This window comes from Manacus candei, unplaced genomic scaffold (genome assembly GCF_025592945.1).
Source record: "Manacus candei isolate 608988 ecotype Guabito, Panama unplaced genomic scaffold, ASM2559294v1 h1tg000057l, whole genome shotgun sequence".
In the NCBI taxonomy this organism is placed as follows: Eukaryota; Metazoa; Chordata; class Aves; order Passeriformes; family Pipridae; genus Manacus; species Manacus candei.
The window spans coordinates 12,505,428-12,614,525 of NW_026138105.1; the positions used below are offsets into that span (position 1 = coordinate 12,505,428).

Consider the following 109,098-nt stretch of genomic DNA (forward strand, 5'->3'; position numbering starts at 1 on the left):
CTGGTTCGTAAGCAGCCACCTGATTGTGACTGAAACTACTGTGCCAACGGGGGTGGAGTAGGACAGGGGTTCTTGGAATGGGCTTCCTGCCTTGGTCCCATCATTGCCTTGGGAGAGGGTAGGTAGTCACTCCATGAAAATTTGGCCTCCGTTTCCCCTAAATTCAATTCCAGAGAAAGATGACACTGAGGCAGGAGAAAGGGGTTTTTTCTCTGGGGCAGAAATGCAAACCACATGCGGACGAACTCGTTGCAGTGGCAGGAGGAGGGACCGGGGCTGCAAGAGCCGGCGCTCAGCAGCGAGGCCGAGCTAAAGTCAATTAGTGCTTCAGGACTCTGAACACACCCGAGCGCTGTGCTTTGAGCAGGCGTGATCCTTGTCAGAGGGAGGCTGCCAGTAGGGTTTGAAAATAATTAGGAAGCCCAGAACCCCAGTGTTTCCCAGAACAGCCTGTTAGTTCTGTGGTGGAAACCTTGCTCGCAGGGAGCACATCACACAAACACAGTTGTGACTCATCAACTGGATGGAGCTAAATTCCATTTTTCGGAGGTCAACATGCTTGAGTCCCAAAGAGCTTTACCCTTGGCAGGGCTCCTGCACTCCCTTTGCCTGCCTTAATTCTGGGGATGCCCAGCACACCTGAGAATAGCAGGGACCGGTTTCATGGGATGTGTTTCATTCAGAGACTCCAACACCTTCCAAGGGGGCATCAGCAATGGGGAAACTGAGGCACAGCCCCATCCCTGCAGCCTGGGTGGACACTGCCACCCCCCCTGCTCTCGAGGGACCTCGGCTATGAATCCAAACGGTCCAGGACAGCCTTGGAGGAACAAAACAAGACAATCAATCACCCTTGCTTCATCCTGCTCCAGCCTGCATTGTGCGGAGCCTGAGGGACTCCACATCAAAGCGGGCAGCAGCTGGCTGCCGGGGTGTCCCAGCCCCAGACGGGCAGCGCCCTGCCCACGGGCTGCCTGTCTGCACTGCCCACACGGGCTCAGCCTCTGCTCGCTGCCCGAGGCCCGGCGGCAAAGCCGGGATGCAGCTCTGCTCCCTGCTCCGGGTACGGAGGGAGATGCCCGAGGTCACGGCGGCTGCAGAGAGCACTGAAGGCGGGGGCGCATGGATGCCGGGACCCCACTGCAGCATCCCAGGGCCGGCAGCACCTCCCCTCCAAAGGGGCGAGGAGGAGGTGGCATCACACACGACCGAATAGCCAGTCCCATTCCAACTCATTCTGGAGCTGTGGGAAGCCTGCGGAGCACAGCCTGCTCCCGCCGTGCAGCTCCCGCTATCCTCACAAGACCCTTTCCTTTGCAGTTCCTTCCATGCCACACAGCGGTCGTTTCTCCCGGGTTGCAGCCCCAGCGCTGCTGCAGGCAGTACGTGAATTTTTTGATGTCTTTTGCAGCTCCTCAGCATTTCTCCCCGTCCCAGGCACGCACTCCTGGGATGAGGCAGGATGGTGGTGAATATTCCCTGGGCAAGGGAGAGCACCCAGACCCCCCTGGAGCAGTGCCATATGTGGGTGCAGCAGTGCAACAGCAATTTGGGTGCAAACCCCCAAATATCCCCTATTTTCTCCCTGGCAAAAGGTCAGCGTGGCTCTGCCCCGTGACCATAGCATGGGGCTGAGTAGGAAGGACACAGCTCTGGCAGCCTGCGGGACACACGTGCCCATGGTGGGTAGCAATTGACATTTTTTCCAGTTCATTAATTAAAACACAGAACAAAAGTCGCTAAAGTGTGAGGCTGGGTGTTTACAGGGAAAATTCCTCTCCAGGTGCCAGGTTTATTAATAGGAGGAGGAAAAAACGAAGGAGGAGAGGCAGGGCCACAGCTGGACGAGGAACATCTGGGGAAGGAGAGGCTTTTTTGGGGGTGGATGGATTTGGGTACACGTGGGATGGGAGTGTGAGGATGAGGGTGCAGTAAGCACCCATGTCCCACCACCACCAAGACCCTGCAGTGCTGGGTGGTCCTTGGAAAGCCATGCCTTGGGCATCACTATGAGGCAAGGGGTCTGCAGCTCACCCAGTGGGACCCTGGCAGGGCTGATCCACAACCTTTGAAGTTTTCCCCATTAACTGATAGGAAACGGCCCAAACCTGGGCAGGATCCAGGCTGATGAAGCAGGACTCGCTGTCAGCATTGCTGCTGGAGCTGGAGCTGCTGGGACACGAGGAATACGCGCTCAACCAGGGTTCATGATGTGATGTTTGGGGCACCAAACCCCCCCAGCTCCTTCAAGGGCTCAGGGATGCCCAGCAGTGCTGAGGGTGGCAGAGCTGTGCCCCCTGGCCTCCATGCCACCCGCCTCCACAGAGCCCTGCACACAGGTTGGCATTTGCACTTCCATATGTGACGCATTAGGATTTGTTTAGAAGCCCTTTATTGTCATATTTTGTTCTTTATTTCCTACAAATTCAATTTGCTGAGGGATATGTGCAGATTGTGAAATTATTTTGAGAATGGTTCCTCTGGGTTTTTTAATTTCCTTTGTATTAAATTTTTACAGTGTTTAAAAGGCTATGAAAAATTTTATATTAAAAAAAAGAAAAAAAAAAGGAGGGCAAAATTCCAGGAGGGAAAGGAGAAGAGCCCAAGAAGGGCTGGCTCTGGGACAAGCCATACTGCCTCTGTCATGGCAGGAGCCAGGGATGGTATGGCACAGATGCCCCCTCCCGCTCCCACTTCATCCTGACTGGAAAACCAGGGCTGGGAATGATGTGGCTGCTGCCTCAAAGCTGGTGCCAGAGTGGGACCTGCCGTTTGCCAAGGCCTGGGTGACTGTGGTTATTCACACCACTCAGCCTTTCCCTTTCCTTTGCTCCCCATATGGGAGCAGGGCTGGGATCCCTTACACAAGGCTCCACTGACCCCCCGCCTGCCTTTCCAACCCCTCACAATTGTTCAGTGCAGACATGAAAGCCCATGGCCCGGTTCTGAATCCTCCCTCCCCTGCAAACAATTCCTGACATGAAAATCTTCCCAATTATTCCTGAGCTGTGACTGTGGAAAGCCAAGCTGCCCCCCACAAAGGGCTCCACAGCTTGGAGGCATTAGGGACCCCTTTCGCTGCTGGGGCTGCCACCCTCCCTCCCCTACACTGGGTGTTTCCAGCTCCTCCAAATCACAGACACATTTTTCATCTCTATTTCTACCACTGTCATTGTCATTGTTCTGGGGGGGTGCAAATTGGGAACTGTCCGTGCACTGACACTGCTGCTCCCTCTGCCTGCAGCCACCCCTGTCCCCAGAACCTGCAGGAGGTCCCGTTCTGGGGGATGGACTGGGATAGTACCAGCATCCTGCTGCCAATTCCCCGGGGGCTTTTGCCTGGTTCATGTCACTGCCTGCACGGGACCCCTGGCACGCTGCATCCTGCCTGTCTCTGACGTGGTTTCCCCTCGGTATCCTGCCCAAGGCATGCCTGGAGGAGGATGCTGGGGCTGTGCTGGTGTCTGGCAAAGGTCTGGGTGAGACCTCCCCAGAGTTTTGTGAGTGCTCCGGGGGCTCAGCAGCACTGGGGAGGGAACTGGAGGCCTTGGGAATCATAGAATCATCCGGTTCTGGCTGCCCCACCATGGGCAGGGACACCTTCCACTAGACCAGGTTGTTCATAGCCCCATTCAACCTGGTCTTGAACACTCACAGGGATTGGGAAACTCAAATCCAGGGCTGCAGCATCCTCTGTCTCAAGGGACCAGGGACAAGGACTTCCCTTTGCAGTGCCAGGGTGCCCACCCGTCACTGCAGCTGTGCAGGGGTCGGCAGGGAGGTTGGTGTTTCTCATCACAGCACAGTGGAGGGGAGGGAGCTGATGTGGAAAATTATGCAGCAAGATTCCTCCATTAATGACAAGGAAAAGGAAGAATCCAGTGAATGCATAGCTTCGATTGAGAGCAAGATGCCAGGGCTGCAGAGTTGTCTGGTGCAGTAGGATGTGCCAGAGAGTCAGCAGCACTGGTCGTCTGGGAAGAATGACAGGCTGTTTGAATAAGCTGGGAACAGCACAGCCTTCCAGGGCCTCAGGGAGGCAGGGATGCAGGGATGTATGAAATGCAGGGACATAGGAATGTGGGGATTCAGGGATGCAGAGATGCAGGCATGCAGAGGTGGAGGGATTCAGAGATTCAGGGACATGTGGATGCAGGGATGCAAGTCCTGACCTCATGGCCCTTCTTCCCACCACATCCCTCTGCCCATGCAGACCCTCTCCCCAGCCCCAGGGTGCCGAGGCCTCCTCAGCTCAGCTCTGCTCTGCTCTTCTGACCCCGCCAGGGAACTTGGCAAAACAACAGGAGAGGATTGCCGAGCAGAGCCCAGCTCTTGATCTGTTCTAGGAAAAGAGAGGCCACACCAAGGACTTTCCGAAATTCCTTCCTGAGGCCTTGGCTGGGAGCTGCTGCCGCTTTGCTGAGGCATTCAGACCCTGGCAGCAATGGGGCTCAAGCCCCGGCCTGGCCATGCTGTCTTGCCCCTTCCGAGCACGCAGGTTTAGGGAGCTGCAGCCTTGGCAAGGGCTCTGTGCCCCAACCCACACCCCTCTGCAGGTGTCTGGGTGTGGAGCCTCCCTGTTAGCCACCTCCTGGCCCCCCTTTGCCACCAGAGTCACGAGGTGGTGGCTTCTCCCGGCCACCAGCATCGCTCTCCCCGCCTCGCACTCGCAAATTCCTTTCACATGAACAGGAAATACGAGTTCTTCTCTTCTCTTTGTTTTTTCAGGAAAAAAAATATGTAAAAAAAAATAATCTAATCAAACTTTGTTTGTTTGTGGTCTTGGTGATCTCCAGTTGTTTGGTTGAGGGTGGAACTCAACGTGATGCCATTGGGATGGCCACAAACTGGGATACCCCAAACCAGCTGCAAACCCAAGCGCTCCCAGCCCTGCCACTGTCAGTAGAGGTGGGGCTTGTCCCCATGTGGGGACAGATGGATGTCCCCATGGCTCCACTGGAACTGGGAGCACTGGAATCAGAGCGGGTTTGGCTGATGGAGCCATTGCTGGCCCCACTGCTGCCAGGCTGGCCTGGGGAGGCTGAGAGCACAGGGATTGTTGTGTGGTCTTCCAGGGGGGCTCAAATTAGCAAACCAGCATTGTTAAACAGCTGAAAACATCAGTAGCCTTTAATTATCCCCTTTTCCTCTGGGAGGAGGCATTTTGCACCCAGGGAGGCCGTGCCACACATCACTCTTTCATCACAATGTGATGGGATTTTCCCCCACTGCTAATGATTGGAAGCAGCCGAGATCCCGTGGCACACCCTGTTCCTGGCCTGTGGTGGACAAGCACCGCTGTGCCAGGACCCCAGAGACCCTCACCCATGGGAAGCACTGCTGTGACCCTCGTGGGACCCCGTTCTTGGATATGGCCTAGCACAAGAACATCCCTCCTCCTGCAAAGAGTTGATGCCAGTTTAGTCACCAGCCCAAGGAGACTCTGAGCAGCATCAGTTCCCTTGGGACCAGGATCACCCTCTGCATGCCAGAGCACTGCCAGGCCAGGGCTGGGGGCTCAGCAGGAGGGACCCTCTGCCTGCAGGAAGGTGATGGGACTTTACTATTGCAGTGGGTGGTGGGGTTGGTGCTGTTGGGAGCCTCCCAGACAGCCAAGGAAGAGCGGGAATGGATGGAGAGAGATGAGGGCACCAGACCATTATGCCCCTCTCTGCTGTGGTCCCCCCTGAGCCCAGACAGAGCCTGCCCCTGGTGAGGAGCTGTGAGATGCCATGGGGAGGAGAGGTGGCAGCTGAGAGCGCCCCGGGCGCTTGTGGGGCGCGGAGGAGTCTGGGGATATTTGGAAATGTACTTTTCTTTTTTTTTTTTTGCTTTCACAGTGCAGCGTGCATTTTTTACTTCATTTAATCTTTTTTTGCTCAAATCCCCAAGTGAAGAATTCTTTCCATGAGCCAGAGCCTGCTGCCACGGCTCTGCGCCCAGCTGTGGCACTGGGGACTGTCCAGGGACCGTGCCCCTGTGTCCCTCCTCCAGCTGCAGCAGCACGGATGCTCAGGAGCAGACGTGAGGCTCAGGGCACCCCACTGGCACCCTCCCTGGCGCTGTGTCAGCTCCACTGTCCCACCCCAGCCCCCTTTTCTTCCCACTCTTGCCATTCGGTGCTTTTTGGGGTGATGAACCTCCTCTGTGTGCTTTGAGTGGGAACTGCCCGCAACCCATTTGAAACAGCTCAGGCTTTGTCTTTATTCCAGCTCCTGAAAATTGAATTTGTTAGTGGCATAAACAGGATATAAAAGGCTGAAAAAACATGAAAAAGGAGAGGGGAATGTTTTTCTCCATGACTTTGCCTGTGACCTGTGAGGACAACATCCCTGGTACCCCTGCATGTTAGTCAAACCCCTGATGGCAAACAGCCCCCAGGAACCAGCTCTGTCCAGCATCCCAGGGCACTACTGATCCTGGAGTTTTTTAATACAAAGGTCACAATTTCTTCTCTTTTCTCCTTTTTTTTTTTTTCCTGGTGTTCTCCAAACTGCCGGTGGTTTATGGTGCTCTTTGACGTCAGCCACAAATGGGGCTGCCAGGTGGTAATAATTTTCCTGAATGTCGGCTAAATACAATTATCACTCTATTTTCACTTCAGAAATATTGAAGTTTGTGTTCCTCCTGTTATTAATTCTGAAAAAAAAGCCTTTACAATAAACCGTGGCACACGGCCGCCAGCCCTGGGGCACTGGCCGCCGCAGCAGGACTGGTGACCATGGTCCACGCTGGCTCCACGTGTGCCACATCCCCAGGCTGTGCCGGAGGGGAGGGATGGGAGGCAGTGCCCAACAAACACAAGGACAAAGCCAGGAGTTGGGATGTCAGCAGGGTGAGGATGGAGCCCAATACTGGGATGGTGAGGAGGGACCTGTGTCCCTGTGGGACACCCAAAGCCCTGATTCCCGTGGACTACAAACTTAAAGTGGGTGTTTCCCATTCCTGTGCCAGCACAACAGGGTCCATAGAAGGACACACTCCTAGACACGCTGTTTCCTCCTGGCTTGGTGTCCAAAGCATGAGCACATCCCTGTAGCTTTGGCCAGGACAGGCGGGAGCCGAGGAGCCTCCAGCTTTTGTCACGGAATTATCATATCCTGCTGCCAGGGTCCACAAGGATTGGAGTGATGTGAAGGTCCAAGTTCAGCTGCAGCCAGAGGATCCAGGGCAGTACCCAGAGCTGACACACTGGGGTCGGATTTTCAGCAAAATGGCTTAAAAGTAAACTCTGAGACAGAGACACCATCGCAGCCTTCGGCAGCTGAGTTCCAGATGGGCGACTCCAGCACCAACATCAGCCTCTCAGCCCTGGCATGTGCTGGGGTGCAGGTGCAGCCACACACCCCAAGTTTTCCTTCCCTGAAGGCACTCAGATGGGCACCCCACTCGCTCCTGGCTGCACCTCAGCCTCCCACCACATCCCCTTTCCAGCAGCACGTGCACCGGGAGCTGCAGCTGCAGTGGGGCATGGGCAGGGCTGGCCATGGGCACTGGAGCCACGACTGCAGCAGCTGCCTCCGCAGCCCTCCCCGGGCTCTGTGGCTGCCGGGGGGAATTTCCCCATCCCCAACCAGGAGCCTGCCCAAAGCCTTTGTCTTCTGCTGAATTCCAACTGGTGAGAGTCATCCACCAGAGTCAGAGGATTTACCCTCCTGGGGAATGATGTGCAAGAGGGAACCATGTAGTCACATTAAAATTATTGGAAAAAGGATGGGACTTCTGAGTGCTGTCTCACGTGGAGCCAGGAACATCCATCTGACTGATGCTTCCATCTGTCTTTCTCAATAGTTTCCTTAAATAGCCCAAATATTCAAAAAAAAAAAAAAACCTATTGGAATTTGGCATAAATGGGTCTTAGGAGAACAGAAGAGGGCCAGCTACTAAAATACCGCTGTCTTGCTCCCTTCCAGTAACAAACACATGATTTTCATTGCAGGGAAGTCGATAGTCACATCTGCCACAGAGGATGCTCCGTGGTCACTGATGCTTTGGCTTTGCTGGGAGAGCAGTGCTGACTGTGCCCAGGCTGAGGGGTACAGTGGGCACAGCAGAAGCACCCAACTCCTCTGGGGAATTCCAGCTCCCTGACAGCAAAATAACCTGCAGTCACAAACCGCAGGCTCCCTGCCCTGCACCACACATCCCACCTTCTGCCTTTCCTTGGAGAAACCTTCCCTGAGTCCCCACTGTGCACAGATGGGGGAATGGCTGCAATGGCAGGAAGAGATTCTGGAGCAGTTTTCACACTGTGCCTCAGTTTCTCGAAGACCTCCCCTGCCTTTTGCTCTGTCTCACCACCTGCCAGCTCTTCCTGGGAACCTTGCCAATGGGTGAGAGTTGGTTTATGGCCTGGTTTAACATGGGGGACTCCTCACCATCATGTTTGCTCTTGTTTCATCCATCTAGCTCTACTCAAGGAGCAGTGACAGAGTTGTAGTGGCGGAGTTTCAGTGGCTTGCGTGGGATGGAAATTTATGTTGGCTGCGAGGATGGCTCTCAGAGAGAGCCTTTCTCCACAGGGATTCTGGAGCTGGGGGGCTTTCCCTGCCCCAATCCCACCCGCTGCTGGACACGAGTTGAATAAAGACTTCAACAACCCCCAACCTTCATGTCCATCTCCTTTCACCTTCTCCACTGAACACCAAGGTCTCAGCACAATGGTTAATGCAGTGAGCCAGTGCACCCTCCCTCCTCCCAAGGTTCTCCCCGTTCCAACACCCTCGTCTCCTGGCTACCTGAGAGCGCTGCCCAAACGCCACCTCTCCTTGAGGAATCCCAGCTCAGCCATAACCCTGTGACTGCAGAGGAGCCCAGCGTGGGGATGATGTCCTTCCTTCCCAGCGCCCGTCGGTGCTGGCCGGCACCAAGCCAACCCCGCACCAGCCGCCGGGTGTTCTTCCCGCTCTGACAGCTGTACGGAAATTGGAAGGCGATGCTGACATGTGTCAACAATAACCAGCGAACAAGCGCCAGCGGCGGCGGCTGTCCCCACCACCTCGAGGAGGCAGGCTGGCCACTCTTGGCTGAAATCACGGCACGTTGCGGCTGGAAGCAGGAGTATTGTTTCAATTATTTCTATTATATAAAGTCAGGCCATTTAATATATTCTGCCTCAAAGGGGCTCAACTAAAGAGATAAAATAAACACTGGAAATCTGCTCTGCTGACATGGAGCAGGAATTCGGTTTCGACACCAAACCTTCCCTCCCATCTCGCTGCTCGCCTTCCCTTTCCTCCCAGCTCCCTCTCCTCCTCTTGCTGCCCCTCGGCCTTCGGCACCACTTGACGCCAATTCCCTGTCTGGGTTTTGCTCCTGTTTTGGCAGCTGGAGCACTCAAAAGCTGCACAGTCGCACCGGCGGCCAGGACCAGAGCGAGCCAGAGGAGCCGTGCTGGTGGGAGGAGAGCCTGAGCTCCAGAGATTGCTCTGGGATGAAGGATTTGATTTGTGGTAAAACTTAAACCTCTTGGGGTGCCACATCCCCTGAGAGCAGCCGGCATGGCGGGCAGCACAAACCCAGGAATGACTGGAGCATGGCATGAGGAGGAGGAGGAAGAGGAGGAGAAGGAGAGCAAGTGTGCCATGAGCATGCTGCAGAATGCCCTTGGCTGACATCAGCAGTGAAGTCAGCCACCTTCACACCTTCCTTCTTGTCTGTGAGAGCTGATGGCATTCCAGCACCAAGGGATCTCACCAGCTCTGTGCCAACACGGGAGGGTGAGATGGGCTGCTGGGGAGGCTGGAGCTGCTTCCAGCAGCTCTGGCCAGGCAGGAGCTGCTTCCCACTAGAACTTCCCATGGCATCAGCCCAGTAGAGTTCTCCTCCCTTGCAGGGCTGTGCTGGTCCAGGTGTTCCAAACATATCCACATGTGGGAAGAAGCACCAGCCACATCAGGCCCTGGCACCAGTAGTAAATCTGCCACTTAGCCTTTCCCAGCAGGTTTCTCTGCTCCAAGCTCTGCCTCCCTAGAGTGGGGTCACTGGCAGTGGCACTGCCAGGGAGCCGGGTGGTGGAGGGAGCCGTGTCACAGGATGCAGTGAGGGCTGCGGAGCGGTGTGAGGTGGAGTCGGCATTTCATAAGAGCAGGGAAAGGGCCTCTGCAGAGCTGGCGCAAGAGTGGCTGTGACTTTCCATTCCTGTGGGAAGCGGGCTGCCACCATCCAAGCATCTGGGCTTGTTATGATGGGAGAGGAATGCCAAGTATTTTTCTTCCTTATCCACTACCATCCGCTCAAACCCTCCCCTGATCAAACCCACATTCATCGACTGGGATGCACCAGGGCCCCTGCACCAGAGAACATCCCTCCCTGGCCTCGCAGCTGCTGGGAGCTCATGCCACCTGCAGAGAAAACCCTGCCCTCATCCACAGGCTCCCTCCATCCCCCTACCCCTTCCTGTCTCTTTCTGCTGTCAGTCAGCTCCAGACATTTCATTTTCACTTTACTGCCTTGACCAGGAGCATCCCTGTGCCTGCATCCCTGTGCCTGCATCTGTGTCCACACCCATGTACCTGCATCCCTCTGTCTTCATCCCTGGTACCTGCATCCCTGTGCCTGCATTGCTGTGTCTGCATCCCTGTGCCAACATCCCTGTGCCTGTATCCCTTTGCCAACATCTGTGTGCCTGCATCCCTGTGCCACTACCCCTGTGCCAGCATCCCTGCTGTCCTGTGGACTCGGTGGGACCACGCTGTCCCCTCCAGAACCCTGAGCATCCCAAAAGCAGCCGCTGGGATGGTGCCACGGGCGCGTGCCCTGGGGCGCCGGCCGTGCCGGGAAGCAGGCGGTGCAGCCTTGGAAGGTCATCAAGATTTTTCCGAAGATGAAAGTGTGCTCGAGTGTCAAACAAACTTTCTGAATTATCTTTCTGGACACTTTCTCCCTTCTGCTTTGGAAAGCGGATGAGGAACATTTCATTCCCTCTGCACTGGCGTGGAGCAGGGCTGCGTGAGGAGCCGGGAGCTGCCAGCAGCACCCGCGGCTCAGCCTCGCTTCTCCCCAGCGTCACCCCTGAGTCACCGCGGGTGCCCTGGCACCATCACCTGGGATACCCCTCCACAATCCCCAAAATGCCTCCTGGCACAACAGAGGGGTGCCAGGTACCCAATTAACTAAGGGACACCACCTCATCCCTTCCCACCACCATCTGGATTTGTCATAAATAGCCAAATTAAGGGAAATGAGAGGATTTCTCTGTTCCCTCAGGGACACCTGGCACCCACCAGCGGGGATGTGGGGATGGCTATTCTGCTCTGCTGCCCTTGGAAAATCCCCCATGATCCCACACAGCCAGAGATGGGCTGAGCAATGGCCACGTGTTGCCCTAAGGATCCAGCACTAAAGAGAGCTGTCTAATTAGTGCATTCTCCTGTGAGGGGTCACCCTGGCAGGGCTCCTGCTGACATCCATTTGCCTGTGCCAGAGAACGTGACTAGGGATGAGGCACTTCCCTGGCCCTTGACCAGCATTTGACTTCCAGGTCTGGACAAGGAAATTCCCTTTTGACTCCGAGAAAAATGGCACCCACGTCACCTCCGGGTTAGAGCCATCCACACCATTGCAGCTGCCTGCAGCTGGGATTTGGAGACACACATATATCTCCAATGCCCTGTTTTACTACACTGGGATGGCAGTGCCATGCCCATGCCCACAGAGCCCTCCCCAGCCCATGCAGACCATGGATGGTGACGCCATCCTGCACGTTTGGTTGTTTACGGAAACTTTGGCTGAGCCAGAGGCTGCAAACCTGCGTTTTATGTGTAATTTTTCAATTTATTTAATAATTAGAAAAAAAACCCTAAAGTGATTCCAACCATTATTACTCCTGGTTTTCTCCATTATTACTCCTAGTTTCCTATAACAAGGCCAAAGGGGTCTGAAATGGCTCCTTTGTTGTCTGATCATTAACCTTCAGGAATGAAACACAGCGGTGCCCGATGGGAACAGGGCAGAGAGATTCTCAGAGAGGGGGAGCAAGAAGGAGAAATTCAGGGAGTAGGAGAGTAACCCCAATGCGCTGTCTCTGGGCACCCCAGGACACTGTGGGTGGCCCTCCCCAGTGCACTGAGTTTGCTCATGCTCAGGGGTGCCCAACACATTTGTCCCTCCCAGGTAAGGCAGACCTGGAGCATCCCAGGTGGGAAGGAGCCCTGCAGCCAGCTGGCACACAGGATGGGCAGGTGGGTGAGCATCTGCCCCAGAGGCCTCCCTGTGCCCTCTCCAAGGGGAGGAGAGGGGCACCGTGTGCTGGTTTGCATTTGGAGATGCCAAGGGTGGGTGCACCATCATCAGCGCTGTCATCGGGGCTGTCACTGGTGGCCAGTGGCGCTGAAGCCCTGGTCAGGAGGTCACCAGGCTGCCCCAGGGCACAGCTTCTGGCACAGGGCTGGCACATGAGGGCACGATGACACCCTTTGTGATGGCACCCATCACAAAGGGTGAGTACATGGGGCTCCCAGGACGGGGACCTGCTTCTGTGGGTCACCTTGGGTACCTGGCAAGTGGGGTGTCACAGATGAGCCCCTTTCCCCTCCTGTCCTGCATCCCCCTTGGGGGTGGTGCCTCCAGGGTGGGTTTTGGGGAGCACAGTGTGGGACAAGGGGTGTGGACAGCTTCGTGGGAGCCAGGAACAGCTCAGTGCAGCTCGTCTTGGCTTGGCACAGCTTGGCACAGCTCGGCTCAGCTCAGCTCAGCTCCCGCAGCTCGGAGGGAGGTGAGTTATGAGGAGCTCGGAAAATCAGAGTCAGCTGCAATCCTGGGGACAGCCGGGGCAGACCCACAGCCGCCGCCGGAGCTGCCGGAGACCCACCACGGCTCCCACTGATCGGCCTGCCGGGGGGCTCAGCCCTGCCCGGGGGGCTCAGCCCTGCCCGGGGGCTGCCACCGGCATCCCCAGCCCTGCCGGGGCCGGGAGAGGGGGGCTGAGCCTGGGGGGGCTGAGCCGGGGGGGGGGCTGGCTCAGGCAGCGTCACCCGCCTGGCTCCACCCCCCCAAAAATCGCAGGGGGCTTCGCTGTGACCCCGGCGCTGGGATGGCAGCGGGACAGTCGGACCGCGGCGGGACGGCGGGACAGTTCCCAGCCGAGGTGGTGGCTGGAGCGCTCCGGGGGGATCCAGCCAGGGCGTTTGCCAGTCGCTTTGTTGCTGCTGAGGGATTTTTTTTTTTAGGATTATTATTATTTTGAAGGGGAGGGTGAGGAGGGGGGGTTGACACTGGCTATAAAGGCAGAGCTCTCCGGAGCAGACTGCACTTTCCCCGCCACCATGAGAGCTCCCCGGGCCTGACAGCCCCAGCCTGCCCCAGTGTCACCGGCTCATGCTGCCCTGAATCGTGGCTGCGCGCCCGGAGCCCGGGGTGGGATGGTGTGAGCCCGGAGCCGCTCCTCGCCCTCCCACCGCCCCTCACCGGCTCTGGCAGGAGCCGAGCCCGCCAGCCGCTTGGATGATTTGATTCCTTCCCTGCCCGAAATCACTCCTGCCCAGATGCAGTGGATAATATTCATGTTGCTGTTATTCATCAGCTCCATGGAAATGCTCACGCAGAACCGATGGAAGAAGCAAGGTATGGTGTGTGTGGTGGGCTTGTCCTGCTCTGGTACTGCAGGGTGGCTTGGGGACACCAGGCTGCCTGTCCTGCCTGCCCGGAGCGAGCAGGAGCTGTGAACTAGGGATGGAGGATGCCAGGAACCAACATCCCCCAACCCATCCCTCAGGCCCCTTGGGGACCATCTGCGTTCCCCTCTGGGTGTGTGGCACAGGGCTGCTTGGCAGTGCAGGGAAATGCAGAGCCATCAGGGCTGGCAGGGGACAGGGGATGCTGCCTGGCACTGGGACCAGCTCTGCAAACCCCAGCAGAGCCCGATGCAGTGGGGATAGCACAAAATGGGCTGATTTTCCAGTATTTCCCTTCTCTGCATTACACACCAAGTGTGTGGGGAGTAAAACCTCCTGGAAGGATGCTCAGAGCCACGTCAGGCACTGACTGTCCCCTGCCCATCCTTCCCCTGGGCAGAGGCACCAGCCAAGCTGCTGCTCAGTGCCCGGGCAAAGGCAGGGTGTGCTGGGGCTGTGCCGAGGCACGTGCACCCTCCATTGGGCACTGGCTCATGTCCCTTCACGGGGCAGTGCCAGGCAGTGCCAGCCGGCTGTGGAGAGCAGGGCCAGGGCTGGTGCTCATCTCTGTGCCATGAATGTCTCAGTTTTGGGGCCAGTGTGTGCCAGGGTAGGGACAGGACCTGGCAGGACGAGGGCTTGGGGCTGGAGCCTGGGCAGCTTTCCTTGAACTTGTTCCATATTAAAGGCATGTGGTAGCAGTAGGTGTGTGTTAAGATGTGGGTGACCAGGCTGGCGGCCGAAACACCCCTGGATGGGAAACAGCCTGGCACCAAGAGGGGCTCTGAGTGCCATGGGGTCACTGCTTCAGCTGCTGGTGCTGCATGCTAAGTGGCCCAATTTTCTGAGATGCTCAAGGGCCTCAGGTCCTGGCAGCACTGGGTGGTCTGACCATGGCTTCACACCCTAAACGCGTTATATCCCCCGGGATAAACAGCAGAGAAGGGCCAGCACAGTCTCTTGGGGCTGGGAGCCATGAGGGATGCTGCAGCACCCCAGAGCCACCCCACTGCTACTGGGAGCTCTGGCCTGGGTAGCCCAGTGTCCCAGAGACTCCATCCAGTGCCTACAGACATCAGGGTGGCAGGGCTGGGCTCAGGGTGGGCAGATAAGGAGATGTCGCACAGATGTCCAGCAGAGCTCAGATACCCACTGTGCCCCCTGCCCAGTGCCCATCCCAGCTCAGCCCTGCAATCTTCCATCGCCGCTAGGCAGGAGGAGAATAAACCCCCCACTTGTCTCTATCCCCAGTCCCGTGGTTTTGGCGTGAGCCACGTTCTGTTGAGTGGCACAGCTCCACGGTGGCTCACGATGTTGCTCCTGATGGCAAAGGTGTGTGCCATGCTGGCAGCCCTGCAGGGTGGAGGAGCTTCTCCCAGCTCCACACCACGGAGCTATTTCCAAAGCCAGTGAGAGGAAGGAGGCCCTGGAGCCCTCCCAGGGCTCCCCATCTTCCCTACGCAGACTGGGGTGGAAGGAGAGTAGCAAAAGAAAAACATCAAAAAGAATTAGGGAAGGGAAAGAGGCTCGTAAATCCCAGGGTCTCCAGGGAAGCCGCTCCAGCTGCAGCCAGGAACACAAATGTTGTCAGCGTTTGGTAAATATGTAACGGAGACCATAACAACTTAATGGATCCAAGGTGCTTCGTTAGGGCTCCCAACAGAGGCAGCTCTAATGAAGGCTCCTGGCAGTGCTGCCGCCACAGCCCCTGTGCCCCGGCAAGGGGATAGGGATGAGCCAGCTTGGCAACAACTATATGGCACTGTGGCACCAGGGACTGGCTTGTGCCAGGGTCCAGCACACGGGACTGCAGGTCGATGTATGCCAGCATCCTCTGCCAGCATCTCCCCAGCTTCTCCAACTGCTGCTTCCACTATCCCCTCTGTCCCAGCCCTGTGGTGATGGGGCCCTTCTGCTGCAGCTCCTGGGGTCAGAGGGGACCTGTGCCAGGCATCACTCCCGGGGCTGAGCCTGTGTCTGTGCCAGGCAGCACCCAGCAGGTGGATGTGGCTTGGGGCAACCTGATCTAGTGGAAGGTGTCCCTGCCCATGGTAGGGGGTCGGAACGAGATGAGCTTTAAAGTCCCTTCCAACCCAAAACATTCTGTGATTCTGTGATTCTATAGAGCACAGGGTTCTAGCATGCAGCACCAGGGCTGCTGGCACTGTCACCACTGCTCAGTGTGGACCAGGGGAGCCTGTGGTGTCGGAGGCAAGCAAACGCTTCCCAACATCCTGGGCACAGTGAAGGCATTGGACATCTGTGAGCAGGAGCTTGGTGGCCCCTTATGGTGATGCCCAGATGGCCCCCAGAGCTCCCAAAGTGCCCCTAAGCTCAGAGTTTAGGTCCCCAGTTCCCAAAGTGCCCCGGTGCCAGGAGCATCCCTCTGGGCTGCTTTTCTGTAGGTGCAGGGAAACGGCTTGGGGAGCAGGAGGGTTAGTGGTGTCTCCATGGACTAGTGGGTGTTGGCACCCTGTCCTTGTCCCAGGGAGGAGAGACCACCTCAGGGTCAGCCGCCCTCCCCCTCCTGCAGGTCAGGATCACGGGGAAGGCAGCCAGGGAGGCGGCAGAGGCTCTTGAGCAACCAGACAGATCCTTATCTCGGCTCCTCTTGAGTGCTTCCAAAATGCCCTTTGTCCCCTGACACTTAACAAGCATCAACTGATTAATCCAGGTCAGAGCATATTTCTACCCACTGACCCACTGGTTGTTTCACTTCCCACGGGATGGGCACAGCTGGCTGGGGATGGGCCTCAGGCTGGCACCCATGGGCAGTGCTGGGCACGGGGCAAACCCTCAGTCTGGACCTTGGGGTGATGGAGGCTGTCAGTGATGCCCAATGGAGCGATGGCATCTGTGTGTCCCCATGCTGCCAGTGCAGGCAGAGGTGGGGATTTAGGTAGCAGAGGGAGGCAAGGAGGTGTCTGCAGGGGGACAGGACAGTGCTGTTACCCTGCATGTCGCAGAGGGGCTTCCACGGGGCTGGGACTCTCCCTGGCACCTTGACACTTGTACTGCAGCCAGGCCACAGCCCCTCTCCTCCATTTGTCCCTCCAGCGAGTGCCGGCCTGCTGGAAAACTGCACAGGCTGCATCCTGTGCTCTGAGGACAACGGCTGCATCACCTGCCACCACCGGCTCTTCCTGCTCATCTGGAGGGACGGCATCCGCCAGTACGGGATGTGTGTCCACACTTGCCCGCCCGGCTACTTCGGTGTGCGGGGTCTGGAGGTCAACAGATGCACAAGTACGTCCCGCGCCAACCAGCGCCCCCCTGCTCCTACTGGTGCCCCCCTGCTCCTACTGGTGCCCCCCTGCTCCTGCCGGTGCCCCCCTGCTCCCCTCACCGCCCTGCAGGTCCCGGTGCTGTGGGAAAGGCGACGGCTTCATTTCCTGCAGCATCCCTGGCGGCACGGAGGCACAGATCCAGGGGGCAGCCAGGGGGCTGGGGGGCTTCCTCCCCTTTCCCCTTGCCCAGAGCTGCAGCCTGCACCCCACAGGTTTTGGGTCCCCAGTGGGGTGCTGGGGCTACCACGTGTGCTGGGCTCTCCCACTGACGGGCCGTCCCTCCTGGCAGAGTGCAGGTCGCCCAGCTGCGAGAGCTGCTTCAGCAGAGACTTCTGCATGAAGTGCAAGGACAAGTTTTACTTGTACAAGGGCCAGTGTTTTCGGCAGTGCCCCCCCAGCACTGCGGCACAGCCTGGCACCCGAGAGTGCCAAGGTAAGCAGCACCCTCACCCCTTGCCCACCATCCCTGGGGTGCCTGGTGCCGCGGGGTCACCGTCCTCGTTCTGCCCCCAAATCCCCGCAGAGACGTGCGAGCCGGGGCCGTGGAGCGAGTGGAGCGCCTGCACCCACGAGAGCCGGACCTGCGGCTGCAAGTGGGGGGTGGAGACGCGGGTGCGGGAGGTGCCGGAGGCTGCCCGGGAGGAGGGGGCTGCCTGCCCCCCGCTGCAGGAGAGCAGGAGGTGCCGCATGAAGAAGCACTGCCCGGGAGGTGAGCACCGTGTCGGGACTGGGGGCAGCTTCGTGAACCTCCAAAGGGATCCCTGAGAGGAACTGCGGGAGCGGGACGGTGGCAGCAGGGGTCTGGCAGTGGCTGGAGAGCCATGCTGTCATGTCCCAGGCATTTTGAGGCTGGTTCTGGGGAAAGCCGCCCATCTCAGGCACATGTGCTGAGCAGCCCTAGAGCTGGCTGCTCCCACCTGGCAGCCCCTGAGACTGCCTGGGACCGGCCGGTGTCTCCTTCCACACTGGGCTGGGCTGGGCTGGGCACTGGCAGGAACCGCCACGGTGGAATGAGGCTGCTGAGCTCCAGCTCCCATCCTGCCACAATGTGAAGGGAACAGCATGGACTGGGCTTTCTGCACTGCAGCTGAGAGTTAGGAGGGTTGAGCGCCACAGGGGAGGTTCCTGCAAAAACCTCCAAGCCCCACAAGTACACGGAGCACTCGTGGAGCAGGGGGGTGTGACCCAGGGGATTTCTGATGGCTCAAGTTTTGGGAGACACCCCAGGGCAGAGTCCCTCTTTGTGGCTTATCCATCCAGATGTTCCCTTGTGCTCCTGTGCCTCCCCCCACCTCGTCTCCAGGCTGGGGACTCCCCAGCTCAGGGATCCCCCCACCTCTTGCAGCACCCAGACCTGCTGCAGGGCCTGGCCAGGCTGTGCGTGCACGGGTGCAGGGCTGGCGATGGGAACCGGGACATGGCTGATGTCATTTTTGGATGCAGACGGCTGGACTGAAGCTATCCTAATAAATCTCCACTTAATAACTGGCAGAAAGGGGGATGCATGAGATACCGATCTGTAGGGCCTGGCAGCAGATCTGAGCCACTGAGGGTTGCGGTTCGGAGCTGCGGGATCGCTCTGTGCCGTGGGAAGCCCCAGCCGGCACCGCCAGCGTGGCGGGGACGAGGGAGGACAGGACTGCGAGGGTGGAGAGAAAAAAGGATGGAGAAGGGGGGCAATAGCAGGGGATGTGCGTGCTGGGCTGGGGCCGTGGAGCCAGGAGAGCAGCTTCATCCCAGTGCCATCAATCATAAGTAATATTTTCCTGCTGACAGCACAGAGGAGCTGATTCCCTTCCCCATCCAGGCCCCGACTCACGTCTTTGGGGTGCCAGGTGGCATAGATTTTGAGGATGTTCCCCTCCCTGCTGGGCTGTGCCAGCTCTGGACCCGCAGAGCTGGTGACAGTTTGATGTGAGAAGTTTGGCATGGGAGGACAGGCAGCTCCGGAGCACCATGTCCTGTGGCACTGTGCCTGTGCCTGTGCCCAGCCCTGCCTGGCACACAGCGGGTCCCACTGGTGGGGACTGTGGCACCAGCGTTTTGGGAGCACCCCATCGTGTGAGGTGATTTGGAAGGCAGTGGCACCCCAGAAAAGTGCTTGGCCTCCTGCCTCTGCTCAGGCCTCTGCTCCTGCAAGCTGGGAGCCCTGAGGCTATGGTGATGGTCTCAGGGAATGGCAGGACTCTATTCTCGAGGCCACTATCTTGGATCAGCTTCAGAGACAGGTCTGGCCCCTGTCAGAGGGGAATCCAATCCATGTCAGAGGGGAATCTGTGTCAGAGGGAATCCCATCAGTTCCCCCCAAGCAGCCCCACAGGAGAGGGCAGCCCCTCCATGTGTCCAGCTCCGGGGCAGGCTGTTGGGTGTCCCTGCCGTGGCAGAGCATGTTCCTGCCCTCGCTCCCAGGCTCCTGCCCGCCCGGCCAAGTGCTGCATTATGGGATCCAGATGCTGGAGGAGGACGGGGAGTTCACTTGATGCAGCCGAGACACCCCCAGCCCTGGCGAGCCAGGGCAGGCGGCTGGACCTGACCGTGTGACGAGAGATTTGTGCCACCACTTCTGAGCCATCCGGGTGGCTGGAAGGGAGAAGCCGCCGCTCTTGGCCGAGACACAAACCCCTCACACCACTGTAAATCTGCCTTGGGTGTCTGTCCCGCTCTCTCCAGACGCTTGGCGTGCGTGCCGTGCCCTCTCCTTTGTGGGTGGCAACTGTCTGGGAGATCAGAGCTGAAAAACAGCTGGGCAGGACAAGAGCTGAAGCCCTGGAAAGGGCTCTGGGACAACAGTACTGTCACACACAGCACTGGGGATGATCGTGGTCCCTGTGCCCCTTGTGCGAGGGCTGCATGGGGAGAGCACCACTGGACCCTCCCTATGTCACTCAGATTGGAGTGGACGCAGAGGGGGAAGGAGAGACAAAGCTCCCCAGCTTTTGGGGCAACCATTCTGCTCCTCAGCATGAACCCCCCTTTCCCTTTGAAGCCCAGGGTTTATCGTGAATCCCTGTTTCTTTGGTGTCTCAATACCAACACCTTGGCCATCTGGAGGGTGTATGGGGCAGCCCCTTGGGGTGAGCAGACATTTGGGTCCCAACAGCCTGACCCTGGAAGGCTGACAGTGAGTTGGCCTTAATGGGATGCATCCAGTTTCCACCAGCATGTCGGTTGTTCCACCAGGATAGGGGGCATGCACACATGGAGAGCATTCCCAGGGAGAGCTTTAGCACCTATGCATGGGTGAACCCCAAGGCCACTCCGCTTCCCACCATGCCCAAGTCGTCACACAGGGTCCATGCCTGGGTCCCATGGGGCAGCACCTTCCCACCTTCCTCTCCAGAGAGAAGGGAGGCACGTTCCCACACCACAGCAGAGCTGGGCATGTCTGTGCCATGGCTTTGGGGTGTTGGTGCAGCCACTGTCCCTCTCCAACATCCCCAGTCCTTACTCAGAGAGAAGTTGGGGTGTCTCTGGGCAGCACCTGCTTTGGTTGAGCTGCCCCAGCCCACTTCTGGGGGTTTTGGGGTATCAGGATTTAGAGTCCAGCCATGGGAGCTGTGGGGACAACACACCAGTGTCATTCTGCCCATGCCACCAGTGCATCCAGACCCCCCCATAGACCCTTGCTGCTATTTCATGACCCTGAGAGGGCTCTGGGGTCCCAAAAATCAGAAACTGGGTCCAGCACGAACCTCTGAGGGAGGATATGGGATCAGCATCCCATGGATGGGGCTCAGGCTGTATCACATTGTCCAACCAATGAATGAGCCCTCCTTCTCTCCTCCTTTTTCTGTTCCAGACAAAACCGAACCCAGAAATAAAAGCAAAAAGCGACAGAAGAAGCCGAAGACAGAACGGCATGTGGGTACCTAGCAGGCACCAGCACAGGAGCTGGAGCACCATGGTGGGAGCTCCCAACCAGCTCCTGCCACGGTGCCCTGGCCACATCACCCCCATTTTTCCATCCACCAAAAAAAAAAAAAAAAAAAAAAAAAATTGCACAATTTTCTCTGCCCCCCCTTCCCCCTTCCCCCTTTTTCTTTTGAGAAAATTTATGGCCTGTAAAACACTTCCTTTTCAGAGAATCTAATTTGTAGTGTCCAAAGCAAAGCCCTGGGGCTTGGGGAGGGGGTGGCTCCTTTATTCCTCTTTTTTTCCTTCTCCCCTAGCCTGCTCCTTCCTTTCCTCCAGATGGGTGGGATGGGGTTGGACCAAGGGTTGGACCCTGCTAATGAAGATGATGCCTGCCTGGACACTGTCCCCCAGGGCTGGGAAATGCCCTGTCCCCACAGGGTCCCTATTTTACAGGAGTGCTGGGGGCACAGCACACCACTGAGCTGCTCCAGGTGCTGGATAGGGTCCCCCATCCTCAGCTACTGGCACAGGGAGCCACGGGACTCCCAGGGTTGAGACTCCAAGGTCGGGACCCCACTGGCGACCATGTCACTGCTCACAGGAGCCCAACCTGGTACTCAGCATCCCCACTAGCACAACCACGGGCCAAATCCTGCTGTCCTGGGGCTCGGAGGGCAGCTGGACCCCCAGACTGGGAACCCTTCTGGGGACCATGCCAGCCCAGCGCTCATCATCTCCACGGGCCAAATCCTGCCATCCTCTGGCTGACGGAGAGGCTGGAGCAGCTTCCCTCCCCAGCTGGATGTGGGCACAGGAATGTGGGGTGACTGTGGCCATCTTTGGTCCAGGACAGGGACACACACACTGTAAGTGCCAGCGCAGTCAGGGAATGCCGCTGCCTCCTGTGCAGCGCTGCAGCCCCTCCCAGCCATCCCCGGGGGCACGACAGGGGGGTGCTGAGCCCCGCCGTGCCGTTCTGACCCTCCAAGCCGGCAGCCAGACTGTGCGCGTCCGGAGGACTGTATCGGTTTATTTACCACGTGTGAGCTCAAATCGCTGCCCCAGCGGCAGGTAACTCTGCGTTTGGGGGTTTGCCGGGGTCCGAGCCCCCCGTCCCTGCCCTGAGCGTGGGCGGGGGGTGGCCGCGGTGTGTCAGGGCTGCGGGGGCTGCACAGACCCTTCAGGACGGGAGCGCTGGGTGTCAGCAGCGAGCCAGTCCCGGAGCCGGCGCGAAGCTGCCGGAGCAGCTCCTCGGATCTCTTCGCGGCAAATAAATGGATTAACCCCCCGGCATCCTTCCTGCCTCCGTTTTCCTTATTCCCACGAGTTGCTGCCGGAGGGGGACCGGGATGCTGGCTGTGGCCACGGTGGTACCCCCCCATGCCAGGCATGGCTCCCCATGGAGGGGCACCCTGTCCTGGCCCCCAGCACTCTGCTCCAGCCCCTCAGCACAGCGGGAGTCTGGGGAAAGATTTTATTTTAGTTTTTTATTTAAAGCACCGTCAGCAACCCTTCGTGTCCGAGCCAGCACTGGAGCAAGCAGCAAGTGGGACACTGGGACTATCATTCCACAGGGATTGGGAAGCACCAAGGGGCTTTTCTGGCTGATGGACAGAATTCTCCTCTCCTGTGATGCTCGGATATCCCCTTGGCAGCCTGTCCCCAACACTGGGATTGCCCCCTCCTGGGGAACACATTCTAGATCTATCCCACCACGTGGGCTGGCAGACGTGGTGACCCCCAATTCTGGTGGGAGCCCATCAGCACCCGGTGGACCCCCAGACTGCGGGGTGGGCACCCCAAACCCCACGCACTGTCTGACTGTGTCCTGCCAAGCTCTGCCTGGGATACAGCCCCCCATCCTGGTCCCCACGGGCTGATCCCGTGGCTGGAGCAGCCAAATCCAGGCCTGGCTCCTGCTGGCATTATAAATAGCCGGGAATGGGGGGGGAGCTGTGCTCCCCGGGATAGGGGGGGCGGGGGGTGGCAGGTCCCAGCGGGTGCTGATTGGGGTTTCACCGGGTGCAGGGCCGGAGGGTGGGAGGGCTCGGTGCTGCCACGGCGCTGCCCACCCCGGGAGGTGCAATGAGCTGTGCAGAGAACAGCTGGGGGAGGAACGGGGGCTGCGTGTGCGAGTGTGTGTGTGTGTGTGTGTGTGTGTGTGTGTATGTGTGTGTGTTTGTGCGCGAGAGACATTTATAGATCACGTGTGAAACTTGATCTCCCCAGAGTGGACTCAGAGGAGAGAAAAAAGATAGAAGTATTGTTTTTAAACAGATTTTTCCCTTTGTTTTTCTTTTTTTTTCCCTCCCCTCTCCCCCTGCGAGGGCTGGTGATAAAAGGCCGCGGCGGCCAGCGCCGGCTCAGAGGGAGGAAATGCCGAAATCTCCTCGGCTCGACGCGGCGGCGGCGAGCGCCCACTGACCCACCCCGGCACAGAGCAAACTGCCGGCGCCTTCCCTGCCGTGGCACCCCGGCACCGTGGGGACCTCTGTGCCATGTGGGCGCTCCGCCTTGGCCTCGTGGCCCTGGCCTGTGCCACGACAGCTCTGTGTGCCACCAGAGCCCAGCGCCGGGCGCTGGACGGGGGCGGGCGCCGGCGCTACCACCGAGTGCAGCACGGGCACTGCAGCTACACCTTCGTGCTGCCCGAGGCTGACCCACTGCCCTGCCCGGCCTCCCCCGGTCCTGCCCCTGGCCCGGCCAACGGGTTGCTGCAGCGGGACTCGCCGGCAGGCACCGCACATGCCGGGCATGGGGCTGCCCAGCGCCTGCAGCACCTCGAGAGGATCCTGGAGAACAGCACCCAGTGGCTGCTGAAGGTAGGAGGTGGGGTGTGGGGTGTGGGGGCACGGGCAGCAGGGTGGTGTGGGCAGGGGTCTGTGTCCAGCACTCACACGTGCAGCGTCCCCGTGCCACTTTCTGCTCCAGCTCCCTGCCTGCCGGCGGCACAGCTGGAGACATTTGGGACTATGTGCACCTGAGCAGCCAGGTCAGCTTTTCCCTGCAGATGTGCAGCTGCTGTCAGGCACTGTCTGCGTGGAGGGGATGGGAGCTGCAGATCACTCACCCAGATCTCATCCCACTGAGGCTGTATTCCCTGTCCATCCCTGCCACAGGGCTCCTTGGGGTCCTAGCTAGGTTAGCCATGCCAGACACCTCTTGGAGCTCAGCATTCCTCATTCTGGGTCAGGATATTAGGAAGGGGTTTGGCTGGTGGCAGAGTGAGGGACCTAAGGACAGAGGCCACCAAAATCTCTCCAGATTCATCGTTTTCCCTCCTATGGGTTTTGCCAAAGCTCCCGGCACTCGGTGAGACTTTGTGCAGTACCTGTGGCTCCTGGGCAGCCCTGTGACCCATGGGAGAGTGCAGGGTGGGGGCAGTGAGATGCCACACCAGAGGGGCTGTGTACCCACAGGGTTTCCCTCCCCTACCCCCATCCCCAATGCCTGAGACAGGAAGCAGCATTTCCTTTCTGAAGCCCCCATCAGCCGAGCACAGCTGCCTGCGTCAGACCCAGGAATAGCTCATCCCAGGGGACACCTCTTGGGGGGCCCCTAAGCCCTGCGCCCCACGCCTGAGTGCCTGGGTGCCTGAGCTGATAAGAGGGGAAGTGGCTTGTCCCCAGCTGTCACCGACTCAACAGAGCCACATCCAATGTCCTGTGGTGTCCCACTGGGGCGCAAGAGGTGTCCCACTGATGTGCCTCTGCAGCCTCATTTCCTGGGTGATGCCCCAGCTGAGGTGAGTGCTGAGCCCCCGCAGCACTTGGGGATGGGGATGGGGCCAACACACTGAGTGGGGGTCTCGGGGGTGACCTGTGCCAGCCACACTGTTCCGATAGCCACCCTGGGTGTGGGGGACAGGGTGGGCAGCAGAGACGTGCAGGGTTGTTCCTTGTCCCATCCTAGAGGACAAATTCCTCAAAAGCTGGGAAAATGCTGAACCATGGCTCTGCTGGAAACCAGCCCAGGGGGTTGCAGACGGATCAGCAGGGCCAGCGACAACCCAGTGGCACTGAATCTCCACCACTGTGGGACCTGTTGGGTCTGCTGGGCACACGCAGCCCTAGGATCCCTGTGCCCTGGGGTATCTGCCTTGCTGTCCCTGTGCCATGGTGTCTTTGTGGCCTGTGTGTCCAGCCCTGTTCTGAGCTTCTCCCGCGATGAGGGCAGCCTTTGGACATGGCCGAACAAGACAGAGAGCCAGGAGTCCCACCACAGCTGCTGCCCCAGTGTGGGGCTGCACATCTGGGCAGCTGTGGCAGCAGTGCCCCCTCACCCCAGCCCCAGTGGGGTGCTGGGTCCCATCCTGTTCTATCCATCCATGCCATCATGAACATCCCACCCCATTCCATCCCATCACAAGCATCCATCCCATCCCACCCTATCCCACCCCATCCCACCCCATCTTGCAGCACAGTTCTCTCCTTTTAGAGGCAGCTTACAGCTATGTTTTTTTCTGTTGTTCCCTGGCTTCCCGAATTTCAGTGGAGCTGCCCAACAAGGCTTGTTTTGGTCGAACTCCAGCCCCGAACAAACAAACCAGGGCTCAAAGGAGGCATCGGGTTCAGGGACAGATCGTAAACAACATCGCATCCCCGTCTGCTCTGCCCTGGTATGGGGAGCCCTGCAGGGTGATGAGGAATTTGGAGGTCCCCTGAGACCCAGCAGGGCTTCCCAGCAGCCCCAGCACCATCCTCCTCCAGGAAGCTCATCCATGGCACTGGGGGGCTGGTCCAACCTCCCCCTGTGCAGGCCCCCGTGGCTGTAGCACACACGGACGTGACAAGGACCCAGCACACAGGGACACGTTGGCTGCTCCTGTTTCAGGAGGAATTAATTTTAGTTCAAACACAAACATTTGATGGTGCCACTGGGCCTGGGTGGGCTCAGAGGGGGTTGGGGTCCCCTGTGGGGCAGTGGCAGTTTGGCAGCTCTGGGGCAACAGGGGCTGGTGCTGCTCACGCTGGGATGGGTGCAGGGGTGTGAGCAGCAGGTGGGGTCTATCTCTCCACTTCTGGCTCAGGGATCCCCCAGCCAGTGCTTTCGGGATGCTTAGAAATGCCAGGGCAGGGACAGGTGAGGGACAGGGACAGGAACTGGTGAGGGATGTGGCTGCAAGAAGACAGCACAGGATCATGCAGCCATGGCCAACAGGATCTTGGCATAGGAGCAGAGGGTGACTGGGGTTCCTTCTGCTCCAGGGCAGCTCTTTGGGGTGATCCACAGCATGACAGTTCATCCCCCTACTGTTTTGCTTTTATGGTGGAGGAATGAGTCTGGTGGGACCTTCTGAGCCCAGGGGAGCCCCATGAGGTGAGGGGAGGACAATCCCAGATTCCCTGTCCAGAGCACACAGCCTGTCCCACTCGTGTCCCCTGTGACACCCATGGCAGGGGACACTGTGTCCCACTCCAGCTCCAAGGGAGCTGGATGCAGGGATGGGGGCCAGGATCCAGGGCTCCCTCTCTGGGGCTCTCAGCCCTCGCTGTGCCAGCCTGACCTTTTCCATGGGTATGTTCTGCCCTCATCTTGCAGATATGTTTATTTAAAAAAAAAAAAAGTCAAAAAGCAAGACTGAGAGGGAGAAAAGGCCTCCCTGAGCCCTGTGAAGCAACAAGATTAACGACGTGGTTAAAGGGAAACTCTCCAGCAATCCCTCAGCTCGGGGAAATGTTTTCCAGACGCGGCTCTCCGACCTTTCCCTGCTTCCTCCCCGAGAGCACATTTCTGCGAAGCAAAATCCCCAGGGAAGCGGGTGCAGGCAATGCTGGCTGGGACACCCAGCCCTGAGACCCTCCTGCCCCGAGACCCTCCCGCCCCTCCACGACTGCTCGTGGTGGGGTGATGGTTTTGTCACTGCCTGGTGCTGGGGAGAAGGGAATGGGGCCCTGCCGCTGGCAGCGGGATTTTGTCATGCCAAACAAGTGCAGAGCCCTGTGCCACCAAGCCGAGCATCCCGGCACCGCTGTATTCCCGCCATGGTGCAGAGCATCCCGGCACCACTGCCTGCTTGCCACGCCGCCCAGGAAGCAGCATCCCAACCTTGCCGATTCTGGTCCACAACCCCACGAGATGAAGCGGGACACGGGGCTCTCCCTGCATCACTGGGGAGCTCGGGCAGGGAAGCAGGATCTGGGCAGTGCAGAGACAGTGGGATCTGTGAGGTGCAGGAAGCTGGGCAGCCCCGTCCCCCCTGCTCTCGGGGGCTGCTTTCCCAGCGTGGGCGGCAGCGCGGCCCCTTCCGCTCCCTGCGGCCCCCGCCGAGGGACTGTGCCCCCATCGAGGCCATCGCCCTGGGGAGGGGCTGAATGGGAACCTCATGGCAGAGTGTCCAGAAATAGCAAAGCCTTTGGGAAAGGCGGCTCCCCCGCGGGCTGGGAAAGCGGAAGCGTCATCTCAGCTGTGTCCGAGCTGTGTCGGCAGCCAGCTCCTTCCCAGCCCTGAGTGCTTCCCCGTGGTGGGGCAGCACCAAATGCTGGACAGCCACTTTCCCCAGCCCATGGTGGCCTCCCACCCTCCACTTCCCCAGCCCTGGGAAACCAGTGGCTGGGGGCTGGCAGTTGATGCCAATGCCAGTGCCGATGCCAAAACCAGCCACTTCCTGCCCGGCTGCTTGGCACGGGCCACCCCACCTGGGCATCAGCCCCAGCTTGCCAGCACACCTGGGCACACACAGGCCTGTGCCAGGTCCCAGCTGGCACCGCAGCCCAGGAATCTTGGCAGCCAGGGCCTGAGGGGGCTCCCCCGCAGCAGCTCAGCTCGCTCTACCCTCTGATAAGTTTCAAAGGGCCCCCGGGGTGGGTCCTGCCGGGCTGAAGCACACAGGGCTGTGCCTCGGGGCTGTGCCCAGCAGTGCCAGGCTCGGCCAGGGCGCCAAGACAGGACCTGGTGAGGTGTCCAAATGACCCAGTGCATCGCCACTCCCCTCCACAGCTGGAGAGCTACATCCAGGGCAGCATGAAGCCGGAGGCGGCGGAGCTGCGGCAGACGCAGAACCAGACGGCCACTGTGCTGGAGATCGGCAGCTCCCTCCTCAACCGCAGCGCCGAGCAGAGCCGCAAGCTCACCGACGTGGAGGCCCAGGTGTGTCCCCACGCCCCCACCACCCTGAGACCATGGTGGGTGGCACTGTTTGTCTGCTGATAAAAGTGGGGCGATTCCCTGAGGTGACACAGGGTTGAGTGTACCAGTGCCAGAGGTGCCAGGGCTGTGTGCCAGGGACTCGCCAGCCTGGTGACATCGGGGGTGTGGTGGGGCCCTGGCTGCTGATGCCAACACTTCCCTCTGCTCCTGAGGCAGGTGCTGAATCAGACTTGGCGCATCGAGATGCAACTCCAGGAGAATTCCCTGTCCACCACCAAGCTGGAGAAGCAGCTGCTGCTGCAGACCAACGAGATCCACAAGCTGCAGAACAGGAACAAGTAGGGGTTGGGTTGGCTCAGGGATCCCCACAGCCTTTGAACCCCACAGGGAGGCTGGTGTCTCCCACCTCACACTGCACTTTCAGGGGACTTGAACCCCTCCAGGTACTGGCTGGGGTCCCTGAGGGGTTGCACAGCCCCAGAATGGCCCCTTGGGCCTTGGGTTCCCCTGACCAGGCCCATCCCAGAGGTGGGGGTGAGATTCGTTGTGTGCAGCAGGGGATAGGGACAGCAATGGGTCCCCACAGGCATGCCAGGACACTGCAGCTGGGGCTGGGTCCACTCTGCCATCCCCATCACCGCTGCATCCCCCTCCCAGCATCCTGGAAGTGCGGGTGCTGGAGATGGAGACGAAGCAGCAGGCAGAGCTGGCAGGGGCCCACTTGGAGAAGGAGAAGTTGCAGCGGCTGCTGAGCCGGCAGAGTGGCACCATCGAGGAGCTGGAAAAGACGCTGCTGGCTGCCAGTGCCAACACCAGCCTGCTCCAGCGCCAGCAGCTCCAGCTCCTCCAGTCCGTGCAGAGCCTGGTGCGCCTCGTCTCCCAGGGCAGAGGTGAGCAGGGTGTGGGGCAGGGTGTGGGCAGGGTGCAGGCAGTGGGAGAACATCTTCCCCTCTCAGGAGGGTGCCAGGATACCCCTGTGCTCAGCTCAGCTTGAGTGATTTCACCCCAAGAGTCACAGGATTACAGAATGGTTTGGGTTGGAAAGGACCTTAAAGCTCATTTTGTTCCAACCCACCCTGCCATGGGCAGGAACACCTTCCACTAGAAAATGGGCTATGGGCTGCTCATTGCATCCAAGAAGCAGCTTGGAGCCCCCAGGGGCAGTGTCCATGGAAAACCCCCAGGGTTAGGCTGACAGTGGCCCTGGTGGCACAGGTGCCTTGCCCAGCCCTTGGGAGATGGCGCAGAAGGAAGAAAAATAGTCTGTGGGCACAAAAGCATCCAAAGGAAGAGGGAAGAGGAGCAAAACCAGGCAGGGCTGTGGGGCTGGCAGGGTTTCTGTCATCTCACTGTTCCTTCTGCCACAGCCATTTCACCTGGGCAGGAGCAGCAATTCCAGGACTGTGCCGAGGTGCGCCGGGCAGGCATCCGCACCAGCGGCGTGTACACCTTGCACATCGCCAACCTCAGTGAGCCCAAAAAGGTGAGCACAGCCTGGAGAGGGCACCTCTGCAGCACCTCGGGGTGCTGCACACCCCAGTGCCACCCAGTGCACATCAGCCCAGCCCAGAGTGGGTATCCCTGTTGTATGGCACATCCCAGGGCAGTTCCCCCCACCCCATCTGGCGCCAGGGGCTGTTCAGGGCTGAAGGCAGCACCCACCCAGTAAAGGCAGGGTTGGCACAGCCTTCCAGAAGGAGGGAAAAAATTGATTTAAAGGCAACCTGATCTGTGAACACCATGCCCCAGCCCCTGCCCACAGCCATGGAGGGAGGAGAGACCCCCCAGCCAGGCACTGGGCACAGCACATGCCTGACAGCCCCTCAGCAAGCCCTGGTGCCCATGGAGTGCCCACACCAAACTGCCCAGCCCACTGGGGGATGCACCTGACTGCCCACTCCAAGCCAACCCCAGCCGTCCCCTCTCTCCCCTCTACAGGCATACTGTGACATGGAGACAGACCAAGGGGGCTGGACTGTCATCCAGCTTCGTGCCAACGGCAGCCTCAGCTTCCAGAGGAGCTGGAGGGAGTACAAGCAGGTCTGTGCCCACCTGGGGAGGGGGGCACGCTGGGGGCACCCCGGGCACCCTGCACTCACCCACCCTGCTGTTCCCCAGGGCTTCGGGGATGCAGCAGGGGAGTACTGGCTGGGTAACGAGGCCGTGCACCTGCTGACGAGCCGGGTGCCCTACACCCTGCGAGTGGAGCTGCAGGACTGGGAGGGCGGACAGGTGTATGCCCAGTACGGGAAATTCCAGCTGGGAAGTGAGCGGCAGCTTTACAGGTAGGAGAGGGCACTGTGGAGGTGGCCACCCCGTGCACTTTCTTCTCTTCCTGGACTCCTGAGAAGTAGATTTTTAATGTATAGAATTGCATCAAGGCAGCGGGATTTGCTATCCCAGAGGGAGTTCCTATCCCGGGCAACAGCTTGCACTGAAGGTCACTGCTTGGGCAAGTGGGGTCACACAGCCATGGTCCCCACACACTCCTGGGGGTGCCAGGCATCCCCAGGCTGCCTGTGTCTAGGGCTAATGATGTCCAGTTTGCCATGACTGTGTGCTCCTGGCCACGGAGGATGGCTGGCAGCTGGGGGCTTCCCTGCTGGGCTGGAAGTGGGACCAGGCCCTGGAGATCTCCTGCACCATCCATCCCATGCATGCACCAAGCTGACCCCCAGCAAAGAGGACTGGAGGAGATTGGAGGGGTGTCCTCTCTGCCCCAGCATAGCACAGCCTTCACCCTCGGGGACCCCAACAAGCTGGATCTGCAGGATCTCTGCCTGCATCCTTCCGTGCTGTGCTCAGCTCGTGGCATCCACGGCCTCCCCGAGCAGGGCGGGGGGGCTCTGTGACCCCCCAGCAGCCGGCAGTGACGGTGACTGTGCTCCTGCTGGGCGCAGGCTGTCACTGCAGGACTACAGTGGCACGGCCGGGCAGCAGAGTGGCCTGGCCCTGCAGGGCACCCAGTTCAGCACCCGCGATGCCGACAACGACAACTGCCTCTGCAAGTGTGCCCAGATGCTCTCGGGAGGTGAGTGGAGCGGGGGGACCCCCACGCAGCACCTCGGGGTGTCCGATCACGATGCCACCCTCCCTCCCTGCTCCCTCCCTGCAGGATGGTGGTTCGATGCCTGTGGCCTCTCCAACCTGAACGGCATCTACTACCCAGCCCGGAACAACATCCGCAAGCTCAACGGCATCCGCTGGCACCACTTCCAGGGGCCCAGCTACTCCCTGAAGGGCACTCGCATGATGATCCGACCCACCAGCTTCTAATGTGCCGGCAGTTGGGGCGGCACTGAGACCGGTGCCAGCACAGAGGGAAAAGCCCAAGACAAGGGATGGCTGAGGGATACCGAGACCCCCCTGGCCACTGCAGGCAACCTTTCCCACCAGTAATTTTTTTCCACTCTTGTTTATCCAATTTTCCAGATGCCTGCAGTGTCACCATGGCCATGCTGGAGGGACTGGGGGCAGGGGTGAGGGGAGCTGGTGCTGCAGGAGCTGGCCTGGGGGCCCTGCCATGAGACAAAGCCAGCCTGGCTGAAGTGGGCTCCAGCACATGGAAACCCCCTGATCCCGCCTCAGCTTCTCTCCACAGATTTCTGCTGGGACTCAGGGGTTTGCCCTGGGGACAGGGGTTCAAGAGCCCCCCACCCCCAGTGATGAGAGCCTCTGGGACCACTGTGCACTCAGAAGGGCTCCAAGGCATGGTGGGGGCTTTGCCTTTTCACTGATTTTGGGCATTGTAAAGCCCTCACCATCCTGCTTTCCTGTAGGATTAGAGGAGCTGGGTAGGACAGAGATCTTCACAAGTACCAGGGCTGGTGGCATCCCACCATCCCCTTCTGCCCAGGCACAGCCATGCAGGGGGACACAGGCTGTCCCCTTCCAAATGTAGCTCAAGCCACTGTCTTCCTGCATGGCAGGACAGGCACTGCTCCTCACAGGATGGGGCCGGCCACCAGAGAGGACAAGAAGAGCAGGGGGTGCCTGTGGGGACCCTCAGGGGGCCCAGTCCTGGGGTGGCTGACAGCCCAGTGCTGGAAGGCACTCACTGGGAGCAGACACTGCACTGGCAGGGGGCTGGCAGAGCCCCAGGATAGCCAGGATGGGTCTGGAGGTCACAGGTGGGGAGGGGGCTGCGGTTTAAGATGGGGCTGGGGGTGGGAAGTGGTGGGTGCTGGCACTGGCACTGGCACCGGCTGTGCACGCAGCAGCGGGGGGGCTCCTGCTGCCTCCCCTCATCTCTGTCCCGAGGCACCCGCTAATTAACACTGATTAAAGCACGTGACGTCGTTGGCGCTTCCAGAAGATGCTCATCAGTGGGGAATAATTAAAAAATGGAAAACACAGGGGGCGGTGCTGCCGGTTTTCCTTCTGTCCTGGCTGGCTGCCTGCACCTCCTGCCTGCGCATGGGGCACCCATGGGAGATCTTGGCTAGCAGGAGGTGACAGTGATGGGCATTTCCCCTCCTCCCTGGAAATAACCGACAGGCTCAGCTGCACTCCCCATGAAACCGGAGCCACCGGGAGGCAGCTGCCAGGGAAAGCGATAGGGAGCACAGGGCTGTCCTGCTGTCCCCAGCAGGGACACACGACAGGGGGGCATTCCAGGGGGGCACATGCTCCTGGACGTGTCTGTGCCGGGGTTTCATGCTGGCAGTCCCGTGGGTGCCAGGTCAGATGGAGACTCCTGCCTCGGGAACACGGCTGCTGTCCGTGCATCTGCATGCACACGGAAATCATGCACACAACCACACGTGCACGTGGACATGCACATACCCTTGGACATGCGTGCACAGGATCATGCCTGCACACATGAGCACACAGGGCTTTGGGCAGCCACGTCAGGTCCCGGCCACGCAGGACATGGGGCAGTGGAGCCACACTGAGGACAGGCAGTGCCTGGGGGACATGTGGCTTCTTGGCCCATTCCCCCCCTTCTCCTTAGCCATAGCAGCAAATTTAGACCAAGCCCTGGGACACACCAGGCTGAGGAATCCAGCAGCACAGCCGGTCCCAGCCACCAGTGGGGATCCGGTTCCCTCAGAGATTTCCCCAAGGGCAAAGGCTGTCCCCGAGTGGGTGCCTGGGGTCCCTGTCCCCCTCTGATTTCCGGGGTGTTTTCCCCGGGGAGACACCTGGTGCCCCATGTGCCATCATTTAGGATCTCCTGGGTATGTGCGTCTTCCCCAGAGCACTTCATCAGGCTGACTCACAGCCAGATGCCATCCGGTCACCGTGTCCTGTCACCATGTCCTGCCACAACATCCTGCCCTCCACATCCCCAACACTCAGACCTGCCAATACCTCAGCAGGAGCTGGATGGATCCTGCCCCCCAGGCAGCAGATCTGGGTGGGCATGTACAGTGCAGGAGTTGGGCTGGGGTGGGAAATGCTTCTTCATGGGGGCTCTTTTGGGCCCTCCAAGTGCTGGGTGGAGGCCCCAGTCAAGGGGGCCCCGGTGCTGCCCCAGCCATGTGAAGCTACCCTGGGAGAACACACAGGTGTTTTTCATCTTCAAAGCACTCCCTGCACCAACTTTCATCCCAGCCCGACTGGGAGGTCTCCACTATCACCACCCCCATCTCCCAGTCTCGGGGGAGCCAGGACCCAGCCAAGCTTTGCTGGAGAGAGGCAAGGAGGCAGGGGAGGGCTGCATGGCACAGAGGGGAATCCCACTGACTGGGGCTCTGCCGGGACCTGCCAGACCCAACCACCGCCCTGCCGTACCCGCCGGGCCCCGCGCTGGCACGCCACGGCACGGCATCCATCGCTCCTGCCAGCACCCACCCGCTCAGCACCCCCAGTCCTGCAGATCCGCAGGCACTCCAAGGGTCCCTGCCCCATCCCAACCTCCACCGCCTCGAGAGACAACGCACAGCCTCCAAAACACAGACATTTAATAAACCTGGCTGCATTACCATTATTATTATTTACAGATCAAACATTGGGAAAAACAGTAGAAAAGAGGAACTCTTGTCTTCATAAATACCAGGCCCAGCATGGTGGGGGCCGCACACCCACTGGCAGCCGAGGGGGGACACAGGCACCCGCAGCCACTCACACACACGCACAGCCCTGGGCAGCTCCAAGCAGGGGATCAGGTTTGCCCCCTGAAGCACCCAGCTTCTCCCAGACCTTCAGCAGAAAGACAAGGCCACCAGGATACAACCCCCACCCCAGGCAGTGGGATCCCCTCGGTGGAGGCTGCAGAGAGGCAGCTCCTTCCCCAGGGCTGTGTCCCTTCTCTGTGCAGGGGGGAACCAGCCCCTTGCACCCCACCCATGGGTGTTGGTGAGGAGCACAGCAGGCAAGAACCACCAGCAGTGCAGGCAGGGCAGCCACACATGAGGTTCCATGGGTTTTGGGGACCAGCCACACACCCAGGGACACACAGTATCCTCTGCCTTCCCGCAGGCTGGCAGGGGCCTGATTCTTCAGTGCTGGCAGAGGGCTCTGACGATGGATGGCCAGCCACTACATTGGGCCAGTGGTGCTGTGGCACAGGGGGGGCTGAGTTCAAGGGTCCTGTCACAGGCAAGAGGTCCCTGCTCCTTCCAGGGCACAGCCTGTGCTCTGTCCCCATCCAACATAGCCCGCTTGCAAGCAACCCATCTCCAGTGCCCACCACGGCACTGCTACACGTCGGAGACCTGCTGGGGCTCCCTGGCCTGGCGCAGCCCGTAGAGCCACTTGATGACACGGGCGTTGCGCTCGATGACAGAGATGCCGTAGGGCACACGCTCGGCTGGTCGCCCCTCCGGTGTGGCAGCGCTTGGCGGGGAGCGCCCGCCCTCCGAGCTGGCCGTGCTCACGCTGTGGAACTTGAGGGACACGATGTCAGAGCTGGCGCGGGCGAAGCGCTCGGCCCCCATGTCCTGCATCTCCTCGGGGTCGAGGCCGCAGTAGTTGAAGAAGCGCTCCAGGTCGGCAGTGGCCCGCGAGAGCCGGTCGCTCAGGTCCGACTTGGAGCGGTGCAGCAGCGGCTGCCGGCGGGCGCTCTCGGGGCGGGCGGGTGAGCTCCGGGACGGGGTCACAGGCAGCCCACCTGAGACGGGGGATGCGGGCACCGGTGTCACTGGGCTCCTCGGAGCTCCACAGGGACGCACGTCCACCCTCCGCACGGCCACGCTGCCGGGGGGCCTGGCGGTGGTGGGGCTCTCCGGCAGCTTGCCAGCCCCCTCCGCCGCCGGCACCTCTGCCCGCCACCTGCACTCCCTGCCCAGCGGGCTCTCAGCCTTAGGGAAGGGGCTGTCACAGAGGTTGATGAGGTTGTTGAGGATCTCCAGGTCAAGGGAGGTCTTCGGGCTGGCAGCCTCGGCGCGGCGGGGCCCCGCGGGTGCCCTGCGGCTGGGGGTGAGCGCAGCCCGGCGCACCCCCGGCGTGAAGAGGGGCTGCTTGAGCAGCAGTGGCTTCACCGGCTCCTGCTTGGTGCTGGCGACCCGCTGACTCTTCACATACTTGGCCTTGTCGGCCTCCAGCCTCTCCACTGCGCTGGGCTTCCCGGCCCCCGGCTCGGCGTGCCGGCGGAAATACGCGGGGCCCTTGCGGAGGATGCGGACGGGCATGACCGAGGTGAAAGGCGCTGTCACCGTCACCCCCTTCATGGTGTCGCCGGCTTGCAGCGCCTCGACGGGCATCCTCCGTGCCGGCACCGGGACAGGGGGTGGGCGGCCGCCACGGGCAGCGAGGGGCTCACGTGCCGTCGGCTGCGAAGAGGGACCGGAGTGAGCGCGGCGGCGATGCTGCCCCTGCCCGCGATGCTGCCCCTGCCCGCGATGCTGCCCCTGCCCGCGCCCCGGCCCCGCGGCAGACAAAGGCTGCCCGGGCTGTGCGGTGCTGCACTGGCTGCGCCGCCGGCCCCGGGCTGCCTATTTGAAGGCGGACACCACGCCTCCACCGCCGCCGAGCCTCCCCGACACGTCCCCCGGCCAATCCGCGCCGCACGCCTGCTTCAAACCGCACCGGGGCCAATGGGGCCGGCCCCGGCGAGGGGCACCCTGGGGAGCGAGTGGGGCGGAGAGAGCCCAGCACCCCTCAGCGATGCTCTGCCCGCATCGCATATGCCCGGGGATGCACCGTCTGCATCAAGAGGCGCACTGAATGTGCCCAGGGGGTGCATCACCCACATCAAGGGGTGCATTTCCTGCACCCAGGAATCAGTCACCCACTCCCAGAGGAGCACTGATTTCTCCCAGGGGTGCATCGCCTGCTCCTAGGGGAGCATGATTGCTTCCAGGGGTGCAATCACCCACATCTTTACATCGCCCATGCCGAGGGGTGCATTGCCGACTCCCAGGAGTGCCTCCCCCATGCCCGGGGTTCCATCACACACCACCCTGCCAGGTGCTCCACTTTCTCTGCTGTTCCCTCAGCTCTAGGCCCTCTTGCAAGCTCCGTGGCTGCCCTTGCAAGCTCACAGACTCACTGCTCCCATCCTGGAGCTCCTTGGAAAGTACGGGTGGGGGTTTCCACCAGTGCTTCCCCGGCCACAGTGTGCTGGGAGCAGCATGGGGCCCCGCGCACCCCGTGTCCTTGGGCCCCTGCCAACCCCAACAAGTGCAGCCGCTGCCACAAGGCAGAGGCACCGTGCCCGCCCACAGCAGGAAGGAGGGGCACACCGAAACCAGCCCTGCACCCCTCTGCAGCCCCCGGCCCAGGGGTGGGCACACCTGGAAGGGTCTCAATACCCAGAGAAGCTCAGGCAGTGGCAGGGCATGAAGGGGGACACATGGCTCAGACCTCCTCCCCCAAGCCCCTTCCCGAGCTGCTCTGAGATCTCCCCTGGGGGTCCTGATTTGGGGCACTGCTGAGCCCTGAGGAGGTGAGAGAGCAAGCCCCAGCACTCACCGGGAGCAGTGGTGGGTATGATGGGCACCAGTGTGCTGTGGCCCCACTCGCTCTCACGGCAGCCCCGAGCAGGCAACCGTCACGTCATCCGCTCACCTCCCTGCACAAACTTCCTGGGTGCAGCCCAGATCCTGTCCCAGCTCTGGCCGCAGGCGGCAGGAGTCAGCCCCGGCACTCAAAGCCCCACCGAACCATGGCTGAGCCACAGCTGAGCCATGTCTGCACCCCCTGCCAGCCCAGGGGTTACAGTGTGTCAGCCCCAGCCCCCCCAGAATCTGCACCCCAGCAGGGTCCCTGCACAGCACACGGTGCATCCGCCTGACACGCCGTGACAGGCGAGAGGCCTGGGGGAGGATGGCTGTCTGTCCTCGTACTCGTGCCCTGCCTGGGGGGACACGCTGCCTCCTGACCTGGAAAGTGTCTGCAGGGGGGCGGTCAGGCATGGTGACAGCTGGGGATGGTCCCAGCACCAGTACAAAGCTTCCTGTGTCCTCCCTGGAGCAGCTTTCTGCAGCCCTCTGCAGCACCCCTTGGGTCCAGCACTGCCCAGACCCTATGCCAATGGCCAGCCCTGCTGCCCTCGTGCCTGTGCCCAGCACAGGGAAGGTTCCTTGGCTGTAAATGTGCCCCCCAAGCAAGGTGAAGGAGGAAAATGTCCCCATGTTGAGCGCTGGAACCCAGCTCAGTGCCAGACACTCAGCCCTGGGGCCAAGCTGAGGGTGGCTGTTGGGGACCAGGGATGAGGACACAGGGTCCCCCAGCGCAGTCACCTGTGGCCGGTGTGGGGTCCCCTCCCCAGCACGGACAGCCAGGTTAGGCACAACCTGCTGCTCCACATTCCTGCGGTGCTGAGCCGCTGTGCTGGCACAGCTGGGCTGCACCGAGCCAAGGTGAGCTGAGCGGAGCCGCCCTCCAACAGACCCAAAAACACAGCAACATTATCCCATGCCCCAAGCCCAGCCAGAGCACTGGGCAATAACCAGCATGGCCCAGCTCCTTGCCTTCCTGGGCCAGGCAGCCCAACCAGGCTCACTTGGCACACCGGCTCACCTCCTGCCTGGAGGAGCTGCTCCAGAGGTGTGCGGTTGTGACCTCCCCCCCTCCACCAGCTCACCCAGCCCCACTCTGCTGGCACAGGACTGGCACGGGACCGGCACGGGACCGGCACCACCTCCGCCACCCACCTGGATCGGCCCTGCGGCGTGGGAGCCTCCTCGGCACGGATCAACTGCTGCACTGCTTCCCCCTGCGCTCTTTCCGAGGGTGTCCCGATGGTGTCCCAATGTCCCCGCACCTCCTGCTCCCCAGCCACGTCCTCCCCGTGTCCCTGTGGGACGGTGGCTGGCGGGCACTGGAGCAGCTCCGTGTGCGGCGGCTGCTGCTGAGTCAGTGCCGGGCGAGGACGCCCTCCAAGGCAGCTCAGCGCTCACATGGGATCGAAACCACGGGGCATTCCTCCATGCCAGGCTGCGTCACGCAGCGTGACAGTGCCTGGTGACGTTCCAAGTGCCGGTTCAGCCCGCGGTGCCGGCTGGGCAGCCTGGATGCACATGTGGCCTGAGGTGCTCCCACGAACAAAGCCAAAACCCTTCTGAAGGTCGCTGCCCACTGCAGGCAGAGGATCCTGATGCTGTGTCAGGGCTTGAGGGAGACAGGGAAATTCCCAGCCCTCCCGTGGTCACCTGAGTCCCCATGTGTCACCGGCATGGCCAGCTGGCAGGGCCTGCTCTGATGTGGAAAACTCACTTTATTTCCCCATGCACCTGACAGCAAAAATTCCAAAGTGTAGGAAAATAATCTGTGAGCAAGAAGAGAGGTGACACACTCAAGCAGAGTCACCAAGCCCACAGCCACCTGAACCCACTGGCCTGACCCCAACCCCAGGGTGGCTCCTGTCCCATGGTACTGGCATCTCCAGTCAGCTCTGCATAGAGGGAATGAGCATTTGGCCCACGCCATGGAGCTTAGTTACAGCCCTGCATTGTTCAAACTGCTCTTGGAGCAACACAAGGAGCTGGTGGAAGGAGAAGAGCCAAGGGAAGCACGCAGTAAACAGCTGTCTGGGAGCCAGAGGGCTGCCCTGAGCTCAGATCCACACAACGGGCTCGGCTGGAAAATCCCTGCCCGGTCGGTAGGCGAGGGCAGAGCCCTCAGGCTGCATCCCCCCACGGCTGTGAGGCTGCACGGGTGCAGGCAGGAGGCTGTTGGAGCTGCCCGGGCACGTCTGGCCCGTTGGAGCAGGGCGTTGGAGCCAGGCAGCGCCCCGTGCCTCGCCCTCCCCAGGAGCATCCCGGGACATGCTCCGGGAGGGCAACCTTCTGCAGGAATGCTTCCCCAGCACCTGGTACAGCACCTCCACTGCTGCTCCAGGGACAGGGGCACAGTGTTTGGAAACAGAGGGACTGGCACTGCCTTTGCTCTCACCTCCCACAGACATTCCTCCGTGCCACTCTCAGGACCTCCTGGACGGTAAGTGCAGCTGCAAATGAGCAAAAACACACTCAGAGGCCAATTCCCCCCTGGAAGTGCTGGGTGAAGGCGGCTGCAGGTGCCTGGTAGCACCCACTGGGGCTCAGTGCAGTGTGGGCAGCCCCATGCAGAGGCACCCCCAGAGCTGGGAGCCCCCAACCCCTTAATTTTGGTAGGTGCTAATTTCTGCTGTTTTATTTCAGCCCCTTGCCACGTCCTAACCCAGGGCAAACCACCCTCTGCTCCTGCCTGAGCTTCCTCAGCGAGAGCTCTGCAGAGTCGCTCTAGAAGTACATGGGGACATGATGGGGAGGCTCCTGCTGTGCCCAGCATCGCCCTGCTCCCGGTGGGCAGAGGGAAGGATGCTGCCTGCACCCGAATGTCCCCACTCTGCTCAGGGAGCCAGGAGCCGGGGAGGTGACAGATGGGGACATGCCGGGCACGAGGCCTTTGTCTGGCCGGTGGCGGCGGCACGGACCCGCAGATGGCGGCTGCCGTGGGGCCGTGGCCACAGCCCGTGGCCAGGCGAGCGCTGGGCCCTGGGGATCCGGCCCTTTTGTTGGGGTCTCACCTCCGGCAGCGGCCCCTTCCCGGCCGCCCCCCACCAGCCTTTCAACTTTCAACTTGACCTGTTCCTTTCACATGGAAATGAGATGCAAATGGAGCTGGGGCTGCCGGGGGTCCAGCGGCTGTAACCCGCCAGCAGGTCCCCAAGTCTGGGGGGTCACACCCACTCAAATGTGGTGGCCAGTGGTCTCTGGGGCGAAGGGGTCCCCTTTGTCCCCCAGGAATGGAGCAGCAGCCCCCACCCTGCCCAGGCAGACAGTCTCCACCGCTCCCAGCTGGAAGCGGATGAGTCTAGCCGGGGCTGAGTTTCAGGACTGACCCTTGCTCTCCCGGGCTGCCGATCCTCCCATGCCCTCCCACCATCCAGACACCCCCATGGCACGGGCAGCGTGCCCAGCCTGGGGAGCCCCGCTGCACCCGCTGCCCTGCACTGGCTGCAGTTGGGATGGGGTCCCCAGTCCCGGCTGGTGAGGAGGGGGCTTCCAGAGGGTTGGTCATCACAGCCCGGCAAAGTCCCGCAGGCAGGGACCACTCGGCTACCAAATGTTGCCATCTGCCTCCGGGGCCTTCGCTCGCATCTGTTGGGGGTGTGGAGGGGTGAGGGGCCGGGGGGCCGGGGGCTCAGCTGCGGGGCGGGCAGGGGGCGGAGGAGGCACGGGCAGGGGGCGGAGGAGGCACAGGCAGGGCAGGCAGCACGTGTCGGGTGGATTTGGGTGAGGAGTGTGAAGGGGCAGCATGGGGGTCCCGCACTCAGCACCCCCTCCAGCTCCACTGCCCCTGCCCTGCAGCCGTTTGCCCTTGGGAAGGGTCTCACCACCGTCTGCACTGCTCCTTTGTGCTGCCAAATTAAACACAGGGTAATTGTTGTCTCCTCTCCATTCCCTCCCTGTCCACATCCCCACGGACACACAGCGACCTCAGCTGCCCCGGGGCCAGTTCGAGCTCCCCACGCCCAGTTTTCCCCAGCGCTTTGGACCTGTTCCCTGCCTTCCAGGTCCCCTGGGCTTTTGTACTGCTTTTTAGTGGGGCAGAGGTAATTTTGTCCGTGGGAGCCAGTGTGAGACTGTTTGTGAATTGTGTTGAAAGCTGATAACCCGGGGGTGTTGGATTATGGCTGAACAGTACTCATACAGTACAAGAGACTTTTCTGCTTCTCACACTGCCCCACCAGTGAATGAGAGGGCTGGGGGTGCACAGAAATCGGGAGGGGACATGGATGGGACAGCTGCCCCCCTGACCAAGGGATACCCTGGACTGTAGGACATCCTTGCTTTCCCTAGTAGACTGACTTTATCTCCACCTATTACTTTTGTCCCTTTTACCCTTTCCCATTCTGTCCCTCATCCCACCGGGGGATGTGAGTGAGCAACTGCGGGGGGCGGGGGGGCTGAACTGCCTGCTGGGGTTAAACCACAGCAGCACCTCAAACTTTGACCATCCCCCACCACGGGCACCCACCGTCCCCACAGTGCCAGGGGACACTCTTGTCCCCACTGCACTGAACAGCCCTGGATGCTATCGGTACTCCCACAGGAGCAGTAGCCCCCCGAAGGGACAGGGACAGGCAGGCAGGCAGGGCAGGCAGGGAAGCAGGTCAGGGAGGGCAGACAGGGAGGGCAGCAGGGAAGCAGGCAGGCAGGCGGGAGAAGGCAGCTCCAGGTTTCGCAGGGCTGCAGCCCGCTCTCCCAGCGACACCCGGTGGGTGCTGGGGGAAGAGCTGCCATGAGGCATCCTGGGGCGGTGGGTGCTGGGATGGGACGGGGGGTGGGGGTGGTGCTGGGGGTGACCTAGAGTCTGTCTCCTCACCCGGCTGGTACAAGTGGTTCATACGCTGGCTCACAGTTGGGTTCCCGCAGTGTTCCAAGGTGGGACAGTTGCCACACTCGGGGGTCCCCGAGGGCCCCATGCCAACCCAAGACCCCGCAGAGACCCCCGATGGGGACAGGAACCGTCACTGGGAGACACTTGCACCTGCAAGAAGAGTCTGTGATAGGTGGGAAGCAGTTCAGGCGGGGACAAGGGCAAAGTCCAGGACACCGCCAAGAATAATCACCCCCCTGAGCTGGAGACTCTGCCAGCTGGGACCAGGACGAGGAGCAGAGCAGGGCCAGGCTATCACCCGTCCGCATCCGGAGGTGGTGACGCGCCGCCTCACGTCACTGCTCCGGCAGCCAGGACTGGCTCCTGCCCGCGTGGTGCTGCCGGTTTCCCAAAGCGCAGTGAGTTACCCTTGGGAGTTTACCGAGGGACCGGTCAGACCGGACCCCACTTCCTTCCTGGCTCCCGCTCCCACCCCGATGCCTCCCCGCGGGGCCGGGGCCATGGGTGGGTTGTCGCTCCCACCAGGCTCAGCCCCGTGAGACGTGTGTTTTCCTCTGGCGGGCTCAGCGCCACGGGAGAGGGCTGGAGACGGCTCTGCGGGACTGCGGGGGCATGGAACGTGGGGGCACGGGACGTGAGAGTCCTTCCCAGGAGCGGGATGGGAGCGGGCAGGGGATGTGTCCGGATCCCAGCTGACTCAGCTGGGAGGTACGAGCAGAGGCTGGGCTGCAGGTTGGGCTGCTGGGGCCTTTATCCCGCGGCCACCCGAGCCTGCCGGGATCTCAGGGACCAGGCTGGGAGGGCGCTGCGTCGTCCTGCCCTGCCCATGCAGTGGGAGGTACAAGACCTCCATTCCCAGCAGAGCAGCTGCCCAGGCCACTCAGCGTCCAGGTGAGAGCCCTCTTTACCCTGCACCAGGCTGTGCTGAGCCCCGATGGGCTGTGCTGAACCCTTCAAGGCTATGTCGTGCTGCAACGTGAGCTTGGGCAAGTTCAATGCCCTCCTGGGTACCGCACCTGCTGCTGCCAAGCCCTAGCCCTCCGGGATGAGACCAGGTGGAGCCCAGCAGATTCCACACCCAGGGCAGGAGGGCACAGTGTCATCACTTGAAGGGAGCAGAGGGGTCCACAGGGCTTGCAGAGGGCAAAGGCGGATTGGGCTGGGCTGTGGATTCCGTACCCCCATGGCATGTGGGAGGGAAGCTGTTCTGCCTGCCTGCCCACGTAGGCAGCGGTCACAGGAGGACAGGGTTGGGGCTTGGTGGGGTCAGATCTCACCCCAACACTCATCGAAGTCTCTCCTCGCAGCACAGCAGCGTTGCCCCTGGGCCCAGGGACCCAGCCCTGAGCCATGGCACTGCTCACCCACCTCCTCGCCTGTGCCTTTGGCACAGGCTCCTGGGTGGCCATCAATGGGCTGTGGGTGGAGGTGCCTCTGCTGGTGACGGTGCTGCCGGAGCAGTGGGACCTACCCTCCTACATCACCATCATCATCCAGATGGCCAACGTGGGACCACTCTTCGTCACCCTCATGAACCGCTTTCGACCTGGCTTGCTGAAGGAGGTGGCTGTTATCTACATGGTCGTGTCTGTGGGTGTCATAGCCTGCTTGCTCCTCTCTTTCCTCTGGAACCACACTTCCGTCATCGCTGGGAAGTCCCACAGCATCGCCTTCCTGATCCTCACCTTCTTCCTGTCCTTGGTGGACTGCACCTCCTCCGTCACCTTCCTGCCCTTCATGATGCAGCTGCAGCCCCAGTACACAACCACCTTCTTCATAGGCGAAGGGCTCAGTGGGCTGATCCCTGCTCTCATCGCCCTGGGACAGGGCTCTGGCATCTCCAGCTGCGCCAACGTCAGCTACGAGGTCAACATCACCACTGGCAATGAGACTGTGGAGAGCACCATCTCCCGGCTGGAGACTCAGTACCTCCTACCCAAGTTCTCCACCCTTGTCTTCTTCCTGCTCATGACTGCAATGATGCTGATCTGCTTGCTGGCCTTCTTCTTCCTCAGCCGGCAGCCCAAGGTGTGGGAGCTCTCCCAGCAGCAGCTCTTTCCCACCAACATTGTGCTGAACTCATTTGACCAGATCCTTGACGAGGCAGCTGACTCGCAACTGAGCAGAGGCTGCTCATGCTCAAAGGATCCCAAGGGACAAGGGGACATCCTGCCAGAGAAGGTCTCCTATTCCCTGACTAAGCTCGCCTTCATCTACCTCCTCGTCACCTGGGTGAGCGCCCTGACAAATGGGGTCCTGCCGTCAGTGCAGTCCTACTCCTGCCTGCCCTATGGCCACACCACCTACCACCTGACAGCCACACTCAGCTCCATGGCCAACCCCCTCGCCTGCGTCGTGGCCGCGTTCCTGCCCAGCAGGTAGGTAGTGGGGTGCAGGGAGATGCAGCAGGGTGCACCCCGGGGGATTCTGCCTTAAGAACGGCCCCTGCTTTGCAGGGGCTTGCAAAGAAGGCACTGAGTGGGAGAGGGTCTGTGGGGCACCCATGCCCTGGCAGCACAGACACCCCAGGAATGGAGGATGAAGCCAGCAAGGAGCTGTCTTTGCCACTATCCAGGGATGGGCTGGTGGTGTTCCCCAGTGTCACTCACATGTCCCTTGCAGGTCCCTGCTCCTGATGGGCTTCCTCACCATGGCAGGGACAGGCTTTGGTGCCTACAACATGGCCATGGCGGTGATGAGTCCCTGTCCACTCCTCCAGCAGTCCCAGTGGGGCGATGCCATCATTGTAAGTCACGGGGTCCCTCCCACCTGGGGAGATCTCTGAGGCCACCCCTGGATCTCTCCCCCAGCCCCACAGTTGAGAACCTCCCCCAGCCCTGCTGATCTCTCTCCCCCCTGTGCTGCCAGGTCCTCTCCTGGGTGCTGTTCACTGGGACGCTCACCTACATGAAGGTGATGGCCGGGGTGATCCTGCGGAGCCACAGCCGCAGTGCGCTGGTGTGGTACGGGATGCTGGAGCAGCTGGGCTCCCTCCTCGGGGCACTGCTCATGTTCCCCCTCGTCAACATCTACAGCCTCTTCAAATCCGCTGACTACTGCAGCCTGCAGTGCCCAGTGGGACGGGCACCCCAGGGCTGATCCTCCTGCCAGCACAAACTCCCAAAACCAGCGAGGCTGGGTGGCTGGGAAGCAGCGCTGGGACTGGGATGGCTGCAGGCATGTCTCCCCACCAGATTCTGCCAGGTCCCCAGGCAGCAGCAGCTCCGGGGCTTTGTCCCCAGCCTGGGTACAGAGTGTCCCCATCACATGAAAACAATAGAAAGTGTTTGCTCAGCCCTCTGCCTCCCTGCTGCCCCCCATGCTGAGGGAGCTGCCTGTGCCAGTGCCCCCCGCCTGGGTACCTCTCAGCTGGGGCCATGTCCCATCCCTTCCCCTGGGGGGTCTGTCACTGTTTGGCATCGTGCCCTAAAGCCCCCCTGGACTCCACGGGTGGGCACAGCCCCAGCTGCACCCAGCAGCTCCGGCAGCGTTCCCGGCCCTGTGCTGTGGCAGCTGCCCCCAGACAGGGGGTTTGCAGCCAGCTGGGGGGAGCGGGGACAAAGGCAGTCATGGGGAGGGGGATGGCGGGGGGACATGGCGCATTCATGAAGGTCCCAATAGCAGCTGGGGAAACTGAGGCACGGTGGGACTGGGGGCACGTGCTTGACATTTGCCATCCTCTGCTGTGGCCCTGTCTGTGCTTTTTGCACCCTCCCTGCAGCCCTGTGCCTCGCTGCACCCCATCTCGCCCCGCTGCAACCCAAGAAGGGCAGTGCTGGGGGTGCAGAGCTGGAGAGGGGCCACGGCAGAGCCCCGCACTGGAGCAGCGTGGGCACAATGCCCATCGGCGGGGGTGTCACACCACCAATGCCAGGGCTGGGCCACCTGGTACCCAGCTGTGCCCTGACTGTGCTGGCCAGGTCAGGAGCCAGGTGAGCACCAGGGTATGGCAGGCACGGGGGGTCAGGGGGCAGCGGCAGCTCCGGGATGGGACAGCGCCCGTGCCTCGCACGCGCCTGCGCCCCTTCCCTGGGGCACGAGGCAGCCGGGCCTTTGTCCCCAGCCCTTTGTCTGGCATCTGCTCCCCGTGCTGGCGGCAGCACCAGACCACGGATTGGAGCCACTTCGGGGCTCCGGCTGCGGCCCGGCCGCCTCCGGGAAGGATGCACTTGGAATACCTAATGGCCAGCAGCCTCCCAAGCTGGCACTGGTGGGGGTCCTGCAGCTGAGGCAGCAGAGAGGGCAGGAGTGAGGGCAGCGGGCCCTGACCCCCAGCACCACTGGGCATTCCCCAGCAGCTCCCAGCTTACCCCACAGCCCCACACATCCAGGATCCACGGGGGGCAGGGGGCTGAGGACCGGTGGGAGACGTGGGGGCACAACAGGGCAGGTTATCTCATCCTGGGAATGGGATGTGTCCCTTGTGGGGAGACTGGGAGCCAAAGCAGAGTCCTCACCCCCCTCCTCCTGCTCCCCAAAAGGATGCTCCTCCCCTGGGGAGCCCCCAAAACCCTTCGCCCACCGTACCCCCACAGACCCCTCCCTCTTGCTGGGGAAACAATTGCCTCCGATGGGAATTATTTCCATACAGCTGCTCGGGAAGGCACAAACCCGTCGGAGGAAGGCTGAGCCTTTCTTCTGGCGCTGCCCCCCCTCCCCACGGCGGCGGGGGCAGGTTTGGGGGGGCCCAGGCACTGCCGTCAGCGCTATCAGCTCGGCAGGGCTGGCTGCGGTTATTACCATACATTATCGCAGTCCCCTGCCTCCAAAAGGAGCCGGGGCTGCTCCCCCCTCCCAGCACTCCCTCCTCCTGCCTTTTACACTTAATTACCTCCCTTATTACACCGCAGCCTGGAGAGAGACAAAATCCCAGGGCAGCGGGCGGGCGGGCAGGCAGCAGGCAGCGGGCAAGCAGTGGGCAGGCAGCAGGCAGTGGGCAGGCAGCAGGCAGTGGGCAGCAGGCAGGCAGCGGGCAGCATTCAGGCAGGCCCAACTAGGGCGTAAGTAATTGTCCGTTCTGCAAACGTGCCTTCCAGGAGAGAACCAACACACGCACGGATAAATAAATCAGGGAACAGAGGCCGAGAGCCCGGTGTGTGTGTGTGTGTCTGTGTGTGGGACGCCGGGAGCAGCCCAGCAGGCCATGTCCCCCCGGGCCGCAGCCCTCTGGGAGCGGTGACCTTGAACTTGGCAGAGCCCTGACGTCAGGGCAGCGCTGCAGGGACAGATGGGGCTCATGGTGCTGCCAGCGAGCCCCGACCAAGCGCTGCGGGAGCGAGTGGAGAGACCCCAGCCCGTGTGGGGACCAGCCCTGGGACCCACAGCCCCGGGACCCACAGCCCTGGGAGTAGGGTGGAAAGACCCCAGACCATATGGGGAGCAAGCCTAGGATCTTGTGGAGTGTGCAATACTCTGGATATGGGATACTGTGGGATGGGATACTGTGAGCTATGGGATGCACTGAGCTGTGGGATGCTGTGAGATGCTGTGGGATGCTATGGGATATCAGATGCTGTGGGATTCTGTGGGGTATCAAATGCTGTGAGATGCTGAGCGCTGTGGGATGCTCCAGGCTGTGGGATGCTGTGGGATGCCCTGGGCTGTGGGGTACCACACAAAGCAGTGAGCAGGGGCACTGCCCGATGCAACGCAGGGCTGGCTCCAGCCATGTCTCTGGGCACGACTGAAGGAGCAGACACGGCTGTGAGTAGTCAGGCCCACAGTGCCAGCTGCAGAGGTGCTGCTTTTGGCCTCTAGACCTGATGCCACATCCCTGACCAAAGGGGCTGCTGCCTCCCGAGGCTGAGGGTGCCCAGGGCTGCCCCGCTCCAGCCATGCCAGCGCTCTGCCTGCACTGACAGCTGGGGGACCATCCTTATTAAGTGCTACAACACATTGCACAGGGCTCGGGGAGAGCAGAGCCCGCTGCCAGCCAGGTCCCCGTGTCACCCACTGGCCCTCAGAGAGCACAACTCCAGAGAGAGGCAGCGCCGGACCACCGGCTGCCTGCGGGGGCGAGGGGAAGGGGGGAAGTGGGAGTGGGGGCTCCCGCGGGGAACAATGCACTGCCACGATCCCGGCTATTGTTATGGCTGCGAAGGTCACAGTGCTTCCCTGGGACTGGGATGGAGACGGGGACATGGGTGGGAAAAGGGACAGGAAAAGAGGGATGGGAACAGCGAGCAGGGATGAGGACAGGACAGAGGTGGGACAGGGAAGAGGGAACAGGGATTTGTACGCGCTCGTAATTTAGGTTTTTGATATGAGGACGGAGAACAAGAGACAGGGAAAAGGACAAGGGAAAGGGGTCAGTGGAAAGGGACTGGGGACAGAGATGAGAACAGGGAAGATGGGAATGGTAACAGGGAACAGGGATAGGAACAGGGAGCAAGGACAGAGAAAAGAGAAAGGGTCAAGAAGCAGGGACAGGGACGGAGGACAGGGATGGAGAAAAGAGAAGACAAGGGACGGGACAGGGATAGGGACAGGCATCGGGATGAGGACTCTCACCCCGCAGCCCCGTCCTTCCCTGGCCCTGGGGGCTGGCGGCAGGGAGACAAAGGCGGTGGGAGGCAGCGGCACGTCCCACCCCCCGGTCCCCCCGTGTCCCCATTGTCCGTGGCCAGGGTGGGGGGAGAAATACGGGGGAGGGACCGGGGACCCCACACTGCCGTGATGCCCGGGGCGCCCCGCACTGCCGGCGGCTCGGGGGGCTCCGGGGGGGCTCCGGGTGCGGCCGGGCGAAGCGGCCCCCTCCCCCCACGACCGCTTGCCTTCCTCCCCCTCCTCCCCCCCCGTCCTCCCCTCCTCCTTCTCTTCCTCCTCCTTCTCCTCCTCCTCCTCCTCCTCGCCGCCCTGCCGCCTCCCCGCCCCTCGCACTCGCCTCCCCGCGCCTCTCCGTGCGCACCGCCGGGGCCGAGCGCCGGGGCCGGGGAGGGGGGGGCCGGGGCCGGGGCGGGGGCCGGGGCCGGTGGCGGTGCCGGTACCGGAGGTGTCCAGCGCTGCCCGGCCCCGCCATGCCCCGCTCCTTCCTGGTGAAGAAGCTGAAGGCGGAGGCGTTCCCGGCCGCCGGGGCCCCCGCGCCCCCCTACGCCCCCCTGGAGCCCCCCTACACGCTGCCTGGCCCCGCCGCCGGCGATGGTGAGTGCGGGGCCGGGGGTCCAGAGGGGCCCCCCCGCCGCTATTGTCTGTGCGCCCGGCGGGGCACCGGGGAGGAGACACAGGGGGACGCGGGGCAGGACGGGCCGGGGGTCCCCGCGTTGTGTCCCGCGGCGAGCAGGGGGTGCGGGGTGGGGGGTGTCATCCCTCGTCGTCTTATCCCCCGCTCTGGGGCCACCGGGCGCTGTCGAAGTTGGTCCTTTGGGGAAACATCCCCTGCGTGACAGCGTCAGCCCCGTGGGCAGCCCCGAGCCCCCCTTCCGCCCGGGGAGCACCGAGACGGGCTCCTTCCCATGACAAGTTTGGGGGTGCACGAAGCAGCCGGGTTGCGGGGGCGGCGAGGGGCGGCGGGGGCGGCAGCCTCGCCGTGCCGGCGGGTTTCATTGTTCGCAGCGGTGCCCCGAGCCCCCCTGGGAACGCGGTGGGGGCCGGCGTCCCCCCGGGGCACGGGGAGCAGGCGGGGGAGAAGAGGGGGACACCCCCGCCGCAGCGCTGGGAGAGGTGCGAAGGGCTGGGCTAGGGGTGGCCGGGGTCCTTAGAGCCCCATCCTGCGGAGGGAATCTGGGGTGGGCTCGGAGTCCCCCAGGCTCGGCAGAGCCCCCCGACGGGGCGGCCCAGAGACCTGTCCTAGAAGAGGGGACCACGGGAGGTCAGGGGGCTCCATTCCTTAGGCTGGGGAGTCCTGGATGCTCGGGGGCCAGGAGACGGATCTGCATGCGGGAATGGGCCTGATCCAGCCATGCACAAGCCAACATTAACCAGCCGTTGCGGTGCCTGTCCCCCCTTTTGTAGTGCTCTCCAGCCCTTGATGGGTTTTCCCTACCCGGGGCCGGGGTTTTAGACCCGTCTGGCCAGGGGGTCCTCTGTTCCCCCCTCCTCAGGAGCCAGGAGCCGGTGGGGGAGGGATGTGCTGCAGCTGGGCAGAAGCTGCCGACGCTGCTCTCCTGGAAATAACCTTGCTGCATGCACGGAGGCAACGTGAGAAATTGCTGAGCAGAGCGCTTTCTGCACAGCCCGCGCTGTCAGCACGGCGCGGGGGACGGGGGGGCCCGGCTCTGCCCCCACCACGCAGCCCCCTCCCCACCACAGGCATCCCCGGCAGCCACGGGACAAACGGCAGTGGTTTCTTGCCCCAGGCAGGGTACCCTGTGGGCGCTGGCCGGGGATCTGGGTTTAGGGGATGCTTTGCCACGGCTGTTCACCCTGCCCCACAGCATGCACTGGTGAGCCCAGCTGTGCACCGACCCCAGGCCCCTGACAGCCCCTCTGTTACCAAGCAGCTTGCAAGGACCAGTGTGCACAAGACAGGGGACTGCTGGGACCAGTTTGGTGGTCCTGGAGTGCCAGTGTGTCCACCAGAGTTGCTGGCCCAGTGGGAAGGGGACTGCACTGCTGCTCCTGCGGTGACCTTCATGTGACAGGATGGAGGGACCAGGATGCCAGTGAGGCGCCCTCTCTGCCACAGATTGGGAGTCCCACGTGTGAAGTGGGGTCATGAGCAGCACCAATGTCACATGGGGGTGATGCCGGTGGAGTGGTACCCGAGCCCTACTCCCCACCTGGGGGGCTGTAGGTCCCCCTCCTTGGTGGGAGTGCAGGATCCCCGGTGCTGCCTTCCTGATACTGCCCCATCTCTGGAGAATAGACCCTGCACGGACAGCAGAGATGTGTATGGCTTTCCCAACCCCTTTACTGGGGAAAGTGGCCTGGTCCCCCTCACTGTGGTTGCCCACGGAGCAGAGCTCATTACTGGCACAGCCACGGTGAACAATGAGGCTCCCGGCACTGACAGCTGTCTGGTGGCTAATGGCCCCCAGGGTCTGCCCACAGCCGGGGCAGGCACATCTGGACGTTCCATGGCCCCATTCCCGATTTCCACCGCTACGGGATGGGACCCATCCTGCCAACAGATGCAGACAGGAGCCAGGGCAGGACGAGGCAGTTCCAGTGCTCAAGTGACTCAGTGGGGACCAGGACCAGTGGGGGAGGGACAACCCCAGTTCTGCACCTCCAACAGGCAATTTCGGATCATGTCTTTCCCCTGTCCCTGGTGAGGCTGGCCCAGAGGGGTGGTGACCTTGCTGTGCTGTTCCCACAGGGTACCTCCAGCACTGCCTGGCACCAGCTGGCTACGACACAGACAAGAAGCAAGGTCTGCCACCACCACCGCCGGACCCAGCCTATGCACCCGGCCACGAGGAGTACAGCGACCCCGAGAGCCCCCAGTCCAGCTTCTCCGCCCGCTACTTCAACGGGGAGGCAGCGGTGACAGACAGCTACTCCATGGATGCCTTCTTCATCACGGACGGGCGGTCGCGCCGGCGCAGCGAGAGCCAGCGCCGAGGCAGCCACCGCCACTCCTGCCCCGAGTGCGGCAAGACCTACGCCACCTCCTCCAACCTCAGCCGGCACAAGCAGACCCACCGCAGCCTGGACAGCAAGATGGCGAGGAAATGCCCCACCTGCGGGAAGGCCTACGTCTCCATGCCCGCCCTGGCCATGCACGTCCTCACCCACAACCTCAAGCACAAGTGCGACGTGTGCGGCAAAGCCTTCAGCCGGCCCTGGCTGCTGCAGGGCCACATGCGATCCCACACCGGGGAGAAGCCCTTTGGCTGCTCCCACTGCGGGAAGGCCTTCGCCGACCGCTCCAACCTGCGCGCCCACATGCAGACCCACTCCGCCTTCAAGCACTACAAGTGCAAGCAGTGCGAGAAGACCTTCGCCCTCAAGTCGTACCTCAACAAGCACTACGAGTCCGCCTGCTTCAAGGGCTCCGAACACAGCTGTGCAATAGGGAACTAGGCCCCCAGCCCCCTGTGGCGCATCCCCATCTTCATCCCTGTATCCAGTCCCCATCCCCATCTCATCCCGTGCCTGTCCCCATTCCCATCCACATCCCACCCCGTCCCCATCCCCATCCCATCCTGGTCCCAGTCCCCACGCCAGCACTCCTGCAGCTGCAGCCAGCCAGTTTGAAGCTGTGCTGAGGCTGGAGGACACATCCCTGCAGACTCACTCCCCACCTGGGAGAAGGATACCCTACTGCTCCCTGGGAAGGGGGTACCCCACAATGGGACCCAGCTCCAAGCCTATGGGTCCCCGAGCTCCCCCTGCAGCCAGGCAGGTTTCTCTGCAGGGGACTCACCTGGGGGCCTCTTCCAGATCCAGGATAGATTTCCTCCCCCAGCTTGTGATTTTCACCTTTATTTATTTAATTTATTACTATTATTTATTTAGAGCTGCTGCTTCTCACTCCGGGGGATCCCGGGGGAGAAAAGACACTTTTCTGCTCCCCACCAGGAGCATACCCTCCCCTTGACCCTAACCCTGATGGGACCATGGGCAGATGCTACTGCCGGCTCAGCAGGACTGACGGCTGCTGAGGCTGATGGAAGGCAGGGCTACCAGTCCTCCTTGGAGGCTGGGGTCCCTGCAGCCCACCACCCAGGGCACCCTGCTGCCCCCCTGCCCTCTGGCACTGTGTTCACCCTGGCACTGTGGCTCCACAGGCCCAGAGTTAGGGGAAGAGCAAGGGACTCCCAGCAGAGATCCATGGGACATGTCCTCCATTGGACCCCAGCTCCTGGCTTGGCCAGGCACAACTGGCCTCCGCCACGGTGATGGGCTGGGAAATACCTGCCCCAGACAGGTGCAGCCCCCCTTTCCGTGCGATAGGCTGGGCTGGCAGCTGGGCTGGAGACCCAGCCCTGGGGCAGGCAGCACCCAAACCCCAACTGCCCCCCCATGTAGCCCTAACCCTTCCGCAGCCCCTTCTCCAGCCAACTCCCAGCTCCTCGCCATCACCCCCCCGCCTGCGCTCAGGAGGAGGGGGTGAGAGTAGCCGTAAAGTTTGGGTGAGTCTATTTAAATGTTCTTATTTATATTATTTATAACTTATGCTTTTCACTATTTATTTGCCAAGACTGGCCGGGCCGGGCCAGCGCTGGCTTGCAGGAGGTGGCAGAGCTGCAGCAGAGCTGCCGTGCCCAGGACAAGCACAGCGGTGGCACAGATGAGGACAGGACCCCGAGAGTGGACAGTGCGGCGGGGCCCGGGGAGGGCACGAGCTGGCCCAGCAGCCTGGGCTCCACGCCCTGCAAGCCTCCCCCAAAGGCAAAGCCCTTCTCCTTCGTCTTCCTTACTGCCGCAGGCTCCTGCTTTGCTCCGTGCCCCGTGCCAGCCCGGTGGGGACAAACCAGCCACTCTATGCAACCTCCTGGTGGAGCATCCCCTCACCGGCCCCGGAGCGAGCGCCGTGCACGGCATCCCGGAGCGGGGCCCAACCCACGCCTCCGCCTCCTACCTCGGGCCGCGAGCTGCCACAGCCCCATCGCCCTGTGCCAGTCCTCGACACCTTGGGGCTCAGCCCGGCACGTCACGGGGCTGCACTCGTGCACCCCCACACCGTCTTCCTGCACCGTCTTCCTCCCTGCACTGTCTTCCTCTCGCCGCCTCGGTGCCCGCGTTGGTCACGGGCTCAGTGGGGATGTCCCTGTCATGCTCCTTGCTGCCGTGGCACCGTGGTCGTGCATCCGCACCCCACGCAGGGGACGAGCATCACCCCGGCCACGCAGGCACCCACCGGGCTTTCCCCACCATGCCGGCGCCGTTCCACGGAGCACGGCGTCCCGCGGCCGGCAAGCTCGGAGCACCGCGCCGCTGCCCCTCTCTCCTGTAAATAGCAGATACTACAGCAATAATTTTCCGTGCATGATAGATTTTTTCTGCCAGGTTTTGTACTCGCCAGCCCCAGTACGACAAGTCTACTGAGATCCGGCCGCCCGCAGTATTACTTGTAACGCAATTCAGGGATATAAAAGGGATTTCTGCCACTAACCACGTGTCTCAGGGGATTTGTGCCGCCGGTGGCGGGTGGTGGCACGCGAGCTGCCAGCATGCCCATCCCCACGGTGCCCCGTGCCCACACCCAGTCCTGGGCTGGAGCATCGTGGAGAGAACTGCCCCAAAGTGAGGGGCGATGTCCTGGCAGCCTGCTGGGAGCAGGTGGCTGAGGCACCCGGAGCATCCCATGCTGCCCGTGTGGCCGTGCCAGCCCTGCAGCCAGTGGGCAGCAGCCAGACAGCCCCCTGCCGTGACAAGGGGGGGTGTTATGATGCCATCCTGCTCGTGAGGGCGCCGGGGGCTGTGAGCACGGCAGAGCACTGACCTGGAAGTAAAGCGGTGTGTGAAATCCCGGCAGCAGGCGCAGAGCCCGGTGTGCAGCCTGGGGGGGGCCGACGATGCTCACACACCCCTGGGGCTCCACCTCGCTGGATGGGGAGGATTCGGTGAGCAGATTTTATTTCAGCTGCTGCCGTGCTGGCATCCACTCCCATGGGATGTGGTCAGGGATGGTGGGAACAATCCAGCAGAGACCCTGCTCCCAGGGGCTCCCTCTCCTCTCTCCCCTCAGCCTTCCCCGCATGTGAGTGCCAAAGGGGGAGGGCAAATTTTTTTTGGTGTCCAGCTTGTCAGCAGTGCCCTCGCTGAGTCCTGCACTCCCAGTGACATCTGTGCAACCATTCACCTGCAAAGTCATCAGCAGATTCACCCTGCAAAATACTAATCCCGGAGCCTCACAAACCCATCTCTGACCATCACTAGCATGTTTCCGAGTCAGCTCCAGGGTTGGGGACCCTCCATGTCCCCTAGGAGCCAGGGTGAGGGCACCAGGAGCAGCCATCTGCCAGCATCACAACCCCACTGTGGATCCAGGATGCCCCGGTTGCAGCAGCTGATGGGGTGGGGGACCCAGTTCTTCCTGGGAGCCTCTCTCCGTTTAGGACACTGGTCTGAAGAAATGACCTAGAAAGATTCAGGGCTGGAATGCCGAGGTGTCTGCCCCAGCTGTGGAGAATCCCAGCATTGCTGCTCAGCTCTGGGGCTGTGTCATGCCTCCTCTTCCTCACCGAGGACCCCACAGGCATCAGCGTAGCTGGAAGGGGGCTCTGGGGTGGGGGTGTGTTCCTGGTACAGTCAGGTAGGTGGGGGGCACATCCCAGCTCCCAGAGGAGATGCTGCAGAATGATCCTTAGTGTGCCAGCATGGCCAGGTGGGAGAAGAGACCCCCGGGCAGCTTTCGGTGGGGGGAAGCAAGACAGGGCCCCCCAGCACAGCTGGTAGGGAGCTCAGCTGCCACGTGCCGAGGAGTGTCCCATGGGGATGAGGAGGTGAGGGCAGCCCTGACTGCAGGCTCGCAGGAGCAGGCAGAGGGCCAGCTGGCTCTGGCACCCGTCCCGGCAGCCCGTCCTGCTCCTTCACTGTGACTCTGCAAAACAGCGGGGCGGGGGCGGTGACGATGACGATGGCTGGGCCAGGAGGAAGTAGAGCGGCCCGGCTGGGCGCTGCACTGCTCGGGGCAGAGCAGAGGGCTCGGCTGGGCAGGAAGGAGGAAGGCCAAGGGCGGCTGACAGCAGCAGCCATGGCCGAGCCCGATGATCGGAGCATTCACACACAGCACATCTCGACCGTACACAACGTGCCCATGAGCGTCCTCATCCGGCCCATCCCGCCGGAGCTGGATCCAGGGAAAGTGCAGAGCCTGGTGGAGACCCTACAGGTGAGTGCAGCCCCCCCGGAGTGCCCGGGCAGCCCTTCCCACACCTACCCGTGCCACCCGGGGGGCACTGCAGGGGAAGCTCGCAGCACCCAAGCCCCAGCACAGGCAGGTCGGGGGGTGTCGAGGTGGGTTGGGGGTGCTGGAGTGTGTTACTCTTGGATGTCTCTCTCCCTTCCCAGGAAGATCCCGAGCGAGTGCCCCCCATCGACGTGCTCTGGGTCAAAGGCAGCGAGGGCGGTGACTACTTCTACTCCTTCGGGGGCTGCCACCGCTTCGCAGCCCACCAGGCACTCCAGCGGGAGACCATCCCTGCCAAGATCATCCCCTCTACCCTCAGCGACCTCCGAACCTACCTGGGCTCCTCCACGCCCCACCTGCGCTAGCCCAGCATCCCGAGGATGCACCCGCAGCCCCCGCTGTTGCCGTTGGTTCCTACCCGGGAGCCCCTGGTGAAGATGGGGTCGGGGTCTCCCAGCCCTGAGGGGGTTCCCGGGATCCCTCCAACAGGGATGGGGTCAGTGTCCTCCCACCTTGGGGCGCGGGTCCTCGGGGTTCCTTCAGCCGGGATAGAGTCAGGGTGCTCCAACCCTGAGGGGAGTACCTGGAGTCTCTCCAGCCGGGATGGGGTCAGGGTCTCGCCGGTACCGGGAGGTGTCCGGGGCGGGGCGGGGCCGGCAGGTGGCGATATTGTGCCGCGCTCCGCCACCACGGGAGACTGCGGGGACCGGGACGGGACGGGACGGGATGAACCAGGACGGGACGGGATGAACCAGGACGGGGTGAACTGGTTGGGGTGGGCTGAACCGGGGCACGGCTCAACCGGGAATAGCTGAACGGTGATGGAACGGGCGGAACCGGGGCATGGCTCAACCGGGAATGGCTGAACAGGGACAGGAGGGGCTTAACCGGGGCACGACTCAACCGGGACGAACTGAAGCAGGGCACACTGGAACTGGGACAGGTCGCAGCCCGTCCGAGGCACAGATGTACCAGGAAGGGATACAGACGGACCGGGAAGGCATAGAAGCAAAGCAGGGCACAGCCGAATCAAGACACAGAGGTACTGGGAGGAGGCACTGCTGAACCGGGCAAGGCCAGTCCCCAGCCCTCTCACGGCGACTCTGGGCACACCCTATGCCCGGATCGGGAGGACCCTGGGCTGTGCCTGCCCCCAAAACGTCTGCTCCAACCCTGGACACATCTCATCGTCCCCCTGTCCCTGGGGACACCTCCAAAATGCTGGGGTGGGGACATCTGCTGCTGCACCTGGAATAAAGGTGATCAAAGCCCCACAGCTCCTGGGCCTGGTGCTGGGGTGTGATGGGATTGGGAGCAGGGACACAGTGACGGAGCACGGCACAGCATGGTACAGCATGATGGCCTGGCACCAGCAAGAGCAGTGGCTGTGGGCACACAGAACAGAGACAGATGCTCTGCAAGGGGATGGATATTCTGCAAGAGGAGGAATGCTGTGCAGGGACAGTGCTCTGCCAGACAGCCCAGCCATGCAGCTAAATTCAGGGTCAGCTCTGGCCTGGCGGTGGGAGCACATGTGGTCCCGCCGTGCTGGGATGGTGTCATGTCCGCAAGAACCACGTCGTCACCCCATGTACAGGCTGGAAAAACCACCCCAAGCATCCCCTGGGCATCTCAGCATCCCTCCGAGTCGGGAGCCTCTGTCCAGGGAGGGGAAAGGCTACTGACTCACCCACCACACCATGAGTCAGCAGCAGGACTGGGACAGGAACTGCAGCCAGACACTTCTGCCTCCTCAGTCACACTCCTTCCTGGACAGATCCTGTCCTCCCGGGGCAGAAACGGGCTGGGAGAGGGTTTGGATGGAGGGCATGGCCCCCAGGCAGCAGCTCTGCAGCGTAGTGTGCATGGCAGGAGCTGGCAGTGCTGGCACTGGACAGGGCACGCTTCACCGCTGCCTCTGCGTTTCCGCAGGATCCACTGGGGAGGAAGAGCAGGGTGGGCTGGGGGTGCTGGACAAGGGAAGGGACGGGGGGAGACTCCGGTGCGGCAGAGCTGCATGTGCCACATCAAAGTGGCTGTGCGCCGGGAGGAAGCCCTGCAAGCACTCACAGAGAGCAACCCTGGCCCGAGGCTCCCCGATGGGCCATAAATTTCTCCGAAGAATTGTGGCGTGCTAAAAAGTTTCCTCTTGTTAGAGAGCGGGGGGTGAGGGGAGGAGGCAGCAGCTCCTGCTGCAGCTCCTGTGGCAGCGTGGACATCTCCAAGGTGCCCCAAATGGGTGTCCAATGGCAGGGATTGGCATTTGCCCAGGTCCTGTGTGCCCCCAGTGCTGGGCATCTCACGTGGACTCTGCTCATCCCTCTCCCACAGTTTGTGCCCCTCTTCCCTCAGATGAAAGACAGCTCAGCAGAGCTGGGACTCCACAAGTGGAAATGAACCAAGGATGCACAGATGCTGCAAGTCCTCTCCTTGCACCCCATGGGGGCTTCTTCCACCTGGGAGACCCACTGCAGGATCTGGTCTTCCAGCTTCCCACCCCCTGCAAACGGTGACGGGGTCCGTGCCAGCACCAGGATGCCCTGTGACACTGCTCCGAGGGCTCGCTGGAACCAGGACCAGACACTGTGTCCAAGGTGCTGTGTGAGCATCTCCAGGCCTGACTGGTGCATCCCCGGTGCTGGCACGGTGTGGGCAGCGGGAGCTGGTCCACAGCAGGAGCTGATGGTGCCACAACCCCCTGGCTGACATGGGAGTGGGGTTTGCCAGAGCCTGCGATCCCTGCATTGCCTCCATCCGTCCATCCTCCACCTGTCCCCCTTCCCTCTGCCTGACCCGCGGGGTCTCCGGTGTCGCCGGCTGACAGCCGATCCGGCTGCTTCCAATCCATTCGTTCCAGGGCAGGAACAAAGGCGCTTTGTGGGCTCCCCCCAGCCCAGGACGGGTGGGGGGGTCCCGGCTCCGGAACTGGGACAGACTTCCCCGCACGACAGGCGTGTAATGCTTTCCAGACCGGCAGCCCTGACCCACAGGTACAGCCTGGGGGTGGAGGGGGCTTGGTGCTTCCCACACTGCCTGGGAACCCACCGGGTCACCCTGACACAGCCCTGATACTGGAAAATAGGAAAACACTCCTGCTCCTCCAAAGGTTTCACAAGGCCCGGTCCCCATGAGACTCTGACTGCTCCTCCCCACCCCGGGGGGCTCCAGGGGTTCCCAGGTTTACCAACCCTGGTCTCCCAGTGTTAGGGAGCAGGGATAGGCTCCCCTGGAATGACACCCCAGCCCTGCTGGGCTCAACGTGGGGTGGGAGGCACCTGGACTCAGAGGATGCGTGTGCCCAAGAGGGATGGGGCAGCTCCTGAGCCCATGGCCTCACTGGTCTGAGAACCCCAAAATTGGGGAGCCACAGGCAGAGGAGCCAGTCCTGGACATCCCCCAGCACCAGGGACTGGTCAGGGGCTACAGGCAAGTGGGGCCATGCAGTGCCCTTAGGGGACTCAGTGGGATGGGGTGGGATGGGGTGGGATGGGGAGGGATGTGATGGGATGGATGGCATGCGATGTGGTAGGATGGGATATGACTGGACAGGGTGGAGTGGGATGGGATAGATGTGATATGGTGGGATGGGATGGGGTGGGGTGGGGTGGGGTGGGGTTGGACCAGTCAGTCTAGAACTTCTTCACTGGGGCTCAGCAGGGTCAGGCCCGATGTCCTGGTGGCCACATGTTCCATCAGTGCCGCAGGTCTGGAATCCATTTGCCTCGCTGGTCGTGGTGTTTTCCCAGCAGGCCCAGAGTGGCCCCACAGGGCTGGGGGCAGCCCTGGCCCCTGGCCCATCTGCTCCCTGTTTATTTTCTTACACTTAAGTATCACCTCAAAGATAAACACTCCCTGGAGTGGGGGCAGGGGGCATTTTTCTGGCAGTGGAGGCAGGACCCAGCCCTTGGGGTGCCCAGCACCCCAACCCCTTGATGCCCCCCAGCTTGGGAGGGCCTGGTTGGACTGGGGTCAGGGTTGCAACCCCATGCTCAGTCCATGCCCCATCCATGGCATATGTCCCACACAGGATCCTGTGCATGCCTGACCCACTGCCCAATGCTACCCTCTGCCCGGGGGTCAGCTTGTTTGGCTGGATCAGCCAGGAGCGCTGCAATGCCAAACCCCGCCGTGTCCTGGCACCCGCTCAAGCCGGCGGAAGGTTTGTGATTCCGCAGCCTCGGCTGAGCCTTGTGCTGCCTGGCTGAGTCAGAGCCGAGGCTGCAGTGCTGGGGGGGCCAAGGGGGTCCAGGCATGGGGATGCACATCCTGTACCACATGCCTGCCAGGCAGCACAGGAAAACACGGCTGCTGCTATGCATCCTCCATGCAGCATTCGCGGGCAGCTGGACAGGCAGGGAGCAGGCAGCATTCCCTGCTCCCCATGGCTCCTGTTGGTCTCTCAGCCAGGGCTGACAGCTTCTTCTGTCCATCCATCCCCCTGTGTGCAGGGTCTGGTGAGGTGGTGGTCACACGCATGTGCCAATCTGGGGAGATCATTGCAGCAGGAGGTGGTGGCACTCAGGGTCTACATGGCACCCTGCACACGCATCCTCACACACATGTACACACGTGTGTGACACTCTGCAAACACGTGCACACACCCTCATAGTCATGTATATCCACGCACAGACACGCACGATTATACACATCATGCACACGTGCCCACACACGCCTGGATGCACAGATGTGCACAGCTGCTCACCCACACACACGCACGCGTGTGCAACCCCTGCCCCTCGCTGAGCCATCTCCAGTGCCTGCTGCTCCTTCCCTGCCTGTGCCCCACCATGTCCCAGATCCCAGCGCAGCAGCACAGGCCACCAGCACCCCACACACGGCTGTGCCCCCCAGAAAAGCCCCGGGGCAGCTCGGCTGAGAGCAGGGACTGGGTGACACCCCCCACCCCAGCCTGTCTGTGTCAGCTGGTGGCCATGTGTGGGGTGTGCAGCTGAGTACACAGCCCCTGCCATCCGTCTTGCTGCCTGTCAGGGCCAGGGGCGGCTGTGGCCCCCCCAGCACAGCCTAGCAGGATGTGGGGGTGGGAGGGGGGCAGAGAAGAGATTCCCCTCTCTGCACAGGCACCTGCCTGCTCCGTGCCTGTCATGCCAGGGGCTTGCCTATCCCCACCTCTGCCCCTGGCACTGCCTGCACATGCCCTTTTACAGGGCTCTGTGCCTGGGCGGGGCCTACAGAAGAGGGTCAGTGTCCTTCATGCATGGTGAAAGGTGTCAGTGTGGACACAGAGCAGACCCCTCCATGACCCCAGCTCCAGCAAGATCCCTGGCCCTTCGCACAGCCCCGTATGTCCCCAACCCTAGTGGGAACCCCGTTCCCTGGTGCAGCCCTGCATGACCCCAGCAGGACCCCCAGCTTGGCTCTCTGCTACCCTCACTGTGTGATTTACAGGCTCTGCACAGGCAGACAAATGGTGAAGGAAAACAGGGCAGGGGGTCCCGCCAGCCGGGGGCTGCCTGTGCCCCGCGGGGGGCAGAGGGGCCGTTTGCTCACAGCTGGCGGGAAGGGAGGCAGTGAAGTGGTACCAGTACCAGGCAGCACATCTGTCGCTGCCATGGTCAAGCAGCCACAAGCCCTGGCATCACCAGGAGAGCCCCATGGGGAGCCCAGCAGCCAGCAGGCCCACCATGAGCTCCAGTCCCACAACCATGGGATTTTGGCCATGGGGCATTGTGGGACATGATGCCACCCCATCCCACAGCCTCCAGCCCCCCCCACTGACCACCTTGCTGTGGGCTTTGCAACATGCCTGCTTCGTTCTGTGGCCACTGTCCCAGCCCTGGCAAGCCTCCAAGATTTCTACTGGCATCTCCCTCTGGCTATGGGGCTGCCAGACAGCGGGGACTGCAGCTGGCACTGCCAAGTCCCCTGGCCGTATCCCTGTCAGCCCTGGGGCCATCCACCAGGAGCCAGGTCCTGCCCTCCATGCATCTTTGCTGCTTGACCTGCCATGCCTGGAGCATCGTGGAGGAGGAGGAAGAAGGGGAGGAAGGCAGGCAGGAAGCCTCCTGCCCACTTGGCTCAGCTGGCTGCCCCCCTGACTGCTCCAGGGGGTGCTGGGCTTGGGGCTGGGGGGTTGAAGGAAGAATGGGACCCACACAGACCTCCCTGGTGAGGATGAGCAGGAGTGACCATCATCTGTGGTACTGAGTGCTCAGGAATGACCAGGAACCACCCTCAAGCTGGGGGACATCCCCAGCCCTCCCCAGGACACCGGTGATTGCTGCTGCTGCCAGCTCATCTCTCCCCTCTCAGGAAAAGACTCTGTGTTTCCACTGCCGGTGCACACCTTCCTCCCGGGCGGGAGGAAACGCTCCTGGCAGTGCTGCCGGCAGTGCTGCCCAACCCTCTCAGTGTCCCCCCCCCAGTCTCCTCCCATGGTGAGCAGGTGGGGTGCCAGGCCCTGGGAACAGGGGGGACAAGGGGTGCATTCCTGCAGGGCTGCACCCTCACCACTCCCTGCCTGCCCTGGACATCCTCCTGGGCACAGACCCTGTCCCTGTGGGGCACAGCAGGGTGTGGGGCACGGCAGGGTGTGGGGAACAGCATGTCCCCCACTGGCATCCCCTCTGTTAAACACCCCCAGTATCTGCTCCCAAGTACCTGCCCTATCACAGCTTCTGCACCCCGTGTTTGCCCAGTGCCACCCTGCATGAGGCCCAGAGTTGGCAGGGGACAGCAGGGTAGGGGCTGGGGACACACTGCCCGAGAGCTGTGGGCATCTCTCCATAGGTGCCAGAGGCCATGGCACAGGGAGTACTTGCCAAGTGGTGGCCCTGGCACTGCCACAGTTCAGTACCACCATGGGCATGACCCAGAGCCTGGCCCTGGGGTCAAGGTGCCCGTGGGCAAGCCAGCGTGCCAGAGCGGGGCCAGGCCGGTGGCCAGAGCCAGCGCTGGCTCTCGGGGCTGGGGCGAGGACGCTGGCCGCTGGCCACTGGCCGCTGGCCGGAGCTCGGGGGGCCGGCTGGGGGTGGGCTCCAGAGCCAGCCCCTCCCCGGCCGTATAAATCCCGATTCCCCCCGCAGACAGTCGTCCCAGCCCTGCTCGGCTGCCGCAGCGGAGCGGCAGCGGGAAGGCGTCCGGAGCCGGCCGTCGCGGCTGTGCCGGCGGGGGAAGGCTCCCCGCAGCCCGGGGGGTTCCCCCAGCAGGGCCGGGGGCGCGGGCGGGCACCCCGCCATGGCCTTCACCATGCTGCGCCCCGTGGCTGCCCGTGTGCTCTACCCCGACCTCAGCATCCTCTCGGAGGACGAAGAGAACCGGAGCGAGAGCGACACGTCGGACCAGTCGTTCGGCTGCTGCGAGGGGGCCGAGGCTCGCCGCAAGCTGCCGCGGAAGCCGGGGCCGATGGTGATGGTGAAGCAGAGGCAGGCGGCCAACGCGCGGGAGCGGGACCGGACCCAGAGCGTCAACACGGCCTTCACCGCCCTGCGGACCCTCATCCCCACCGAGCCAGTGGATCGGAAGCTGTCCAAGATCGAGACCCTCCGCCTGGCCTCCAGCTACATCTCCCACCTGGCCAACGTGCTGCTGCTGGGCGAGGGCTGCGAGGACGGGCAGCCCTGCTTCAGTGCCATCTACGGCGCCAAGGGCGACCTGGACAGCAAACAGCCCCGCAGCATCTGCACCTTCTGCCTCAGCAACCAGCGGAAAGGGGTGAGCGGGGCACTGGGCTGGGGGGCCCTGGCCTGAGCGGAGCAGGAGGCTCAGCACATCCCCGGGGGACAGGGGGCAGCAGACCCTGCCTGGGCTGAGCAGGGCAGGAGCCTCGGCATGGCTCAGTGAGAACTGCAGACTTTGGCTCCAACTCCCACTGGAGGTTTTGGCTGCTCCCGGCCAAATCCTGCTCGTAGCCGCACGCCCACAGCTCCAGCTCGCGTCAGAGGGCCGGGCTGCTCCCCCACGTCCATCCGGGCTGGGAGGTCTTGGGGGTTGAACAGTCACCCCAGAGCTGGAGGCAACTGGCTGTCCCTGGGGAAGCTCAAAGCTCGCACACTGATCCCATCCCCATCCTCATCCCTATTCCCATCTCCATCCCCAACCCTGCCAGCTCACCGACACTGTGGCAGGGCTGCCCCCAGCAGCTCCCTGATGTGATGGGGACAGGTAGAGCTCCCCATCCAGTGTCCCCATGCAGGATTTGTCACCAGCACTGGCACAGCTCTCACACAGCCAGGTGGCTGAGCTGGGGCTTGGCACAGCACCCCTGCCCTACCCTGCCTGGCCAGCTGACACCCCCAGCACCCTGTGGCTCAGGGGGCACCTTTCCCATGGTGAGTCCATCCTGCTGCCCATGCCAGGGTCCTGGGTGCCCTTGACCCAGGGTGAGGGCCTGGCAGCTGCCTCTTTCCATGGGCATTCCTTGGCAGGGCTGTGAGCAGGGATCTGCCTCTGTCCCCACAGACCCTCAAGTTGTCCCACATGTAACCCCAAGCAGCTCAGCCACAGGTCACACTCCAACCCTTGGGCCTTTTTCAGTTTCTGCTGCTCTATCTTTAATTGCTCCCCTGCTCCTGCCGCCCCCTCAGCAGCTTCTCCAGCCCTCCTGGGAGTCCTCTGGCCTGACCTGACCTGGTAGAGCTGCCCCTAGCTGGGACCTTCCAGCCAGGGCTGAGCTGTGACCCTGGACTGCTCCTCAGGGCTGGAAGCTGGGGGCTGGCATGGTGCTGGACACCCAGGGGATGCTGCAGAGGCACTGGGGCCCGGGATCCTCTCTGGCACCCAGAACTCTGGGGGGCAATGGCAGGAGCTGGGCTGAGATCCAGCTCTGTGCCTCCCAACTCTGGGGCTGGGCTGGAAATGGGCTCTACTGGGCTGGAAATGGGCTGGACCAGGCTAGGCTGGGCTGGAAATGGGCTATACTGGGCTGGAAATGGGCTGGGCCAGGCTAGGCTGGGCTGGAAATGGGCTATACTGGGCTGGAAATGGGCTGGGCTGGAAATGGGCTGTACTGGGCCATGCTGGGCTGTGCTAGGCTGGAAATGGCCTGGGCTGGAACTGAGCTGTGCTGGGCTCTGCTGAGCTGTGCTGGATTATACTGGAATGTTCTGGGCTAAATCTGGGCTATGCAGGTCTGTGCTGTGTTATACTGGGCAGTACTGGGCTGAAGTTGTGCTGGTGCACTGGGAGATGGGGCTGAGCCTCCTCATCCCAGTCTGGACTGTGTGTCTGCCTGGGGCTGTGGGTCTGTCCTGGGGTGGCACTGGTCCTGACCACAGGTCCTGAGCAGCCATTAGGGCTGTGTCCTGCAGGGTGACAAGGCCATGGGGACCCACCTTAGGGGGCTCCACCACAGCACCCACCTCCCAGTCACCCAGCCAGCCACTCACCAGGTGTAGCCCCATCTGTCTTGTCTATCTGTCTGTCTGTGCATGCCAGGCAGCACTGAGCTGCCCCAGGAAAGCAGAACTGGCCGTCTCAGAGTGGGTCCCCATGGATGACTTGGTGGGATGAACAGTGGGCAGGAGCGGGGTGCCCACTCCTGGACACCCCACGATACCTGAAGCTCTCCCTCCTCTCTCTGCAGGGCGGTCGAAGGGATCTTGGGGGCAACTGCCTGAAGGTGCGAGGGGTCACCCCCCTGCGAGTGTCACGGAGATGAGCCGGGGTCCGGCAGCACCCACCTGAGACAGCGGCAGAGCCGGCTGGAGCCCGCACACACCAGCCCAGAGACCGCAGCGGGGAGGGAGGGAGCTGAGCCCAGGCTGGCACCACACCGACACCGGCCCTGGAGCTGGCAGTGGGGTGGGAGGACGCTCCCATGGCCGAGGCTGCCTGCGTGGGGCAGGGCCGGGGAGGGGGGTCCCTGCGCCCCGGGGCTGGACTGGAAGGGGCCCGTGCGTGGCCGGCGTCAAGGCGCTCCAGGGGGACGGTGTCGCGGCCCTGGGGACGCTGGTTGTGCACGTGCAGCCGCTTGGAAAATAAAACCTTATTTTTCTGATGGGCCGGTGCCTGCCTGCTCCCCCAGCGTGGGGCAAGGTGGGGGATCCATCCAGGATGGCCCTGGATCCCCAGCCCTGCACTGCCGCTGCTCTGTGCCGCTGGAGCCAGTGCGACTGTCCCAGCTCTACCCACAGTTGCACTCCTGGGCCACAGTGGGATCCATGTGGGGTGAGACTCCTGGGGCACAGGTTGACCCCACATCCCCAGGCCCTGATGACAGTTCTGGCCCTGTAAAGGCTGTGGAAGGCCCAGTACAGGCACGGGGACAGCACTGCCAATCCTGTGCTGCAGCCACGAGCACCCGGGTAGTGGGTCGGGGTTGGTGTCACTGCTTTTGTGCCTTTCCCTCCACCTGGCACATCATGAACAGTGCAATGTCACCGTCACCCTGACTGCCAGCACTGCCACCAACACCATGACTGCCACCAGCACCACGACTCTCCCCACTGCAACCGCCACCGCCGCCATGTCTGTGCCCGCCGCCATGTCTGTGACCGCCGCCATGACTGCCACTGCCGGCACACCGGCCACGCAGAGCCGTGCGTGGCGGGGCTGCAGGCACCAGCACCTGCACGGGGTCAGGTGGGGACACTGGGGGTTCCCAGGCCAGAGCCCCCCACGGGATTGTGCTCGAAGGGGCCGGGCTGACTGGGCGGCGTGCAGTGCCGAGCCTGGGAAAGGTGCCGTGCCGGGGCTGGTGGCTCCCAGGGGCCGGCGTGTCCCGCGGAGCAGAGGCAGCTGTGGATGGGGCGTCTGGGGGCTCCCCTCAAGGGCTGAAGAACCGGAGCTGCCTCATCTCCCTGGGGTCCTGGAGCCAGCACGGAGCAGGGAAAGCATGTTGGGGGTCCTGCTGGAGCCTGCCCCGGGCAGGGGGCTCCATTGGGAGCCCACAGCACCTCTCAGCCTGCAGCTCACCGAGGTGAGCCTGTCCCGGGCTCCCTCCCCCGGGTTTGATTTATGGAGCTGACAGCGCAGTGCAGCTGTGAGAGCTGGTCCCAGGCAGGGACCGGGGTGGGTGGGAGAGGTTTGTTCTCAGCGTGGCTAATGTGTCCCAGACCCCAATAAACAGCCGTGAGATTCTCCAAACAGCCCAGGACACAGAATCCCTGCCCCTGGGTTTATCGGGGGGCAGGAGCAGCAGGGGGGGTGTGCTCTGCAAACAGCCCGACCTGCACATGAAAGGGGACCGTCCTCATGAAGCGGTGGCTCCAGAGCCTCCCGAGGGGCCAGCAAGGGCTGGTGGTCCCAGTGCTGGGGGCACAGCAGGTCCCAGCACTGAGTGCACTGGTCCCAGTGTGTCCCAACCGCTGGGTTGTGTTTCCCAGGGCTGAGCACCAGTGTTCCAGTGCCAGCAACTAGAGCCCCAGCAAGCTCCAGTATGAAGACCATGAGTCTCAGTGAGTCCCAGCACAGGAGCTGTGCATCCAGTATGTCCCAGTGCCAGGGACTGGGGCCCTAGCAAGCCACAGTATAAAGGCCATGCAATCCAGTATGTCCCAGTGCTGAGACTGTGGAATTCAGCATGTCCCAGTATGGTGGATATGGATCCCAGTACACCCAGTGCCAGGGATTAGGGTCCCAGCAAGTTCCAGTCTGATAGCCCTGGGTCCCAGTATGTCCGAGCATGGGAGTTACGCACCCAGTAACTCCCAGTGCTGGGGCTGTGGATTCCAGCACGTCCCAGTGCTGGGGCTACAGATCCCAGCATGTCTCAGCACTGAGGCCACAGGTCCCAGTGTGCCCCAGTGCCAAACCCCCAGGTCCCAGTGCATTCCAGCCCCTCCCAGCACCACAAGAGGGAAACGGTGACTCAGAGGCGCTGGAGCCTGCTGGGCTGGTGGGAGCCTGGCGCCCCTTTGCCCCGTGTGGGGTGAGCGCTCTGGCCACGGCCACCGATCGCCCGCGGCCGCCGCAGCCCCACGCCGAGCCCAACCACGCTGCCTCTTGCTCCCCTCCCATCCTCTCCCCTTCCTGCGTGCGGACACCCTTGGAAAGGCTCTTGGCCGCTTTCTCTGAGACAGGAAGGTGTCCCCGAGTCTCAGGAAGGAAAAACACTCAGTGCTGAACCCACAAAGACCGTCTCTGAGGGGCCGGGGCTGGAGAGGCTCCAGGCCTGACATCACCTGGGAACTGGAACCAGAACCGCAGCTGCACTCCGCGCCTGGTATTTTTTTCTTTAACTTGTGTTTTTAAACTTTCTTTTTATAGACTTTTATTTTATTATTTTTTTTTCTCCTTTCCCTTCTCCATTCCCCTCCCAAATATTTCAGGCTCTCCGCAGGCTGGCCAGCCAGGCTGGAATGCAGCAGGGCTGCACCCGTGGGTGCCGAGAGCTGTTGAGCTGATGGGATGGATGAGGCCATGTCTGGCCAGGCAGGAGCTGCTGGAGTCACGGGCAGGGGTCAGGCTGGGGCTCACCCCCCAGTGATGGGGGGCCAGGACCTGATAGCCCCCGGCACCAGTGCTGGTGGAAAGGGATCTGAGGCCACACAGGGACCCGGGCCACACCAGGGGGTGTGGGAGGATGGAGGGCAGAGGGGTCGGGCAGAGCCTGCAGACAATGGGCAGTGCTGCTCTCCTCACCCACCACCCCCAGAATGCTGCAGTGGGGTTAAGTCATGTCCGAGCCTGAGCCTGAGCCAGCTGAAGAAGTGGAGCCAGCCAGGGATAGGGGACACAAAAGCAGATTCCGGCACCAGGATCCAGCCCTCCTCAGGCTGTGTCCTTCCGCAACACCTTTGGGTTGCCTGGCCCTCACTGGGCTCCCCCCCAGAGCACAAGCTCAGGATAAAGACCCTAATGTGTCCTGCAGTAAAGCTCAGCCACTTGCTGCCAGGGGAATCCTCCCTGTGGCGCTGACCACAGAGATCGACCGGTTGCCACAGATCACCCCCCATGTTGGACCAGGGGCCAAAGGACTGGGAAGGGAGGATGGCAATGGGTAGGGAGAGGGGAACAGGGGGACAAGGCTCTGCTGACCAGGGCAGGGTGGAGAGAAGGACTGGGGAGGAATGGGCACTCAGAGGTGGGATGGGAGGGAGAAGATGGGACAGGATGGGATGGGACGGGATGGGATGGGACGGGACGGGATGGGATGGGCAGATCAGACCAGAGTTCACTGTGATGACCACCAGGCTGGGGTGCTGGGCAGTCCCCGCCTCCCCATGCTGGCAGACCCAGACTGTAGTAACCCTGCCAGCACCCTGCCAAGGTCCCTGGGGAAGAAACTGGGCAAAGGGTCTGCCTGAGACCCCCAAGACACCTGCCAGATCCTCACCATCCCAAGGGATGCACAGCCGAGATCCTGCACATGCCAGGGGTGCAGGGGACGCTGCTGTAGGGCCGCCACCACCCTGCCACATCCTCCCCCGTGCACTGGACCCCTCAGAGCCTCTCGCCCCGCCGGGACCTCGTGCCGGCCGCAGTCCCTGGGGACACTGGCCCCGCAGCAGGGACAGGGTGTGAGGCCGTGGCGCGGGGTGAACGCCAGGTTAATCTCCCGCTGGAGCTTCCCTCCGCAAACAATAAGACAATGCCCGGCCGGGGCCGCCTGCGTAACCAGCGGCGCGGAGGGGAAGTTGTAATATTTGGATTTAGCACTCAGTAAATTAAGGAAGAAAAAAGGAAAAAGCACTGGGGGTAATCAGAGCGGGGCTGGCCCCGTGCCCTGCCCCACGGCCAGCAGCCCCGGGGGGCTGAGCCCAGCCTGGGGACAGCAGATGAGCAGGCCCAGCAGCCCCGGGAGTCAGAGAGGCTGGGCACAGCTGGGAGAGGGACACATCCCTGAGGGCCAGGCAGAGGACAGGCATGTCCCTACCCTGGGGACACCAGCCTGAAGGGTCACAGCTTGGGTGCCCAGCAGAGCTGCAGGCAAACATCTCCTGCCACACTAGAAAAGGGATCTGGGCCAGGAGGTTATTTTAATCCAGATCTCTTCATGGGAAATAAAATCCTATTTCTGCAGCTGTGGTGGCTGAGCAGGAGAGGGCCCAGGGCGGGGGGGGGCAGTCACCTCCAGCTGGCAGTGGCTGGCAGGGGGTGACAAGGGAGGGGGCTGTCCCCTGGATGGATGTCTTCCCCAGCACAAGCCCTGCAGGGGTGCTGCCTCCCCAGGGCCTCACACCAGGGCCCACACTCCACCAGACAGGCACCATCGGTGCAGATGGGGCTCTCAGTGGGGATGGGGAAAGGGTTGCACTGCAGAGGACCCCTGTGGGTGCCTGGAGCAGGGACAGCACTGCAGGGCTGGGCTTAACCCCTCTGAAATGTGGTGAGAAACCTGGCTGCCCTCCCACCCTCCAGCAGCAGGGTGAGCTCACAGAGGTGAGCAGGGCAGGGACACCCCAGGGGGCCAGTTTAGGGTTGTAGGGCTGGACCCCACCCTGTGGGGTCTGAAATGGGGTCTTAGGAGGGCTGTGTGCCCTGGGCAGAGGCGTCCCCCATGTAGGGACCCCATGGTGGGTGCGGTGCGGGGCTGGCAGGAGGGCTGGGACAGGTGGGGGAGAGGTGACCGCTGGCAGCAGCGGCACGGGAAGGCCTCCGGGCCGCGCGCCGGGAGCACATTTCCCCACAACAGGGGCCGTTATCAGCGGCAAATATTCGGAGCGGTCCCAGGGGGGGCCTCCAGCCCTTCCCCTCCACCTACCCCACCGCTCTCCCGCTCCGGCCCCACGTCAATGCCGCTGCAAAGGTGTCGGAACAATCGCCTGACAAAGAGCTATTTTTAGGGGCCGGGGCTTGGAGCGAGGATACGGCCCGGCCGCTGACAATGGGGGGAAGGGGGCCGGGCTTCCCCCGTGACCACTCGGCAGCAGAAGGACCTGTAAGATTTCCTCGATGACCCAGGCCCGTACAATACAAGGAAAGCGCGAGAGGGAGATACCCCCGCCAGGACGAGCTGCTCCTTTACCTAATGGGAGTGACCCGGGGTGAGGGGCTGCCAGGTTTGGGCCAGCGGCGTCCCATGGGAGAGACACCCACACCGGGGGGGAAGTGGGGTGAAGCCTGGCCGTGCTTCCATATGAAAGGGTACAGGGGTGCCTGGGGTCAGCTCTGAGCCAGAGCCTGGATGTGGTGGGATAGCAGTGACCAGCCCAGGGCTGTGTGTCCCCAGCCAGCCCCATTCTAAGGGTGCCATGAGCCAGGGAGGCTCAGAGGAAGCAGCTGAGGGGTCAGGCTGAGCCCTGATGTGCTTCCTCCCCCAACGGGGTCCCCCCTGGCTCAGCCTGCGCCAGAGAGGTCGGTGGGCCATCTGCTGTGGCCAATCCTTGAGGGAAAAAACTAATGTCCTGGGCTGCATGGCAGGAAATTTGGGCTAAAAAGGTGAAAGGCAGGGATGGAAGGTCATGGGGTGGCTGGAAGAGGTCAGGGCTCAGCCTGGCTGGTGGCAAAGTGGACATTGCAGAGGGACGAGCCCCTTCCATCAACTGCAGCATGGCTCCTACACACCGGGGCCCGATCCCACCGCTCTGCAGCGACCCTGAGGGCCAGGGGGGCGAGGAAAGGGCCAGCGGCAAGGTCGTGGAAGGGCCGTGGAAGGTCCACGGAAGATCCACGGAAGGGCCGTTAAAGGGCCATGGTAGGCCCGATCCTGGGGCCGCTCCGCAGGCCGCAGTCGCCCCCTGGCGGCGGCCCCCCGCTCGCAGCCCCGCGGAGGGCCAGGGCCCGGGCCACCAACGCGCACGGCTGGGCCCCCCGCCGGTGCCGCGGGAGGCCGACACATCCCGCACGGCCTCCCCGCGCCCCACGGGGACACACCAGGACACGGAGCCGGGACACCCCCCACCACCTCGCGGACTACAACTCCCATCACACCCCGCGGCGCGCTCCTCCTCCTCCTTCCTCCCGCCCCCTCCTCTGCGCACGCCCCCGCGGCGCGTGGCGGGGCCGCGCTGGGTTCCGTTTCCGGCGCGCCTCGCTCTGGTCCCTGCGGCGGCGGCCGAGCCTTGTGCCTCCGCCATATTGTCTGTGTGCGGCGGCGGCGGCGGCGGCGGCGGCCGCGCCAGGTACCGGCGACTCCCGCGCCCGTGTGGGGCCCCGCGGCGGCGGCGGGTGGAGGGGGCGGCGGGGGAGAGGCGTCTCCGCGCCTCCTGTGCTTCCCCCTCCCCGCCCCCCCCATCCTCCGCCGCGGGCGCGGTGTGGGGCCGGGGGGCCGCGGCCGCCCCTCAGCAGAGCGGGGCCGCGACGGCGCTGAGGGGCGAGCGCGGGGAGCGGGCGGGCCCGGCGCGGCGGGGAGGGGCAGGGCCCGCCGCGTCCTGCCCGCAGAGGGGCTTCGAGCCCACGGGGGGAGCGGGCAGGGGCCGCGGAGGGGCCGCCCCGCTGGCCCCCCGGCCCGGGCCGGGGCCGGCCCCGGCCGCGCAGGGAAGGGCAGGGCCTCGCGGGACCGGGTCCATCCCCTCCCCCAGCGCTCCCGGCTCGCTCGTTCGGGCCGTGTAGGTGTTATTTACCTAAATTGCCCGATCTCGCCTCTCCCTCGCCCTGCCCGGAGAAGCGGGGGGATGCGGAGGGGCAGGGAGAGGCCTGTTGGTGCTCACCGCCACCCCCGGCTGCGCAGGGACTCCGATCTGGGCCTTTCTGGGCGGAGGGGAAGGTCGTTCTCACGGCTTTCCACGCCGGTGTCTCCTCTGGAAGCGGCGGTGGTCAGTCTGGTCCCAGCTGTAATTTGGTTCATTGTGCCTTGGGGGCAGCGAGCTGTGTGTGGCTGTTGGTAAAATGCGCTTTGTAAGTGAGGTCAGATAAGATTATGGAACCCCGTGTATGTCAGATCACTTTATTCTTTCTTAGTCAGGGCTTTGGGTGAAACCAATAAAGTTTGGATTATGAACACTCAGGGGAAGAGGAGAGGCAGGCACTGATCTCTGCTCTCTGTGACCAGTGGCAGGACCCCGGGGACGGCTGGAGCTGTGTGAGGGGAGGGTTAGGGTGGATATCAGGGAAAGGTTCTTCCCCCAGAGGGTGGTTGGGCACTGAACAGGCTCCCCAGGGCAGTGGGCACAGCACCAAGGCTGCCAGAGCTCAAGGAGCATTTGGACAAAGCTCTCAGGGACAGGGTGGGATTGTTGGGATGTCCTGTGCAGGGCCAGGAGTTGGACTCAATTCCGATGGGTCCCTTCCAACCCTGATACCCCCGAGAGGGGTCTGTGATGATTTGGGGTTTGTGCTGCTTAAACCTGACCCTGGGCCGGGGCCTTGGGGAGCTGCTCCCTCAGTGCCAGGCTGATGTGTCTGGAGGGGGCTGTGCCCTGTGCTCCACATCTGCCCACCTGGTTCCTCAGGGAAGCTCCATGTGCTCCACAGATGGCTTGGGAAGAGCCCCCAGAAGGAGTCAGAGGTGTCTGGGCACAGCGGGAATCAAGTGGAGACCCAGCAGTTCTGCTTGGGGCAGGGAGTGATTTATTGGTTCTTGGAAAGCACTTTCTTTTCAGAAACAGAATTGCTCACTTTGGTGCTCTGTCCTGCCAACAGACCGGGATGTTGGGTGTGAGTCCTGGTGTGGATTCCAGGTGCAGCATCAGCAGGGGCAGAGGAGTTGCTCATCCCTGTGTCGTTCCTGCTGTTGTGATGTAGAAAAGGGTGAAGGTTGTGCTGGGAGAGGGGACGCTCAGCTTGGGAAGACTCGAGGTAGGATTTGGGGGAAAGTGTAAAGCTTGATCAGTTCCTTGGTTAGTCCTAAAAACTAGGATTAGTTTCTGAATGTTCTGATTCCTACAGCACAGGGCCATGCTTGGGTAAAACATACCAAGAGTGGTCCATCCTCTGTGGAGGGCACTGGAAAGTGAAAATTGGAATGGGAATGTCCAGTCCCATGCACAGGGCAGGCAGCACTCTGCCCTCAGGAGATCCACCCATGCCTTGCAGCTGGAATCCCAGTTCCTTTGGTGCCTCCAGGCAGGGAGGGGCTTTTTGTAAAGGTCCAGATCTTTCCCTGAGCATGAAGAACGTAGGTCTTTGGTGTTAGGCAGTGATCTTTCCCTTTCATCTTGGCAATGGGGAGAAATTTCCTTTATTTCACCTTTCTCTGGTGATTTATGGCAATACCTGGTAATATAATTTCTGTTGTTAGTGTGCATGTCCTGCACTCAGACCAGGGAATTTGGCCACTCACCTGCTGCCCTTGAGGAGCTGAAACAGGGTGGAGGAAGGGAACATCATGGGTTCATGGGTTGAAGGAAAATGAGGCTTGCTGGATGTTGGGAACATGGCTCTTTGCAAGAGGGATAGTAAAACTGGCGGTGAGTTCTAGCAAATGTGGAGGAAATTGGATCATGGAATGTTTTATGACATAGGGTTTGTGCAGGGACAGTTAATTGTTTGCTTGAAAAAAAGCTGGTGGGATGTGGGAATGCAGATGCAAAGCTGGGAGTGGGGATTGCTGGGGAAACACTTGGTAAAACACCATTTCCTGAGGGTGAGACACAGAAAGACTTGAGTGATTGATATTTGAGGCAGGTTGGGTGCATCGGTGTGGAATGGGTTGGAAGTGGAATACAGGATGCTGAAAGGTGGTTATAGATTTGTGGAGTTACAGAGAAAGAAACTATAAAAGGGACAGGGCCCCAACTTTTCCCAGTTTTATTAAATGGTGGGTGTCCTCGCAGCTTCCACTTCAATTCTTCTCCATTTTCTCCTTACAGAACTAATTTTCTCTTTTTGTCTTTCCTCGTGTCCTCTGAGGAATAAGGGAAAGGGAGGCAGGAGAAGGAAATGGGTGACATTGTGGTGGTGTGATTAATTTCATGTCACATTTCTGAAGAGGCAGGGATTTATTTCTGGGTTACCAGACCTGTCACCTCCACTGTTCCTCCATTATGGAATTGCTTACATTAAGGTATCTGTTTTAGAAACTCCCTGGATGAGATTGATGCCATCTTAGATCTTATTGTCCCTTAAAGGTCTTGAGAGGGGGAAAAAAACCTCCTAAATTTTAAAATCAAGAAGGACTGCTGTGACTCAGTCTGGCTGCAAACATTGATTGCAAGACAGATCTTGGATAATTTTTCTGAGCTTGGATATCTCCTTCCAGGGGCTTCCAAGAGCTGACTTCCCTGGAATTTACAGAATGTAATTGGAGAAAAGGAGTTCTCCTTTGGACCTAGAAAAACTGCTTGGAAGAGGAGGCTGCAGCTTTCTCAGCTGGTGTCAGTGCTGGGTCTGAAGGCAGAGTGATTTCCAACCTGGTTTTTGAAACCTTTTGCCATCAAGGTGCCAAACTAACAAGTCCATAGGAAAGGTTGATGAGAAATGGGATTGTTGATGTGGTCATGGGATCAGTGGTTCATGGATATCTTCTGTTGGTCAGGTGTCAGCAGCAGAGGAGCAGCAACATGAGCGTGACATGAGTTTTACCTGCTCCTGTGTTCACACTGCTCTGGGCAGTTTTATTCAGGCAAATGATTTTATTACCCATTTCATGCTGCTGCTTTGGGAAGGTGAAAAGCAGAAAGGGGGCTTGGAGTTCTTTGTGGACTTGGTACCACCACAGACTCACATTTGGAAAGTTACAATTTCAATAATTCTATTTTTGCACAGTTCATTTCTGAGAGTTACGTCCTTTTTACTGAGTTCTAATTTTTAAGGAATGTTACCCTATGCAGAGGCAATTTCTAAAGCAGGCTGTCCAGCTGCTGTCCACGTAATGGCTGGCTCATATTATGGCAATTTATTAAACATGAATGGTGAATAAAATGTGTACTAGATGAAAGCAGAAAATAATTTTGAGTCAAGGCAGAACTTGGCTGCAGGTTTCCCACTGGATAGTCATGTCTCTGAGTGTTAACAGCAGTCCTAGAAAATTGGAAGTTATTCACTCCATTTTTGCAGAGAAGGAGGCTCTGCCCTTGCACCTTCTAGAACAACTAAAGGCTAAATTAGTCCTCTTTTAATTAAGCCAAGTGTGGGGAGAGTCCAGTGTGCTGTGCAGTGCTAACACAGAATTAACGTGCCAGAACTTGCTTTCCCTGGGTGGGAAAGGTCTTGCTGTGGTGGGGAAAAGTGCCCCCAGTTCCTCCTGCTTGTCCAGGGAGGCAAAATGGAGCCTCTCCCTGTTGTTGCCAAAGCCTTAGGAGAAGGCATTTTCTCAGAGCATCTTTGCACACGTGTGTGTGAGTTGTCAGAAAATCTTTATTTTTAGTGTTCTGAAAATGGATGAGCGTGGACGCGCACAACAGATTAATTTCCAGTGTAGGAAAGCAAGAGCTCCTGCAATGTTCCTCCTCTTCCAGGCTTTGTCACAGGTTTCTGTGCCTGTTACCAGTGTGCTGTTGAATTCCAGCCTTTCTTCCACACTTTTATTGTACTCCAGAAGGAAAAAGGGGGGCTTTTTGCTCACTGTGCAGCATCCAGGTTCATTTCAACTGAGTTTAAAAATTAAATTACAGGTTTTGGCACAGTGGCTTTGCTGGGGGGTTGGTTGCAGGGTGTGAAGGAGGATGCTGAGGGGTTGTTTGACATGGCAGTGGTGGGTACAGCATTTGTGTCCCCAAGGGCTACACTGGTGAGAGTGCTGAGGTCACCAGGCTTCAGTTCATCTCCAAAACACTGGGGTGAAATATTAAAATCTTGGTTGGTACATTCACATCACCTGCAGTGTCAGGAGCCAGCACTGGGGTTTATACAGTTCTAACTGTATATAAAACTATATATATATCAGTTTATAAGCCCAGCACTGGGTACCCAGGGCATAATAGCTATTACACTGATTGCTGGAGTTTAATAGCTGTTTTTTCCTGTTTGATTTTTGGGGTGGTTGTAGCTGGGTTCATCTTGTGTTAATAATGATGAATTTTTAGAGGATTATGTCAGAACTTTACTTTCTGGCAGGGGCTTGCACCGGGTGGTTCTTGCTGAGCCTGCTGGATGCCAGCTGAGCAGTGGAGATGGTTTGTGGTGCATTGCCTGCTCCATGGAACAGCTGATCACAGGGATTTCCTGAAGAAATAGTTACATGCAGTGTAACTGGTTTATCCTTTGGCTCTGGTAACTGTTCCTGCCTCTGGGAATTGCCTGGTCAGATCAGTTGGAACTGTATAGCTGTTGCACAGGTACAGGTCAGTTGTCTGAGTTCTGGCTAAATCCCTCTCTGTACATGAACCAGAGTCAAATCAGCTGAACGATTGGCCTGGCAGTGCTCTGTGCCTACTAATTAATGAGGAAAACAACTGTGTCACTTAGCAGCAATTAGGGAGGGAGAACTTTCCAGGGGACGCTGCCAGTGGAGCCTGATGTCAGCTCTGAAGAGCCTGTAGTGGTGCTGAAACATTCCCCTTTGTGAGCCTTCAGGAAGAGTTCCCTGGCTGGGATCTCAGAAATGGTAGTTTTGGTAACTGGAATACTGTCTGAAGCTCCAGCAGTAGGAGCTTTAGTTTTGTTAGTGCTCTTGGAATAAAAAAGAATTGCTTCCCACTGAAGTCTTTCTTTGGCTTTAGGGCAGGCCTGAAGGGATGTACGTCCAAAAAAACTCGCCCACCTTTCCTGCACTCCCTGCTCGGCCTGAACTGTCGGGGTGGGGAAGAGGTGCCTGCAGAAGGCCTCTGTTTGGTGTGTGTACAGGGAGGTTAGTTTGGCAATTCCCGGTTACATTTACAGGCATTTTTGTTGGATTGTGCCAGGATTCCTCAGCCCTGGCAGTAAGGATGTCCGCTGTGTTTGTGGGAGGCTGGGAGCAGTGGCAGGAGCAGCCAGAGGTGCTGGGGCTTGGGTGTCTTGCTGGTGTCCCTGCCCACGACCTCATCCAAGATCAGCCTTGGGGTTTTGTGTTAAGAAAAACTTTCCCTTCACTCCATGTGCTGTGGACTAACTTAGCTCTGAAAATATTAGAGTCCAGGGGTTTGGGGGAGAGAAGTAGGGAGATAGGAGTTTTAAAGGTTGTCTGTTCTGGATAAAATCCCTTAGGAGATGGAGTGAGCAGCATTCCCATCACTGCTGCTGGAGGAAATCCTGGCTGTCCTGACCCAGGTCCATGTGCTGTTGCCAACACTGACACTTGGCAAAGGACAGTTGTCCAACCAGGCTGAGACAGTGGAGACCCGTAGAGGGTCTGTGACAGCTCTGCTACAATTTAGCTGTTACCGGTCTGAACAAAAAGGAAGACAAAGCATGACAGACCTTCTGCCAGGAGGGTGTGTGTGGGCACCAGAGCCACTGCCAGGGCATCCTGGAGGGTGACAGACGTGCAAGACGCTGCTCTCGGCATTGGGAAAGTGGGACAGGGAAGTTTTCCCCAGGACTGTGCAGGGTATTGTAAAACACGGAGTGACGGCAAAACTAAAACCATTCCATGGTCGGCCCTGTGACTTCCATATAGATCGTGATCCTTGTTGCAAGGGATAATTTCTTCATTGGCAGGAAGTGCAAGGAATTCAGGGGGGTGATCAGTCAAGCTGATGAAGGAAGAGCCAATCTAAATTTTAGGATATTCCTAGTACAGAATTACTCCAAGATGTTTCTTCCAGTATAACTAAACCTGTCAACTGCTTTCCCTAGTGACTGGCCATGTCTTGTTTTGAATTAATCAGGACTGTTCATGTTTCTTTTTTAAGGGAATGTTGAGGTCTTTGGATATCGTGATTTGTTATTCCTCACAACCAGCTATTTAAAAGAAATCTGCAAAATAACTTTGGTGGAAAATGCAGTTAGAGCAGACTGTGCTGTTCCAAAACAATATCCAGGGAAAAGTTCAATTTCAAACCTTAGCTTTTTCTTTTGACTCAGATTTAAAACCTGTGCTTCTCTTGATGATGTCCCTTTAGTAGGTGAATGATCTTCAGGAAAGGATGTAGTGTCAGCTTTGTTAATCCAGGCTTGTTTCTATTTTAGCTATAAAATCATAGAAAAATATAGGTTGCAAGGGACTTCTGGAGGTCATCTCTTCCATGCTTGTATTGCTGCAGTTTCAGCATTATGAAAACACATAAATCGGGGTCTTTTGTGAGGTAAAGCATGTTTTTTATTAAGTTGATTATTATTATTTCTTCTTTCAAAAGTAAGCTGGGTGCTGATTGTTGTTGGCTGCCACCAGGCTGTACTGTAGTATTTAGGCATGTCTTGATCTTTTAATTTCAGTGGTGTCTCTCCAGTAGTAGATGTTCTCCAAACTCTGAAGGAGCAAGTGCTCTTCCTTGGGAGGATTACAGGGCTACGTGGGCTATGTGGAGGAAATCGTCAGCAGTTTTATCTGATCATTGTAATGCTTCCTCACCCTAAGAAATCACGTTACACACTTGTGATTTCAGAGGCTGGGTTTAAGCCATTTGCCATGAAAGGTAAACATCTTGCTTGCAGTTGTAGATAAAAGAAAGGAATAACCTTTTGATTCTGTAATTCTGCTCTTCTGCACTGGCAGAGCTTTTCTTCTTTCACAGCAAACCTGCTGCTGTCTCAGCCTGTTTACAGTCTTAGTCTGGCACAGTCGCCACTGTAATGAGCTTACGTGGGGAAAGTACAAGTGAGAGCGAGGTCTTAGACCTGTTTGGCCAATCTGTCCATCTCGCTTTTCTCCTCGAGAGGAAGGGGAACTTCTCTGGGACAGTCTGTCTGGAACTGATAAAGTGATGGGAATGTTTTCTTGGCACTTTGAGGTCATCTTGGGACAATTCAGGTCCTGTCCTGCTCCTCTGGGCTTGCTATGGGCTCACTGAAATCAAGTTCAGGTGGGTCCTTGCTAATAAAACCAGGTTTCTGTGGTGCTGGACGTGATTTACTGGGTTCACTCCTCTCTATCTGGATGAACTTGGATCTTCCTGGCAATACACTGTTCACATGGAGGGCAGGTCATGCCGTGAGCAGCAGGGAAGCCCGTGTCAAGCGGTGCTTGTGTTCCTGGGTGCATTATTTATACTCCAAACCTTATCCACAAAGGTCATCACTTGGATAGCACTTGCAGGGTCCTTGGGACACCAGTCTTCTGGGAAGCTCTTGGCCTCCAGCTCACTGGGAGCCTGTGGGAGTGCTGTGTCATACTGGTGCAACTTCTTAGGTGTAAGGTTCTCAGCGTGAGAGAAGCTTGGTGCCAAAAACATTTCCATTGAAAAGGAAGAAAAAGATATTCCAGTATCTCAGTTATTCTTGACTAAAAAAAAAAAAAAAAAGGCAAATTTTACTAGAGGCTAAGTAGGTGTGCTTCTCAAACTAATCTGCATGGATTTCTTAGCTGTGTTTTGTTGCTACTTGCTGTAAGTGGATATGTCTGGAAGGACAGAGGGTGTAGGAAATTCCTGTGCTAATCGGAATAGGTGCTGGAAGTATGGATCCTTCACAAGATATCAAATCCCTCATGGGGGCAGGGGTTGCATTTTAAGGATGATAGCATCCCTTTTTAAAAATGAGGGAGTTTGTAACTGTGATTTAAGTTAAAATTATTTAAAAATCAGATTTAAAGTGAGCATTGAGAGGCTTTTTACCCTTTTGTTGAACTTTGGCACAAAATATCTAATCTTGCCAAGCTGCTCAGGCAGCAGACTACTGCTCTGTGTCCTTGCACAGGGAAGCCTTTGCAGTGAATAGCGTGTCAGACTGTAGCTGGGAGCTTTGTCTTCCTCTCTCTGTGACCTCTGGTATGTTTTCTGAAAGCTCGTGGTTGTGTTTCCTAGTTAAACACTTCTCTACCAGAGAAATTAAAATTTTTACACTGTGGGTTTTTCTGGATGCTCAGGACTGCACTGGACATGGCAACCTGATCTAATCTCATCTGCTTTGACTAGATGATGTTTAGCAGACTTTTCAATATAAATTATTCTATGATTCTGTCATTAATGCAGGAATTAATAAATGACAACATTCTGTTTGGGTTATGCAGAAATAGAACTCATCTTTTGTAACAAGCTCGAGACAGTTCTCTAGGTGCAGTCACTGCTCATACTCAGATTTTCTGCCTGAAAAACTGGAAGCTCAACTGATGTTTGCATGTCAACACCTGTCCCCATTATCCGTCCTTATTTGTGTCATTCCCTTCTGCCAAGGAACTTGGATCCACTGCAAAATGATCCCCCTCCAGGGGCAGTGGAAGAAAAATCTATACGAATTCCTTGGCAGTTTTGAGCAGAGTGAGTGAGCAGCTTTCAGGCAGGGTAAGTTTATATATGTCTGTAACTTTGTTTGCTTCAAAATTAAATTATCTGTGCAGACTTTCTCCCCTTCCTGTATAAAGAACAGCACACAATAATACCTACCCTCGTAAATAGACATTGTGTGCCATTCTTAGAAGCTACAGTCGATGATTTCCTGAAAAAGCCCTTCTCTGAGCAGCCAGTTACAATGTGCTGCTTGAGCTAGGCTAGAGCTACGTGACAAAAAATAGCCACTGTGAAATTTGATCTATCTTTAGATAATGTGATTGATTTTTCTTTCTTTTTTATTCTCTTTTTTTTTTTCCTTGCTGAAACTGATCTTGCTCAGCTGGGTGAGCTGGAGCAGTCACATGTGCTTTATTGATACTGGGTTGTGCTTAAAAATTAAAATTGCTAAGTCATGTATAGGTTCAGTTAATTCCTACACGAGGAGTATTGGGCAGATGCAAAGAAACATTTTCAGACTCTTGCAGCAGAATTTTTCTTTCGAGTTTGAGTAAAGCATCATAATCCAACACAGATGCTGCTGTCTTTTGGACAGTCAGATTTAATGCCTTGGCTGTAGAAAGTCGTGACTAAAAGGGGTTCTCCTCCCAGCAGAATTGGTTTGGTTACATAGGGTGGCACAAGATGGAGAAGAGATGAGATTGCAGCCTGTGGCTGCTGCTTTCGCTCTGGAGCTGAAAAGAAGGAGTCTGTGTGCAGATACAGAATTCATGACATTTCTTTCCTTTTGGAAAGTTATCTCTGCAACCAGAAGTTGGAAACAACGTGCTGAAAGTTGCAAGATTGGAAGGGGCTTTGTTAGGGGGGCCAAGTGACCCGTCTTGTGTGAGGGAGAGCAGACAAATTGCTTCCAAGCTCTGACAAGCGATCCCAGGCCTGTGGCTGGGCTCCAGCCTCTCGTTCGCAGCAGCTTTTAATGATTAACTTAAATACTTTTATAGTACCTTGAGAATTTAACCTCTCGTTCATATTCTCTCTGCAGGTGGAGGAATCCGAGGCCTTTCTCCTCCTCTCAGCGTTGCAGACCAGGTCGCCTCTGATTTCACATCTCGTCATTTCCGCCTGCCAACCTGTCTGATATGTCGGGACCCGTGCCGAGCAGGGCCAGGGTTTACACGGACGTGAACACACACAGACCCCGCGAGTACTGGGACTATGAGTCGCACGTTGTTGAGTGGGGGTAAGTCTCTGGGCTGCCTCTGGATGTCCCTGCTCTGGGATCAATCCCTGTGGATCTGGGTGCACGGGGAGTTCAGGTGCCTGTGCTGCGTGAGGCTTTTTCCGTGCTCCTTGGCAGATGTCAAGCTTTAGGATCACGGTGTTTCTTCAAAGGAGTGTTTCTTATCAAACTTTTAAATCCTCAGCTGCATAGGAACGGCAGCTTCATTAAAAGTTTGAAGAATTTTTGCCAGGTAGTCAGGAAACATCCCCTTTCAGAGGGAAGAAAGTCTTCCTCTGAAACAATCAAACTAGCCCTGAGCACAGGGCTGAAAAGAAGTGAAAAGTCTTTCAAAGTGAAGTTGCTTCTGGCTTGGATGAGTGAAGAGACTCTGCAGACTTAAATAGGTACATGCTATTTTGTGACTTGTTGCTCTCTACCAGTGACTGGAAAAGACACGGCTGCTTCTCTTTGAAGGAGGGAGGTGTCTAAATTGAGCTCATGACTAAACCCTCCCAGAATCAGACAGCAGTGGTGGCAGCTTCATAGCTCTGCATTCCTGCTGGGATGTGGAGGGCCCAGGCAGAGTTCAGCCCTCAGCTGTGCTGCAGTTCCCAGTTTCTGGAATGTACACAGTCTGAGCATAAGTGCTTCTTTGTGCCTAGTCTGTTTTTAAACAGGCTAGCACTTAAGTTTTTGCTGTCACTGCCTTTGTTGATTTTTAACAGTATTACACAAAGAAAAATGTAGCTTTCAAATATAGAGAGACTGGGAGAAGAGATAGCTCGAGTTTGCTGATGCTGAAAAGATAGTTGAGCTTTCAGTCCGTAGTTTTGGATTGAATCTACCTTGGGCAAATAGAAGTTCCCTGTTTCTCTCCTAATTCTTAATCACCCTAGTCAGGAGAAGACACTAGTTAATCCCTTTTGTCTGGAAAGTGAGGCAGTGATAAAGTGTTAAGGAGCAGTTTGTACATTGTCATGGAAATGACTGAGCTCTTTGGAACTTTAACCTTTTCTCTCCACAGAAATCAAGATGACTACCAGCTAGTTCGAAAATTAGGCCGAGGCAAATACAGTGAAGTATTTGAAGCCATCAACATTACAAATAATGAAAAAGTAGTTGTTAAAATTCTCAAGGTGAGCTGGGGATTGGGCAACAGATAAAATCTGTCTTGAGGTGATCAGGAGGCCAGAAAGGCCTGTTTGATGTTCTAAAACTGAAATCCTTAAAGCCTGGCTTTGGAGTGTCATTCAGTGAAACAGGCCATCATTTTGAGCCTCCAGATGCACTTGGTTATTAAGTCAGATCTCTGCCTGTAAGGAATTAGACCATTGACCCAGCACTGCCAAGCCCACTACTAAACCATGTCCCCCAGTGCCACATGTATGTGTCTTTTAAATACCTCCACTGGAGCAGCCTGTTCCAGGGCTTGACAACCTTTTCCATGCAGAAATCTTTCCTGATATCCAGCCTAAACCTCCCCTGGCAGAACTTGAGGCTGTTTCCTCTTGTCCTCTCTCTTGTCCTATCAGATCATGTTCAGAGAGCTTTGAAAAAAAAAAATCTTCCTGCCTTTCCTTCACGTGAAACTGGTGTCTGAAGCTGTCAGGGTTGTATGGTTAGAAAGGAGACAGCAGATATTTGAGCCCTTCTTGGAGTGATGCATACTCAGGTTATATTACAAAGGCTCTGATGCATTTTGCTGATCTGCAGTCATCTGGGTGTTGAGCTATTAGCCTCACTTTACTGCAGTGCTTTATCTTACACTTTGGGTTTTTTATTCTTCAGCCTGTTAAAAAGAAGAAAATCAAGCGTGAAATCAAGATCTTAGAGAACTTGCGAGGCGGGCCCAATATAATCACCCTTGCAGATATAGTAAAAGATCCTGTGGTGAGTATGGGAGCAACTGAAAGGCTACTCTGGGGTTATGGGTGAAGCTGCTGTGTTTGACTTCAGCTCTGATCCGGGTTTTTGTTTATCCCTGCTCTTAAATCCTGCTTTTGAATTGACTAATAAGATCAGCTCTTCATCTGATAAACTTCTTTTAGAGGGCCCTTCCCCCACAGGTCCCTTCAGCTTCTCACTCTGTGAGGAAGAGATACCAGTGAGCTGAGAGAAGTTAATTCATTCTGCAAACAGTGCTGCCAGGGGCTGTGGGCTTTGGCTCTGCTTTCTCTGTCTGAGGAGAATCATAAATACATCTGAGGCAGAGGGGTTTTGTGCAGTTTTAGGAGAAAAAAATTGTTTAATTAATGATCCTAAATGGAAACATATCATCTCAACTTACCGTGGCTGAACGCTTTTCTTTCTGTTTTAGTCTCGGACACCCGCTTTGGTTTTTGAACATGTAAACAACACAGACTTTAAGGTACAGTGTGGGATGTGAACTTCTCATTTTTTTTCTGTTTGAAAGCCACTCGTTCTGTTTTTTGAGGGGAAAGTCAAATACACAGGTCAGGCAGGCTATTAAATCATTTCCTTCCAGCATAGGAACTGTGCTTAAAGGTAAATACACTTGGGATAGAAGTTTGTAATTAATCCTTCAGTACCATTTTACCACAGAAGTTAAAAGGTGAGAATTCAGATTCCAAGTGGTATTTAAACTGGGGAGCAGATGAATCTGTTACTGTGTGGCCCATCAGTGCCTGTCTTATGGAAGCATTTTGCTTTTTTGTGTACAACTCTTTATTGAAACCACTTTAAATCTGAACAGCTGTTCCTGTGGCCTTTCATACTCCTGGGAATAGGGATTTAAATGTTTCTTTGCTGTTTCTGTGGCCTTTCATACTTCTGGGAGTAGGGATTTAAATGTTTCTTTGTCCCCTTCCTACTGACCCACCTCAGGAGAAGAAAGGCAGTGCAGTGCCATTAGGAATAGCTATTTAATGTTGTAGAGCACCCTCAGTCTTCTTGTGACCCAGAGTGCAGGCATGGCCCGTCGTGCTGGTGCTGGGCAGGTGAAACTGGAGGTAGACAGTGACAGGGACTAGAATGTGCTGTCTGAGCAGAGCTGGGAGTAAACTATTTGTGGGATTTGTAAGGGGAGAGAAACAAACTCCTCAGAGTTGGGTGTGGGATCAGAGTATCTTGGGAAACTTGGACTAGTCCTTCAAATGGGTTTGGAGAACCACAGCAGCCCAGGACAGGGCTGGGTTGTTCTGGATTGGCAGGGATGTGATAGGTTTTTTTGGGTGTTAAACACTGATATGATGTGTTTGTGTCCCACAGCAATTATACCAGACATTAACAGATTATGATATTCGATTCTACATGTATGAGATTTTGAAGGTAAGTTGGTGTTTTGCTGGTTTGGCTGTTTATTTCTAGGATTTGATCTCAGCTAATCCTGTAGAGATGGTTCTCATGTCACTGATCATAGTGACCTATCACTAAGGGAAGGGAAGAGAAAGCCTATGAAAGAATGGGGCAGAAAACTGTCAACTCAGTATTGATTTTTTTTTTCAGCCTTGTTTCTGCAACAAATGCTAGGCTTTTTTTTTTGCCTTTTTTATTTTTTTGAGGCTAGCAGAGCCTTTCAGTACACTGAGATAGCTTAAGGTCCTGAATCAGAAGTACATGTAGCCTCTGAAAACAGACAACTGTAAGCTGTTGCTGGCTGGGTTTGTGCTCTAATGTAATGCGAGTCAAATGTCTTTGTCCATTCTTCTGAAACAAGTAATTTTTTCCTTAGGAGTCTGGAAAAGGGGGCCTTGTTTGATCAATAGTGCCGAGTAACTATGCTCTTAGGGACTCTGAAATTCCAGTTTTTAGGAGGAAGCACATGAAGTGAAGTCAGGACACTTGTGTTGCTGAGACCTCCCTTTGAAAGGGGGCTCTGTGATCAGTGAGTCTAGTCCAGGATGTTACACTTGGTGTATGTGCAAATACTCCTGAATGTGGTTGAACTCGAGAGGTCCTTGTGACTCCAGTGTCTGTTTCTTTGTCCCCTGCAGGCTCTAGATTACTGCCATAGCATGGGAATCATGCACAGAGATGTCAAACCTCACAACGTCATGATTGACCATGAGCACAGAAAGGTAGTGTGGGGTGGCTGGGGGGCAGGGGGGAAGGGTCCTGCTTTTGGCAAACTGAGATCCCTTTTGGGTACTCCTATGTAGTGGTATTAGCAGACCCCTTCAAAGGGCACTGCGCTTCCCCTTGTGTGGAGAACTGTAAAATGAGATTCTGTATGCTGCTTTTTGAAGCTTTTATGGGGTCGCGTGTACAGACAGGGTTGCAAGGAGAGGTATTTTATTTAGACTGGTTGGTGATACGGGTTTGGGGAGAAAACGTAACCAGATACTCTGATCAAATGAATTGAAAATAGAAGACTTGTAAATTAACTTCAGACTAAGCTCACCTGCAGTGTTGTTCAGCCACTGGAGCACCCCTTGAGCCTCTTTTCTTTGTTTTCTCCCATTTCTAGCTTAGACTAATAGACTGGGGTTTGGCTGAATTCTATCACCCTGGCCAAGAGTACAATGTCAGAGTGGCTTCCAGATATTTCAAAGGACCTGAACTCCTTGTAGATTATCAGGTAAGAATTACCAGGACTTCTCACTGACTTTTGTATGGAAAGTCTGTGCCATTTCAAGGTAACAAACCCAAAATTCAGATGTCTAGAGAGTTGAAGCTAAAGTCTGTTCCAAAATGTGTGGCAGAAAGCAGCCATAAAATTAAAGAAATTCTGAGTTAAGGAAACTAATGGGTAGTCTGAGGACCTGAGGAAGAGCTGCAGAACTATCATCATGGATCTTGGAATACAAATGCTGAATATTTTTTTAGCAAGGCTGTGTTTGCAGTAAGGTAGAGGAATGAAACAAAGCCCCTGTGGGAACAGCGAGTACTGCATGAACTTCTAAATTAAGCTATAAAAGCATCCCCATATCTGATGGCAGATTGCATTATGGAAATCACAGTGTTCCTGGTGACTTTCATACTGTACTGGTTCTGAAAAAAGGCACATCCTCACCTGCCTGTGGACCTTGGGGAGGCCACGCCTTTTGTTGCTTGTTGTGATCCCTGCCTTCCCCACACACACTTCTCGATGGTCCATAACATTGGAGCCTGCAGTGAAAACAGAAAAAGGCACTGATCTTTAATATCCTGGTGGACAGGGATGGAACTAGGATACCTGCTGTCCTGCTAATTGCTGTATCCCAGTTTGAGTAACTGGAACACTGAGCCGAACAGTGTTTAGGGATCAAGATACATGAAGATAGTTCAGTCTGTTTCCAGCATAATGTGGCCACGTTTGTGTCACTGGAGGGAGGGGGGGACCCTGTTAGTTTTGGAAGTCTGTTCTGCTTGATTCATTAGAAATTGAATTGTCCTTCTGGTTTTGTACAGATGTATGATTACAGTCTGGATATGTGGAGCTTGGGTTGCATGTTGGCTAGTATGATATTCCGAAAGGAACCATTTTTCCATGGCCATGACAACTATGATCAGGTGAGAGCTGGTCATGTACAATCTCTGTTCTCTTAGCACCATGAAGATTTCCTGCTTAGGCTTCTGTCGAGTGATCTGGAGAAGGATTTAAGCATTTCTCTAATGGCTTCTTTGCTCAGTTTGAAGCCACATTCCTTTTCTCAAGTGTGCAAGATTATGTAACCAATTAAATGGAAATGGATTTATAGAGCTTTGTGCTTAGGGGCTCCTCAGTAGGTGTCTGGGAAAAGCTGTAACAATAGTTACATTACAGCTGGTGTGTTCTGGTACACAGATTGACTATTCCTGAGGTTATGTGGAAAGCCCTTGCAACTATCCACCTTCCCCCCTCTCTGTATAGAAACTGAATTTGGTGCAGGTTTATAATCAAGATTCTGAAATCCTTGATGTGTTGCCTGTAAGTCAGAATATTTATACTTAAACCTTTACCACATGCTCTGCATGTGACTAACATGCAAATATTCCAGAACAGAGACCTTTTATTCTCAAACCTCCATTCTGGAGCTCTCTGGGGTGGTGCTTCACCCTTCACATGCAAGAGCCAGAGTTTCTGCTTTTTTGACCAGTTATTCTTGCCTTCTCCTCTCTTGGTTTTGAATGTTTTCTTGCTACAAAGGGAGTTAGCATTGCAAAGTCTCAGGTTTTGGAGATTTTAGGGTATGTGGCTCCCTCCTGGCTGCCTTGGGGTACTGAGCTCTGGCTGTGAGTGGAGGCACATTCCTGATGCTGGGGACTGTGTGTGGCTGGGGAAGCCAGAGCCACAGCATGACCCTGTGGCTGCTGGTTCAGACCACTGAGACCAGGTTCAAGCTTCCAAGGGAATGTGCTGCTGTATCTTCACGTGGACTCCAGCATTATCATCCCCTCACAGTAGTGACTTATTTTTCTGTTTGTTCCCAGCTGGTGAGGATAGCCAAGGTGCTGGGGACAGAAGATCTGTATGACTACATTGACAAATACAACATTGAGCTGGATCCACGTTTCAATGACATCTTGGGCAGGTGAGCCAATGTCTGGAGTCTCTTTGGTAGATCTGGACACAGTTACAGCTTTGTCAACAGACTTGAAGCAAACAAAAACTTAGGGGAGAAACCAGAGCCAGAATTCTGGAGAATTGTCACTTTGTGCCTTTGGTCCCTTTAGCCAGTGCTTCTCATAGTCCTTTATATGGAAATGGACCTGAGGAAAGATTTTTAAATGTCATCCAGGCAATAAAGGAACTGCTGGAGCAGAAAGCGTGAAGGGCAAATGCTCTACAGTCTGGGGGGAACAAACAGTGCTGTTTCTCAGCATTACAGCACGGAAAATCAGGTGCTGCTTCAGGTGGCATTTACATATTCTTTTTCCCTTCATAGAGTTATTTTGTGTGATACTAAAACTAAAGGAACCAATGTTGGGGGCATAAGAGAAGAGCAGAACCTGGAATTTTAGGCCCGTAATCCATTCTGGATGAATCCTGCTGCTGTGCAGGGTCTGTGGTGGCTGTATCTGGGCTGTGGTGGCCACAGTGAGTGTGCTGGGGCCACGGCAGCTCTGCCACCGCGTGGAGACTCAGTGCACTGCTGCTTCATGTTCAGGAACGCCTCAGCCCTGCGGCTGCTGCACCAGCCCTCTCAGGGACGGACATTTGTCACAGTTCCTGCTCCTTAAAAGAGTGAATTTTGGCATGGCTGTCCCCTGCCCGGCCTGATTTGGGTCTCTTTTCCCACAGACACTCCCGTAAGCGATGGGAGCGCTTTGTTCACAGCGAGAACCAACATCTGGTGAGTCCAGAAGCTCTGGATTTCTTAGACAAGCTGTTGCGATACGATCACCAGTCACGACTCACAGCGAGAGAAGCCATGGAACACCCCTACTTCTGTGAGTATCAGCTGCTGCCCTGAGAGATCTGCCCCTGGGAAGTCTCTGTTCCCACGGGTTGTGCAGATGGGAACTGAGAACAGCAACAATAATAAGCCTGGTCTCTGCACTGGAGCTGAGGCTGCTGGTCTCTGGGGTGGGTAAAATAGGCCACTGCCACCTACACCAGCCAAGGAACCAGTGTTGGATACCTGTGTTGAGCCCATGAATCATCAGGTGATATCAGGGAAGGTCACCTAAATGATGTGATTTGTAGCTGCTTTCAGCAGGTGTGCATGGATTCCAGTGTTTTGATAAACCCAGAGATGTCTGGTTTGTTGAGAAACAGGCCTTGTAACTCCTTTTGTTGTTAAATTGTTTAGCCACCGGTATATTCAGGTCTTGGGTTTGCAAGCAAAAATGTAACTTTCACTGGTAAATGTTTCTAAATGTTTGCTGGTTTTCACAAATATTGATATTTAGGGGTTTGAAACAGCTGCAACAATGCAAAATGTCAGCATTTGCTCAGATGTGGGATTTTTTTCTTGCTGCTAAAAGAACCCCTGTAATTAACAAACTGCAGATCTGTGCTACACCTGCGGGAAATATTCCAGTGAAATGTTTTGCAGGTATGAGCATTAGTAAAGCAAAAAACTTGGAATGTGAGAGTTGAATGAACAGGCAACTTTGTGTCCACATAGAGATACAGGTAGTGCTGAGCTCAGCATGAGGAAAGGCAAAATTTGGGATTCCCTTGTCTGACACAGGAGGCCTGGGAGGCAGGAAGGGGTTGTCCCTGTTCAGGTGAGAGCATGAAAAGTAAAAAGTTAGTAAGTTGGGATCATCTCACAGAAGACAACAAGCTCCAGTGACACTCCTGACAGCTCACAGGTTGCTGTGGGATGTGTATAGAGACGTGACACATGATTGTAATTAGTGATAATCTATCTGCTTGCTACACCCATGATCTGGGGTTTGCTTTCTGCAATTACACAGTTGCTTAGCACAGAAAACACATCAAACTTCATCTTAATTCCCTTCAGGTTTTCCTGTCAAGCAGTCCTGCTGACCCCCAAATCACATTTAGGTGGCTTTCCCTGATGTGACACGACCTTGGTACCTTCTGAGTGCTTCCCACTGGAAATGGTGTAAAACTTTGAGTTCTGGTAGATGGTGTTTGATATGCCAGGGCTGGCTGAGCACACAGGCCACAGCCAGTCTGTGTACCTCAGCAGCTCATTGGCAACACAGCACCTAAGGGTAGTGTGCTCTTCCTAGATCCCATTGTGAAAGACCAGGCTCGGATGGGCTCGTCCAACATGCCGGGTGGCAGCACTCCTGTCAGCAGTGCGAGCATGATGTCAGGTCAGTCCTGCTCTCAGCTCTTCTTGGTGATTGGTGTGGTAAAGAAGCATTTGTGTGTGCTGGGTGGGTGTGAGGATCCAGGAGGGTGAGTTCTGCAGGTGGGGCATCGGGTCATCCCCTGGGACCGGAGACAAGGGCAAGGAAGGCTGCAAAGAAGTGGGTGGGAGAGCAAGATAAATAAGGCTTCGGGCAGCCTGACCTGCTTTTCTGGTCTCGTTTTAAAAAGTGCTTTGCAGTTGGGTTTTCTGGCAGCAGTTTGAAGGACAGTGCACTGGAACAGGCTGCCCAGAGAAGCTGTGGCTGTCCCATCCCTCGGAAGTGTTCAAGGCCAGGTTGGATGGGGCTTGGAGCAACCTTGTGTGTCCCTGCCCATGACAGGGGGTTGGAACAAGATGAGCTTTAAGGTCACTTCCAACCCAAACCATTCTGAGATCCTGCCACTCTTCTGCCCATCAGTGACTCTTCAGTCAACCCTTCTCAGAGGCCACAGAGAACTGTCAGACCTTTAATCTCAGCTCTAAAAACATAACTGACCTGCAAAGCTGCCACTTGATTTCAGAAGCTGAGCTGTCCTGGGTGGCGACGCACTGCTTTCACTCTAATTCCTGCTCCCCTGTCTCTCTTCCAGGGATTTCTTCAGTGCCAACACCTTCACCCCTTGGACCTCTAGCAGGCTCACCCGTCATCTCTGCCACCACCACCCTGGGGATGCCGGTTCCAGCTGCTGCAGGCGCCCAGCAGTAGTGACGGGCTCTGTCTCCTGCTGCCTGAGCTGAGTCAGGTGGGGAAGAGGTTTCCCCCTCCACCTCTCCTCAGGACGCAGCTCCTGCCTGGCAGGGGAAGGGAGGGGATGAACGCTTTGGAGACACCGTGTCTGAACTGTTGCTTGTGGATTTATAGTAGTTCAGTCATTATATACAAAATTATTATAGGCTGATTTTTCTTTTTTTACTTGAACTTTTCGTAACTCAGGGGATTCCCTGAAAATACCTACAGATGGAATATTTCTTGGACAGTTTTTCTTTCCCCCCCCACCCCACCCCCCCAAAAAAAAAAGAAAAAAGTACTCTTCATTTAATAACAAATGAATCAACAGCATTTCCAAGCTCTTGCATCCTGCTGGAAATCTCTTCTCTTCACGTTCCCACCATTATTCCTCCACGAGCCTACACCTTGGGGGATTGTGCTCTTCTCCAGAGACTACCAAACCAAGTCTTCGTGAGGCAGGGGAGGGGGATTCTTAAAGTACCACTCACTTTAACCCTATGTCCTGCATATGTCCCAGCCAGGGTACACTGAGGAGACAATTCCAGTAGGGAGAGGTGGGATAAGCTTAAAAGGAATAAGTGCAGATAATGTCCAAAACCCTAATTGGATTGGATAATGTCTCCTTAGGAGCCAACCAGAATGCCAACTCACCCCTTGCATGTAATTTTAGTCTTAAAAATGAGGTTACTGATCCAATTGGAGTCCTTGCCACCTCCCGAGACAGGTGCTCCTGTAGAGTAAAGCCCTACTCTGATCAGCCCCTTTCTCACAGGAGGGTTCTTCCTGCCGTTGCTTGGGTTGGATCTCTGGAATTAGTTTGTTATTGGGTATATTGTTTTTAAATTGTTTCTATAGGTTTCGAGCTGGTGGCTACTTAAAGCTGAAAAAAAAAAAAATCAGACTGCGCCAAGTCCAGTCCCACATCTTCACCCACCATCCCCTCCCTCACGTGCCATGTGGTGAGAATACCAGTTACCTCACAGTCTTGTAAATATGCACTGAGAGGAAGGAGCAAGCAGACGTTAACTTAAACTGAAATGGTAGATCAGTAATTGTGGACAAATATTATCATTGACAACGGAAAAAGCACCCTTGTTACAGCCCTGCTACCCCTTGCTGTGTATATATACTTTGTCCTTCATATGTGAAAGATCCAGTGTTGGAATTCTTTGGTGTAAATAAACATTTGGTTTTATTTATCGAGGTTAGATTTAAGTTCCCTGTGTAGAGGCCTCCCTGGGTGGTGATGCACTGACACGGGAGTGGTGACAGCCACTGTCCCTGTCACACACAGGGGGAGCAGCGCAGAGGAGCCTCACACAGATGTCACAAGCCAAAGTATCTCCTGGGAGAAGGATCTTTTGCCATAAAACCAGAAAAGCCTCCTCTTCTGTCTCACCCCTGATGGTGGGGCATTGAGATGATGAACCAGTTCTTAGGTTTTTTGAGTGTGTTGCCATTCATTGGATTTCAGTGACTTTGTTTTCAGTCACCTGATGTTTGTGGGACTCAGCTAGCGTGGCTGCAGGGGCAACGTCACCAGTCATTCTGGGTGACCTCCCATCCCAAAGCCATTGCAGCAGTTGTTACCCTGGGCATTGGCAGCTCTTCCCAGTCCTCAGCACGTGCTGATGCCTTGGCTTGTGTCTCCTGCTTGTCCCCAGCACCTGTCCCTCCTCTGTTCTTTGGGAGTCACGACCACACACTTCCACATCGCTTAGTTAATTTTAGGATGGAACATGTGGGCTGGATTAAGCCGAATCCTGGGACATAAAACACAGCCCCCTTCTGTGAGGATTGCTGGCAGGGAGATGAGGTTTTTCATGTACACCAGGGTAGCTTTCTCCTCCGTAACGCCATCCAGTGGAAATACATTGTACTCAAGTCTTTTATATCCTAAAATTATGTGAAAGTTGGACCATGTTGACTGTTACCTCAATGTGCTGTAACATAAAAGCACCAAGTATGACAAAATACAGCTTGTTTGTGCCAGGTTGTGACCTGCACAGGACATTTAACCAAGTGCTTCTGTTATTACAAGCGAGGGAGGTTTGCACCAGGATGAGGCGGATGGAAGAGGAGACTGCAAGGGGATGATGCTCCCCAATGCCTGTCAGCCCTGGCACATGGAAGCTTGTGTGTGGAATGAGCTTTCTGGGCGTGACAAGCCCTTACATGAAGTGCTGGGAGCTTGTTCCCACGCTGCCGGTGCCCCGAGGGAATTCGGGGGGGTTACAGGTTTTTTTTATGGGGCACCAGCAGCCCCTGGGTGCCACACCACTGTGGCTGTGTTACGCACCCCGGACAGCGCTGGGAATTAATCCGTGCCGCGGGCATTTTGGGGTGTTTTTTTTCTTTGTTTCTTCGTTTTGTTTCTTATTCTTTTCTGTTTCGAACAATCCCCGGACGCGCCGGGTGCGGGCACGTGCAGGCTGCGCCCTCCCTTCCGCGCATGCGCGGCCACCCCTCCGCCCGCGCGACCCGCCTGGAGGCGCCGCGCCTGCGCAATGCCGCGCCGTGACGTCCCGCCCGCGCGCCGGCGGGCGGGGGGCGGGGGGAGCGGGCGGGGGCAGGACGGGACCGGACGGCGCGGGCAGCGCGGAGCCCCGGCCCGGCCCCGGCGTCCGGCCCGGAATGCGCCGCAGCGCCCGGGAACATGGCCCGGCAGAGCCCGCCGCGCAACGGCGTCGGCGGCCACGGTACGCGCTGGGCCCGGCGGGCGGGGGGCGGTGGCTCCGCTGAGGGGGCGGGGGCTGGAGCGCCCCCTGTGGGAGCGGCGGCGCCCCCTGGCGGCGGGGCGGGGCCGGTGCCGCTCTCGCCCCGGCGGGAGAACCGGGGGTGTCCCGGGGGATCCGGGCGGGCCCGGGGCCCGAGCGAAGGGCCCGGCCCGCTCCGCGGCTCTGTGGCCGCCGCGGGCTCGGGCGGGCGGGAGCGGCCGGGCGCGGCTGGCGCTGCCTGAGCCGAGCCGGGTCCCCGGGCGCTCTCGGCAGTGAGCGGGGGCTCTGCGGCAGCGCCGGGGCTGGCCCGGCCTTGTGCCCAGTGGCCGCAGCGCTGCTCCTTGCGCTGCCTTTGGCTGCAGGAGCACCGACAGACCCGCCCGGGATTGGGACTGGCCAGTCCGAGTTTCGGGACAATAAAAACCCCGCACCCTCAGCTCCAAGTATGAACCTGCCAGTTAAGGTCTTCTGCCTGCACAAAACATGTTTTTGAAATACTTTTTTTTTTTTTAATACTTGCAGCTCTACCTTTGAAAAGTGTAAACGTTGGGGTATTTGTCAGTAAGCCTGAGAGGAGGAGCCCGCAAGACGTTCTCCCTCCTCCCCACTACTCCTCAAGTTCTTTGTGTGTGAACAGGAGTTTTGTCTCCCATAGGCTTTGTCTTCTCCTTCCCGAGACGTCGGGATATGACAGCCCAGTGTGTGGCAGGGGATTGGGAACAACTGGGGGTGGGGAACTGGCTGGGAATAGGGAACCGGACGAGCTGAGCTGGCTTCTGTTGTGCAAATAACTCTGCTTGCTCAAGGGGCGGGAAAGGAAATAAAAGGAAACTGTGGTGGCTGGGTAAGCGATAGGAGATTCAATGTTACCAGGAACTTGGAATTCGGAGGGAGGTGGAGCTCTGTCCTAGGCTGTCACAGCTTGTTTTGATCCAAGAAGTGTTTAAAAAGGGTCTTTGAGAGGGAACAGCATCCATTGCTCGACCTACTTTATCGCCCGTGTGCGTGAGCAGCCTGGCGACCCGCCGGCTCCCTCTGGACCCCGCGGAGAGCGGCACTTCCAGCCAGGATCTCGCAGGGAGAGGGCCAGGGCAGTGCTGAGGTGCCACGTGGGCAGAGAACGAGCTCCCTGATCGCTGCCGGGAGGGCGCGGCCTTGGGAAACAGCTGTTTCTCCATCGGAATCCTTTTAATTCCTCCCACCCCAAACCCTATTTGGACACGTCCCTTTATCGAGCGAATCCCGTTTGGAGCCTAAGAGTCGTTGCATCTGTGGGAAAAGCCTTTGGGGAGAGGCAGTGTTTGTGGCCTCATCCTGTGCTCCAGCCTCGCAGCTGCTCAGCAAGAGCCTCCTTGCTGGGAACTCCTCCGGTGTGGGATATCGGTGTGGGATATCGGGTGGCTCTCGGCCGCCTCTCTCCTTCCTCACATGAGGCAGCGGTGACAAATTCCACCATGTGGTGTGAAATAGTGTCCCTTCTCCGCTCCCTGGGCAGCACTCTCATGTCCTGTAAGTGTGTCTATCCCCAGCACCGTGTGCTTTGTGTGTCACCCCTTTCCCCCTCCCTGCCCCGAGTTCCTGTGCTCCTCAAAACAGTGGGAATTGTTTTCTGCTGGCTAAGCTGTGTGTACTGGTAGCTGGCAAGTTTGTGTTTGTTGGAAGAGAAGTCAACATGCTCGTGACTGGTTAACTCTGGTATAACGATGTCCTTTCTTGTGTCTGTGGAAATGCTCAGGCTTCTCCCTAGGATGGCTGAACCCGGGAGTCAGTAGGAACACAGTTTTGGGAGCGCTGTCCTAATCTTTTTAGAACACTTCCCTAAGTCCTGCTCTTAGGAAACAGTTGACACCTGAGCTGGCAGCCACGTCAGAGGGCAAACAGTTGCAGGATGGCTTTGCAGGGCTGTCCCTGTCCCGCATGGAGCTGTGATCCGCTGGGGAAGAGGGAGCTGAGGCCGTTTGGGCAGTGCTGGTGGCTCCCATGTCAGGAGGAGCAGCGTTGGCCTCCCACAGGGGTTCATAAGGAAGCAGTTCCGGGCTGGCTATGAGGTGCCCCCGATGCTGAGCCTGCAGAGATGGGAACACTCAGCTGGAGAGTCACCGCCAGGGTCAGTCCTGGCCCGGCAGGGCATGTGACAGTGACAACTGCCCTGTGTCATCTCCCTTGTGTGTGTGACATTGTTGTGAGTGGCTGTTACTCGCTGGCGCCGTGTGCAGGCGCTGCCTGTCAGTTCCCATCTCTGTGATCTCCCTGCAGACTTCGATGCTAAGAAGAAAAGAAAGGTGGCAGAGATTTACCAGGCTCTGAACAGTGACCCCATCGATGTGGCGGCGCTGAGGCGGATGGCGATCAGCGAGGGCGGGCTCCTCACGGATGAGATCCGGTGCAAAGTGTGGCCAAAGCTGCTCAGTGTCAACACAGACGACCTGCCCCCTCCTCCAGGTGCGGAACACACTCGGGTGCTTGGGAAGAACGGCCCGGTGACCTTTGTCACCAGAGGAAGGACTTGCTTTCTGACCTGCCTTTTCCCTGCGTGTGCTGGTGTGTTTCCCAGCAAGCTCATGTGAAAAGGGCACTCACTGCAGCGTGAACGCAGTGTCGTATGTAAACAGCAGGCTTGGAAAAGACTTCCTAAAAGCAACATTTGTTACCTTTAGTGACAGCAACGGAAATCAACTGTGGATGCGGTCAGCGTGGCCAGCATTAACTGGCATGTGTGAGTTCACCTAGAGCAGAAAAATCAGACCTACTTTGTGTTGCTCCCATGGAGAGGTGGCTGTGCTGAGCCCTGGCTTGGCCAAAATCCTCCTGAGGTGTCTCTCCCAGGAAGCAGTGTGTTGCATGAAGCATGTCAGTGTTTGACCGGAGCAGATGCAGGGAAAATGACCTTCCTGGTGAAATAACCACATGGTTTTTAAACCTTAGCAATGCAGGAGCTCCTGTAGCTTTTACAGTTGCTGCCCCCAGGACAGATTTTGTTGTTGTTCCTGAATCTGTGGCCATCTGGAGGCTTGCCTTCACCTCAATCAAGAGCTGGGTGACATTAGGGGTGATGTGAGGTGACCAGAGCTGCTGGAAGACAACGTTTAACTTCACATGATCACATAGACAGAATTTGCTGGCTCACTGAACTTTTCTGTTATAACTGTCTTAGCTACCCCTGGGTGGGGTTTTCTTCTGTATTGTTTCTGTTTAATAAATTATTAATTGTGGTCTCCACAGTTCATTTCCCTTCCTACTGCTGAGTATGCTTTGAATTGCACAGCAAAACTGTGGAGCAGGGATGTTCCCGGGAATGCTGGGAGTGCTGTCAGTTTAAGCATTTTAACATGTGGTGTTTAAAGAAATAATTGTCTGGTTTGCTGTTGGTGTCAGAGTGTGTGGCAGCGCGAGTGTGGGGACGGGGCTGGTGTGTGACATGATGAAAGGGTGTTGGGGGGGGTGCAGCCTCATCCTCCTGGCTCCCTCACCCCTCTCTCTTCCCAGTTCCTTTGCACTGCTCAGTGTTAATCCTATTCCTGTTTTTCTCAGCAGGGAAGGAGCTGCGAGAGGACAACAAGGATTACCAGCAAGTGTTACTGGACGTGCGGCGATCCCTGCGCCGCTTCCCGCCAGGTGAGGGGGGATTCTGCTCTTCCCACTCTCTGGGGGCAAGATCAGTGCCAGGGGGCTCCTCCTGGCTCAGACTTCACTGGGAGGCTGCAGAAGGTGACACTCCATTGCTCCAAAAGCCTGACTTCTAGAAAGCCGTTTCCTTGTGAGCTCGCAGCAGCTGCTTCTTGCAGTGGAGCCCTTCTGCAGCCATCGGTTTCCTTCAGCTGCCTCTGCACAGATGGTTTTTGATGTGGCTTTTCCAACATTCCACTTCCCCTGCCCTGCTGAGCCCCTCTGCCAACAGGCTGCTACCAGCAGACAGTTGCAGCACAGAGGGTTCAGATCCTGTGTGGATCCTGCACAGATCCTGCCCCCCTCACCAGCTGAAATTAGGACAGATGGAGAAACGTGTCCTTGCTTCAGTTTATTTTAGCCATGGTCTAGCTCAGGGGCATGGAAGGCAGGTTTGTCAGTGCTTAGAACAATTCCTGCTGTAAAACAGCCTGAAAATCAGGTTCTTGCAGCAAATTTAATAGAACATTCAGAACATTCAGAACAAAACGGTTTTGCAGTTGTTTAATTCTAATGGGAGGCTGTTGCCTTTTTGTGTTATTTATAAAACATTGAATCCAGCAGCTCTCTGTGCAGAGCAGTCGTTATTTCTGGCCAGAATCTGCTTCCCCCTCCTGCCACTCTTATTTTGTGTAAACAGTTGATTCACTGTGGTTCTCTTGCAAGCGTGGATGTTGTGTGCAGGCCTGATTCCTGAAGGCTCTGCTCCTACGGATTTTTCTGCCCTTGAATGGCAGCCTCCTGACTATTTTTAGCCGCATCAGTGAAGCAGAGGAAAAGGAGAACTTTGTCATTGCAGGATCTCCACTGGGACTCTCTGCTTGGCCTTTGGGCATTTTATCTGTTGACAAGGACTGCCAGAAACTGGCTGCAGCTGTGCAGGACAGGAACAATGTTTTCCCTGCGACATCCTGTCCCTAAACACATGTTGTTGGCAGGGGATTGGTAGAAAGTTGTGCCGGTGGAGGCCTCGCGGTCTGATGCAGTTGGCACAGTTTCTGTGAAAATGGGTCCTGCTGAATTTTTTTCTAGAACTCCTGGGAAATTAAAAATGATTCAAATGTCCTCAGCAATGCTGGATGCACAGCTCAATTTGCTCTTCACAGCAGCACTGTACAAACATCAGTAAAATCTGCTCCCATCCTCCACGGTGGCTTCCTCGCAAGTAGGGCCTCTGCAGCTCTGAAGATTAAACACCTTAACCACTGGTTGACTTCCCCAGGCCAGCAGAGTTTTGGGAGGCAGGATTAGGGCTTGGGATACTTTTTCCTGCCAGTTTTACTGCCCCCTCCTGTGCAACACATCCCTCGGGATCCAGTGGGTTGGCAAATTCACAGGTGCTCTCCTTGCACACCACAGCCACCCTCGCTCCCACAGCAGGCACTGGTAGGTGGCACAGCTGTCCCACCTCTGCCTGGCACTGTCCCCACAGGGATGCCAGATGACCAGAGGGAAGGATTGCAGGAGGAGCTCATCGATATCATCCTCCACGTCCTCAAGCGCAACCCCCAGCTGCACTACTACCAGGGCTACCATGACATCGTGGTCACCTTCCTCCTGGTGGTGGGGGACAGGCTGGCCACAGCGCTGGTGGAAAAGCTCTCAACGCATCATCTCAGGTACTCAGCGGGAGGAGAGGAGCCACCTGCGTGTCCCCAGGCTGTGGGAACACCTGTGCAGGTGGAGCTGGCCTGGAAGGGGAACTGGGAAGGCAGAGCCTTGGGTTAAAGCAGTTGCCTGTCATGCCTGTACCCGGAGGGGTGCTGTGAGAGCAACCTGACCACAGGACAGCACGTGGCTTTACAGGGAGCTGTGCCCTGGGGAAGGGATAATTGAAGGCTGTCAGTTAATTTGTAGCATCTCTTGGAGCTGGAAAAGCCAACTGACATGCATTATTCATGGCTCCCTGGCTGTCAGGGCCTCTCCACGTCCTGGGGGCTGGCTCAGCACCGTGCCTCCCACTTGTCCTTGCACAGCCCTGGGCAGTGTGGTCTGTACCTGGGCAGTGTCCCTGCTATTTGTGCACTGAAATGAAAGCAAGCTTCCATCTGGGAGGTGTGGTTTGGAGGGATTTTCCCTCCTCTCCCAGGCAGGGAGTCAGGTTTTGGGTGTTGGAAGGGCTTTACAGTTCATGTGTGCGCTGAAGCAAAATAAGAATTGTCAGCTGACAACAGTGTGATGGTCTGGATGTCTGGATCTGCATTCTCTGTGCAGGTCAGCCCTGTGAGTCCCAGACAAGCAGGAAGGAGGCTGTCCCAAAGAGACAGAATTCCTTGGGGCCGGGGGCCACCTTGCCATCAAGGCTGTTTATTGCACTTACATTTATTTTCCTTCTGCTGCCTCCCTGGAGGGAGAGCTCGCTGCCGTGGTTGCTTGACGAAGCTTCTTTTAAATCTTTCCTCAGGGATTTTATGGACCCAACGATGGATAATACCAAGCACATTTTAAATTATCTGATGCCCATCATAGACCAGGTGAACCCTGAGGTGCACGACTTCATGCAGAGGTACACAGACCTTCCCTCAGAGCCTCCTGGGTTTTGGGTTACCACCACAGTGGCTTCCTCAGGGAGTCAACAACTGTTCCACAGCCAATAGTGACACTCCAGAGCTGTGTGGCACTTCATTTCAGAGCAGACCCAAACCTGTGCTGCCTGTATGGAGGGTTTTTATGTGGTACCATCTTCATCCCAGTGGTCTGCAGTCCATATTGGAAAGGCTGGGGAATTTGGGGAGAGTGTTGTCCAAAGTGCCACAACCACTTCATATGTCCACTTGTGTGGCTGGTAGGACCTTGGTGTAGTTCATTGCTAGTTTTGTGGATGATTCCCAGGTTTTGCATTAGGGACTCACAAGTGTTGTCTGGGCAGATCAAAGCAGAAGCAGGAAGGTGAGTAGGAAGAGTCAGTCCGGAGCCCTTTGTTTCCAGGCTGACCTAACGGTCCTCTCTCTCCGCAGTGCGGAGGTGGGAACCATCTTTGCTCTCAGCTGGCTGATCACCTGGTTTGGCCACGTTCTGTCTGACTTCCGGCACGTCGTGCGATTATATGACTTCTTCCTGGCTTGCCACCCGCTGATGCCCATTTATTTTGCTGCTGTGGTAGGTATTGTTGGAAAGGGTCAGGGATTAACTGCGCCGTTCTGAGGCGGTGGGAGTTTGGGGCTGCACAGGGGGGCTGGCAAACCCAGTGCTGGTGATGGCAGAGGGCAAGTGGGATCCTGGGGAACTTGGAGCAGCCTGGAGGTGTCCAGATGTGCAGACTGGGACAACAGATTCAGTGCCATGGAGGCAGCGTGTCATAGCGTTTTTCTTTGCTTTCATATGCTTGCCCTGCTTCTGGGCACATGCTGCCTGGCTGGAGACAGCCCTGCATTGTGCATCCATCTTCCCATCCTCCTATGGGGGATCCAAACCTCTGAGGGCAAATTGTGGAGTCAAGCCCTGCTGAGGTTCTGCCTGTGGCTCTGGCCTGCCAACAACAGGCTCTGCTCAGCAGACAGACCTAACTGTCCTGAAAGAGGCTTTCCATGGTCTCAGAGTCTAAGGAAAGGTTTGGCATTTCTCTTCCCAACCAGTTAATGCTTCACTGCAGTGTGTCCTCTTGAAGAAGGTCTTTCAGCTGGAAGTGAAATGTTTTTCTCTTCTGGCTCTGAAACAAGTGCCAGCGTGTGCCAAGGAGTTGTCCCCATTTCCTCATCTGTCCTCACTCCTCTCTGCAGATCGTGCTGCACAGGCAGCAGGAAGTTCTGGAGTGCGAGTGTGACATGGCCTCTGTCCACCACCTCCTGTCCCAGATCCCACAGGACCTTCCTTACGAGTCTCTGATCAGCAAAGCTGGAGACCTTTTTGTCCAGTTCCCACCATCTGAACTCGCCAAGGAGGCAGCTCAGCAGCAGGCGGAACGGTGAGTGCCAGCCAACCCCTGTGTTCCCTACATCCCCTTGCCAGGTCTTGCTTCCTCATGGAGATCTTCCTCCCTGGCTGGAGGCTGGTCCCTGAGGCGAGCTGGGGACACTGTTTAACCTGTTCCTCCTCTTGCAGAACTGCGGCTTCCACTTTTAAGGACTTTGAGTTGGCATCAGTGCAGCAGAGACCAGACACTGTGTTGAGGCAGCGCTTCAGGGAGCGGCTCCGGGGGGAGGAGCGGCTCCGAGGGGAGGAGCGGACAAAATCCATCTTGACAAAGCCCCGGACCAACCGCTTTGTCAAGCTGGCAGTGATGGGGCTGACGGTGGCGCTGGGAGCAGCTGCCCTGGCCGTGGTGAAGAGTGCATTGGAGTGGGCACCTAAGTTTGAACTGCAGATTTTCCCCTGAATCCAGAGGAATGGCCTTCCCTGTCACGACGTCCTTCCCTGGTGGGGAGGGCTGATGTTTGATGGAGGACATGCCCGGAAATGACCTGCCTGAAGATTATTTTTTATTCTTGCTGCGTCCAGTGACACTTTTGGCCTTTGTGACAGAGACTGAGGGAACCAGCCTGGCAGGACGGTTCCCCACACCGTGCTCACCTTGTTCCCCTCTCCCCGTGCAGGGGTGAGCAGACAGGCACTGCCGCCGACCCGGGAAGAACCGGAGGTACGGACAAGTCTGGCTGTTCAGGCTGTGCTCAGGTGACTGTACAAAGGGAGAGCTGTGTGTGGGCTGTGCCGAAATGATCCTGCGTTCTCCACTGGGGAAGAGTGGTGGGAGTGAGAGCCTGCAAGAGAGTGTCCCAGCAGGGTTTGGCCTGGCTGTGTGCGTGTGTGGGGTTGAAGGGCTGTTGCACTGGTGAGGAACAGGGCAGCCCTTTGGCTCCTCATTGCTCCAGCATGCTCTGCAATCTGCCTTCAGCTTTGTTGGTGCTCCAGCCCTTCTCTGTCCTGTAGGCACCCTCTGAGTAGAGCCAAACCTTTCACACACCCCCATCAGCGCCATGCCATTAGCTTCTCTCCAGTGTGTAACACTCCCTGGCTCTTTTTGCTTCCTCATCTTTGCAGCCTGATCTGTTTATGGGAGAGGAGGGCAGGGGACAGGAGCAGACCTTAGCTCAGCTCTTGGGCACTGCCGCTCCTGTGCTGGCAGTACCATGATCTTATCTGGGATCAGTGAGGTGAGGCACAAGTGTGCTTGCCCTGCCAAGGCTGTGTGTTGTCATGTGCTAGGTCACATCACCACAAGTCTTAGTGGTACTGTGGACACATATTGCAGACTTCTTTACCAGCTCTGGAAGTGGGCACTAACATGGAGAAAGGCTTTTTCCACCTTGTGAAACACTTTGCACAGGATGGAAGTCATTTCAGTAGGAAATGTGTCATAAACCTCCCCCACAAGTTCATCAGGCTTCAGCATCACAGCCCTGTTGGCAGTCCCAGCACTCCCTGCCCTCCAAGCTAAGCAGCAAATCCTCCTAGAGAACTTGGTGTCCCACTGAGACAAAGCCAATAGGCACTATATGCCTCTACCTCTCCCCCAAGCTGCTAAACCTCCCTCAAGTGCCCTTACCTGTCCCTCACAGCTCCCTCCCGCTTCCCCATCATTGCTCTGTTGTGCCCAAAGCCATCTGTGCCGTGCCCAGGGGCTGCACACCTGAAAAGGAGGTGTTGGTTGAAGAGTTAAGGATTTGAGGATGGAGAAGGAAACTCATGCCCTGCAAAGCTCAGCACCCCCCTGTCCTACCCCACTGCCTGTTGGCCCATAACTGCCCTGGGTATGTTCTGGTTTGCCCCGTGAGCCCTCGCTCATGGAGGGGCTGTGCCTTTCTGGCCAGAGGGCAGGTGTGCAGTCGTCATTCCTGACCTGTGTTCCCATGAGGCTCTGAGCAGGAGTTCTCTTGCAGAACTTGCAGTTCTCTGTAGGTGAAATCTGGAGGGTATAAATCTGCCCTTGTCCAGGCAGGGCAGCAAGGCCTGTTCCTTCCTCTCCTCACTGGTGCCAGTGCCCATGGAGAGAGCCAGGGCTGGTCATGGGGCTCCTCATGGTGTGGCTGAAGGCAGAGCCCATTCTTGGCCCTCAGCACCCCCTGGAACACCAGAGCAGGACAGCGGGCTGGGTCACTTAGCACTTTAGAAACCGGTGGTGCAGGAGAGTGTGGTGACCTGGGGGTGCTGCTGGAAGGCCCAAGACTCCTCTGTACACTGCCCCGAAGGAGGGGATGGCTGGACCCCCCCGGGGGTAGCCCCTGCAGCCCCTCCACTCCCTGGCCATGATGCACTTTAGTTCTTGTGTTGTCCCCGGGGGAGGAAGGGCCTGGGAGGAGACAGTTGCTGTGGGTGCTTCACTTAACTCTGTACAAAGACTTACACACCCCGTGTAAATGCAGATTTCTACAAACCCTGAAACTGTAAAATAAACAGTTACTAAACACACTTCCTGCCCTCCCCTTGGCCGGGGCTGCCAGATCTGCTGTCGTGGCACCCTGTGGCCCAGAGCTGGCACCTTCTCCGTGGTGTCCAGGCCAGCTCTGCGTGTCCTCACACCCAGCAGCCCCATGGGAAGAGGAGCAGGAGCAGAGCCAAAGGGCACGTGCGTGCCCCGGTCACTGTTCTCCTTCCATCCGCCCACCTCTGGGCCAGCGCCAGGCCTTGTGTGTGTCACCAGCTCTCCGGGGTGTCCCCCCCCATCAGCAGCATGGGGCTGTAAATAGCTTGACCTCCCAGCCCCTCCTGCACCCCGGGCCGGGTGCCTGGCTGTGGGAGGAGATCCCGGGCACGGTGCCCACTTCCCAGGGCAGGCTCTGCTGAGCCGGGATGATGCAGCCGCTTTTGCCAGGCTGGGAGCGGGCTCGGCTGGATGGCTCGAGGCTGCTGGACATGCTGGTTATTTTTAGTTCCCTGTGCCTTCTCCGGGAGCAAGTTCCTCAGTAGTGCTGGGAACCCTTTGGGAGGGACATCCTTTGGGTAGTAGGGGGGAAGGAGGAGCAGTGACGAATTATGTGGCACCTTTGGGGTAGCCAAGAGGCCGCTGCCACATGAGTGAGAGCCAGGCAAGCAGCAGTGTGTGCATGTGCCTGTGCAGGCCATGCTGGACACCAGGAACTGGACACCTGGCCCTGCACAGTCCCAGACTTGGGTAAGGTCAGGAGGGCAATGGCAACAGGAGCTATGACCGTGGCTGGAGCAGCCTCACAGGACCTTCTGCTCCCAGTGGTGTCCCTGGGCAGGAGTTGGATCCCACAGCCAGGGATCCAAGCAAAGTCACCCCATGCTGGAGCATCACTGCCTGAGTGGGCACCACCCCGGGCAGGTGGGTGCAGCCTGCAGACTTGTGGGGTCATTGGGACACGGGCACCCCCCTGCACCTCTCCATCCCCCGGGGACAGCTTGTGGTCCCCAGCAGCGTCGGGGCCGTGGGAGGGGCTGGCGGTACCCGGGGATGCTCCGGGTTCTTCTTGTTGCCGTGGCAACAGCTGAGGGTGAGGGGGGGGGGGCGTGTGACGAAAGCGGCATGTGACCCCTTGCACCCCCCCATCCTCCCGGGCCCTGCTGCGGGACCAGATTAGCGACCCTGGTCCCCTCCCTCCCCTGTGCCCCCGGTGTCCCCACCCAGCCCCTTCCCCCTGGCTGAACGGAGTCGGGGGCGCTGTCGGGGTTGCCACACACACACGTGGGTGGGGCTGTGTGTGCACATGCACATACGTGCACATATATGCACATGCTCACACTGCTCCCAGGGACACCCATCCCACTCTGACTGATGAGGGTGAAAACCCCCACCCCGTGTGGGAGCCCATGGGAACCCGGGCTCAGGGTGACATGCTGGGAGCCAGATGCTGGCCACTGGGAATCCCACATCTCCCTGGGGACCTCCCATACCCCTGGGAACCCCAAATTCTCCTGTGAGGGGGTGAGTTGGCACAGAAGGAGACAGAGCCATGGGGAGCAGACCAACACACTTTATTCCATAATCACAACAGTCAGGATAACCGTTAGCCGAGGTTCTGTTCCGCAGAGCAAGAGTCGGCCACGTCACACCCCCGGATGGGGTCACGACTGCCCCTCAGCTAAAATCCTATTTCTCCAAGACAACAGACACAGGGACCCTTCACTAACACGACACTACAAAGGTGACCCCGAGCGCTGGCGCCCGTCCGCAGGCTGCGCTGGGGCCCCGCCAGCTCCGGGGACCCCCGGCCCGCTCGGCCGCCACCGGGGCGGCTGCTTCCTGAGAGAGGTTTGGTTTATTTTTATTATTACTATCATTATTACTATTTATTATTATTATTATTATTCGCTTTGTCTGGAGTGATGACGGGATGTCGCACGCGCACGCACACACGCTCGCACACGCATGCCAGCCAGCACCGGGCAGCGGGGAGGCGGGGGCGCAGCGGGAGGGGGCCGCACGCTGGGGGGGTCTCTAAGCACTACAACCACACGGCACAGAAAATCCACCACTGTCCACGACGGTTCTCCCTGACAAACACACCCGGCGAGACTCGAGGAAGGGGACAGGGGGGACGGGGACAAAGCAGATGGTGTTGTGCTTGCAGCCGGGAAGGGGAGGCCCCGGCGCTGGCTCCAGTTCTGGCACTGACCCAGAACCTGCTCCTGAGGAAACGTTTTGCCTGACAGTCTGTGGAGGGATCACCCCAGCTCAAGGGCGATGCACAGCATGCAGGGGACCACCGGGAGCCGTGTCCCCGCTGAGAATGGGAGCTGAGCCCTGAGCTGCAGGGTCAGCAAAGCACACATGTGATGCGAGACCCTCACTGTGGCCTCAGGCCTTGCTGGTACCTGGGGGCTTTGGCTTCCCCATGGTTGGGGATGGAGGGCAGGTGGCCGTCAGCCTCAGTGCCCTCCCTGAGAACCCCTGGTCATGACGTGGGGTGGCTGTGCACCCCAAGAAGGCACCGAGGTGCTGGGTGAGATCTGTGTGCGTCAGAGAGTCCTGGGGCTACTGGACCCCATGGGAACCCCAAACCCAGCTCACACATGGGAGGGGGCTTCGGGTGCTCCTGGCATGGGGTTGCCCGGGGGGTGGAAGGCAGAACCCCCCAAGTGGCAGTGAGGTGGGAGCAGGCTGCCGGAACCACGGCTGTCCCGGCGCTTATTTGGCTTTTCCACTTCTGTGGGGTGAGTCTGAGTCCGGTGGGGAACGGCCGGGGGGAAGGCAGGGAAGGGGATGCGCTCTATCCAGGGAACACGTGTCTGATGCGTGATGCCCGCCTGGCTCCGCAGGCTGGCACCGCACGGGGGTACCGAAACACCGTGGCTACTGCCAACACACACGCACAGCTACCGCTACACACCGACACATCTACACTGCTGATGGCTGGCTGACCATCGGGGGGGCCTCGAGGGGACCCCCAGGCCACCCAGGACTGGGCTGGGGGACACTGAGCATCCCAGCTGAAGGACCCAGGGACACGCCTCTCCCTGTGCTGCAGTGCCTATCCCAATGGCTGAGCCAGGGCCACCAGCACCTCCAGCAGTGGGGCCAGGCAGGTCCCTGACTCCAAGGCAGCCTGAGGGGATGCCAGGGCCTGGGAGGGGGATGTCCTTCACCTGGTCACAGCTCAATCCGGCCTGACAGCAACAGGCAGGCACGGGGTGACCTGTGACCGGGAGAACCAGCAGCCCCAAATCAGGGAGGCAGAGCCCCCAGAGAGCAGGTGTTCTGCTGCCCTCAGCACCTCACTGCCCAGGAGAGGTCTGAGGGGCTCCTACACACCCAGAGCTCCTGGGGAATCGGGGCCGTGGGGGATTGCACGGGCTGCTTCAAGCAGCGGTTGCTGCTGAACCCAGTACAGCTCCTCAGGACGCTGCCAGCCCCTACCACAGCCACGTCCCCACCCAGCACCACTGTACCCGAGCACAGCCCCTGCCCCCCCAACCACAGCCTGCGGCAGCCGCCGAGCCAGCACTGCAGCCACGTGCTCCCGGCAGTGGGAGGAGGCGGCTGTCGCAGGAAGGAGCCATTAGGAAAAGCAAAGAAAATCCCAGCTGGAGGAGCTGCTGCAGCAGCGCCTTCCCTGCCGGCATGTCCTTGCTCTCATCTCAGCCAGCAGCGGGGCTCAGCGTGGTGCTGTGTGGAGGAGCCCTGTGCCAGAGCATCGCCCACACCCCACACGCCCACTGATACCGGCTGCTGCTGGTCTTGGCCCCGTTTGGGTGGTTGCTTAAGGCAGATTTCCCTACAGCTGCCCTTTCCTGCCACCCTGCCCTTCCCTGCTGCTCCTTGCCATCCCAGCAGCACCACCCACCACAGCCGGGCATGGTGGGACCCTTCTCCACCAACCAAGGTGAGCCAGCCCAGAGCAGGTCCTACAGGGGCACCGGCTCCAAGGCTAAAAATGAGGGCTGGCTCCTTTGGAAAGGGCTCATCCCCACCAGGTTTTGGGTTGGCCCCGGGCACGGGCTCCCCCCATGGCACAGCCTCCCCTGCACAACTGCCTGGCGAGAGGAACAACACAGCCTCCCGCGCCCACGTGCGCGTCACGTGCGTGCAACTTCACTCTTCCCAAAGCAAGCGGCGGGGAGCGCACGCCACGGGGAAGGAGACGGTGCTGTGGGACACCGAACCCCCAAAAGCCAGGGATCCCCCATGAAACAGAGCATTGGGAAGGGAGAGCTTTGCATGGCTCGGCATCCCTCCCCAAGGGCTGCAACAAGGAAGAGGAGAAAAATTGAAGTCATGCGTTAAATGCAGTCAAAAAGCAAATGGAATCGGCCATTCCCCGAGGGATGGGGAAAGTTGGATGGGCACCAAGAGCCAGGGTGGCGTGGATGCTCCGGCTGCCTGGAGAGTGGGAGGACACAGGGTGCTGGCAGAGATGGGAGCGGCCGGGAGCAGCCATGGCCAGCAGCACTGGGGTCATGGGGGGAAGTGGCCGGGTGTGACAATGAAAGCCCCATGAGACGCATTTCACAGGCAAATAACCATGGTGGGCGGCCACACGTCCCACTGGCGCAAGGCGAGGGCCGGACAGACGGACGGACGGATGAGGAGTGGGTGTGTGCCGGGGGGTGGGGGGAGCAAGGTCTCTGCCTTCCAGCAGCTTCAAGGCAAAATACCTGATTCCTGCATGTAAACAGCTGGTTTCGGTTTGTTTGTTTTTTGTTCTTTTTTTTTTTTTCCTGGGTTGTTTTTTTTTTTTTTCTCTGACCTGATTGTGGGTGAAAATAAAAACAAGCATTACCTGCAGAGTGCGGGACTCAGTAGGTAAAGACCAAGTCCGAGATGCTGGACATGAGCCAGTCCCCCGCTATCATCTCCGTCACCTCGGGCGTGCAATAGTCCGGGAACTCGAAGTGCGAGGAGCCTCCCCGCGGGAAGAGGTCGTGGTCCTTGTCGAAGACAGACCAGTCCAGAGCACCACAGGTGGCACTGGCGGGCGCCCGCCCGGGCATGACCCCCAGCAGCTCTTCCTCCAGCTCCTCATCCGAGGAGCTGAAGGAGGAGGGAGGGGACCCAGCTGACATGGGGGAGGGGGACCCGCTCTCTGGGGAGGTCCCTGGCTCCGGGCAGGGTGCGGCAGGGCTCAGGGGGGCCGGGGGCTCCTGGGGGCTGTGCTCCCCGTCGGGTGCCGGGTGCCAGGCAGCCGGGCCGGGCTCCGCGGGGCAGTCCTCAGTGGGCACCTCTGGCGCGGGCTCCTGCGGGGTGTCGGGGCCGGTGGGCAGCTTGGCGGGCTGCCTGCGGCTGGCGGAGACACGGCCCAGCACGGAGGGCTTGATCTTCACCGGGAGCCGCGGGCGGGCTGCGCCGGTGCCCACCTTGCCTTTTTTCCGAGGCCGGTACTTGTAGTCGGGGTAGTCGGCCATGTGCTTGAGGCGCAGGCGCTCGGCCTCCCTGACAAAGGGGATCTTCTCGGAGTCGTGGAGGAGCTGCCAGC

At 58.5% G+C, this 109,098-nt stretch overlaps 10 protein-coding genes across 20 annotated transcripts in view; 8 read left to right on the forward strand and 2 right to left on the reverse strand.

The window, feature by feature from the left end:
• The first annotated feature begins 13,484 nt into the window (after positions 1 to 13,484).
• Positions 13,485 to 21,111, forward strand: RSPO4 (R-spondin 4). The gene is made up of 5 exons (XM_051802985.1): positions 13,485 to 13,563; positions 16,671 to 16,859; positions 17,190 to 17,333; positions 17,424 to 17,609; positions 20,700 to 21,111. The coding sequence occupies exons 1-5, from the start codon at positions 13,485 to 13,487 to the stop codon at positions 20,771 to 20,773; spliced, it is 672 nt and encodes a 223-aa protein (XP_051658945.1). The 3' UTR covers positions 20,774 to 21,111.
• Positions 21,112 to 22,756: 1,645 nt separating this feature from the next.
• Positions 22,757 to 33,071, forward strand: ANGPT4 (angiopoietin 4). The gene is made up of 9 exons (XM_051802936.1): positions 22,757 to 23,577; positions 27,695 to 27,844; positions 28,061 to 28,182; positions 28,502 to 28,734; positions 29,212 to 29,327; positions 29,783 to 29,884; positions 29,963 to 30,129; positions 30,745 to 30,875; positions 30,960 to 33,071. The coding sequence occupies exons 1-9, from the start codon at positions 23,254 to 23,256 to the stop codon at positions 31,118 to 31,120; spliced, it is 1,506 nt and encodes a 501-aa protein (XP_051658896.1). The 5' UTR covers positions 22,757 to 23,253; the 3' UTR covers positions 31,121 to 33,071.
• Positions 33,072 to 33,768: 697 nt separating this feature from the next.
• Positions 33,769 to 41,691, reverse strand: FAM110A (family with sequence similarity 110 member A). Of its 3 annotated transcripts, XM_051802960.1 has the most exons (3): positions 41,543 to 41,691; positions 37,885 to 39,179; positions 33,769 to 35,559 (listed from the first exon to the last, which is right to left on the reverse strand). In XM_051802960.1, exon 3 carries the CDS (start codon positions 35,488 to 35,490, stop codon positions 34,489 to 34,491), a length of 1,002 nt encoding a protein of 333 aa, XP_051658920.1. In that variant the 5' UTR covers positions 35,491 to 35,559; positions 37,885 to 39,179; positions 41,543 to 41,691; the 3' UTR covers positions 33,769 to 34,488. The 3 variants fall into 3 exon arrangements, with proteins under 3 accessions (XP_051658920.1, XP_051658921.1, XP_051658923.1); XM_051802961.1 differs by lacking the exons at positions 37,885 to 39,179; positions 41,543 to 41,691 and adding an exon at positions 36,701 to 37,665; XM_051802963.1 differs by lacking the exons at positions 37,885 to 39,179; positions 41,543 to 41,691 and adding an exon at positions 36,701 to 37,665 and having other exon boundaries at positions 33,769 to 36,297.
• A 128-nt stretch (positions 41,692 to 41,819) lies between these two features.
• On the forward strand, positions 41,820 to 44,910 carry SLC52A3 (solute carrier family 52 member 3). Of its 5 annotated transcripts, none has more exons than XM_051802940.1 (4): positions 41,820 to 41,955; positions 42,865 to 43,935; positions 44,180 to 44,303; positions 44,426 to 44,910. In XM_051802940.1, the coding sequence occupies exons 2-4, from the start codon at positions 42,908 to 42,910 to the stop codon at positions 44,654 to 44,656; spliced, it is 1,383 nt and encodes a 460-aa protein (XP_051658900.1). In that variant the 5' UTR covers positions 41,820 to 41,955; positions 42,865 to 42,907; the 3' UTR covers positions 44,657 to 44,910. The 5 variants fall into 5 exon arrangements, with proteins under 5 accessions (XP_051658900.1, XP_051658902.1, XP_051658904.1 ...); XM_051802942.1 differs by having other exon boundaries at positions 41,827 to 41,955; positions 42,870 to 43,935; XM_051802944.1 differs by lacking the exon at positions 41,820 to 41,955 and adding an exon at positions 42,243 to 42,265 and having other exon boundaries at positions 42,870 to 43,935.
• Positions 44,911 to 47,839: 2,929 nt separating this feature from the next.
• Positions 47,840 to 53,554, forward strand: SCRT2 (scratch family transcriptional repressor 2). Its single transcript, XM_051802976.1, has 2 exons — positions 47,840 to 48,697; positions 50,814 to 53,554. Exons 1-2 carry the CDS (start codon positions 48,574 to 48,576, stop codon positions 51,518 to 51,520), a joined length of 831 nt encoding a protein of 276 aa, XP_051658936.1. The 5' UTR covers positions 47,840 to 48,573; the 3' UTR covers positions 51,521 to 53,554.
• Positions 53,555 to 53,958: 404 nt separating this feature from the next.
• On the forward strand, positions 53,959 to 56,571 carry SRXN1 (sulfiredoxin 1). The gene is made up of 4 exons (XM_051803424.1): positions 53,959 to 54,006; positions 54,695 to 54,698; positions 54,889 to 55,277; positions 55,457 to 56,571. Exons 1-4 carry the CDS (start codon positions 53,959 to 53,961, stop codon positions 55,658 to 55,660), a joined length of 645 nt encoding a protein of 214 aa, XP_051659384.1. The 3' UTR covers positions 55,661 to 56,571.
• A 5,682-nt stretch (positions 56,572 to 62,253) lies between these two features.
• TCF15 (transcription factor 15) lies at positions 62,254 to 65,250 on the forward strand. The gene is made up of 2 exons (XM_051802996.1): positions 62,254 to 62,966; positions 64,837 to 65,250. Exons 1-2 carry the CDS (start codon positions 62,490 to 62,492, stop codon positions 64,909 to 64,911), a joined length of 552 nt encoding a protein of 183 aa, XP_051658956.1. The 5' UTR covers positions 62,254 to 62,489; the 3' UTR covers positions 64,912 to 65,250.
• A 5,882-nt stretch (positions 65,251 to 71,132) lies between these two features.
• Positions 71,133 to 92,108, forward strand: CSNK2A1 (casein kinase 2 alpha 1). Of its 2 annotated transcripts, none has more exons than XM_051802956.1 (13): positions 71,133 to 71,257; positions 81,303 to 81,500; positions 82,507 to 82,618; positions 83,271 to 83,372; positions 83,800 to 83,850; positions 84,711 to 84,770; positions 85,436 to 85,519; positions 85,909 to 86,019; positions 86,832 to 86,933; positions 87,834 to 87,934; positions 88,645 to 88,793; positions 90,051 to 90,137; positions 90,766 to 92,108. In XM_051802956.1, the coding sequence occupies exons 2-13, from the start codon at positions 81,400 to 81,402 to the stop codon at positions 90,879 to 90,881; spliced, it is 1,176 nt and encodes a 391-aa protein (XP_051658916.1). In that variant the 5' UTR covers positions 71,133 to 71,257; positions 81,303 to 81,399; the 3' UTR covers positions 90,882 to 92,108. The 2 variants fall into 2 exon arrangements, with proteins under 2 accessions (XP_051658916.1, XP_051658917.1); XM_051802957.1 differs by lacking the exon at positions 71,133 to 71,257 and adding an exon at positions 80,201 to 80,314.
• Positions 92,109 to 93,445: 1,337 nt separating this feature from the next.
• On the forward strand, positions 93,446 to 103,633 carry TBC1D20 (TBC1 domain family member 20). 4 transcript variants are annotated; one of them, XM_051802950.1, is made up of 8 exons: positions 93,446 to 93,604; positions 95,879 to 96,064; positions 97,154 to 97,237; positions 98,721 to 98,907; positions 99,693 to 99,794; positions 100,246 to 100,387; positions 101,008 to 101,192; positions 101,330 to 103,633. In XM_051802950.1, exons 1-8 carry the CDS (start codon positions 93,562 to 93,564, stop codon positions 101,601 to 101,603), a joined length of 1,203 nt encoding a protein of 400 aa, XP_051658910.1. In that variant the 5' UTR covers positions 93,446 to 93,561; the 3' UTR covers positions 101,604 to 103,633. The 4 variants fall into 4 exon arrangements, with proteins under 4 accessions (XP_051658910.1, XP_051658911.1, XP_051658908.1 ...); XM_051802951.1 differs by having other exon boundaries at positions 97,157 to 97,237; XM_051802948.1 differs by lacking the exon at positions 93,446 to 93,604 and adding an exon at positions 94,105 to 95,131.
• A 4,282-nt stretch (positions 103,634 to 107,915) lies between these two features.
• SOX12 (SRY-box transcription factor 12) overlaps positions 107,916 to 109,098 on the reverse strand; it is a 1,406-nt gene continuing 223 nt past the window's right edge. Inside the window, exon 1 of the mRNA XM_051802965.1 lies at positions 107,916 to 109,098. This exon is cut by the window's right edge and continues 223 nt beyond it. Coding sequence (XP_051658925.1) covers positions 108,422 to 109,098 — 677 coding nt within the window. The 3' untranslated portion in view covers positions 107,916 to 108,421.

What these genes read in the sequence shown, in the direction of transcription:
- RSPO4 (XM_051802985.1), top strand. Translation starts at nt 13,485, where the DNA reads ATGCAGTGGATAATATTCATGTTGCTGTTATTCATCAGCTCCATGGAA. An exon ending in GAACCGATGGAAGAAGCAAG is followed by an intron (nt 13,564 to 16,670) that starts GTATGGTGTGTG and finishes TTGTCCCTCCAG; the next exon opens with CGAGTGCCGGCCTGCTGGAA. An exon ending in GAAGAAGCACTGCCCGGGAG is followed by an intron (nt 17,610 to 20,699) that starts GTGAGCACCGTG and finishes TTTCTGTTCCAG; the next exon opens with ACAAAACCGAACCCAGAAAT.
- ANGPT4 (XM_051802936.1), top strand. Translation starts at nt 23,254, where the DNA reads ATGTGGGCGCTCCGCCTTGGCCTCGTGGCCCTGGCCTGTGCCACGACA. An exon ending in GCACCCAGTGGCTGCTGAAG is followed by an intron (nt 23,578 to 27,694) that starts GTAGGAGGTGGG and finishes TCCCCTCCACAG; the next exon opens with CTGGAGAGCTACATCCAGGG. An exon ending in TGCCCAGATGCTCTCGGGAG is followed by an intron (nt 30,876 to 30,959) that starts GTGAGTGGAGCG and finishes CCCTCCCTGCAG; the next exon opens with GATGGTGGTTCGATGCCTGT.
- FAM110A (XM_051802960.1), bottom strand. Translation starts at nt 35,490, where the DNA reads ATGCCCGTCGAGGCGCTGCAAGCCGGCGACACCATGAAGGGGGTGACG.
- SLC52A3 (XM_051802940.1), top strand. Translation starts at nt 42,908, where the DNA reads ATGGCACTGCTCACCCACCTCCTCGCCTGTGCCTTTGGCACAGGCTCC. An exon ending in GCCGCGTTCCTGCCCAGCAG is followed by an intron (nt 43,936 to 44,179) that starts GTAGGTAGTGGG and finishes TGTCCCTTGCAG; the next exon opens with GTCCCTGCTCCTGATGGGCT. An exon ending in AGTGGGGCGATGCCATCATT is followed by an intron (nt 44,304 to 44,425) that starts GTAAGTCACGGG and finishes CTGTGCTGCCAG; the next exon opens with GTCCTCTCCTGGGTGCTGTT.
- SCRT2 (XM_051802976.1), top strand. Translation starts at nt 48,574, where the DNA reads ATGCCCCGCTCCTTCCTGGTGAAGAAGCTGAAGGCGGAGGCGTTCCCG. An exon ending in TGGCCCCGCCGCCGGCGATG is followed by an intron (nt 48,698 to 50,813) that starts GTGAGTGCGGGG and finishes CTGTTCCCACAG; the next exon opens with GGTACCTCCAGCACTGCCTG.
- SRXN1 (XM_051803424.1), top strand. Translation starts at nt 53,959, where the DNA reads ATGCTCACACACCCCTGGGGCTCCACCTCGCTGGATGGGGAGGATTCG. An exon ending in GCCTGGTGGAGACCCTACAG is followed by an intron (nt 55,278 to 55,456) that starts GTGAGTGCAGCC and finishes CTCCCTTCCCAG; the next exon opens with GAAGATCCCGAGCGAGTGCC.
- TCF15 (XM_051802996.1), top strand. Translation starts at nt 62,490, where the DNA reads ATGGCCTTCACCATGCTGCGCCCCGTGGCTGCCCGTGTGCTCTACCCC. An exon ending in TCAGCAACCAGCGGAAAGGG is followed by an intron (nt 62,967 to 64,836) that starts GTGAGCGGGGCA and finishes CTCTCTCTGCAG; the next exon opens with GGCGGTCGAAGGGATCTTGG.
- CSNK2A1 (XM_051802956.1), top strand. Translation starts at nt 81,400, where the DNA reads ATGTCGGGACCCGTGCCGAGCAGGGCCAGGGTTTACACGGACGTGAAC. An exon ending in TAAACAACACAGACTTTAAG is followed by an intron (nt 83,851 to 84,710) that starts GTACAGTGTGGG and finishes TGTGTCCCACAG; the next exon opens with CAATTATACCAGACATTAAC. An exon ending in TTGACCATGAGCACAGAAAG is followed by an intron (nt 85,520 to 85,908) that starts GTAGTGTGGGGT and finishes TCCCATTTCTAG; the next exon opens with CTTAGACTAATAGACTGGGG.
- TBC1D20 (XM_051802948.1), top strand. Translation starts at nt 95,077, where the DNA reads ATGTGGTGTGAAATAGTGTCCCTTCTCCGCTCCCTGGGCAGCACTCTC. An exon ending in CCTGCGCCGCTTCCCGCCAG is followed by an intron (nt 97,238 to 98,720) that starts GTGAGGGGGGAT and finishes CTGTCCCCACAG; the next exon opens with GGATGCCAGATGACCAGAGG. An exon ending in GTGCACGACTTCATGCAGAG is followed by an intron (nt 99,795 to 100,245) that starts GTACACAGACCT and finishes CTCTCTCCGCAG; the next exon opens with TGCGGAGGTGGGAACCATCT.